This window comes from Erythranthe guttata, chromosome 7, assembly GCF_056151865.1.
Source record: "Erythranthe guttata isolate IM_541 chromosome 7, IM_541, whole genome shotgun sequence".
NCBI lineage: Eukaryota > Viridiplantae > Streptophyta > Magnoliopsida > Lamiales > Phrymaceae > Erythranthe > Erythranthe guttata.
The window spans coordinates 11,569,995-11,689,515 of record NC_142539.1 but is presented as its reverse complement, the minus strand read 5'-3'; the positions used below and the strand labels follow the sequence as shown (position 1 = coordinate 11,689,515).

Below are 119,521 nucleotides of genomic sequence, written 5' to 3'. Positions count from 1 at the left end.
TGATTGCTAAGTTTTGGCGGGGCTGGAATTTGTTAGTTGCTATGGTTTGACGGCGGCTGAAAGATGTTGGATGTTAGGGTTTCGCAGCGGTTGGCAGTTGTTGGGTAATAGGGTTCGGAATAGTACACCATAGTATCCCTTAGTATGTCATAGTAAACCATAGTATACCATAATACACAATTATACAATATGCTGTATTATTTAACAAAACGCAAAAATATATTTTTTTCGTAATTTTCAATATAATGTTAAAAATAAGTTGTTTATAATAATAAAAAAATGTTGTAATGAAAAAAAAAAACTAAGTCTGTAAAAATAAAATAAAATAAAATATGTTAGATGAAAAATGAAGATGCATGATAAAAAATGATAAATGCAATTTGAATTTTACTTAATGCAAATTTCGAATTTGTGGGTGGAGGGGTATTTTTTGAATGAATTTAATAAAGAATGTGAAGCAAATGTTTAGTTGGGTTTGTCATTTAGTTCTAATAAATCTTGTCACGGACCAAGACCCCTTTTTAGATTACATGTTGTATTCAATTTGTTAAATTTTGTTATTATATGTAAATTGTCTATAGAGTCTTTTATTTAACAAAATTAAATTATTATTTTAAGGATAAAGTAGTAGTTTTGCATTAATTTGGATTTTGAGTGGACTAATTAATAAAATTTTTGGCTTTTATTGCATTAATTTGGATTTTGAGTGGGCTAATTAATAAAAGGGGTTATTTTACATACCCCCCCTAGCCACCAAATAAACTAGGGATAAACCCTAGTCCAAATCATCCTTTGACATACCCACTGGAGAAGGGAAAGTACTATACTACCCTTATATGCAATTTTCGGCCAAACTGCATTCAGCACTTCTGGTACTGTATTTATCATTTTCGCTGATTTATTTATTATTATTATTATTTTTTTTATAAATAATAATAAACCTGTTTGTTAAATTTATATATATCTATTTTTTTTTAATATTTTAAATTAACTTTTTTTTTAATTTTTTTAATTTTCAAAATAATATGTTTGTTGTACTGAAAATAACTACATGTAACTATAGTACCTATAGTAATTTGTAGTTATGTTCGTTTTTTTCCCCATATTTTTAGTCGATCAATTGTATACACACACGAATATTGGCTTATACAAAAGAAATTCATAAACCCCAATAAAAATTTACAAATATCAATATTTTTATTATAAATCACCTCAAAACCAAAAAAATTAAAAAAATGAAAGTACACAAATATATGCATATATAACTACATGTTACTATATATGTATAGTAATGTATATAGTTTGTCAAACACTGCTTCACATGTGACTTCAACCAAAATTTTTGACACCTTCAAGGAGAGGATCAATGGCTTTCATAAGGTGCAATTGCAAAGTCAAAACAAAAATAATTACTTAGTTGCAACTCAACAAAATTTGAAGAAACATCAAAACACTCAAAAATCAACAAACAATAAGAGATCGAGAGATAGAGAGAGAGAGGTTATTGCTGGGAAATGCTACAAATTTTAAATCAAACATACAGTGAATCCTCACCCTCCCTCGCCTCCTACCAAAACCCTAGGCGCCGCTACTAACCACCCACAGTTTCGCGCACCCACAAATGCAAAAAATTATAGAAATAAATCTGTAAACATAAAAATAAACAAAATTACCATCAAAATATTGATCTCGACGAGAGGAATCCAACGGTGGGTAGCCTGTCAAATTTCGACTGGTGGAACACAAAGAACACCTCCGGCAAGACCATCGTCGTCGAATGAAAAAAAATTACAGAAACAAATCTGCGCTCCAAACTGAATGAAATCACCACCAAAAGAAAGAGCCCGACGAGAGGAATCCGACGGCAGTTAAACCATCGAATTCCGACCACCAGAGAGAGAGTTATGGCTCTGGGAAGCAATTTCACCGGTGGGAAGTTTGTGGAGGCGGGATTTTGATTCTGGGAGAAGAAGAGAGACCGAAATGTGAGTGTCTAGGGTTTAGAACTAATTTTAAAAGGGTATTATAGGTATTTCAGAGGAGCCCAGGGGGTATGTCAAAATATTTTCGAAATTAGGGGGGTTTCCCTTAGAGTTAATCCACTTGGTAGTTAGTTCTGTATAATTTGGGAATAAGGGGGGTCTACAAAATAATCCCATAATAAAAATTGGGGCTTCCTTTTTTTTTTTTTTTTTTTTTTTTTTTGCATTAATTAATTGAATTTTTGGGAAAACTAATTAATAAAAAAATGGTAAATTGCAACCAACTCCCTGAGGTATGGTCAAATTACGAAAACCCCCTCCTGTTTGGGTAATTACAACCACCCCTCAACTATAAATCTTCTTACACGTCCACCCTTGCGGGTTCAAATTTAGTGGAATCTGTTAGGTTATATGGAATATTCTCAATTTTGTACCCGTTTTACCCCATTCGAGCTCCACATTTTGAAGCTAGACGATCATAAGATGTATTTTTTGGCTTGTATATATCGGATTGTGGTGCATCAGACACTGTAATTTTGCACAAAACGAGTACAAATTAGAGAACATTACACGAAATCTAGATGATTATGTTGAATTTGACATCATAAGGGTGGAAATGTTAGAAGATTCATAGTCGAGGGGACTAAATGTAATTAGCCAAATAGAAGAGTTTTTTCTTTTGTAATTTGACCATATCTCACGGGGTGGTTGTAATTTACCCATAAAAATGGATAGGTTAAAATATAGGTATAGGGAGAAAATTATCATTTGAGTGAGGGCTTGAGTCCACCATTACCCAAGAGTAGACTCTTCCCTAATTCTAATGGATATGGCATATGTAAATGGAGTATATAATATATAATAGTCAATAATTTTAAATAATATGAAATGATATTGAGGAGTCACCATCCGTATGTTGGACCAAATTTTATGATAGTTTGGCCAAAAAAGTGGTCATTCCATCTGGAAAATTTGCTGAAAAGAAAAATTCAAAGTGGCCACGTGCATGTAAGGATTATCTAGTAACACGTAGAAAGTTGTCAAAATGTTTTCGAGATATCTACAAATTCTCTGAAAACCTCTCTGCACTTACCTTCTAAAAGGTACCTAGTGCTCTACAATTCCATTACCAACGGTAAGATTCAGTCTTTTACACAATTCATTCCGAGGTGGAGAAGTATAAATAAGAGTATTATTTTAGTTGTAAACCATCCAAACAAATATACTTGTAAATATTTAGAGTATAATAGTAAAATGTACATCAAATCGTAAAACAACTAAGTCAATGACAAATATTATTTCTAAATTATGCTTAGGCCCCATCATCTCAATACTAACTATGTGTATTATGTAAATATGTAGGGGTCATTGGCAATTGGTCCAGCAATAGGTTCATCAAACCACTACAAAATAGCACTAAGTCCACCCTTAAAATTCATCGGTTGTGAGAGCTCTAGCATTTTTTGTACTGAAAATACCCTACCTTACATAAATTAGACAATTATCATTTAAACTGAATTTAGCATTTTCGTATATTTCTTTTATTTATTTTTTTATTTTTTTTAGCAATTATTTGTTTTTTCTGAATTTTTTTTCCCGATAAATTTACTACGGCGAATATGACTACAGTCGAATATACATATGTCTATGGTCAAATTATCATATTCTTTCTTTCTATTACCCTTTTTCACATTTTCAACGTAAAATAATATATTCTCGATTATACTGTGTGGTATAGTCATGTATACCTAATTATATATATAACAAAATATCACCTATTATGTAAAAGAAGACCTCAATCACCATCCACATAAAAAAGAGAGAAATTTGAGTCTTATATAACTACATTAGAAAAAAAAAAAATTACAAAGTTTATATGACTATATACATATATGACACCCACCTCATTCGGAGTTTGCTCATCCAATATGCAATATTTCTCATTCGAAGTTTGCTTGTCCGATATACAAAATGGGCAATAAGAAAACAATTCAAAAATAAAAAACGTTAGCCATCATTTGATCATAAGGGATGGGCACAATATAAATGTTTCTACATACAAACACAATTCCCAAAAAAGGCAAATGTTTCTACATACAAACACAATTCCCATAAAAGGCAAATTAACAATAATTGGAATATCAAATTCATGTTAGTTTTACGTTTTTTAACGTTTTATTTTTTGGTTCACTAATCTTTTATCTTAATTAATTAAATTGTGGGTAATTCAATTATGGTATTAAAGTGATTTTATGGTAATTGATTTGTAACGTTGAAGGCAATAAAAGACCATGATGGGTGGGATTTGTCTTCTGCCGTTACAAATCAATTGTGGTCTTCTCTCGTCTATAAAAGAAATCCACAGCTCTTCTCCTCAACCATCAGATGCAATTTGAGAATTCCCTCAATTACAGAAATACTTAATGAGTTGTGATATTTATAAAAAAAAAAAAAAAAAAAAAAAAAGCAACAATGGGTTTAATATGTTACGGCATATTGCATGAATTGTGTGCAATTATATGTAATTGAATTATTCTATATGGATACTTTTTAAAGTATATGAATATATTGCAAAAAATCGCGTCTCTGCCATTATTTTATAATTTTTATATGAAATTGTATATGCTGTTGTATAATTGACACGTGATACGTGTGTGTGGTAATTACATATCTGTGTGTCCCTTATCACTCAATTAAAATAAAGAGAATATTATTAGTTTTATATTTATGAAATTTACTAATCTTGTAGTTGCTAAAGTGACCTAGATTAGTAAAATGTAATAAATATAAGAACTATATGATAGTTTAATCATTTACATGATATTAAAGATTATAATATTCTCAAATTGCAGTCATAATTAAGAAATTGAGACTAGCTCAAAGGATAGTCGATTTTAATTAATTATGAACTGGGTAGGTTATCATAATTTTTATCACTCAGCAATTAGAATTGATTACCTAAAGGTAAAATGACTAATTGACAGTGAGATAAATATGTTAGACCATTCTTAGGTGTTATAAAAGATTATTTACACCAACATAGAGTGAACAATAGGTATGCTGTATTTCACCCAAAGGCGAACTTGTAGTGATATCGATAGTTCATCTTATTTGACTCAAGGTCTTATGTGAGCATCCTTTTATCTTTACCTTATTATATTTTCTATATTTATTTTAGTTGCTATTCCTACTTCGCTGTACTCGCATGCTTCTGGCATTAAGACACTCAATGGGTCTAAATTCTCTGAATGGTATGAACAAATTCAATTAACCTTGGGTGTTATGGATTTGGACCTAGCATTGCTTACTGAGAAACCTGGGGAAATAACAGATGCTAACAATGAGGAAGAAGTTAGCCTAATTGAAGCTTGGACCAAGTCCAATAGGCTTAGTCTTATGCTTATTAGAATGACCGTTGCTAATAACATTAAGACTTCCCTTCCCGAGGTTGACAATGCTATGGAACTGTTAACGACTATTAAAGAACGCTTTGAATCAGCGGACAAGTCGTTAGCATGGACACTCATGGCTGAATTGACTACCATGAAATATGGTGGTGATAAAGGAATTCAGGAACACATCATGAATATGACTGATAAGGCCGCCAAACTTGGAGCTCTTGGCATGAAAGTGGAAGAGTCATTCCTTGTGCAATCTATCCTTAACTCACTTCCATCAAAGTTCAGCCCATTCAAAATCCACTATAATACTCAAAAAGATAAGTGGAATTTGAATGAGCTGACTAGTATGTGTATTCAAGAGGAAGTGAGATTAAAGCAGGAGGGAAATCACTTTGCATTGGCTGTAACTCATGGAAGTATGAAGAAGAAAGGGAAATTTGTGAAGAGTGGAAAGAAATTCGCACCAAACAAAACATATGAACCTGGTGAAAGTAGTCAGGGTCATGGAAAGGCTTTTGTTGTCGCCTGTTACTTTTGTAACAAAAATGGACACATAAAGAAGGACTGTGAGAAACGTAAGGCTTGGTTCGAAAAGAAAGGTATTCATCTTTCTTTTGTATGTTATGAATCAAATCTTATTGAAGTTCCTTCTTACACTTGGTGGCTTGATTCTGGTGCTACAACTCATATCACAAATTCATTACAGGGATTCCTTACAACTCGGAAACCGGAGCAAAGTGAAAAGTACATCTATATGGGGAACCGTCTCAAATCTAAGGTGGCGTTTGTTGGCACTTATCGCCTCATATTAGAGACGGGTCACAAGATGGATCTTGGAAACACTTTTTATGTACCTTCGTTTTCTAGGAATTTGGTTTCTTTGTCAAAACTAGATGTTTGTGGTTATTCAGCTTTAATTGATTGTGGAAAACTCACTTTTATGTTTAATTCAATAATAATTGGTTCCGGTATTTTATGTGATAGTTTATATAAAATATCTTTGAATTATGAGTTTGAACAATCATTATTAACCACTGATTCGGAAGTTGGCGTAAAGCGAAGCCTAAATAACGAAAATTCTTCTATCTTGTGGCATAAACGATTGGGGCATATCTCCAAGAAAAGAATCGAAAGATTGGTAAAAACTGGAATTTTGGAAAATCTAGATTTTACTGATTCTCAAATGTGTGTGGATTACATCAAGGGAAAGCAAACCAAACACAATAAAAGGGGTGCAACAAAAAGTAAAAAGCTTATTGAGTTAATCCATACAGATTTCTGCTCACTACCTATTCCATGTTTTAGTGGAGAAAATTATTTTATCAGCTTCATTGATGATCTATCTCATTATGGTTATCTCTATCTTATTCATGAAAAATCTCAAGTTGACATGCTTGAGGTGTTTGTTACGGAAGTCGAAAGACAATTAGATAGAAAAATTAAAGTTATACGATCAGATCGGGGTGGGGAATACTATGGTAGATATGATGAGTCGAGACAAAATCCTGGCCCATTTGCTAAATTCTTAGAAAAGCGTGGTATTTGTGCTCAATACACAATGCCTGGAACACCACAGCAGAATGGAGTTGCTGAATGTCGTAATCGTACTCTTATGGATATGGTTAGGAGTATGTTAAGTAATTCAACTGTACCCATTTCACTTTGGAATGAAGCCTTGAAAACCGCTATGTATATCTTAAACCGGGTTCCCAGTAAGGCAGTCCCAACAACTCCCTACGAATTGTGGACTGGTAGGAAACCTAGTTTAAGACATTTACATGTTTGGGGTTGTCCTGCAGAGGCTAGAATATACAATCCAAATGAAAAGAAATTGGACCCTAGAACAATTTCTGGATATTTTATTGGTTATCCACTAAAGTCAAAAGCGTACATATTTTATTGTCCTAACCATACTACGAGGATAGTTGAAACTGGAAACGCCAAATTCTTAGAGAATGGTGAAGTTAGTGGGAGTGTTGAATCAAGAAAGGTAGAACTTGAAGAAATTAGGGTGGATATTTTACCATCTTATTTCCCTCAAGATAAAGTTAATCTTCAACCTATACAGCAGGTTGAAACAAATGATTCACCACTCCATCAAGATGTCATCATTGGCAATACTGTAGAACCACCACAACCGGTAGCTTTGAGGAAATCTCAAAGGGAAAGAAAATCTGCCATATCCGATGATTATGTGGTGTATCTACAAGAATATGATTTTAATATTGGTATTCAAAATGATCCAGTTTCATATTCACCAGCCATGAAAAGTAAAGATTCTAGTAAATGGATTGATGCTATGAATGAAGAGTTGAAATCAATGGACTATAACGGTGTTTGGGATCTTGTCGAATTGCCTAAGAACAGTAAGAAAGTCGGTTGTAGATGGGTCTTCAAGACCAAACGTGACTCTAAGGGCAATATCTTAAGATTTACAGCTAGACTAGTGGCCAAAGGTTTCACTCAAAAAGAAGGCATTGATTATAGAGAAACTTTCTCTCCAATATCTGAGAAAGACTCTCTTAGAATCGTTATGGCCCTTGTAGCTAATTATGATTTGGAGTTGCACCAAATGGACGTGAAAATCGCTTTTCTGAATGAGGATTTAGATGAAGATAACTATATGGACCAGCCTGAAGGATTTGCAAAACAAGGAAAGGAACACTTGGCTTGTAAATTAAAGAAATCCATATATGGACTTAAACAAGCTTCTAGACAATGGTATATAAAATTCAATGATACCATTACTTCCTTTCGATTTAAGGAAAACACTGTTGATCAGTGTATATATCTAAAGGTCAGTGGGAGCAAGTTTATCTTTTTAGTCTTGTATGTGGATGATATTTTACTAGCAAGTAGTGATCTTGGTTTGCTTCACGAAACCAAGAATTATATTTCCAAGAATTTTAAGATGGTTGATATGGGTGAGGCAAATTATGTTATTGGGATAGAGATCTTTAGAGATCGATCTCGAGGATTGTTAGGCTTGTCTCAGAAAGGATATATCAATCGAGTTCTTGAAAGATTTAATATGCAGTTTTGTTCAGCCATTAATGCTCCTATCACTAAAGGTGATAAATTAAATGAAAAGCAATGTCAAAAGAATGATTTGGAAAAGGAGAAAATGAAATTGATTCCATATGCATCAGCAGTTGGAAGTCTGAGGTATGCACAGACTTGTACTAGACCAGATATTAGTTATGTAGTGGGAGTACTTGGTAGATATCAAAGTAATCAGGGAATAGATCATTGGAAAGCAGCAAAGAAGGTTATGAGGTATCTTCAAGGAGCAAAGGATTACATGCTTACTTATAGGAGATCGGACCAATTAGAGGTTATTGGTTATTCAAACTCCGATTTTGCTGGTTGTGTAGATAGTAGAAAGTCCACATCGGGCTTTGTATTTCTACTAGCTGGTGGAGCAATCTCTTGGAAGAGTGTAAAGCAAAGTTTATTGCTTCTTCTACAATGGAGGCTGAGTTTGTAGCATGTTTTGAGGCCTCGAGTCATGCACTATGGTTGCAAAATTTTATCCTAGGGCTTAAGGCTGTTGACTCAATTGCTAAGCCTTTGAAGATATATTGTGATAACCGTTTTCTTCTCTAAGAATGGAAAGTATTCAAGTGGATCCAAGCACATGGATCTTAAGTACTTGGTTGTTAAAGAAAGAGTCCAGAAACAACAAATGTCAATAGAAAATTTAAGTACAACTCTTATGGTTGCTGATCCATTAACCAAGGGATTGCCTATAAAGACATATGAGGAACATGTTATTAGAATGGGTCTTTTGAGCAATCCATGATTTGATGAGTTATGATTATGTAATTGACACTTAATTTATTTAATCAAATGTTTCTGTTTTCCTATTTCCAATTATGTGTGCACATATTATACTTGGATTTAACGGGATTTGTCCTAACAAGAAAAAATTAAATGGGCTATTATGGATTAGAATAGTAAGAGTTATTAGTGGCGTGATACATAGAAGGCAATATGATGAATGAATCATATGCCCGCTATGATTCACATTAATAACTTAAACTAGTTCTAGTATTAAAGTACCCTGTTTACCTATTATGGTAATCACCTTAATTTTCTTTTTAAAATCGTGATCACGTGTCAAATTTTTTGTATGAAGAACCCACCGAGTCAAATAAATTTTAAACTTATTTTTCTTAATCGATTCAATGGACCAAGTGGGAGAATGTTAGTTTTACGTTTTTTAACGTTTTATTTTTTGGTCCACTAATCTTTTATTTTAATTAATTAAATTGTGGGTAATTCAATTATGGTATTAAGGTGATTTTATGGTAAATGATTTGTAATGTTGAAGGCAATAAAAGACCATGATGGGTGGGATTTGTCTTCTGCCGTTACAAATCAATCATGGCCCTCTTCTCTCGTCTATAAAAGAAATCCACAGCTCCTCTCCTCAACCATCAGATGCAATTTGAGAATTCCATCAATTACAAAAATACTTAGTGAGTTGTGACATTAGAGAGATAGAGAGAAGAAGGTGTGCTACGAATAAAGTTCTCAGGAGATTCGAAGGAGGCCTGGCTAGGCTCGGCTTGTAGATTGCTCATCGTCTCTATCTAAATCCATGGCGAACGGTATGTCGATAATCCCAATTATATGATTATGTTCTTAAGATGAATTTGATTTCAAGATTCTGTGATTAAAGTTTTCCGCATAAAGTTAAGTAAAAGTCTTTCAATTCAAACACATAATGACACGAGAAATATTACGCGGAAAACCACATTGTGAAGAGTAAACAAAAACATGGAAAAATCTCACCATATTGTGATTGCTTACACAATTAATATCCATGGTTAGGCTCCATAGAAATTATAGAAATATATTCCCAAAATATTCTTCCCAAATATTAGCCACATCCAATGGTTTAATTGCCCAAAATACGCGTCCAATCAAGATGCTTGGAATCTTCAGTAACAGAAAACAGAAGCCGTTGTTTTAGGATCTAATTAGTAGTTAGAGAATTCCGATTTTGATCTCCACCGGTAAAAAAAATAGATTGGTGTGTTTTGAACACTATTCAGCCCGATCCGATGGTTAGATCGTCCAGAATATCCTCTACAAAAAAATTGCCACATCTCAAAAAAACTAATTATTCTCATCATTGTTTTCGTCTGCTCTGCCCGAAGAGGAGCAGAAGTCAGCGGCGGCGCTGCTGCCTGTGGCTGAGCGGTCGCCGTCGGCGGCTGGTGGTTTGATGGCGGTGGAGAGAAGTTTAAAAGTAAGGAATAAAGAATGGTGGTGGAGAAGAAATAAAAATGGTAAAGTTGAAATGAAAAATGACAAATGGAAGAATTGGGTAGGGCCTAGGGTATTTTTGACCAAGTCGTGATTTGCTGACGAAAACTCTAAAAGCAACACTAACCTTTGTTGTTCTTCAGATTTCTTGATTTTTTGTCGCCAAATATCTTCAGACGTCTTGAGACATCAAATCTTTCAGATGATTCAAACCATGGAAGAATTTCAGCGTAGTAATCAAATTTTTGAAAACTATCAATCTTATATTCTTAGAGTGAAGGAGAATATGTTTTTTTGTCTGAGTAAGAGGAAATGAGAAGTCTGTCTACAATACAGACCATGTTACAGTCACAGGGGTAAGTAATTATACTCTTAAATTAACAGTGTTAATTTTCTAACGTTTAACCAGAAAATGAGAGGCCACTTTGTTACATTTTGTAGTTAATGAGATGTTTGTGACAGACCCCATAGTTCAGGGGTACAAACTGTAGTTTGCCCTAATAATAATTACCATCGAGTAATAGACACATATACCCTTGAATATCTTATCATCTTTCAACTAATGTGATCATTTATGCATCAAATTTTTTTTTATCACCTAAAGTTTTGTTATAAAACTCTAAAAGTTTTGCACTAGTATTTGACGTGTTTTAAATATATTTTTTTTATCTTGGCCTAAAAGATTTTTATTACATTCAAATGATAGAGTACATATCACCTCGTTAAAAACTTTGTGGGTCTCTATAGCGAAAAGAATACCCCTAGAATTTATGAATAAAAATCAAGGTAAGGGAAAATGCCTACCTATCCTACCCTTTATGGATGGCAATGGGGCGGGTTTTGCAATCCCCGTCCCCGCCCCGTCAAATCCTCATGGGTTCCCGTCATGTCATATCCCTGAATTATTTTGGAATAAAAATGAAATCTATTTATAATTGAAGGACTTGGTTCAATAAACATACCAACAAAGTGCAAATTTAACTTCAAATCACAAAATTCAATAAATTATTTAAGATTAGAAATATTTATATATTTTATTATATATATATATATATATATATATATATATATATATATATATATATATATATATATATATATATATATATATATATATATATATATATATATATATATATATATATATATATATATATATATATATATATATATATATATATATATATATATATATATATATATATATATATATTATTGACCAGAAAACACAACATTATATTACTACTTCAAAATAACAGTTTTGGTACATGGAATAGTACATCTACGAGAATAGTTACTATAAATATTGCATTCCAAATATTGATTAAATTACTAGAGGGATTATAACAAAACCTAGCTTTATTCTTGCTTCAAAAGAGATCCCATTTTTGCTAGAGCATCAACGACTTTATTAATTTTCCAGTAGTCAAACTAGACTTGGTCAACATCAAAGTTAAGCAACATCCTCCATTCTTTCTCGAGGAAGGTGAGGAGTTCACGGCGCATCGTTTATTTCCTGGAAAGATATGAAAGCAACACGAGAGAGTCAGCTGCAATAATCAAACATTTTAGATCAAGTTCATACGCAAGTTTGAACCCATCATAAAATGCCCACATTTTCGCTTTATTATTAGCCGCAATGCCAATGTTTCTAGTAAAGGTCGCGACAAATTGGCCCTTATGATCGCGGATAATTCACCTATGCCTGCTTGCCCAGGATTAGAATACCCCATCTATATTTAATTTGTACCAGGATTCCGGGGAGGGTCCCGGCTGATCCAGATTGTTTTGCCCCCAGACTTAAATAGGGATAAGCCTAATGCGATTGAAGCCCAAGTCACCAGAAGGAAGGCCCACAAGCCTGAAGCACGAGTAAGGTCCCAATTACAATTATTTACAGGGAAAATGAAGGATAATCCCCTCATTAGGTAAAATAATATAGTCTGGCCCAATTTATAATTGATCCTTTGTAAACAAACCCATTTAATATTTTCTAAATTGTGTGACCCCCCTCAGCTTATGTTAATGCCCATTATGCCATTTTTTGTCCATATTTTTTCTCCTACTTTCTCTCTTTTCGCTTTATTTATCTCTTATCCGTCATTTTATATACTCTATTTATTTCTCTCTCTTCCTTTTTTTCCTCACTTTTGACTTGTTGTTCTTTTATTCTTCTTCTTCTCTCTCCTCTCTCATCTCTTCTCTCTCTCTTCCCCAACTTCCTCTCTCCTCATATCTCTTCCTCTCTCTCCTCTCTCTTCTCTCATATGTCCTCTGTCCTCTCTCTTCCCCAACTTCCTCTCTTCTCGTATCTTGTTCTCCCTCTTTCCTCTCTCCTTTCTCTCTCTCCTATCTCTCTTCTCTCTCTTCCCTCATTTCCTCTCTTCTCGTCTATTTCTGTTTCATTTTTTTCTTTATTTTTCTCTATTTCTTCTCACTACTTTACCTTTTCTTCTACATCTCATTTTTTGGTCATTGAAATCAATCTATTTTCTACTCTATGAAATTCATGTTTTCACCGAAGATGAGATTTTTATCATGAGTATTCAATATTACAACACCAGTATCTTAAATTGAAAAATAATATAGTGAATTCATGGAAAAGTTATAGTTGACTACCATTTTCTTATAGTTGACATCGGAACAATTATAGTTGACTATCTAATTTTTGTAGTTGACTCTGGCAATAATATAATTAACTACCATTTTTTTATAGTTGACATCGTAAAAATTATAGTTGACTATCTAATTTTTATAGTTGACTTTGGGAACACTATAATGAACTATCCGATTTTATAGTTGACTACGAGTGTACATGACTACAATATTTTATGTTTTTCGACAACAATGATCTCTTCTTTGTTGTGGACTCTGATTAAAACAAATTTAATAGGAAACAAGATTTTATGAGTCAACAAATAATGTGACCATAGATCTGTAGATCTAAAAAACAAGCGTGGCCAAAAAAATACCCAGTTACCTATATATATATATATATATATATATATATATATATATATATATATATATATATATATATATGGCCTTTTCTAGGTTAGAGGGAGGTTGCCATTTTTCTCTTATAAAACACAATGTACATTTGACTTCCTTACTCTTCAAGAAAGAAAAATATTATCTATCAAGTGGTGCTTCATCATATACCATATATTTTTGTATCATATATTAACGCATATATACAAATTCAAACGCCAATTCTCGTGGACAAGGTATGGTAATTCTAGCCCATTAAAGTTCTCGAAATAACCCATACACTCCATATACCTATATAAAAGCCCAAAGTAATCTTGTGTGGCCAATTTGGACACATCACCGTCGAAAAGCGATGATCTTCTGGTCTAGTTAATGTAATTGTTTCGAATTCCCTTGCCTTTCTTTAGCTAAGTTCCATATATGGTTAAGCCATATTGGTTTATTTTAGAACAACGCCTCACTTCTAGCTTTCTATATAAGCCAGTAAAGAGTTGCTATTTGATAATTGTCATGAGCTTATTCAGGTTAAACAAAAAAATGCAGAAGTTAATATCAATCTTACCGTTAAGAAAAGGTATTCTACGGAAGAGGGGTAGGAAGGAAAGACATTGAGTGAAAAGACGAGTACAAGTTTCTGGCTCAGATTATAAAAAAAAATTGGCAGGTATTGGAACGTAAACATTGTCTTTTGTATAAGAAATCTTTGGTAGGAAGACTGTTATTGATAAGCTTCCGAAGTAAAAAAATTAATCTGAGGACTTACCTTAAGGTGCCAAATAATCATCCATGGGAGGTTGGGATTGATACACCCAAGATGTAACACATTTAGCCATCGATATGTACTTTTAACCGAAAACATACCTTTCTTGTGCCATGCACATGTAATGCGATATATGCATGGGAATACTGCCATACTGGGATAGGCATGTCCTGGATTTTAGCGTTGCATTTTGTTGGAATGAAAGGTTTAAGAATATTCAAATTCCAACTTCGATCCCTTTTATTTATAAGTTTATCGACTGTAAGATTTATGAGATGATCAGGGATAAAGGAAACATAATATCCTTAACTGGCACAATTTCCACCAATAGATCACTCCAAGCATTAACATTATTTACACTGCCAATGATCCAAAAACAGCTTTGTTTAATTAAGGGGCTAATTTACCAGAGACACTTCCAAAAACCACTTGTTAAAGATTTAATTTTTTAGTCTCAGGGAAAATTCTCATTGGGAAAATATTACCTTTACCCAGAGTGAATTGGGATTCTGCAGAATACGCCACCCAAGTTTAATAAGAAAAGATTTATTTAACAGTGTCCGGATTTCAAAGCTTATTCTCACACGGCCGTCCGGGTTCACGAAAGGGCGCAGAAAAGGGATTTTAATTGCACAAGGAAACTGCCTTCTTCCCAAAGTTCTTCACCCTATATAAGACCAACCCAAGCACACAATTAGGGATCATCTTTGAACGAAATTTGACACCACAAAACGCGAAGAACGAAGATCAACGAAGACTCAAGCATAGTTTTTCTTATTTCTTTTATTAATTCTATTTTATTTATCATAAGAATTACGAGTTGCTAAGCTTTTATTCTAGGATTTTGTTGGAACCCTATGTGGTAATTCGAACCTCTTTTTCTACTTTTATGCAAGTTTAATTCTTCGATTATTTCTTCTATTTTGATCTTATTTAGCGCATGAACGTAGCTAATTTATGTTGCTATTAGTTATTGTTAGAATTGATTGACAGATCGTTTTAATAATTAGAACAGGGATAGAAGAGCCTTCGAGTAGTTTTTCACCGAATGCGTGTGTTAATTGCATGTATTATCGTAGACATACAGATAATACCTTAGGTAGCCGTTTACGAGACTTGTTATTTAATGTTTTATTTATACTAGGTTTGCATAGACATATAGTGAATCTTTTATGAATAATAGGCATATAACACAGCGACAGCTGGTTATGAGTAATTTCGTGTCTTGGGTTATTAATCGGGAATCGTAACTTGCATGATAGGAGATTAATTGGGTGAAGAATTACCGCATAGGGGGAAGATAAAATCCTAAATCCGTTTTATATTGATATTTTCTCGTGTTTAATTGCTTTCTTAATTAGTTTAATTTATTTAGTTAATTAAATTGACAACCCTGCGTAGGCTGGATAAAAATCATAATTGTTAGAATTTGGTACTTAGGATTAGGTAATTTGCGTATTCCCTGTGGGATCGACATCCGACTCTCACGAGTCCACTTTACTACTTGTTTGTGATACGTGCACTTGCGTGTTGGTATTTAGCACCCAACACCAACCCTCCAATCCAAGGTGTTTTGGCAAACAAACAGTTTTCCAATTAATCAAACTTTTACGATGCCTTCCTGGTTTAGCATTCCCCACAAAATTTTTAGCAATCGAATTAATCTTTTATACAGATGAAGTGAAAATGCATTCCACATCGGTAGAAGAGGGATGTCAATAAGGGTTATTTACCTATTTAATGGGCCGAAGGTACAATGCCGTAGTCACTTACCTGGACGGGGTCTATGGCTGAACAAGAAGAGCCATGGCCTAGGCACGTGACCTCCATTGCACAATAGGAGGGTCGTGTGACTAAGGTCGATCCAAGTGGTTGTTCCTCCGTCATTATTTGTTCCTGTGGGGGATTGCGTTCGCGCGGCGGCCCCTACCCATTTCTAGTCTTAACTTTGGTCGATCTAAATTCTAAACTTAATTAACCTTTCTGTTTAACTAATATAATGCGGGGCGGGTACCTACAAACCCGACCCCATCCTCGTACAGGTCAATTTTTTTTCAATCCTCATCCCCGCCTCATATTTTTTCTGGGGTACCTACAAACCCGACCCCATCCTCGTACAGGTTAATTTTTTTTCAATCCTCATCCCCGCCTCATATTTTTTCTGGGCGGGGCGGGGATATAATAATTGTTTGCACGCGACATAAGATTATTTCTATTGTTGTAGTGGACCAAACTTCCATTTAGAAAAAAACAATGAGAGTCATGCAAAGCTTCCACTAATTCATGCAAAACCCGATGCCGAGAAACCATGGTTTTGGTTTAGTCTTACAGCTCATTTAAAAAGAAATGTCCATAATCCTAGTTTATCACTTTTGATGACATTCTAAATATAATTTGCCAGATGTTCGTTACAAAAAAATCAATTTGTTGATGATAATTAACCCTTTTAGGTAACGTTATTCTAATAGGTACGATATTGTAAAAGGAATATGTAATACTTAAATCTGAAATGATGTTGAGGACTCACATTCCAGGTATTTTGGACTAAATTTTACGATGGTTTGGCAAAAAAAGTTTTCACTAGACCAAGAAACTAAGTGAAAAGATAAAACCAAAAATGACTAGTTGGAGATATGAATTATCTAGAAATGTGTAAGAAGTTGTCATAAAGTTTTTTAAGTTTGTATGAATTTCTAAGAATCTCTTTGTTGTACTTACCTTCTAAAAGGTACCTAGAACGGTTAATGTAGTGTTCTACTGATCCACTCCCAACAGTAGATTCAATCATTTTCCAACGTCCATTAATGGAGGGTAGAGAAGTATAAATAGGATTATGATTTTATGTGTAAGCTAATGCAATACTTGAACCAATTAGAGTAATAGTAAAACCTATACATATGAAATTTACAAAAACAAGTCATTGACAAAGGAATTTCTAAGTTATGCTTAGGACCCCCAAAATCTCAAAACCGGCCATATGTAGATGTACGTACGTGTGTGTAAACTGTGAGTTGTGATAAGCGTTCGTTTTGCACGAACATCAAAATTTTGAGTTTTGGTCTACATTCGTCCGAGTTTTCGGTTTTATTTGTATATATTATGCGTTTCTTGTTATATTTCTTTTTAACCTAAAGGAAAGCTATTTGCTGATTCGAAACGATGTTCGAAGAGAAACATACAATCAAGCTAAACAAGTGCAAAGTAGCATTATAGAGACAGTGGCAGTGTTCGATATTTCAAGGATAACTCTCTCATATGACATCTGTTTTAGCTGATTCAAAAGCGGTTAGAAAGAAAAATGCGAGAGCTACAAGTTGTGAGAAATGAACATTTCTCAAATCCGGGCTGCAAAAAGGTCAAAATAGTGTTTCAAGTTGACGCAAATGCCAGATCGCGATCTAGTCAGTGCGTATCGTGATCTGGGGTCACTTACAGAAGATGTTTTATCAAGACCTAGACCGCGATCCACGATTCTCTGATGGCGATCTAACATAGTGCACAATCTTGGAGGCAAGATATTTTTATTTTGCAAACCAACTATAAATGTAGGAGGCATTTTTCTTCATTTTTTTCCTCAATCCTTCTTCAACTTTTCTTCGGTTTTTGCATGTTCTTTGTGGGAAGATTCGACGAGGGTTTCGACTCGGGTTTTTCATAAGATTTTTCTTTACGTTTAGTTTATAATAACTCATGTTCTTCTGTTTGATGCTATGTTTGTAATGAACTGGGCATTTTCTTTTAGGGAAATGAAACCTTATATATATTGATTTTGATTTCGAGATCTGTGATCCATTCATCGTTCTTTGATTCTGTTTATGTTTTCCTGTATTTAATGCGTTCGACTGTTTAGCCAACAATTGAATTGATTGTACATGGGACTGGATTTTAGGAAAACATAGCTCGGGTTGTGGAAACGGAAACATGATGCACATTGGGTAGCGCTTAAGGACTTGACCTAAATGCTTTCTTAATATCAGGTTCTGAACGGAGACGTCGGACCTGTGGGTAGACTGTAACTACACTGGAGATGGGGGTTAGAGTATTTTAGTGTCTGGGTTAGCGAATATACGCGGATATAGAATTGACATTAGATCCTGATTTGTATATTTTTATCGATAGTACATTGGTGAATTTTACCCTATAAGCCATCACACGTCAAAATTCCTTGTTTGTCCTGGCAGATCTTTGTTTTTATGATTGATTGTCTAGATAAAGTTTAGAATAGTATAATTATGGTACTTGGTAAATTTAAGAACTTAATTCCGTGTGGATCGATATTCGGGATTCACTATTCTACAAAATGCGATAATTTACACTTGCGGTTATTCATAGTAGGTTTTACGTGTATCAAGTTTTTGGCGCCGTTGCCCGTGAATGAGTTAATCTTGAATTTACTAATATTGTTATCAACTATCCTTGGTTTGCTTTAGACATTTTTCTTTTATTTTTTTTCGTTTTGATTTTTCGTTTAATTGTTTTAGCAGATTTGTATACATCGATGACCTCGATTTATGACCTTTCTCTTTGCGAGCTTCAATTCAGAGCTGATTAGATTCAACAAGAGGTGGAGGATATTGAAAGACATTGAAGATTGAACCCAGAAAATGGAATTGCACAAAAAAATGAGCATTTGTGCTATCTACAAGAAAAATTCAACTATCTGGCAAATCTTTTCGATTTTTTTTTGAGAAGTCACAGTCCCAAACCACATCCAACCATCCGATATAAAGACAGCGAGATATTTACATATTTTCGTATGAACGATGAGGCTGAGCACCTTGAGGGAATTATTCTTTCCATTTTCGTAAAGACTTTTGCGTGTGATGAGAGTGGGATGAAGATGATGGTAGAGGAACTTTACCAAGAAAACCCTATCCATATTGAAACTCCTAATTTGATTGTGAGTCGAGTAGATGAGTATCAAATTTGAGTGAAGCTTACTCCAAAGCTCGAATATCTTGTGTACGAGTTTGAGAGATAGATAGGCAAGCAACCCATCCTAGTCTCTTATCGACTGGTTTCCAATGCAACCGAGAAGTTCCATGGGTTGGGATGGGCACAACGTGATTGCAATCTTTTCCATGATATGATTGTAAAGTATGTATCAAGAGTGATGGATTGATGCGCAATCTACAAGGTTTTGGATTGGACCTAACCCGTCGAACTTGTATCGAGCTGTTGACACAGTAAAATAGGCGTTGAATGGTAGGCAACCCATTATTTATTTCTCGTCATTTTGTTATTCTTTGTTTTTGTAATTTTTGCATTTCTTGATTCAAAGCTATATTTCAGCCATTTTTTTGTACTTTTGTCAAAGAGTAAGAAGTGTCTAAACAACTCCGATAATTCGCCCTCGGTGCCAAAATCCACCGCACCCCGTGCAACCAAAGATCACTTTCGCCACCGCATAATACTGATCAATCTGCGACACGACTGTTCAGGGCGTATTTCTTTGTCATCAATTTTATTTTTCGCATTGAGGGCAATGCATGATTTAAGTTTGAGGGTGAGTTTAGCTTATTTTCATTTTGGTCTTTTGAATGCATATCATATAATTTAGTTTTATTTATGTATTTCGATTTCCATATTGGTGTTATTGTAGACGGCAAAAAAATAATTATTTAGTTAATTAAATTAACAATTTAAATTATGCCTAAATTAATTATGAATTATCTTCCAAGACAAGTCATGGAGATAAATATTAAATAATTATTGGCCAATAGGATTGTTTCTTCTCTTTCAAGTTAAAAGAGATAAATATCAATTTAATAAAGATCAATCAAATCGTGCCACGTCATCAAAGAAGGTTATCAAGGACTCTTACTATACCACTATAAATAGGGACCCTTCTACACAACTCAAGACACAACTCAATAAGGAGAAAAATCATAGGCGAAAATTCACTCTACAACATCTCAGCGTTCTTCATTAAATCGAGGGCGTTCTTCAACAAATCAAGATCGAAGGAAGATTGAAGGGCCAAATACACCAAGAACTCCAAGATCTTCAAGTCAAAGCACGTCAAAGTTCAGCGTTCGATCTGAGATTCAAGTCCCAAGACCCTCGAAAACATTATTCAAGTTCAAAATCAAATTCGAAGAAGATCAAGTCAACGACCCGACTCCAAAATTCAATGTCAAATATATATCGTTCTTGAGAGAAGAATCACATGATTAAATTAGAGTTTGTAACCCGCACTATTTATTTTTAATTCAATAAATTATGTTTGGGCAAGTTTTTCTCGTTTGTCTAAATTGCAGATAAGAATTTATTTCTACAATTATGTTTGTCACATGAAATTCATATAGGATCGAGTGTAAGTAGCATTTTCGGATTCTATTGAAGCATAGCAGGTAATGAATTTTTAGACTTGTTAGTTGATTTTAAAACTGAAGTTGTGCATGATCGGTAATTACTAGATGAACCTTCCGACTGCGTTTCTGCAACTTGTTTTGATAGCTTTTTGAATCTTTTCCAATTAAGCATGAGCACGTGATTCTGAAAGGTATAACAGTCTGAGGTTTGGGGGTTGAGTTAGAATTGAACTATGACGATTCAAATTCTTAGCTAAAATTCGATAGTGTTCTATATGCTTTTACTTTTTGTTGTTATTTTGTGTTTTGTTGGTCGTGCTCTGGTATCTCATCTATGTGGCTCGAATATTAACCCCTTGGTTGTTCGATCACAGGGTCTCTCAGGCTAACTAGCTTGGGATTTCTTTGACCAAATTTCGTTACATGAGTCATGTAGTTAACTCAGTGGTGCCAATCATATGGAAAAAGAATATAGTGATATCATATAAATAAAGGATGTTATACATCTAGTGTAAAAAAATGTGAAAAAGAGAAAAATGTAATGAAAATCACAAAAAAAAAAAAACAAGAAGAATATGTTATTTTGTTGTTGAATAAATTGACCTACTTGTGCCCAGTTAGAGTTTATGAATTTTATAATCAAAAATCTTTTATGTTCTAATTTCTACTAAAGACCCTCAACGATTTTGCTTCGTGTTTGATTAAGATTTTATAGGCTATCTAAGATTTTGGTGTAGAAATAACTAATTGCGTCGGTTGGGTATTCAAATATGTTAAGTTGCATGCTATTCTTAGATTTATGATTATCTAACTTGTTTTATCTTTGGAATTAAATACAATACTTTGACCAATCTGGCAACTTTGTGGGTGTGTTGTCTGAAAACCCTCATAAGACACAACTTGTCCTTTAGGGGTACCTAGGGGTTTAAAGGCTTGTTGCATACTCTAAATGCAATCGTGATTCCCTACGTTAGTGACCTGGGTTAAATTTTATGGTTTATGCCGTTTTTGTTTCTTTTTGGGTTGTAGTTTTGTTTTATTTACTCAGGGACGAGTAAAGACCTAAGTTTGAGAGTGTGATAAGTGTTCGTTTTGCTATCTTAATGACTAAGTAGGGAGAGGGGTCTTTTTGAAATTAGGAGAAACTTGAAATAATCTAGAGGGACTTCTTAGCAATTTCATTTAAGTTATCTTAAAAAAATGCTAAATGAAAAGCCAAGTGGAAATGCACATGGAATAAGTGTATGCATGCAACACATATGATCATAGCCAATTTAAAGAGAGGAAATTACTATCAATTAAGCATATAAACTTTTTAGCGTGAGAAAATAAATTCTTAAGTTACAAAAAACTAAATTCACATAGATCACATAATTTCACGTGTTCAATTATATTAAAATAAAAATATTCACGTAGACATATAATGCACGTTAGTTCACATAATTTCACATAAATAGCAAATAAAGAAAATTGAAAAGCAACTAATTAAATTCGCACGTACAACACATGTTCATGCAAAAGAGACGAGAGGGAAAATACGGAAACCGTGTACCGAAAACGCGGGGTGTTACAATTCCCCCCCCTTAAAAGAATTTTGTCCTCAAAATTGTTACATGCCCCGAATAAATTCGGGAATCGACTCGCGATTTCCTTTGGGGTTCCCAATCTAAGGTTTGGCCTTTTGATCGAGTATTTGGATGGGTTGTTTGGTAGAAGAAAGACTAGGGATATGCCAATGGGTTTGGTTTCAAGGATGTGGTTGGGGTTGGGAACGTACTACGGTTGCATCTAAACGTAGAAGACATCATGACATTGAGGTGAGCGGGTGAGTTGGCACTTAATTGGCTGGAGCATAAGTACGATTACTGTACGTGAGTAGAGTACCTGCTACCATGGAAGGTTCTAGGAGTTCTTCTTGGTCATTGTGAACACTCTACCAGGCACTCGGTTGGGAGGTTTAGTGCAATCCTTGGCCATATGCCTTGGTTTTCCACACCGGAAACAGTTATAAGTTCCTTGGACGCAAACTCCAAAGTGAGGTTTCCCGCATTTCTGGCATATTGGTTTGGTTGGTTGAGCCGGGAGATTCTTCAAAATCGGTTACTTTTCTTTGTCGTTAGATTGGTTGGGTCCATCGTTGGGTCCGGTGTTCGACTTTTTCCACGGGCGGTGAACGGAGGATTCTGTCTGTCGGAATTGTCGTATCTCTTGTTCGTCTAGAGCTGCTACGAGGGCTATGTCTACCATTTCGCTGTAAGTAGAAGCAGAGGCCATACGAACATTTCTTCTAATCACGGGATTGAGGCCTTGCAAAAAGTGGTTCTTCTTTTCTTTGGCATCTTTGGCTATGAAGGAGGCATAGATGCAACCTTGCTCGAATTTACGGACATAATCGGCCACAGACTGATTTCCTTGTTTCAAGTCTAGAAACTCTCTTATTTTCTGGGTCGCGAACATCTTTGGTGAAATACTTCTCGAAGAATCGGATTTTGAATGTCCCCCAATTGATATTTCCTAATTCGATTCCTTCTTTGGCACCTTCGCACCAATGACGAGCTTTATTCTTAAGCAAAAACAAGGCACAATGGACTTGGTCACGATCCGTCATTTCCATGTAATCAAAAATCACTTCGAGTGACTTGATCCATTCATCGGCGATTGTTGGGTCTGAACCACCGTGAAATTCTGCCGGATTCACTCGCAAGAACCGTTCATACATAGCTAGTGGTGCCGTATTTTGAGGAGGAGATGGGGGAGGGTTAGGTTGTCGACCACGGGTTTGGAGGTTGACAAGACGGCTAATTTGGTCATTTTGCTCTCGAATAAGAGCAGTAAGGTCTCGAATGGTAGGTATTTGTTCACGAGGGTTTTCGGTAGGGTAGTGATTGCGGTTGGTGTTTCGAGTCCGTCTTCCCGACATAGTGATACTAAAAAAAATAATAATATTCTACATTATCACATAAAGCATATAACACACATAATTAAACACTAACATACCGCTCCAATTTGCATCATCGATCCTTGTTCTGCAGATTCCGAGATCGATCGATTCGTATGGATTTTCCCAAAACTGGTGCTCTGATACCACCTCATGTAGCACCCCGTTTACTTTACACTCTATACCGGAAAATGGTATAAAGGTTTTTCTATTAAGTTCCAGCGGCACACCTTTTAAAAATACGGTTTTGTTTTTCGCAACAAACTTCTAGAGAAAGGTGTTAAAGTTTTCTCTAGTTTTGAAAATACTTGAAGTGTTTGCTTCAATTTTACTTCGATAAAAATCTTTCTTGAAAAAACCCTTGAAGTCGAACACTTCATAGATTTAGTCAAAAACATTCTCTCTTTATTCGGTGCCACATTTTCCTTTAAAAGTTTCTTGTTCCGAATAATGAATTTAGGTTGTGGTGAAGCTCTTAAGAAATCATTATTAGAAATTAACAAGAATAGTTGGAAAACTTTATATTATACATAAGGGTTAAAATCATTTCTCGATAACATATTCAAGTACTACGGATTACAATCCACTAAAAAGATTTAAGTACCAAAACGGAAGTTTATTAAAATCCATATAAATTCCATTCGGCTCAATCCCTCGGCTTTCCCCGAACTTGGTTCAACTTTGCTCCTCGGATTCGAATCATGAGTTACCTACACCATGATAACATCTATATGAGCCTTTAAAATGACTCAGTAAGAATCGGGAAGTAATACCAAGGTTTTGAAAAAGTCTTTACACATAATTTATACACACACACACACACACACACACACACACACACATATATATATATATATATATATATATATATATATATATATATATATATATATATATATATATATATATATATATATATATATATATATATATATATATATATATATATATATATATATATAGGCATACACGGACACATAATAAACTTACGATCATACAAACTTACAAAACTTACACTTACTATACCTTACCTTTACCTTTCCTTTAAACCTTTCAAGGATACTTAACATGCTTTCATATTCTTTCAAAAGTCGGGTACTTAACACCCTTCTTTTCTTTACTGTAATATGCAAAATTCGGGTACTTAACACCCTTCTTTTCTTTACTTTAATATGCAATATTCATGAAAATGGAACTTTAGACTTTTAAAACTTTTCATGAGAAAATATTGGGCCCGTTTGGAAAAACAATCGTGGAGTTCGGCAATAAGCCGTGTATTTTGGAGCTTGTGATCTATAACTTTACTATAGTCACGACTATAACTTTACTATAGCCAAGTTAGTGGTATATAATCCCGATTCCTATGTGAATCAATCCCTATGTGGACAGGTCCCTATATAGACCCCAACTATCAACCGCTAACCGAAATATAGTCACGGCTATAACTTTACTCTAGCCGAGTTAGTGGTTTATAATACCGATTCCTATGTGAATCAGTCCCTATGTGGACAGGTCCCTATATGGACCCCAACTATCAACCACTAACCAGAATACCAGCCCCCCGTATCCCATACTTATTCACCTAGATCCACAACCAATATCCAAACATTTTTAACTTTGAAAAAATCGTGATTTAGGCATCTTATACTTACTAATGAATCACATGAAGCTTACATGGTCTATCTATGTTTACTTTCACATAATCAAGCATAAAAGTAACAAGTACCACATCAATTATACTTTACATCTTTAATCAAATATTTGAACACATAATCATACTGAACATAGTAGTTTTACTTTCACATTTAATTTCATAAGTACACATAAACATTTAATATCACATAGTAGCACCAAAAAGGGCATTCTTCAACTTTAACCATGTCATTCATAGCATATCAATATCACTTATATCATGAATTATGAAAATTATCACGTACGGCATTACTTTACTCTAATCACTTAATACATACACCTTTATTTCAAAAGTTCCAAAAACTTGTTGGTTGGAATACTTACACGCAAATGCACGTATCGTACAAGTAATAAAGTGGAATTTTAAGTCCAAGTATCGATCCCACAGAGAGTATTTAATTATCTAATCCTCGACGCTAAATTCTACCAATTGCTATCAAGCTCACCCTACATAGTCGAAAGATGATTAATAAACTAAATTAAACTAAAGCAATTCAAAAAAAAACAAGAAACACATAAAAACGAAGATTGATCAGATAAAGCAATCATAGGATTTTATTCTTCTCCCTATGTGATTATTAATCCCCCAATTCCTTCAATTATGCAAGTAATTAATTCGGATTATTAATCTGAGATGCTAAATTAATCATAACCCGCTTCCGCGTGTATTACGATTCTAATACTCTAGATTCAATCACTGTATTCCTACGCAATTAATTCTAGAACACAACATTAAGCACAAATCTCAATAATGGCTACCTAAGAGATTAACTATATTCCTATGTTTATACCACAAAGGCTCTTCTACCACAGTTCTATTATTAACCCAATCTTCCGATTCATGCGATTAACAATAACATAAAAGCACATAAGGTGATCAAGTTCATGCACTTAATAAAACAAGTAGAAGAAGTAATCCGGAAATAAAACTTGCATAAAATCATAAAAAAGGTTCATAATTCCCACATAGGGTTACAAATAAAATTCTAGAAATAAGAAAATTAGCTGCTCATGATCAAAGTAAAAACGCAAATAAAGTTAATCATAAGCGATAAGTCTATGCTTGGAGTCTTCGAATTCTTCGTCTTCATTATTGCTTTGTTGCTCTTGAAATTGCGTAACAGATGGAGCCCCAGTTGTGTGCTTGGCTTGGACTTATATAGGGTGGAAAACTTGGGGAAGAATGCAGTTTCCTTGTGCAATTAAAATCCCTTTACTGCGCCTCCTCGTGATCTCGGACGGCCGTCCCACAGTTTGAACTAAAACTCGGACGGCCGTCCGGGCTTTAAATCTTCAGAATTTTGACTTTTTCACTTTTGGCCCACATTTTCTCCAAAATTGCAGTTTTTACACCATACTTTTCCAATTCTTCAATTTGTACCTAAAATACAATAAATCAACTTTTAAGCACCAATTATCGTTAAAACACACCAAAAGCTCCAATTAAAAGGTACGATAAAGTGTAAAAATATACACTTAACACCACACATCATAACAAATAATATACGAAAACAATCAAGTATTCTAACTCATCATAGAAATCAATTAATCATATTTCTAAATATTGGACATGCTTCTTAACACCATTCTAGGCTAGTAGATTGCAATTCCTTCTTAGGTCATGCAACATACCTACACTTAGATCATTAGGCCATAACTTAGAGGTTTCACCTTCATCACTAACTTATCTTTCCTACCTCGGATATTAGAACTATGATCACAAATCATACTTTGATAAAAATAGTCATCTTAAGAAAATCAAACAATTTTGGTATCCTAACTTTGAAAAATCATTTCTCTTGCACCACAAATCAAAAGCCTTTGACATTTTTACAAGATACTCATTTATAGGTATTTAAAACCACTGAGAAACAGTTTATAAAAATCATTATCCGAAAAAAAAGATATAAATAAATTTCTAAGGGGGTCCAGTTTTGATATCTGAACAGAGGGAGTGACTTTAAAAATTCATTTTGCTATACAGCTTCATCCAACCCTTTTGAAATTTTAACTTCATATACTATTAGGAGTCTCATATACCCCTGAATAACAGTTTTAGAAAAACCTTAGGAAATTAGGATAAACAAGTAAAATGGTACAGTAGTGCAGTTTAAAACTCAGAACAGGGGAGGGGACTTCCAACATTTCTTATAAATCATCTACTGTGTCAAACACTTCCAAATATTATCTCAAATGAGTTCTCTAAGTTGGTGTTCTGTTCCAAGTGGAATTACTAAATTTTAAAGAGGAAAACATTAGATTTCATTACTAATTGTAAACTGACTCTGGTTTTGTACAGTTTCGGTAAATAAATCATAACTTATTTATTTATACTTCAAACATTACAACCCACATATCAATATGGCCATAACAGAAAGATCTATCTACATATAAAATTTCGTAGTTTTCATAAATAAACGCGTGGGTGAAACATGGGTTAAAATCCGTACCTATGAATCAGTAAATTTTACATATAACCATCTATTTCAAGATTCTAGACTCAATAAACTTACATACCTCAAATCCAAAACTTAAACATATTATGATAATTAGTACAACTTAACATGCAATCATTATAAACATCAAGATAATTAATTTCATAGCTCGTTCGTACGGATCGGATCGGATTTGGATTTGGGCTTGGACCCAAATCACTATATTATTTTTTGGGCCAAAAACATTAGGACATGGGCCGTCAACCCATTGGACACTCCTTACCCAAAGCCCATCTCGAATGGTCTGACTGGTTTGAATTGGTGCGGCCGAACCAATGCAAACCAATCGGCTCAACTCGAAGTGGTGCAACCGTTCGGCCCAAAAGACTCCTTAGTCGAAACAACACATATCTTGGGCTCAACCAGTATGTTTATGTACCTTTTTGCTCCAAAGGACTCTACTTTTCAAACCTTATAAATAGACCCCGTTTTTCCCATAATTCCTCACTTCAATCCAAAACAGCCTACTGCATATTTAGCCTACCTATTACATATTCTCTCGAAAAGTTCTACACAAAGTACAGTTCGTCGTGCTTGGGATTTGGAGTGCTCCTATTCCAAGTCTTTGCGGTTGTATCTTGGGATACGATTTCCGTTAAAACCGTTAGCACCGTTGCAGGAAAATTTCGTCTTAAGGACATAGTCAACTCGCCTCGGCAAACATTCATTTGTAGCATTTTTTTCCAACACATTTCTGTCCCGAATGCTCAACAATCACCGAATGAGCAAAGTGAAAGGGGGAGCTCAGTCATTAATGGAGGAGATGCCCAACAAGAAGGAAACCGCAAGAGTCGGCTTATAATCAAAGGCCACGGAGAAATATCCTTAAACCAGCCCGCTATCGAGATTAATGTTTTGTGAGCACATATTCATGTTTTTTTTGCAAGACCACTTGACGACGAAGAGCCTTCATGTTTCGATTAAGCCAAAGATATCAAAGAATGGAAGCTTGCAATGGATGAGGAGATGAACGCATTAAAGAAAAACCAGACATGGAGTCTCGTTCCAAAGCCGGAGGGAGTACACCCCATTTCTTGTACATGGGTGTACAAAATTAAAAGAAAAGTGTATATGTTTACACTTAATTATATCTTTTAATTGGAAATTTTGGTGTATTTTATTGATAATTTGTGCTTAATGTTTTGATTTATTGTGTTTTAGGCACAAATTGAAGAATTGAATAAGTTATGGGTCAAAACTACAATTCAAAAGAAAAGGTGGACTAAATTGGAGAAGTCAAACATCTGAGAACGAAAGACTGCGCAGTAAAGAAACTTCCAAAAGTTACAAGGAAACTGCATTTTCCCCAAATTTTCCCACCTTATAAAAAGCCATCTCAAGCACACAATTGGAGAATTTGTTTGCGCAATTTCAAGAGAAAAGAAGCAATAACGAAGACGATTCGAAGACTCCAAGCATAGATTAATCTTCTATGAATTATTTTAATTTTGTTTTTATGAGTAGCTAAATCTTTTATTTCTAGGATTTTATTCCGAACCCTATGTGGGATTTATGAACCCTTTTCCATGATTTTATGCAAGTTGTAATTCCATATTATTTCTTGTACTTGTTTTACTAAGTCCATGAACTTGATCACTTTATGTGCTTTTATGTTATTGTTAATCGCATGAATCGGAAGATCGGGTTAATAATTATAACTGTGGTAGAAGTGCCTTTGTGGTATTAACATAGGAATATAGTTAATCTCTTAGGGAGCCATTATTGAGATTTATGCTTAATGTTGTGTTCTAGAATTAATTGTGTAGGAATACAGTAATTGAATCTAGAGTATTAGAATCGTAATACACGCGGAAGCGGGTTATGATTAATTTAACATCTCAGGTTAGTAATCCGATTTAATAACTTGCATAATTGAAGGATTGGGGGATTAATTATCGGGTTGATCACAAAAAGGCCCATGACAAGGGCACTTAATTAAAAGAGGGACATCCAACTTTTTTGTCTTTCAAATTAATCCAGCTCATTCAAACTTATTTGCAAATAAGGAAAATCCTTTTATATATACCAAAATTACCCCCAATTCATTGAAACCCAATTCAACTACAATTTAATGATTTACACCCCAATCTAGCCCAATTTCATCAATTAACCAATTTTAACCCTAATTTCAATTTTGATCGCAATTTTGACCCGCCACCACCGGAGACCGTCGCTCGCCGCTGGAGACCGCTGGTCTCTGGCGTTGACTTTTTTTTTTTTTTTTTTTTTTTTTTCGGCCGATCAAATGCCGTTGACTTTTTTTTTCTTAAAAAAAATATTTTAATTAATATCACTGTCTTTGCTGCTAAATTACTGTCTCCAGCAGTTATTTAACTGTCAAAGACAATAATTTAACTGTTAATTGACTTTTTTTTTCTTCAAAAATATTTTAATTAATATTACTGTCTTTGCTGGTAAATTACTGTCTCTAGCAGTTATTTAACTGTCGGAGACAGTAATTTAACTGTTAATTGACTTTTTTTTAATTAATATTACTGTATTCGTTGCTAAATTACTGTCTCCAGCAGTTATTTAACAGTCGGAGACAGTAATTTAACTGTTAATTGACTTTTTTATTCTTAAAAAAAATATTTTTAATTAATATTACTGTATTCGTTGCTAAATTACTATCTCCAGCAGTTATTTAACTGTCAGAGACGGTAATTTAACTGTGAATTGACTTTTTTTTTTCTTTTTTTGAAATTTTTTGCTTAACAAAAATTATTTTATTTGATATTACTGCCTTGGCTGCTAAATTACTGTCTCCAACAGTAATTTAACTGTCTTAGACAATAATATTAATAATATTACTGTTCGGGAAAATAATATTCATAATATTACTGTCCAAAATAGTAATATTACTGTCTGAGACAGTAATTTAGTAGCCAAGGCAGTAATATTAATTAAAATATTTTTTTCTAAGAAAAAAAATTCAAAGAAAAAAAAAAGTCAACGTCGGAGACCGGCAGTCAACGGTGGTTGACAGGCCGGAAAAAAATTTCAGGAAAAAAAAAAGTTAAAAAAATAAAAGTCAACGCGGGAATCTGGGCGGAAAAAGAAATTTTCAGAAAAAAATTTATTTTCTGAAAAAAAAAATTTGGGGGGTTAATGTGATATATTTGTTTAAATCTGGGGTCAATGTGTAATATTAAGGAAGTTAGAGCATCATGGATGGAATTGATAAGAACTATATTATGGAGGAGATTTTAGACTAGAGACATGGGGATGTGTTTAATTGAGAGACTGTGTTTTTTGGGACCAATGTGCATTTAAGTCCCATGTGATGGGTCTTTTTGCCATTCGCCCTTAATAATCACATAGGGTAAGAATAAAATTCTAGGCTTTTTTATTCTGATTAATCTTTGTGTTTAATTATTTTCTTACATGTTCGATTTACCTCCGTAGCTTTCTAGAAGTATACGTGTGTGCAAGTGTATAAGAAGAACGAAGATACTTAATAAATAATAGTTCCTCTTTCCATTATTTAAAGGTTGTCTAATTCCTTCTAATTGTTGGTTGGAGATCTGGCTAGTGAACTTATTTCACTATTGTAATTTTACATGGGGAACGTAGATTCTATCTAGTTCAAATTCTTGATTAAAAGTCCCAATCATTATGGAGAATTTAGAGCAAAACAACGTCCATCGAAGATTGTTGAATATGCCCGTAAGATTGGATTTCAGAATTATTATGTGAGTTAATACCACCCATGTGAAATCTCTAATTGCCAAATACTTCATGTCAAAAAAAACTCACTCATACCCCCCTGTATAATACTTTTCGAATCTCACCGCACCCATTATCATTTTTTTTAAATAATTCAGTGTGATTTTTATTTTTTCGCACTTCGTTTGCTTAGATTGGAGGTTGAAGGAAATAACAATTATTTTTTTTTTATTTTGCACCCCGAAAAAAAAAAAACACCAATGGAAAATGAAATTGCATTTACTATTCAATTCATGGTGCATTGTGAATGATTTATTGTGTTATGAGGGTGGAAAGTGCTATCATTATTTTTCGAGGGTACAAAGTGTCAAAATGGTATATTTCAATGGTGCGAAGTGGGATTAAGCCATTGTCATTTTAATGGTTGACCGAAGATAAAAGGACAAGTATACCCCTAAGTTGAATAACATAAAACTATAATAATGTAAAAGGCCAAATTGGAATTTTGTTAAACTTCTAAAACTTAAATTAGGGGACTAAATTGTAATTTTAAAAAATCCATCTCCCAACTTTCAGCAATTTTGAGCAGCCGCAGCCCAATTTCCAACTCTTCCTCTCAATTTTCCTAATCATACTCATCATTCACCCCCGCCCACCACGCACCACCACATCCATCAATTGTTTGGGCTTCTTCAAGCTCCGACTTTTTTGGTGGCGGCGTAGAAGCTCCGGCTTGATCGATTTTGTCAATTTATGAGAACGGGTTTGTAGATGGCTGTGGATTGCATTTTTCACAGGTCGAAAAATGTTTGGGATTCTCCCAATTGAGGGACAAAAATTATGACGACTGGGGCGGACAAAATGAAGGCCCGGAAAGGAGTTGTGGTGAACGACGATTTCTATGGGAGCATTTGATTCATATCGAAAGAATGTAATATTCCATAGATAATTGGGGGACATCTTAATGAGATTCTTACCGAAACCCCGAAACCCAAAACCGAAACCCAAGACTCGAAACCGAACCGAAAACAAAACCGAAACAGGTTAATCTTACTGATGGTGGTATGCATGAGTTTCATTAAGCTATTTAGGCGGGTTGTCAGATGCAAAATTCATAGGAGCTAATTTTACATGGGGTAATAAGTAATAACTAATAACCAAACCGGGCTAGACAGAGTTTTGTTAAACAGTGATCAGGTACATTCTAATTATCCAACTATTCGGATCGAAACAAAATCGGAACTTTTCGGATCGAAACCGGCGGAAATTGGAATTTTCATTCCAACTGCACCCCTAGTTGTACCACCTAAGAACCGTAAAAACCCTAGATTGAGGGTGAATCGATTTGAATTTTATGTCTTTATAGTTGTATGTCATTTAAATTGACGTATTTCATTGCATAAATCTCATTAAAATTATGTTGTTTTTCATCATAATTCCTTCTATTTTTTTCATCATAATTCCTTCTATGTTTTTCCCTCTTCGGTTCGTAAATATGCATAAAAGAGAAACAAATTCAATAGCTTTTATTATTAACATTTGACCTCACAGAGCACAAAAGAATCATGAAAGAATTGTAATGAATACAAATTCAAGCAAACAATGCCATCATTTATACAGTAGTGTTAGAAAAAACATTGGCCCCTACATGCAATTAATTTTCACTGACCATCTTCTTTGTGCAAAGAAATACTCTATGTTTGAATCACTTCCACTTGAAGATATAGCAATGAGAATCTGGAAGCTAACAACAATAGAAGTAGAAAATTGGTCCAACACGCAAACTCTGATGTTTTCTAATGCTTGTAGAACCTTATTGAATAAAGTAGTTGCTCTATGAAGTTGGTTGTGGAAGCCTTCTTTTATTTGGAATTCTAGACTAACTGCTGCAAAATGAACAATGAAAATCAGACTATGGACTAATAAAATGTATGTTGATGGTTAGTAATAAAACAATTTATTTAGATAATAACTTACAGTTTTCCAACTTCTTGGAGCTTAATAATGGGTTGGAGGTGGTGGGGAGGCGTAGATGTATACCGGTGGTGGAGGTGATTTTACAGGTGGGGGAGGTGATGAGTAGACGTATGGTGGTGGCGGTGATGGTGAAGGGGGAGGTGGAGAGTTGTAAACGTAAGGGGGTGGAGGTGAGGGTGAAGGTGGTGGCGGGGAGGTGTAGTGGTAGGGTGGTGGTGGTGATGGTGATGGTGGGGGTGGAGAGCTGTAATGGTAGGGCGGTGGAGGAGAAGGTGACGGTGGTGGGGGCGAGTTGTAGTAGTAGGGTGGTGGAGGTGAAGTTGATGGCGGTGGTGGAGAGTTGTAGATGTATGGAAGAGGTGGAGATGGGGAAGGTGGTGGTGGGGAGTTGTAGTAGTATGGTGGAGGAGGAGATGGTGATGGTGGTGGTGGAGACTTGTACAAATAGGGTGGTGGAGGCGACGGTGATGGCGGTGGTGGGGACTTGTAAACATAAGGTGGTGGTGGTGGAGACTGATAGACATAGGTGGGTGGTGGAGGGGGTGGAGACTTGTAAACATAGGGAGGTGGTGGTGGTGATTTATAAACGTAGGTTGGTGGTGGCGGTGGGGACTTGTAAACATAAGGAGGTGGCGGTGGTGATTTGTAAATGTAGGTTGGTGGTGGCGGTGGTGATTTGTAAACGTAAGATGGTGGTGGCGGTGGGGACTTGTAGACGTAAGGAGGAGGAGGTGGAGATTTATATATGTAAGTTGGGGTTGGTGGAGGTGGTGGTTGAGACTTGTACACGTAAGGTGGAGGTGGTGGTGATTTGTAGATGTAGGTCGGTGGTGGTGGTGGTGGAGATTTGTAAACGTAAGGAGGAGGAGGTGGAGATTTATAGATGTAATTTGGTGTAGGGGGTGGAGGCGACTTGTAACCGTAAGTCGGGGTCAGAGGTGGAGGCGACTTGTAAACATATGTCGGTGTTGGTGGTGGGGGTGACTTGTACACGTAAGTTGGTATTGGGGGAGGTGGAGATTTATAGACATAAGTCGGGGTAGGGGGTGGAGGTGACTTGTAAACGTAAGTAGGTGTTGGGGGCGGGGGTGACTTGTAGACATATGTCGGTGTTGGGGGTGGGGGTGATTTGTAGACGTAAGTTGGTGCAGAAGGTGGGGGTGACTTGTAGACATAAGTCGGAGTGGGAGGTGGTGGAGATTTGTAGTAGTAAGGAGTAGGGCTTGGCTTGGGCTTGCTACACTCTCCATAAGGAGTTTTGGGTGCATAAGCAAATGGTTTGGCATAAAGCACAACTCCATATTTAGTTTTTGACTTCACTTTGAGATCGGCTCCTTTCTTTCCCCAATGAAGATTTGTTGGGATATTGCATTTTGACCCCTTTGGTGGTGCATGAAGTTTGGCTTTGCATGCCTTTGCTCTATATTTACCATACTCTAATCCTTTTACTGGAATGCTGTATTTCCCATTGCTCTTTGTTTTGCCATATGCCACTATTTCTTTGTCTCCTACTTTGCATGTGACCTCCACGACGGCACCTGATCCACGCGGTTTAAAATTTATTATTACAACCATGTTAATCGGTAGAATATTTCAAATGACCAAAATATATTGAAAGAGTTGGGAAAAGATTATAGGAATTTTGGTGTATACCTTTGAGATGTTTCTTGTTATGAGACTTCGATGGGTATGTCCAATCATAGCACCTATAACAGTACACTTTTCCGGTCACCTTAACGACCAATTGGTGGTGAGGTGGGTAGTGATGATGAACCGGTGGTGGAGGTGATGTGTAGTAGTACGGTGCAGGTTGCGACTTCACCGGCGGTGGTGGAGATGTGTAGTGGTACGGTGGTGGTGGTGGTGGTGACTTCACCTGTGGTGGCGGAGATGTGTAGTAATATGGAGGAGGTGGAGACTTCACCGGTGGTGGTGGTGATGTGTAGTAGTATGGGGGTGGTGGAGACTTCACCGGTGGTGGTGGAGAAGTGTAGTAATAAGGAGGTGGTGGAGACTTCACCGGTGGTGGTGGTGATGTGTAGTAGTATGGTGGTGGTGGAGATTTCACCGGTGGTGGTGGAGAAGTGTAGTAATAAGGAGGCGGTGGAGACTTCACCGGTGGTGGTGGAGAAGTGTAGTAATAAGGAGGCGTTGGAGACTTCACCGGTGGTGGTGGAAAAGTGTAGTAATAAGGAGGCGGTGGAGACTTCACCGGCGGTGGTGGTGATGTGTAATGGTATGGTGGTGGCGGAGATTTCACCGGTGGTGGTGGAGACTTATAGACATACGGTGGTGGCGGTGAAGGCAAAGGTGGTGGTGGAGACTTGTAAACATACGGTGGTGGTGGAGAAGGGGAAGGTGGCGGTGGTGATTTATACACGTACAGTGGTGGTGGAGAAGGTGAAGGTGGTGGTGGAGAAGGTGAAGGTGGTGGTGGAGATTTATATACGTACGGTGGTGGTGGAGAAGGAGATGGTGGTGGTGGTGATTTATAGACATAAGGAGGAGGTGGAGAAGGTGAATGTGGTGGTGGAGACTTATAAATATATGGTGGTGGAGGTGACGGAGATGGTGGTGGTGGCGACGTATACACGTATGGTGGTGGTGGAGAAGGAGATGGTGGTGGTGGTGGTGATTTATACACGTACGGTGGTGGTGGAGAAGGTGAAGGTGGTGGTGGAGATTTATATACGTACGGTGGTGGTGGAGAAGGAGATGGTGGTGGTGGTGATTTATAGACATAAGGAGGAGGTGGAGAAGGTGAATGTGGTGGTGGAGACTTATAAATATATGGTGGTGGAGGTGACGGAGATGGTGGTGGCGGCGATGTATAAACATATGGTGGGGGTGGAGATGGTGAAGGCGGTGGTGGAGAATTGTACACATAAGGTGGTGGTGGTGAAGGGGATGGTAATGGTGGTGATTTATAAACATACGGTGGTGGTGGAGAAGAATAAACATAAGGGTCGGCAGTGACCATAGTAGAAATAGCTAAAATGGCTAATGCCACCAGCAATTGTGGCAGCATATGGCCGATAGAGGCAAGGCCTCGGCCGTCGGTTATCATTCCGCCGCCGGAAAACGCTACCAATGTGTGTGGAGTTTGGATTATTCTCCTTGGATTAGGATGAATTGCACTTAGTAAAGTAAAAGGTGCTCTATTAGAAGGAAAGAAGGGATGATTTGAAATGTGATAAATAACTTGCTATATATAGTGGAGAAGTGATTGGAAACAGTCATTTGAATAGAGCTGTCAATTAGTAACTAATTCAATATTTAAATTGGCTTTATCTAATTGTTAAAGAAAACAAAAATTAATTAGTTGAATGAGGTTATCACAGATCATCAAAGACTTGTTTAATCCCATAACCCGTCCACTTTTATTGTTTCTGTTATTAATTTTGGTTAATGATTATTTTATTTTTTATTTAAGTATTAATATTTCCATTCACCATACAAATATATATATTAAAGATGACCTTCTTATGAAATGGCGGGAAAGTAACTTTTTGTTTTCTTTTTTTAGTATCTTTGGCTTGTCATCAACTCTAAACCATTTAAAATTTTGAAATTTGGTGCCTTATATGTGTACTAATATATTTAGTTTTTTAAAATTTTCTATAGAAAATTAAAACTATTTCGTTATTTGTTTAGGTGATTTTATAACATGATTTGTTTTTTTACGGATTTTGGAGGTGGTTCGGGCAACTATCAAATTCGGAAAGGAGATCAAGTGATCAACACTATTTGAATCAAAACTAGAAACATCACCTTAAAATTTGACACCTTAAAAGTTAGTTTCGTATTGTTTTTTGGTAATAAATACAAAATTAGTATATTTTGTGCGGAACTCGAATTTCAATTCTTTCAAAAATTGAATCGTTCTTAGAATTTTTATGTTGGAATTAGTATTAAATGCATTTTTGCCAACGATGTTATTTTTGTATTCTTCTAAAATGATATTATTTTCAGGTTTAATGTGATTTACTTTTGTTTATCAACAATTATATTTGTGTTCGTCAGTGATTTAATGTTTTAAGTTAGTAAAATTATTTATAATCTAATTTTCGAGTAATGTTAATTTTTTTATTACAAAATAATTAATTCGTTGAAATTATTTCTTTCGACGTTCCCTACTCCGCCAAAAAAAAAAAAACATTATTGTTGCCACCATTCTTCCACAAAGTCAAGACTTTTGTAGTTTGCATTTTTATAAATGATTTTTGGAAGAATATTCTATCCCAAAGCATGTGATCTTCTCAATTATGAGAATTTCCATGTGGAAACCAATCCACCATTTTTGCAGCATTTCCGTTAATGAGTTATGGTCAACACTTATAACATATTATTAAAAAGTAAAAAAGAAAAAGAAAAAAAAAAGTAATATAATTTACTTTTTTTATAGAGACAATTGACACTCCCTAACCTTCTCCACTCCCAAATTAACCCCTACTGGATCTTACAATGTGCCACTCCTCAATGGATCCCTCCACCATTCGGTTCGATAAGAACCTTTTTTCCAGAAAAAAAAAAAACCAAAAAACAAATAATATATTTTTTTAAGAATATTCTACGCATCAAATACCAATTTTTTTTAAATTATTTTTTTTGTTGGTATTGAATGACAAAACCTAGCAAATTTCAGCGGAACGGTTTGTTGGGTGGGTTAATGGGCCCCAACCGCGTTGCAAACGGCTTGACAACCGGGTCGTTAACGCAGAGATGAAACGACGCCGTGTACCCGTTCTTCTCCGCGTTCACGCACTCCTCGCAATGAGCCATTTTTATTTCCTCCTCGCAATGAGCCATTTTTATTTCCTCCTCGCAATGAGCCATTTTTATTTCCTTGTTCGTCGCCGTTGACGGAACGTTAACGTCGTACCAACCAACAACCATCGGAATTGAATCCACACACATACCCGTACCCGGATTCGGATCCGAATAGAAATTTACCCTCGCCATAGCCATCTGATAATTCTCTCTCTGAAAAACTTTGGATTGATAAGCAGAAATTGTGATCTATGGGTTATCTTATGTCGTGCGTGTATATATATATATATATAGAGTTTAATAATGTGATAAGCAGACTATCTCTCTAATTCCCTTATTTTTTGTAATACTTATCATATAATGTTACCATGTAGGATTGGAACATCTAATCCTATTCGGACTTCAATCCTCATTTTTTTCAAATATTTTGGAGTTGACTTTTTGCTATTTGTTTTAATACGAGGACTTTCTTGGCCATTCGAAACTACATGGGGGTTATGTGCAATTGTCTCGTTTATTTTGATAAATTTTATTTAAAAGAAAAAAGAAACTATTTCAGCAAGGTGCGTACAAGTACAACACTCTTTGAAGTAGGATTCTTGAGAGCCATGGATGTAGTCATGTAGAGTAGATGATATTGGACTTAAAAAATTCTCAAATTTCTCAAGTCCATATTCATGTTGGATTAATTAACTTGGATTTAATCAAATTAAATATATTTAACTTTCTGTATGGTGTTCAATTTCTCATATTAGACTTTTAATATTAATTATAGGAAAAATAGAAGAAGGAGAAAGAGAGAAATAATAATATTACGTAATAGAAACCCCCATTGTGTTATGGGTTGATTACATGGAATATATATAGAGAAATATTGCAAGGTAATAGAGTTTGACTAGGTAATTAAATCATAACTAATCTAGCTAACTCAATCATACTAGAATCTTAATATTAGGAGAATTTTATAATATAATATTCTCTAACACGCCCCCGCAGTCGAAACGTGACGAACGTGAAGAATGGACATTCACTTGCTAGCACGCTCCCGCAGTGGGAACGAATAAACTTCAAACGTGAAGACTGGAAACTTCAAACGTGAAGACTGGACAGAAACCGCGAAACACATCGCTAGAGAATTCCTCTGTTGAAATATCTGCCAAATTTAAAAAAAAAATAATAATAATAACGGGTGAGAGAAAAATAAGAATTTTTTTTTTTTTTTTTGTGTGTATGAATCGAGAGAGAGAGAGAGGGAGAAGATATGAGAGGGGTCGCCGGCCATGGAGAAGAAGAGAGGCAGCGGCTAGGTTTTAGGCCATGGAGAAGAGGAAGAAGAAAAAGATAGAGAAGATACACCAACCACCGAGAGAGGGAGAAAATTCGGTTTGGTGGTCGCCGGCCATGTAGAAGAAGAGAAGCGGCGGCTAGGTTTTAGGCCATGGAGAAGAAGAAGAAAAAAGAGATAGAGAAGATGCACCACCGGGGGAGGGAGAAAATTGGGTGGTGTTCATAAAAAAAGATAGAAAAAGAAAAAAATAAAGAAAAATATTAGAGTACCACCACCGGGGGAGGGAGAATATTGGGTGGTCACCGCCATGGAGAAGAAAGGCAGCTAGGTTTTCACCGCCATTAGAGAAGGAAGGCGGCTAGGTACCCCCATTGTGTTATGGGTTGATTACATGGAATATATATAGAGAAATATTGCAAGGTAATAGAGTTTGACTAGGTAATTAAATCATAACTAATCTAACTAACTCAATCATACTAGAATCTTAATATTAGGAGAATTTTATAATATAATATTCTCGAACATTAATTATTTTAAAAAAAAAATTGAAACTAAACGTGATTTCTCCATAATATATCATTAGTTAACAATCCTTATTCTTTAGTTTTTTAAGGGATAAAATAATCATATTTTCTATGCGCTCCTTGAGGAAACCCCTCATTACTTCTTTTAATGACAAGAAGTCCAAAATATTTCTCTTCATTTGAGAAAAGCCCACATCCATTTCCAACCATATATTATCTTTTCCAGTGTTGTCCCTGTCCGCCACATAATTACCACGTCACGCGCTGGTCATCAGCGAATTTTTTTTTTTTCTGTTTTTTTTTTTCCGTTTTTTTTTCCGTATCAGTTTAATTAATCGACTATGAAGCATAGTCGATTAAGGAAATTCTTTAATTTTTTTTTTTTTAACTTTTTTTGTTTTTAACATTTTTTTTATATATCAGTATAATCGACTATGATGAAGCATAGTCGATTAAGAGTTTGGTACTAAAAATAACAAATCAAAACGGCAAAAAAAATGCAAAATCAACTATATTTTACAAAAACAAAAAATATAAGAACATTATAATTGATTTATACAATTGGAATCAATACACAAAAAATCAAAAAAAAAAATATTAAAAAATTGGCGTCGATCAACTTTAATCCACCACCAGAGCATAGTAGATAAAAATCTGCTAATAAAAATAACAAATCGCAACTGAAATTAAAAAAAAAAAAAAGCAAAATCAACTGCATTTTACAAAAACAAAAAATATACCAACATTATAATTGATATATACAATTGGAATCAATAAACAATAAATCCAAAAAAAAAAAAAAAAAAAGCTGTGTGAAAGTTTCAACAGCTTCACTACATCTGATTTCAGTTCTTCACGTTTCAGTCTCGATTCTTCCTTTCAAGATGTCGTTGGTATTTTCACTAATCTGTTTTTTCTAGTATTTAATTAATATCTCAAGTTGATCTTGCTGCAATTCTGTGTTTTTTCTCTACTTAAATTGGCTTATATTAGCTCTATTTAATAAATTCATGACTTCATATTTATAATGTTTATGAACAAATTATGTGTTGGTATGTATATTTTGGGAATTGTTCAATTTGAAATCATGGGGTTTCTATATAATTGGGTTTTGTGTAACAATTGAACCCTAAACAAAGAAAATTCACATGCCCACTTGCAGATTTATGCATAAGAATATATGAATTATTAATTGAAGATATGAAGAAATGAACTTTGCCTTCTAAGATTTCTCGAGCAAAATTCACTTCTGCGAAAGTTGAGTTTCGTATACACTAGTAGCTTGAATTATGGGGAAAAAAAAACATATCATGTACGTATTTTTTTCGGTACTAGGAAGGTGGACGTGCGTTGCACGTCTTATCTCAATGTATTCTGTTTAGTTTGGTTTGCTTTGGCATATTATTCAATCGAAATAATAATATATATTAAAATATCAAAGTTATTTGGAGTATATTATTTAGATTCATGATTTCTAATATATTTGTATTCTAGATTCCATTTAATTATTCTTTATTTTCTTGCATCTTGATTTTTTTTCTTCACATTGATCATCATTGGAAAATGTTATTTACCCGTTCCTTCTTATATGTATTAGTTTTTGTTTGCAACTTCTTCTTGGAACACTATCATATTTTCTTGGATAGATAGATTATTATTGTCATTATTTTTCTTTTTAAAAATAGAATTCTGAACGTTACAAGCTAAGGTATTTATAGTCTAACTTTGTCTAATATTACAATATAACATGTTTCGATTCATATAATTTCTACTTATATTTGCTAAATGATTCCATTAACAATTTTATTTTATTTTCAAATCTTGAAGTGAAATCCAAAAATGAATCACAATAATGTTGCAACAATACCTAAAAAACCTTTAAAATAGCAAAATGGTGAAACTATGAAGAAAATTTCAATTCAGGGTGAAAGTGTAAGTTATAAATATATCTCCTTATTTTAATAATAACCGTATAGTTTGGGGAATAAGTTGAATTTTTTTAAAACGTATGAAACAAAGTTGGTTGTTCAACTGCTCCACTGAAACAATGTGGACTTGGAATAGAAATACTAAAACAATGTGGACTTCGAATAGAAATATAGTCAAAGTGGTTTTCCTAATTTATAGGTGAAGAAGACTTCTCATTGACATCGTAAGCAAGAAAACTTCCCCAAAGTTTGCAAGAACAGGGATTTCATTGATCCAATTCCCTGACCCTTCTTTTCTTTTTCATTTTTTTTTTGTTACTAAATTTCGATCAAGTAAATTCGAGTGAGTGAAAAATAGCATTTTTTTTTTGTTAAACATCACTATAGTAATGCTTTCACTGGCATGCATGATTAATTTTTATACAAACTTTCTTCATTTTTTTGTAATATTATTTAACAAAAGTAAACAAATATTACCACCCACTTGTGATCATATTCATAACCCAAAAGGACAAAAATAAAATTGTAAATCATTAAAATGAGTAAATCTACAATATTTGCAGAGATGTAAATGTTAATCCTTATAAATCATAACTATGTCAACCAAAATTATTGAAATTTTAAGAAGATTTTATAACTCCATTTTATTTTTTCTCAACACTCTCAAAATGTAGCATTTGGCACTTGGTACCCCCAGAAAAAATAATAGCACTTTGCACTCTCAAAAGCTAACTAATCAATCACATTGCACCCCAATTGATATTTTACCAAAATTCTCTGAGTAAATTATTTGTTTGGTAGATCTTTGGCTACAAAAGAGTATAATTTGCGTAAAATAGTAAGAAAATAGTTGAATGGTGGGAAGAACTAAAGAATTAACGTGACACTAACGATGAATATACTGTAAAATCTCGATAAATTAATACCCGGTAAATTAATAACCTCGCTTAAATAATATTATTTTCCCGTTCCCGACTCGGGGACAACGTTCTAAATTAATAATTCGCTAAATTTATAAGATGATATACATTCAAAAATTTTAAGAAGTCCCACATAATATATAAATTAATATTGCATACAAATAATTTTTAAATTTAATAGTACAATACATATTTTATTGATCTACGAAGGCTTAATAAAATATGATTTAATTATCGCTTGTTTCTTGTTGAAATTCACATCACCACCAATTTGGTTCCTCATTTTTTAAAAAATGGTTAGACTTTCTCGTATAGTTTCTCATAATTCAACATAAAATTATTCAATATCATTGTTGCCTTAAAATCTTTCGTTCGAGAAACGGACTCTATAGTACATTAAATTAATGAATAATATACACGTAAAAAAGAATTAAAAATGTATATGTTGAAAATAATAATAATAATAATAATTTCATAAATAAATAATGTATTAATTTATGTATAAATTAGTAATTATTAATTTATCGATATGTTAATATTTTGCTAAATTAATAGGATTATAATGGTCACAACTGTATTAATTTATTGAGGTTTAACTGCCATCCATGAAACACCCATACAAAAATATTTATTTTCTTCGTTCAAAATATTAACATCTTAACTTTTCCATCATTCAATTATTTTTTCACAAAATTACATAAAAAATATCGTTTCATACCAAAAAAAAAATATCAATTTCTCTACCAGTTCCAATAAAAGATGTACATATTCAATAATTTTTGTATTTTATTTATCAGAATTCTATTATATGAATTAAATTTATCATATAAAAGGAAATTTTCATTTATAAATGCTACTTAAAGATGAAATTATCTTCATTCACCTTAAAACATATGTTGGGGTGAACGTGATATTAATTTTTTTTGGTGATGCAAAGTGCGAAAATGATACATCTCGAGGGTGCAAACTGGAATTAAACCTTCCAAAATTAATAAAATAAAATCCTCAATAATTGAAGAAACAATATAACGGAAGCTCATCAATTTTTACGATTAAAATTGTAAGTACTGAAAGTTCGAGAACTTGCCTCCAAATTTGTAATTTGAGTCCAGCGGGAAACAATTGGGCTAATTTGTAGTTTAATGTGAAGTGGTTTGTATACCTTGCTTTCTGTATAAAATGCTAAATACGTATCAATATGATTTACTTAGGTTATTATTCAATGAAATGTAACTTATCATTTTAATTAATATTAGACTATAATAACTTATATAATGTATTAACAATTTATAAATTAGTAAAAGATGTTAATCAATTTACCTATTTGACCTTTCATTTCTTGCCTATTAATGGGGCAGTTTTGGAATTACAAAAAATGGAAGAAACATCATACCTATTCACCCTTTTATAAGTAGTATAGATATAGAATAGTCCTATGGAGTTTTGAGCTTATGCGGTCTCGATTCTGTTACTTGGAGTACGTCTATTACTATTTGATTGTGTTTTGAGACTAGGGTAAACAAAGTATGGTAGAACCTCGATAAATTAATACTCGATTATTTAATACTCTCACTTAAATAATATCTTTGTCCGGTCCCGACTCGAAGACAACATACTAAAAAATCGTTTCGGTAAATTAATATTTCACTAAAATAATAGAATTTGGCTGGTCCCGACTGTACAATTAATTTAATCGATCCAAACATTATCAATGAATTTGATTCTCAGCCATACTTGTTCGACGATGAATTCCTTAAATTTTACTGATTAGTATAGACTTATTATTTATTTGTACGGTACGAATGTATTAAATACGTATCACCTACTTCTGAAATTTGTATTGCAGTTTCCGACATGGAGTTCGATTCCGAGAATTTTCTGAAGGAGTTTTACATCCCTAGTTATATGCTTAATCCTCAGGCTAAGGTTGAGTGTTTGCCTGATATACCCGAATGCCCTGTTTTGGTGTTTATCAATTCGAGAAGTGGTGGTCAACTAGGTGGCGATCTTCTTATCACATATCGGACCGTACTAAACAAAGACCAGGTGAAATTAGTTAGGCCTCGTTTGGTTGGTGAGATTAGCCATGATTAACTAAATAATTGGACTTTGTTTGATGTTTGGTATCCTCAATAACTTGTTGGGTCGACCCGTAAATATTACATTATATATCATGCCCTGTCTTGACTTCTAGCCATGTTTTTGATTTAGGAGAAGAAGCTCCTGACAGTGTCCTGAGAAGGGTTTTTCTCAATCTTGAAATGCTCAAGAACAACGGTGACGAATTTGTTCCTAAACTTGAGGAGAAGTTGAAAATAGTTGTAAGTTATGCATGTGAAATCTCACATTCTAGTAAAATATATATATATATATATATATATATATATATATATATATATATATATATATATATATATATATATATATATATATATATATATATATATACTACTACAGATGAACCTCTATAAATTAATACAGTCGGGAATAGAGAAATTCTATTAATTTTAGCGAATTATTAAATTATCGAGTTAATAATTGAACATATATGCAGAGTCTGGACTAAGATAAAATATTATTTAAACGAAATTATTAATTTATCGGGGTTTTACTGAATAATGTATAGGTTGCTGGTGGAGACGGTACAGCTGGCTGGCTTCTTGGTGTGCTTTCCGATCTGAAACTGTCTCGGCCTCCACCCGTTGCTACTGTACCTTTGGGAACTGAAAATAATGTGCCTTTTGCATTTGGTTGGGTAAGAAAAAGGCGACATTCGGCATTTTATTAAAGTTATCCCCATAAGAATTAACGGAAATTCCACTTCCCCCTTGTACTTTGGCTGGATATCACTTTATCCCTTCTACTCTCGATTGCATTGATTTGCCCCTTGCACTTGAAAATTTGTCTCAATGTGACCCTCGCTGTTACTTGTCAGACATTTGACCTTAACACCGTTTGGTCTAAGCTCTGAAATTACTGAAACGCCACCCCTCTCAGTTTAAATTATTATTAAAAAAACAAAAAATAATAAAAAACAAAAAATAAATAAAGAAAATTCAAGACAACCAGAAAGCATAGTCCATGACGGCGGCCACAATTTATTATTTAATTTTTTAATTTTTTTTAATAATTATTTAAATTTGGGAGGGGTGACTTTTTTGTATTTTCAGACTTAGATCAAACGGTGTTAAGGTCAAATGTCTAAAAACTAACGGCGATGGCCACATTGAGATAATTTTTCAAGTACAGGGGCAAATCGATGCAATCGAGAGTAGAAGGGGGTAAAATGATATCGAGCCAAAGTACAAGGGTGTAAAGTGGAATTTACCGTGAGAATTAATATACTTCATGTCTGAGAATTTACTTTATGTCTGTCATATTTGAAACGCCTGCTGTTTTGTTTAGTTTGTTAAACATCTCGAATTAAATTTACATCACTTTCAAATATGAATTATCTAAAGGGTAAATTCCACTTTACCCCCTCGTACTCTGCCCGAGAGTCACTTAACCCCCTCGTACTCTCAATTTTCTCGATATACCCCATGTACTTGTACAATTTCCTAATACAACCCTCTCCGTCAATTTTTTTCAATTTCGACTGACGCCGTTTGGTCAACTCTGTAATTTACAAAATTGCCACTGCCTAAACATCGTTTCTTCTCCCGTCAACATTATCGTTTCTTCTTCTTCCACCACTCCCCCTTTCAAGATATCCCCAAATTGAAGCCCTAACTCATCAAAAATCAAGACCAAAAAATTGATCGATTCCACCACCACTACTGAAAATCCATCGAGAGAACACAAAATACCTGATTTCTTTGTACCGGGTGGAATCGATCAATTTTTGAGTGTTGATTTTTGATGAGTTAGGGCTTCAATTTGGGGATATCTTGTAAGGGGGAGTGGTGTGTTGACGGGAGAAGAAACTATGTTTAGGCAGTGGCAATTTTGTAAATTACAGAGTTGACCAAACGGCGTCAGTCAAAATTGAAAAAAGTTGACGGAGAGGGCTTTATTGGGAAATTGTATGAGTACAGGGGGGTACATCGAGAAAATTGAGAGTACGAGAGGGTTAAGTGACTCTCGGGGAAAGTACGAGGGGGTAAAGTGGAATTTACCCTTATCTAAAATATGTGAACTGAGATATCTTCATTGGACTTCCACATTACATCCTAGTTTTATCACGTGTACACGGAGCTAATTAATTCGTTGGAATTTCAGGGTAAGAGAAATCCTGGTACTGATCGTAAATCGGTGATGTCGTTCTTGGAACGAGTGCGGAAAGCGAAACCAATGAGTCTAGACAGGTAACCAGAATCGCGATCCTGTTGTTAAAGAAAACATATGGTTATCTTTTCTAAACATCAATTCCAAACTACAAAAAAGTATATCTTAACTAACCATGGACTATCTTTCAACGTGGTTACTCCTAACTTAATTTGCAAAGAAAAGATTGTTTCTTGACGTATTTTTTTTTCCAGTTGGCACATTCTCATGCGGATGAGAGCACCTAAAGGAGGGAGTAATTGTGATCCAATTGCTCCACTAGAGTTGCCACATTCATTGCATGCATTCGATCGGGTTTCCTCAACAGATGATCTCAACATGGTAAGTGAGAAGCCTTTTCTTCAGCCCTTTGTCCATTCAGTTGTTTTTTTTATCGCCATTCAGTTGGTTAAAGAAAACATATGCATATATATGGGTTCCTTCGTTACCAAAAAAAAAAAAAAAATCAGAGTTGAATAGCAAAAGATAAATATAGGTACATTGGGTAAACGTACACTCTCGTATAATAGCTTGCAAACCATACGAGAGAGGTAAACCATACTAGGCTAACCATGTGTGACAAGCTCCACCTAGCGACCGTTGGCAAGGGGATTTGAACCTGAGTCAATTGACAAAGGCTCACTTGCTCCAACCGTTAGGCCATCCCTTGCGGGACTCAACTATAACTTTTTAATGTGTGAGTAAATTGTTTCAGGAAGGTTACCACACATTCCGTGGAGGATTTTGGAACTACTTCAGCATGGGTGAGTTAGATTTTTTTCCATGTGGGCGAGTTCTCGAATGAAACACAAAGACATTTAGTTCAAAGTAAAACAATATTTATTGATTTTGATTTTCGAATATCATATTCGAATACGTATATTATGTTTTTCTGGTCTTCAGGAATGGACGCACAAGTGTCTTATGCATTCCACTCCGAGCGCAAACTTCATCTCGAAAAAATCAATAAAAAGCTCATTAATCAGGTAATAGTTGTATGCCACAGAGTCGGAAGTTTGTTTTCCCTATGAATTGTGTCGTAAAGTTTCTCATTTGCCTCGTAGAGCACATATGCGGAACTTGGAGGCACACAAGGATGGTTTTCTCCTTCTCTCGCTCACCCCTCCTTAAGGTGGGCTTATTATCATATATACATAATCCGCAAAAAGAGATGAAGTGAAAAGTATTGGGAAAAATACATTTTTCATCCCTCAAGTTTGCAACGATTTCACATTTGGTCCCCATGTTCGCAAAAAAACACGTTTGATCTTTCATGTTTCAAAAATTCAACACTTTTAGTCATTTCCGTCAATTTATTCGTTAAAACTAACGGAATCTAAAGTGAGCCCATCACTACCGTAACTGACGGGCTAACGGTAAATTGACGGAAATTACCAAAAGTGTCAAATTATTGAAACATGAGGGACCAAATGTGTTTTTTGGTGAACATGGCGGACCAAGTGTGTAATCGTTACAAACTTCAGGGATGAAAATTGTAAATTTCCTGAAAAGTATTATTTGCATGTCTAGTTCATTGCAGTTTTTTTTCTCTATTTTTTTTTCTAATAATTTCTTTGGCTGGAAATAAATAATCTTAGCGCATGAATTTCAGCCAGCTTTGCAAGGTTAAGACGATGAAAATCCACGGCGACTGGCATTATCTCGATATTCCTCCCAAGTACAACACTTATAATTTTGTTTAAAATTTTGTTTATGGAGGGAAAATGATAAAGTTGGTCTAAATTATTAATATTTCCTTTTTAATCCACACAGCATCAGGTCTATCGTATGCCTTAATTTGCCAAGCTTCTCCGGTGGACTAAATCCTTGGGGAACTCCAAATAATAACAGTCGCCGGAGTTATGTAAGTAGTCCTTTTTTTCTTTTCTTTTGTTTCTTTTCCTAATCTTTGTTACATGAGAGAAAATCGAATAGTTGAATGAGTTATATGTTTGTTATCTTGATTCAATAACTTGCTGCACAACAGGACTTGACTCCAACTTTTGTAGACGATGGATTGATTGAAGTAATTGGTTTTAAAGATGCTTGGCATGGACTAGTTTTACTTGCCCGAAAAGGACATGGGACCCGTCTTGCTCAGGTTTGTTTCGATTTATACAAAAACCCGGTCTCAAAAAAATCAAATGGAAATTCATCCCAATAAATTGAATATAGGGCAAATTACGGCCACTCCCTGAGGTATGACCAAATTACGAAAAAAAAAAACCCCTCTTGTTTGGGTAATTACAGCCACCCCCTCCTTTTAAATATTTTTACATAAGAATTATGTAATTCGGTTATTTACCGAACCAAATCGTATATTCAGTTCGGTAAACGGTATGAAATGTTGGTGCACCGAAATTTAGTATCGGTTTTACCGATTTAAGTTTAACATCCCTAAATTTATGTGTGGAGGGGTTTTTCCGTAAGATAATATAGAGGGTAGCTGTAATTACCCAAACAGGAGGGGGTTTTCGTAATTTGACCATAACTCAGAGGTGGCCATAATTTGTCCTTTAATATATAACTAAACATTGCGCAATGCCTTGTTCAGTGATTATCTTTTTCGTATCTGCTTTGAGCTCAACACTATTGTAAAAAAATATTTGAACAAAAATACGAATAAGAACATTGCTTTATTTCTCAAATTCTTCGCCCAAAATACTTTAGACATAATTAAACTGCTACACACTTATTGTTCCCTCCCCGAAAACAACAAACAAACAAACACCCATTGACCCATTCTACAAAAAAATACCTCTCTCTAGAAATCTACCCTATAAAATGTAAGCAAAACGTTCCTATAGTATCTATATGAATATCTTTTTGGATGATTGAGCGCGACATGTATATTGTCTTTTCTCTCAAAATTTGAAGGCACGCCGCATCGGGTTTGAGTTTTCTAAGGGTGCAGCTGACCATACGTACATGGCGATCGACGGAGAACCATGGAGACAACCTCTCCCATCGGATAACGAGACTGTCGTAGTAGAAATATCTCATTTTGGGCGGGTGAAGATGCTTGCGACGTATGATTGCGTATCCAAAAGTATGTTTGACCCTTTTCTTAAAGAACAAATGAATAGTGATAACGAGGAAGATGAGTCTGTTGGGGAAGAGTCTGTTGGGGAAGAGTGGAGAAAATTCGGAGCTGCAGATTCATTCAAGATTCCAGATATTTCTCAGCTCAGTTAATTATTCCTCTTGTCATTTTTTTGGCTAGTGTCTGGAAATCCTTCTTTTCTTTATATATTGATGAATTTCTATCTTACATTTTTTTTTTGTATTCTATTTAGTATATGTTATTCTTAGATTGTACTTGATTTTTTTTAATTTTTTTTTTTGTTTTGGACCTAGGGAATTCACATCCATATAACAAAATATAATTGATCTATATCTACTTTTTTGAGGAACATGGAAGATGCAAGTGGGTTGCACGTGTTTAGTTAAATATTTTATTAAAGTATATTTTCTATATTACATTAGGTACATTTTGTTGGATATATTTTGCTGAAATATGTGAACAAGATTAATAAGAAAATACTAGATGAGTACGTATCTCCTAAATCATATTTTACTCTTGTCAATACATGTTGAATTACAAGTGCAAACTCAAGACTTATTTATACTAATCTAGGCATAAGTATAGGACATGCATCATAATAAATTATATTCATCATGAATCCTAGATTAACATGTATCTAAGAATTCATGTACTTGCCTATTCATGTATCATATCATACATTATACATGCAAGTAGATATACTTCTAAAAAGTGCATTACTTTCAAAACCCCTCTTTAATGTGCTTTCTTCTTCAGCTTCAAGATTCTTCAAATTTGCACTCTTCTTCTTCTGGAAATTGACTAGCAAAAACAAATATTCTTTTTTTTCTTGAGAGTAATTTGCATGTTTTTTTTGTTTTTATCGACAATACTTCTCAAAACGTCTAAACCTTTTTTTTAATAGTTTGTGCATCGGGGTTTAGCTTTAGAGTTGCAACCCTTCTCCAAGTGTTTTGACTTGCAAATACTACATGGGGGACACATTTTCACTTCACGACTCCTCAAGGAAGTTTCTTCGCTCTTTCTCCTCGATCTTCGCTCAAAGTTTTCATCGGCAAAGATGGGAAAAGGTTTTGGGATTCTGGAACTTACCATTGAATTCTCCTTCTTGATTCACGAATAAAAACCTTTGAATGGTATGCGTTCTTAGAATTCATATTTTTTTTTTTTATGTAAATAGTTGTTTTATGTATTCAATGTAGTTGCAGATAGGGTGTTCTTGGATTTGTTTATAATATACTATAGTGATTTCTTTCTTTGTTTATAGTATATTTATGTATTGTGTGGACCACATTGGTTTTCTTGTCTCCCATATGTTAATGCTAGCTTACAATACATGTTTGGACCACATTTTAGTCTTCCACTTTGATTTTAGCACGTTTTAATTTTTTGTCCTTATTACCACATCATACAGTTTTTTATTAGATTTACATGTTCTGAAAATGTGTTTTATATATTTTCTGGCAGGCTGCAATGGTGATTATTTCACAAAGTAATGCACCATTCTGGAAAAATTATGAATTTATGTAAGATCTGTTATGTGGGTGGGAAAGTTAGTTATTTTGACTACTGTTGTTTTGAAAGGATTTTAAATAAGTCCAAATAAAGTTGGTTTCAGAATCCACCAAAATTGATCGAAAAATATTTTTTAAGAAACGTACCATCGTATCTCCCTGAGAGCACATATAGAAATCGTAATTTGTAGGATGAACAATGTTTGTGTCCACATTTTAGTTTTCCACTTTAAGAGGGAAGTTGCATACTTTTTTATTTTTTATATTTTGTTTTATTAATATTTGAACGTTATCGATTAAAAGAAACGGACCGCGTGGTATATTTTCAGCATCTGAATCTTGGAATAGTTTCGTGTGGTGATTCTTCCCAGCCACTATAACCGTAAATTTTGGAATTTCATGAGATCTACTGAGATTCTTATAAGCCTGCAGTGTAGCAAACAAGTTCATGAAATACGGTGCTTCACGTTTTTTTTGAAATGCGTGTGTCATATAAAAGTTATTGCAATAATAGATATACAAACTAGAAAAGCTTGTCAATAGATATATACATATATACACTACCATAAATATCGCACTCTTTTTCCGGAAAAACACACAGCAAAAAATCAGGGCGGTTAGGTAGCTCATCTATAATTTGTTTAAACATCATTTCCACGCGTTTTACAGGGGTAGTAGCTCTTCGACATTTGGGATCTTCCTCAAATATTGTATGTAACATGTGATGTAAGAAAAAAAATAACATGTGATGTAAGAAAAAAAACAACGTATGGTGACAATATAACTACCTTAGGTGTGTCGAGAATTCGTCCATTTATTTGAGTAAGATTCTTTTCAATTGAAATTCCACAATCAAAGAGGATATGATCTTCAACGTAGTTACACTTCATAGCCTGAAAAATAATTCAACAAACGAAACAATTACGTAATAAAGTAAAGACGGAATATAAAAATAATTTTTCAACTAGGGATGCTCTTTGGTTTCTCGACTATGCTTTCGTGTATCGCTGAACAGAGACTAGACAGAGCTGAAATTCAAAAGAATCCGGAATTAAATTCCTTGAATGAGAGATCAAAAAAAAAAAAGAGAAATAAAAAAAACCATTCACCTCTATAGGCAGGCAATTCGGTCTCGTTGGTTTTCCAACATCAAGGCATGGCATGCTCGATGAATAAACAAGTTGTATATTATGCGTTTAACAAAATAGTCATAAACCGTAATCTCGAGACTCTCTTCATCGTCTCCCAGACTAAAACTGAATAAATAAATCAACATCAGAGATCTTTTAGCAAAGAGTAAAAAGAAAAAAAAGAAGTAAGATAGAAAAAACTGTGTTACGTACAGCTGCTGATTACAAGGTTTCTCACTTAAACCGATAACTTCGAATTCAGCACGACTATGACTCGCCATAATCCTCATTATATTCTTGAGCATCTTTTTGGCCTGTCCTTCAGACTCAGTGTCGTTAACAAGCAAATCTCGAAAAAGGTTAAAAAGAAAAGGCTACAAATATGCAGTTGAAAAGCCATATATATATATATATATATATATATATATATATATATATATATATATATATACCTTTCCCCAGTCAATATCACGAGTTTCGTTGACTTTCTGGTTAGCAAGAAGAAAGTCAACAATCGGTCCCGGTTCAAATATGACGTTTGCCGATACATCTCAATATGAACATCTTGAGAAGAAAAATGAAAAAAGAAAGAAGAGCATAATACCCATGTTCAGACACAAGTCACCTAGAGTTGGACAAAAGTTGGAATCAAAAGCTCTCACTCCCATCAAACCCTCTCCATATATATATATATATATATATATATATATATATATATATATATATATATATATATATATATAGACAAAAAGGTTGCATTGGTATACCGTTTATCTGCTTCTTGTCGTAGAACGATGTCTAAAACCCTCAGAGCATCTTGATATTTTTCTGGTTCGGATTCGGATATGGAATTCAATGCTACTTTGGCAACATAACTAATTCATCTCCACCTTAAATGTTTTTGACACTAGAGAGCTCTTAGACCTTTTGTAAGGCTCGTTTTCGATTCCATCTTCACAAGGATTTCGACTAAAACAATGTCGACGATTCAATCAGATTTCGGCAATAATAAATAAATGCAATAAAATGGACAACAAAGAATTTGACATTAGTTTTCAATCATAAAAAGTTGTGTCTGGATTTTTGATAGAAACTTTGAAATAATTTGCGAGCAACGAGATGCGCTGGCCCGAATTTCCGAATCTGGGGCGTGTAATTATAGATCTCTTTGGCACTTGGAGAAAAATGCTCTGTGCTGCCATTTTCTTCCATCTCTGTTTTTGAATCTGATCAAAGAGTTATGCATTTCAATAAACAGAAATAGGCACAACAAAAAAATTAAAAATTAATAAATCCAGAGAATTAATGAACAATTTCCAGCAAATAAGCTACACAGAAGTTTCGAAATCTACAAAACCCTAAAAATACAGAGGGAAAAAAATCACTACTTCACCGCAAAAATGCAATGTATACACACAATATATACATACAATACACATTCCACATAAAAATGCAATGTATACACACAATATATACATACAATATACATTCCACATAAAACGCATGCGTGTATGCACATATACACACAATATATACATACACACGCAAAGGGGGTGTACATTAAGTGTGTGTATCGACTGGTTTCTCTCTCTATGCTATTTGCAGTATAGCTACATCATTCTAGAGAGATGAAATGGAGGGAAAAAAAGGATAGAGATGCTTTTTGAAGAATTTTGATCTGCTGCGGCTGTGTGTACTGGAATAATGGTGTGTCGCATCTCTGACCGTCCGTTGCTTACATCTAATTCCTTTTTCAAAGTTGAGATTATTGGTCTACAATTGAATATAGGGTAAATTACAACCACCCCGAGGTATGGTCAAATTACGAAACCCCCCCTCTTGTTTGAGTAATTACATCCACCCCTCAACTATAAATATTCTTACACGTCCACCCTTGCGGTTTCAAATTTAGTGGAATTTTCGAGATTATATAGAATATTATCACTTTTGTACCCGTTTTATCCCATTCGAACTCTACACTTTGAAGCAAGATGATCATAATATGTGTTGTTTGACTTGTATATATCAGATTGTGGTGCATCACAAACTATATTTTTATACAAAACGAGTACAAACTAGAGCGCATTCAAAGAAATCTAGATTATTATGTTGAATTTGCACCATAAGGGTGGAGGTGTAAGAAAAAATAATAATTGAGGGGGTAGATGTAATTATACAAACAAGAGGGGTATGTTTGTAAATTGACCATCAGGGGTGGTTGTAATTTACCCTTGAATATATTACATTTTTTTCTATGTGAAATTAGAATAAAATAGTTAATTATTTATTTTATTACACATGGTAATTATTTATTTTATTATATATAGTTTAAATATCCAAACAATATTGAAAATATAATATCGGTACCGTACCGAATATTAATGATAAATACCATAACTATTATTTTGTTATTTTTCGATAAATTTTCGATTGATATATCATGATACTCGTTATTCACCCTTAAGAATTTATAAACTTTTCTGTCACATGGGTACAATATATTTACACTCTTGCCCGAGTCATTTACGAGCCCAGGGAATCCATGTTGTGCAAGTATTCGAATGTTTAATGTTGTGTAGATGTAATTAAAAGTAAATAATATGTGTTTTATAATATAATTTATATATAAAACTAATAAATACATGTACAAATATGAAGCAACTACGGAAATTGGACGAGTTATTTATTATGTGTTCACAAATCGATGAGTAGTGAAGTTATGCAACTTTGTCGCACTCAACATCTGATTTTTCCGAATTTTGTTTTGTGTTGGAATTGTAATGTATATAGAATTTCCAAATTTCGCTGCTCCAAACCGACTATTTTCAATTTTCAAAAAAAAAAAAAAAAATCATCCGAGTTTAAAATTTTCGATTGCTGATTTTTTTTTATGAGGAAATTAGAGTACATATTAGATTCCAATTTTAATTTCAGAAAATTCCATTTTTTTTAAATTAAACTTATAATATTTAGATTATTGATATGTATTTACATTATAGGTGACTCAACGTTTTGAACAAGTTTTCTTGTTCCAATTCCCGAAAATTTGATTTATTCGACTTCTTTTGGTACAAAACTAGATTTTTTTTTTCCGAAAGTCCTATTTCTTATTCGATTCATCAAATTAGGCTTTATTATGGATGTACATTTCATTATTGCCCAAACCTTTAACCCGTTTGGGCTCCCCAATTTCTTCAGCTAGGGGAAAATTTATGGCCCAATTCCAATTGGGCTCGGATCTGGGTTTAGGCAATCGCGAAATGGACATCCAGAATAAAGACAAAACGGACCAATGGAACTAGAGGTGTAAACCTGATGAATCGAATCAGAAATAGGACTTTCGGAAGAAAAAGAAAAATCTTATTTTGTACCCAAAAAAAAATAGTATAAATCAAAATTTTGGAAATTGAGATGAGAAAACATGTTCCAAAATCTGGAATTTTTGGTTTGAAATAGGCATAATTCGGGATTTTCAAATTTTGAGTCACCTATAATATAAGGGGCTATTTGACAAACACCCCTCTATTATTTTTTAATTGATATTTGATATAAATGTAATTGTTTGGAATTATCCAAAATGCCCCTATTTAATATTACTAAACATTAACATATTATATTATTTTAAAAATCCATTATTTTTGGTAGATATGCAAATCCCCCAATTTTCTTCCCACACAATCCCCCAGTTATCTCCCCTACGCTAGACACGGCCACGGGCCGGTTTTGGGCCCGGAACCGGCCCAACCCGTTGACCGGTGATCCGGCCCGTCGTCCCCGGGACGGGCCCGGTTCTATGAATTGGTGAACCGTGAACCGCCGGGCCGGCCCAGCGGTTCACCCAAATTTAAAAAAAAAAATCAAAAAAAACAAAAAAATTCAAAAAAAAAAAGCAAAAAACGGCCGGTGAACCGACCAGGTGAACCTGCCGTTATTTGCTATTTTTTGAATTTCCCCCCTCCCCCCATTTTTTCTTATAAATACCCTTACACCCCATTATTTCCTATAAAATTAAGTTAAAGTCATTTTATTTATTTCCTTTTGTTTCTTTCCTATTTAAAAGTAATTATTTTAATTTATTTATCCATAAAGTATTTTTTTTAAATATATATATATATATATATATATATATATATATATATATATATATATATATATATATATATATATAAATCAAATTTTCCGGGCCGACACGTAAACCGGCCCGGATAGACCCGGAACCGGATTGAATCGGCGGGCCGACCCGGCCCGCCGAACCGTGCATATTACAGGCCGGTTCCGGTTCTGGATGTCTACCCTACGCCATTTATGTTGAAGTTTTATTTTTATTTTTTAAATATTTTAAATAGTTTTTTTTATATCAATTTAAAACAAAAAATAGTTTTTTCTTATTTCACTTTTTTAAATGGTTTATATTTAAAAAAAATTGAAATCCACTACATACACATCGAAAACCACTAAATTTTTCGTAAACCACTATGAAATTAAAGTAAAAATTACTTTAAAATAAGCATAATCCATATTAATATTAACATAATCCATTATGTAATTAATGTAAATCACTCTGTAATTAACGAAAATTATTATGTAATTAACAAATTCCATTACAAAAATTCACTAAAAACTTATTAATTAACAAAAACTACTTAATAATTAATGAAAACCACTCAATAATTAACGAAAAACACTGTATAATTAATGAATTCCATTATTAAAATCCACCATGTAATTAATTAATGAAAACCACTTTGTAATTACTATTTTGACTTCTTGATAAATGGGGGCTCATCATCAATAGCTTCTCAGGGGTTGTACAAAAGCACGAGTTTGTTTGCCCTATCGATACATGTCGAATTCCATTCTTTTGTGAGAAGATTGGTTTATGTACCAATTGCATTTCCCTGAATAGTCATGCATGCTCCTGTCCCTCGGGTTTTAATCTCTATTTTTACGCCACAACAATGGAGAAACTTGTGTATTTGAATTGTGTATTTGAATCTCTCTTTATTTTATTAATTGTGTATTTGAATCTCTGTTTTTTCGACCCACAACAATGGAGAAACTTGTGCATATACGTGAATATAATGGCCACTTGTGTGTGTGTGTGTGTGTGTGTGTGTGTGTGTGTGTGTGTGTGTGTGTGTGTGTGTGTGTTGTGTGTTGTGTGTTGTGTGTGTTGTGTGTGTTTGCAAGAGAGAGAGACTGTGTGTGCGTGCGTGTGTTGTGTGTGTGCAAGAGAGAGACGTATATAATGTATAGAAAATATATTATATATCTTTTAATTATAAATTAAATATACATTTTTTTCTTAATTAGGGGTACAATGGTGATAATTAAGTATTATTAATTAATAAAAGTTGTTTTAGATTTATCTAAAAAATGTAAAATAAAATTGGGCTCATTGTAATGAGACTTGTGTGATTGGGGGTTTTATCAAATTATCCTATAATATAAATACATATCAATAGTATTAATATTATAATTTATTTTTTTGGGAAAAAAAAGGAATTTTCTGAAGAAAAAAAAATGGGCAATTAAAATCAGAATCTAATATGTATTCTAATGTCGTTTTGAGAAAAAAATGAAAATTGAATTTTTGGAATGAATAATATGGTTACATAATTTAAAATATTCGGAGCGTAACAACGGAATACGGAAATTCTGTGAACATTACAGTTCCAAAAAAAAAATATATCGGAAAAATCAGAGTTTTCGAATGAAAAAAGTTAAATTAATTCGGATCAGAATCATCGAAATTCTTAAATTCCTTTCACTTACACCCTTAACAAAGTTTATAAAATTTTTGTTCCCATATAGTTTTATTTATTTATTCGATCGTTTTTAGAATTTTTGATGTAAAGATGACAATTTTAATCCGCTAGATAGAGTCAATTGAGCGCCCTTCCTGGCATGCCTTAAATTTAATACAAGAAAAAAATATAATTTATTTAAATATGTTTTCATTAATTTGAATTTTGAAATTATAATTTCTTTTAGCCGAAACAACAATTACAAGTGTAGTAAAATAAAAAAAAAACAATAGAGAAACTCTTGAGTTTATATTGTATGAATATTTTCGAGATAAATTTTTTTTTAACCATCTCTACTAATTTTCTAATGACATAAATTTCAAAATTCAAACCAAAATATATTTACAAATTTCGACATCTCTAATCATATTTACAAGTTTCTTTCTTTTTATTTTTTTCCTCTAAATTTTTGCGTTATTAATTGTTTCATTTCTTTAACAATCAATTTCATTTTTTGAAAATTAAGTGTATACATTTTTTTTGCGGAGTGAGTTTGTATTATCATGTTTGTATGAATTCTGTAATTTAAATATCACTAGTAAATTTTATTACAATAACGTAATATATTTTCTTAGTAATTATAATTTTTATTGTTTTGTATTTAGATAACCCTAGACAACATCGACATTTTTGCCGCCGATCACTATTTATTGCGAACATCTCTATAGCAAATTATTACAAAATATATTTTTATGGTAGCACTTTATAACTTTATTTGTTAACCCTAGACAACATACACCTTCGATCCGCCGCCAATCACTATTTAATTATTCATAAACGACCATAGCCAATTATTACAAATATAATTTGTCGGATATTTGCTAACCATAGACGGCATTTCCTAGAGAACATATCCGCCGCCAATCGTTATTTCTTCGTAAAAATTATAGCCAACTATATTGCATACTAATTTCTTTGGTAGTACTCGGTATATAGTTGTATTTGTTAACCCTAGACGATACCTTCGATCCGCCGCCAATCACTATTTCTTTGTCAACAATATAGCCTATTATTACAAAATATATTTTTTTGGGTAATATTTTATAACCTTATTTAATTAGCTAACGTAACCCTAGACGACATCTTCGCTCAGAGAAAAAAACCCTAGACAACATCTCTCTCCGCCGCCAACCAATATTATTTATCAATACCAATAATAGTTATAAATACTCTTCTTTGGCATACTATTTTTCAATGAATTAAACTATTTCCTCCTCTCTTCATACTCTTGTCTTTTTTTTTTTTCACATTAACAAAAAAAAAATTGTTAGTCTTAAAACTCACCGCAACACAACCAGTCCGCCACCACCGCTAGGTAATTTTACCACATAAATCTTCCAACCTCAATCCCATTTCCGATCAACTCGCTCACTTCGTTTAATTAGTTTTCATTTTGTTTGTGTGCATAATTTTTTCGTTATTTTTCAAGATCTATGCTATTCAGTTAATGGTGAGGTGTGATGCTCAAGCGTAATTTCTATCCAACGGCGGCCTCTGACGAACGCAAGCAAATAGTTGTAAGTGAATTTTCTTTTCCTCAGCTTTGATTTTTTTTATTCACGATTGCATCTTCTATTGACAAAACACTAAATAATAAGGTCATTTACATTTTTATTTATTTTTATACAAAATTTAGTAACTAAGATTTCCGAAAATATATTACCGCAAGATAATATGCACAATATATTTGAATTTTATTTCATTTATGTTTTTAAGGTGAAAAAATTATACGACGATGAGAAATCATAAATTATAAATAGATGCAACAGCACATTGGCGCTAAATATATACACAAGATTCTAGAGAACATACAATTCAACGAGTACCCGATCTTCGTCTTTTCATTTTCAACCATATGACCCGTTTTTCTTTTCTGCGAATTCATACACTTAAAAGAAACGATAGTCGAACAAAATCAAAATCTAGAAATAGTTCATGTTTTTGTTGGTGAGCAATAACTCATAACGAACATCGGCACTAAGTATGTGTTTTGTGTCGATGCTCGTTCCAATTGTTCTTGCTCATCGGCAAAAACAAGAACCGATTCAAGATTTTGATTTGGTTCACATGTCATTTCTTTTGAGTGTATGAATTTGAAGAAAAGAAAGAAAGTTTATGTAATTATAAATGAAAGGATAATAAAGAGAGGGTATTTGTTGAATTGTATATATATAAAGTGCCATTATTTATATATATATATATATATATATATATATATATATATATATATATATATATATATATATGAAATATAGTTGATATAACTCAAACTTTTTATATGGGGCGATTAGTTTGTTGTATGGCAAGGAGCACCGGAATCGGAGAAGGCAAGAACAACCTAACTTTCTTATATTGAGAGAAAAGAAAATTGGATAATTTGTCGTTTGCCTCGCTCAAAAAATATATATAGAATTAAAGAAATACAAAAATACCCTCACATTTCAGAGTTTATAATACCAATAGAAATTCAAATTACATATTTTCCTAAACCATATAAAAAACGATACAAAAACACCCTAAACAATGGGCTCAAAATCATAAAGCCTATAAACTAGATGGTTGACTTGGTTGACTTGACTTGGTGTTTCGTCCTCTTTCTTTCTCTTCCCTATAAAACAACCCGATTTTTTTTCTAAATTAGTCGAAAAAAGTCATATTTAAAGCATTTATAAGAGAAATGAATTAAAAATCATATATATATATATATATATATATATATATACATACATACATATCATTTATTTTCTTACCGTTGCCAACCGGAGTACTAGTATCACCTTCCACACAAGAGATTTTGTTTCGAAATATCTGGTGTGTACTAAGATTGTAGTAACCGACTAGTACGCGCTTCAACAATTTGTCTCCTCTTACTTTGCGTGATGGAGGAGTCGTAGTCTGCGGTAACAATAATAATATACAGGTAATTAATTAATATTTATCACAAAGTACATAAACTATAAAAGATTTAGGTGAATTAATTAATTAAGTAGTTACCGTAGTGTTGTTGCGTTCATCGTCTCTCTTTGTTTTGGGTTTACGATGCTCGGGTAAAATCCCATGAACAATGAAGGTATGTGCAACTATTAGGGATCGGAATTGTATGTCCGTCTTCAGATGGACGTAATACTGTAATCATAACAAAAAATAATAAAAATACTTCCTATGTGATTTTTATCAGCATAAAACCCCTTTTAACTATTTTTTAAAAACAACAGTGGGGATAAAATCAATAGAATGAAAAAATAGTCACGATTTGTTTTTTTGCGATATAATTAAATCGGTTATCATATAGTCAAATTAATTAAAATAATATTGTTATTACCGTATCCCATCGATTGGGTTTCGAGCGAGGCAAGCGACGAATAATCCAATTGTCCTTTCTCTGAATAAAAGGAAGTTGGGTTCTTCTTGGCCTCTCCGTTTCCGGTACTTCTTCCCAAATAACAATCTAATCATCCATATAAAAAGTTTGAGTTATATCAATTACATTTCATATTTATAATATATATATATATATATATATATATATATATATATATATATATATATATATATATATATATATATATATATATATATATATATATATATATATATATATATATATAAATTATTTTATTTACGTCATTGGGTGTGCTCCAAGATAAGGGCACTGCATGTATGGGTGTTCCCTCGTAACCATCTTGTTTCACACTATCTGTTACAATAGGCATTCTTGGAATCTAGGACCAAGAAAGAAATAAAAAAAATTATTGATATATATTTTTAAGATTTTTTTGTGTAAATATATTTAAATGCTATATATAAAATACTTGTAAATCATTTAATTGTGATGTATTAGCTAATCATGCATACAAATAAAATAAAATGTATTACTTACGAGCATTTTTCCAGTCGTGTTGGGATCCATCGTACCAAGTGACCCGAGTATTGGGCTCGGTCGTTGAACAAATTTATTCAACATTATATATTCCTGTTGGAAATTAAACAAACCCAAAGACAAGAATAATAATTAAGTTTAGTTTGAAAATAAATAAATAATATAAAAATATTAATTGTTGATGGATCTATGAAATAATACATTTCGATGAATTTTATCAAAAAAACCAAAAAGCAAATTGAACTAATTAACTTCGTATCCATAAAAAAAAAATTCATAAATATATCTCACCTGGTCGATTTTCTTCATATACGAAGCACTGAAAATGTGCTTCTTATCGAAGGTCACGACAAATTCTTGATCGTCACCGAAAACCGGAACCATTTCAAGATTATGACTTTGTTGAGCTGCCATTTTTATAAATGTTTAAATTAATAAATTTGCAGAGAATAAAAGAAAATATATTTGTTGAAATGTATGTTCTATACACGGTATGTATTTATTTATAATGTAGTTTTTGTATAGAGTAATGCAGATTTTTTAATTAATAACGTTAGATTATTAATTTACTACATATCTGTAATGATATCTTTTGAAGATGGTGAGTAAATCTATGTGCTTTCAATTTAATTTCAAATTATTGTTACATAATAAATAATGTTCTTATCTAGTACAATACATTTTTAGTATCATAATAAAATTTTGAGGATGCTGATTTTCGTGAAGTCAAAACATTTTAATTATTTTTTTCCTTGAAAAAAAATAATATGGAATCAAATTTATGTCTATTGTGCATATTATGTTTACGGTAATATATATTAAATAGCAAATTGCACAAATTTCGTGGCTAATTTCGAGCGATGCCACGAAATTTGTGCAATTTGCCATTTAATATATATTACTGTAAACATAATATGGACAATAGACATAAATTTGATTCCATATTATGTTGTTTTAAGGAAAAAAATAATTAAAATGTTTTGACTTCACGAAAATCAACATCCTCAAAATTTTATTATGATACTAAAAATGTATTGTAGTAGATAAGAACCTTATTTATTGTGTAACAATAATTTGAAATTTAATTGAAAGCACATAAATTTACTTACCATCTTAAAAAACTACCATTACAGATATGTAGTAAATTAATAATCAGACGTCATTAATTAAAAAACCTGCATTAGTCTATACAAAAACTACATATAAATAGATACATACCGCGTATATAACATACAATTCAACAAATACATTTTCTTTTATTTTCTGCAAATATATTAATTTAAACATTTATAAAAATGGCAGCTCAACAAAGTCAGAATCTTGAAATGGTTCCGGTTTTCGGCGACGATCAAGAATTTGTCGTGACCATCGATAAGAAGCACATTTTCAGTGCTTCGTATATGAAGAAAATCGACCAGGTGAGATATATTAATGAATTCTTTTTTATGGATGACGAAGTTAATTAGTCCAATTTGTTTTTTGGTTTTTTTTGATAAAATTCATCGAAATGTATTATTTCATCGATCCATCAACAATTAATATTTTTATATTCTTTATTTATTTTCAAACTAAACTTAATTATTATTCTTGGCTTCGGGTTTGTTTAATTTCCAACAGGAATATATAATGTTGAATAAATTTGTTCAACGACCGAGCCCAATACTCGGGTCACTCGATACGATGGATCCCAACACGACTGGGAAAATGCTCGTAAGTAATACATTTCTTTTTTATTTGTATGCATGATTAGCAAATACATCACAATTAAATGATTTATAAGTATTATATAGAAATATATATATATATATATATATATATATATATATATATATATATATATATATATATATATATATATATATATATATATATATATATATATATAAATAAATTTTTTATTTCTTTTTTGGTCCTAGATTCCAAGAATGAGCACATCCAATGAGGTAAGTAAAATAATTTATATATATATATATATATATATATATATATATATATATATATATATATATATATATATATATATATATATATATATATATATATATATATATATATATATTATAAATATGAAATATAATTAATATAACTGAAACTTTTTATATGGGCGATTAGATTGTTATTTGGGAAGAAGTATCAGAAATGGAGAGGCCAAGAAGAACCCAACTTCTTTTTATTGAGAGAAAGGAAAATTGAATTATTCGTCGCTTGCCACGCTCGAAACCCAATCGATGGGATACGGTAATAACAAATTTTATCTTTTAATTAATTTGACTATATGATAACCGATTTAATTATATCGAAAAAAAATCGTGACTTTTTTTTCATCCTATTGATTTTTTCACACGCCCTCCCCAATTTGTTTTGGAAAAAATAGTTAAAAGGGGTTTTATGCTAATAAAAATCACATAGGAAATATTTTTAATATTTTTTGTTATGATTTCAATATTACGTCCATCTGAAGACGGACATACAATTTCGATCCCTAATAGATTCACATACCTTCATTATTCATGGGATTATACCAGAGCGTCATAAAGCCAAAACAAAGGGAGACGACGAACGCAACAACACTACGGTAACTACTTAATTAATTAACTCACCTAAATCTTTTAGAGTTTATGTACTCTGTGATAAATAATATTAATAGCATGTATATATTATTATTACCGGAGACTACGACTCCTCCGTCTCGCAAAGTAAGAGGAGATAGATTGTTGAAGCGCGTACTAGTCGGTTACTACAATCTTAGTACACACCAGATATTTCGAAACGAAATCTCTTGTGTGGAAGGTGATACTAGTACTCTGATTGGCAACGGTAAGAAAAAAAGTGAAATTTATACATAATCATTTAATTTTTAATTCATTCATCTTATAAATGCTTTAAATACGATTTTTTCGACTAATTTAGAAAAACAATTTGGGTTGTTTTATAGGGAAGAGAAAGAGAGAGGAGGAAGGACCAAGTCAAGTCAACCAAGTCAACCATCTAGTTTATAGTCTTTATGATTTTGAGCCCATTGTTTAGGATGTTTTTGTATCATTTTTTATTTAGTTTAGGAAAATATGTACTTTGATTTTCTATTGTTATTATAAACTCTGAAATGTGAGGGTGTTTTTGTATTTCTATAATTCTATATATATTTTTTGAGCGAGGCAAACGACGAAATATCCAATTTTCTTTTCTCTCAATATAAGAAAGTTGGGTTGTTCTTGCCTTCTCCGATTCCGGTGCTCCTTGCCATAATACAATCTAATCGCCCCATATAAAAAGTTTGAGTTATATTTCATATTTAAAGTATATATATATATATATATATATATATATATATATATATATATATATATATATATATATATATATTATAAATAGATCCGATGGCACTTGATATATATACAATTCAACAAATACCATCTCTTTATTTATCCCTCCATTTACAACTATATAAATTTTCTTTCTTTTCTGCAAATTCATACACTTAAAAGAAATGGCATGTGAACAAAATTGAGATCTTGAATCGGTTCATGTTTATGCCGATGAGCAAGAACAATTGGAACGAGCATCGACGCAAAACCCATATTTAGTGCAGATGTTCGTTATGAGTTATTGCTCATGATATCAATAAAAACATGAATTATTTCAAGATTTTGATTTTGTTCGACTTCCGTTTCTTTTAAGTGTATGAATTCGCAGAAAATAAAAACGGGTTATGTGGTTGAAAATATTAGCGTATATATTTTATATATTACGTATACTATTATTATTCTTATTTATTATAGTTACCTTGTATAATAGGTTACCTTGTGTAGTAGTTTAGGGTTTCCTACAATCTTGGATCTACTGTACCATCTCCGACGATCTATCGAGCATGGTTCTCTCATAAACCTCCACCGCCAGTGATCTATGGACCGCCATCTCTTCTCTCTTCACCGATAACGAAGATTATCGAGCCATTCAACTTGAAGAGAAATTCAAGTCCCTCAAGAAAGGCACTCTCTCCATTCACGATTATTGCCAAATAATCAAAACCACGGCGGACAACTTGGCCGATGTCGGAAATCCAATCTCCGACAAACAACTCGCCCCACAAACCCTACATGGCCTTCCAAAAAATTACGGGACCGTCGCCAACCTCATCTCCTTTCAGAATCCCCTTCCCACCTTTCTACAGACTCGATCGCTTCTACAGATGGAAGAAACAAGAATTGCTGAACCGGAGCAGACCGCTGCTGTTTTCTACGCCTCCAACGCGAACTATCCATCCAACAGTTGCAACGGTTCCTGCAACAGTTCCCGAGGCGGTAGTTCTTCGCGCTATCAGCGCGGGGGTGGCCGATCCAACGGTCGCGGAGGTCGCTGCACTAACCGTCAGCCCATGCAGCACTACGGCTACCATAATGCTCATGGCGCATCTCAACTCTGGCGCGCACCTTACCGACAACCGTCAATTCTGGGATCCGCTCCAAATACACCGGGCCACCCATCCACTCCAGCGGCTCAAGCCTACTTTACTGGACCACCTGAACCCTACACCGGCCACTCGACTCCTACTCAGGTTCATCCGCAGCAGCAACCATGCCACAACTCTAACAGTTCCATCAACAGTTGCAACAGTGACAACGTGGTGGATCTCGCAAACCGTTTGAATACGGTGACACTTCAACAGCCTACCGAGTCACAGTGGTTCATGGACAGCGGGTCGACCTCTCATATGGCACCACACTCAGGTAATTTCAATTTTGTTTTTAATCCTGGCTGTAATTTCCCCAAACATGTCGTCGTCGGTAATGGTTCCACCCTCCCCATAACCCACATAGGCCACACAATTCTTCCCACCTCTCCCTTCCGCCTCACAAATGTCTATGTCACCCCCAATATCGTCAAACACCTTATCTCTGTTCAAAAGTTCACCCGCGATAACTCATGTTCAGTTGAATTTGACTCGTTTGGTTTTTCTGTGAAGGATCTTCAGAGTCGAGTCGAGATTTTCAGGTGCAATAGCTCCGGTGACCTATATCCATTTGGCGTCCCTCCCCCCACCTCACCTCCCGCTGCTTTCCTCACTGTCGCAACACCTTCGGCTCGCACTCTTTGGCATCGGCGTCTAGGCCATCCCGGCAAACACGTCATGTCCTGCTTATTTTCTAGCACTTTTGTTTCCCATAATAAAGACCCTAGGGAGTCTCTTTGTAATGCCTGTCAATTAGGCAAACATTTTCGTCTACCATTTTTTTCTCAAAAATCTACTATTGTTGCTCCATTTTAAATTATTCATGCTGATTTATGGACTTCTCCTGTTTCTAGTCTTACGAGTTTCAAATATTATCTTGTGTTAGTTGATGATTTTACCCATTATATATGGACTTTTCCTCTTCGAAATAAATCTGACGTTTTTACAACCTTTGTCAATTTTCATACACTTCTCAAAACTCAATTCCAACATCCCCTGAAAGCCTTACAAAGTGATAATGGTCGTGAATTAAAAAATGCGGATTTTCAAAACTACTTCACTATACACGACATCCTAAATCGTTTTTCGTGTCCCCAGACCTGCCCTCAAAACAGACACGCAGAATGAATGATCCGCACTATAACTAACATGATTCGATCCCTCATCTTTCAAGCTCATCTTCCTCCTACTTATTGGGTCGAAGCCCTTCATATGGCCACACACCTACTCAATATCTTACCTACCAAAACCACACAAAACCGGACTCCTCACGAAGCTCTTTACCTCATCAAACCTACATACTCTCATCCTCGAGTATTCGGCTGTCTCTGTTATCCCAACCTCACCGCCACCACACCACATAAACTCGCCTCCCCGTTCTACTCCTTGTGTCTATCTCGGTCACCCTTCCTCTCACAAAACCTATCGTTGCCATGATAGATCCACTAGCCGAATCATAATTTCTCGTCATGTTACATTCGACGAAACTCACTTTCCTTTTGGCGAGTCCACTCCCCCCAAAAAGACACTTCCTACCTCTGCCTTGGACGAAAACACACCCTCCCTATTCCTCCTCCCTCAGACTTCGTCTAACTGTTGCAACAGTTCCTCCAACTGTTCCAACAGTGAACCACCCTGTTCCAACAGTTCGTCCGACAGTCCTATAACACAGCCAACAACTGTTTCTCATGCAGCACCACCTCTCGACCACGGCCAACTCACAACCCCTTCTCATACTTCCACATCTCCTTCTCCTACTCCCACACCTCCCCCACCTCCCCCTGCTCACCGTATGGTGACTCGTAGTAAAGTGGGCATCCACAAACCCAAAGTCCCTTTCTCTCTCGTTGCGTCCTCTACCTCTTCCATTCCCACCAACTATCGCCAAGCTCTTCTTGACCAAAATTGGCGAAACGCCATGATTGAGGAATAAACTGCTTTAATTAAAAACAATACTTGGAATGTTGTGCCCCGCCCCCCGTTCACTAATGTTATTTCTGGTAAGTGGATATACAAACAGAAACTTAAGTCCGATGGCTCATTTGAGCGATACAAAGCACGGTGGGTTGTTCGTGGGTTTCACCAGCAGGCTGGCATCGATTTTGACGAGACTTTTAGCCCTGTTGTCAAACCAGCCACTGTTCGAACAGTTCTCAGTATTGCTCTCTCGCGATCATGGCCAATCCACCAGCTTGATGTGAAAAATGCCTTCTTACATGGAAATCTCTCTGAAACTGTCTACTGCGAACAACCTCCCGGATTCGTCGATCCATCTCGCTCCACTCACGTGTGTCGTCTCAACAAAGCACTCTACGGTCTCAAGCAGGCACCAAGTGCTTGGTTCAAGCATTTTGCATCTCACATTACTACCTTGGGGTTCAGAGAATGCAAGTCCAACACTTCACTCTTTGTGTACTGTCGCAACAGTTCACGCGACTGTAGCAACAGTTCATGCAACTACCTTCTGCTGTATGTCGATGACATTGTACTTACGGCCTCCACACCTGAATTGCTCCGCTCTATCATCGCTTCCCTTAATCAAGAGTTCGCAATGAAGGATCTTGGCGATCTTCACTACTTTCTCGGCATCTCAGTTACTCGCTCGTCGAATGGGCTATTTCTCTCTCAACGCAAGTACGCCGACGAGATACTAGAGCGTGCATACATGGCTTCCTGCAACCCTTGTCTTACGTCGGCTGACACAAAGAGCAAGTTGTCTTCGACCACTGGACCCCCCGTTGCTGACCCTACTCTTTATCGCAGCCTTGCCGGTGCACTGCAATACCTCACGTTTATTCGTCCCGACATCCGCTATGCTGTGCAACAAATATGTCTATTCATGCATGATCCGAGGGAACCTCATATGGCTTCCCTCAAGCGTATCCTTCGCCACATTTGTGGCACTCTCGATCACGGCCTTCAGCTCTCCCCCAATCCGGACCTCTCCCTTATCGCTTACTTCGACGCCGATTGGGGTGGCTGCCCTGACACTCGTCGTTCGACATCGGGCTATTGTATTTTCCTCGGCAACAACCTCATCTCTTGGTCCTCCAAACGACAGGTCACTACTTCACGATCGAGTGCGGAGGCCGAATATCGAGCTATCGCAAATGCCGTCGCCGAAACGACTTGGTTACGCAACCTACTTTCTGAGTTGCTCTGCCCACTTTCGAAAGCCACTATTGTCTACTGTGACAACGTCAGTGCCGTCTACCTATCCAGCAATCCTATTCAACACTCTCGTACGAAACATGTGGAGATCGATATCCACTTTGTCCGAGACAAAGTTGCTTTAGGACACGTTCGAGTTCTTCACGTCCCATCCGCCTACCAGTTTGCCGATATCTTCACGAAAGGACTCCCTACTCAACTGTTCCAACAGTTTGTCTCCAGTCTCCCGTCCTCTCCTTTCCCGTTTCGACTGCGGGGTGTATTAGCGTATATATTATATATATTACGTATACTATTATTATTCTTATTTATTATAGTTACCTTGCATAATAGGTTACCTTGTGTAGTAGGTTATGGTTTTCTACATGTAACTATATATATGATTAATATACGTAAGAGATATCATTCGTTCTTTTCTCCAAATCTATTTCTCCTATAGAAAATGAAAAGACGAAGAGAGGGTACTCGTTGAATTGTATGTTCTCTAGACTCTTGTATATATTAAGCGCCAATGTGCCGCTGTATCTATTTATAATTTATGATTTCTCATCGTTGTGTAATTTTTGTTTCACCTCATAAAATTAATATGAAATACACTTCAAATATATATTTTGCATATTATTTTATAGTAATATATAATAAATGCAGTTGGATTTATGAGTATTGTGCATCTTATCTTACGTTAATATATTTTCGAAAATCTTAGTTACTAAATTTTGTAAAAAAATTCAAAAAAAATGCGAATTAGTTTATTAATTAATGATTTTAAAGAGAGCATGTAATCATAAATAAAAAAGTTCAAAGCTAAGAAAATAAAATTCACTTACAAGTGTTTGCTTGCGTCCGTCAAAGGCCATTGCATAGAAATTACGCGCTTGAGCGTCACACCTTGCCATTAATTGAATAGCATAGATCTTGAAAAATAATGAAAAAATTATGCACACAAACGAAATGAAAACTAATTAAATGAAGCGAGCGAGTTGATCGGAAATGGGATTAAGATTGGAAGATTTATGTGGTAAAATTATCTAGCGGTGCGGTGGCGGCGGGCTGGTAGCGTTGCATTGAGTTTTACGACTCACAACATTTTTTTTGGTAATGTGAAAAACAAGACAAGAGTATGAAGAGAGGAGGCAAGAGTTTAATTCATTAAAAAATAGTATGCCAAAGAAGAGTATTTATGACGATTATTGGTATTGATAAATAATATTTGTTGGCGGCGGAGAGAGATGTCGTCTATGGTTTTTTTGTCTGAACGAAGATGTCATCTAGGGTTAGCTAATTTATTTTGTATGAAGAGAGAGGAGGAAATATTTTAATTTATTGAAAAATATTATGCCAAAGAAGAGTATTTATAGCTATCATTGGTATTGATAAATAATATTGTTTAGCGGCGGAGATGTTTGTTTAGCGGCGGAGATGTCGTCCAGGGTTTTTTTCTCCGAGCGAAGATGTCGTCTAGGATTAGCTAATTAAATAAATAATGCTTTATGATAAATCATGTCAATAACCGATTTGGAGTCCGACTCCACAGTAACTTGCTCAAATCCCATCTCCTGACATATTCTTAGCCCATCTAGAATTGCATGTGCTTCTGGGATAATGTGAAAAGCCTTGAATAAACGACCCATTGTGGTCCTTAATTAATAGTCCCACCACCCGAACATGTTGCCCCTTTCCTTGAGCCATCGATGTTTACCTTAGCTTGAAGTGGTGTCGGGGGATTCCACTTAATCCAACGGCCCCTATTTAACGTAGGCTCCTTCACCTCCAAATTTAGATGTTGAATAATAATTCGACCCATTGTCTTCATCCGGAACTGACCCACGAAAGCTTCGTTCAAAGCTCGAAGATACGGAAATATATTGCGAATAATAGTGGCCGGTGTTCATCGGATCGGAATATCCTCAGATGGACTTACACCGACTCTTCCAAATCTCCCAGCAACCGAACATGAGGACTCCAAGCTCCATATTACCATCCTGGGTGTTAATAGTAGCCTCGGTCATCCAAACTTGCATAAGATGATGCACAGACCCATAGATGGTTTCTGCCATATCCTTGCTTAATTACTCCAAACGCCACGAGCTATATCAGATTGGGCGAACAAGAGTGAGAGAGTTTCTTGTTTAGGGGTTGCACAACACCGGCATTTGGAAGGGGCCATGCAATCCCACCTATAGGAAGAATAGAAAAGGAGAAGGAGAGAAATAATAATACGTAATAGAATAGAAACCCCCATTGTGTTATGGGTTGATTACATGGAATATATATAGAGAAATATTGTAAGGTAATAGAGTTTGACTAGGCAACTAAATCCTAACTAATCTAGGTAACCGAATCATACTAGAATCCTAATATCCTACAGTATCTAATATAATAATATACTCTAATACGCCCCCGCAGTCGAAACGTGACGAACGTGAAGACTGGACAATCACTTGCTAGCACGCTCCCGCAGTCGGAACGAATAAACTTCAAACGTGAAGACTGGACAAAAAAACCCGCAAAATCCAGCAGTAGTGAAATCCTAGGCGAAAGTATCTGCCAAATTAAATAGAAAAAAAAAAATAATAATAATAACAATGGAGATATATTTTTTTTTATATATATATATATATATTTTTTTTTATGTATGAATCGAGAGAGAGAGGGAGAAGATATGAGAGGGGTCGCCGGCCATGGAGAAGAAGAGAGCAGCGGCTAGGTTTTAGGCCATGGAGAAGAAGAAGAAGAAGAAAAAGATAGAGAAGATACACCACCGAGAGAGGGAGAAAATTCGATTTGGTGGTCGCCGGCCATGGAGAAGAAGAGAGGCGACGGCTAGGTTTTAGGCCATGGAGAAGAAGAAGAAGAAGAAAAAGAAGAAGAAGAAAAGGATAGAGAACCACCGGGGGAGGGAGAAAATTTGGGTGGTGTTCATAGAAAAGATAGAAAAGATAGAAAAAGAAAGATATTAAGAGTACCACCACCGGGGGAGGGAGAAAATCGGGTGGTCACCGCCATGGAGAAGAAAGGCGGCTAGGTTAAAAAACCTGGTGCTCTGATACCATATAGGAAGAATAGAAAAGAAGAAGGAGAGAAATAATAATACGTAATAGAATAGAAACCCCCATTGTGTTATGGGTTGATTACATGGAATATATATAGAGAAATATTGTAAGGTAATAGAGTTTGACTAGGCAACTAAATCCTAACTAATCTAGGTAACCGAATCATACTAGAATCCTAATATCCTACAATATCTAATATAATAATATACTCTAATACCACCATCTAGCGGAATCGCGCCATAAGAATGTTTCCTGAAAAAGGCACTGATGTTGTGGGGGATTTTAGGGTGCCAATTTCTTTTCGCCAGAGGATTCATAGGAGTTTTAGGTCCCAATAATTGGCAACCTTAAAATTTCCGGAGATCGAGTGCTTAAATATTAGTCTATCCTCTGTCCGATCGTCCAGCTCTATGAGATCAAAACGCCTTTGCTGCTCCGGCTGGAGGTGAGATTTATAAAGTATTGGGGTTGATTCTTAGCTTCGCGAAAGAGGGTGGAACGAGTTTCATCTAGGCAGTCTTCGTCAAGCCACTGATCTCTCCAAAAATCTGTGTTCCCTGCTCTCACGATCCAACGACTATGGTTATCCAAGAACTGAAGTTGCTGGAACAATTATCAGCAAAGTAAAGAAGCATGTGTTGGAATTGGATCTCGGAACTTAATTGTAGCACCCCCTTCTAATCGGACGATAAATCGAACCGGTTTATCGGAATGTTCATTTATATAGTGGAAGCAAAAGGGTCTCTTTGTAATTTACAAAACTTTGGAATGGGACTAAAATGCAATTATTAAAAATCTCTTCTTTAGAATATTTGAAACCTTTGTGATTTTCGAAAAACTTTCTTAGGAGTACTTTAGTCGACTAAATGTTCGTTTGAAAACAATTTCGAGAGGAGGAGTTTCTTTCGAGTGCTACACTATCAAAAACTTTTTTATTATCGGTTCGAACTAGAAATCAGAGTTTTAGAAATATTTTTGGTGAGAATTAAAGACATAAATAAAACTAACTATTTTATAAATATAAAAGGATCTAGAATAAGGTTCAAAATAAGATCCGTACCGAAAGAGTTCATTCCTCTAGTGAGGAATACGGTAACCAACTTAAACGAGAAGGAAATTGTCTTTATAGTTATACATCACCAAAATACATATAATTATGCATCGTTTATAGAGCCCCCATACGAACTTCCAAAGAAACCCGGGCAAGACCTCGACACGCTACTCGATCCATTCCTACGGAGGATTGCTACTACTATTACCTGCAATCAAAAGGTATCTATATGAGCTTAGCTCAATAAGAAATTCTAGTAATTATCGAACTTTAGAAATAAGTGTATATATATATATATATTATACGTCACTTTAATCACCTTCATTCATCATCCAAACACAACTGAATATTCAAATAAGCACACAAGTCACAAAGCACATTATTTTCACGTTAAACACATCGTTATGCTAAAATGACTAAAATGCCCTTGTATGCAAATTGTGTAAAAATCTTTTTCGTTTTATCTGATCCGTGAAAAATTAATTTCCATACTCGGACAATAAACCGTTACGAGCCCGTTCTTGGTGGATTCAAACCACCCTTCTTTAACCTAATTGGATACCGGCCCACCGTATCCATTGTTTATTCAGCCAAGTATTTCGTTAATTTTTCAAACTCTCAAAAGCTCGTGAAGTGCATAAATGCTAGACTTCCTAAATGGACACAGTGAAATTAATATTTAAATATCACATAACTACATAAACATCTATAATTCACTTATCAGACTAATTAAATAACCATTAATGTATCTCAATCACACACACACTGCATACACGCGGTGCACATACCTACACACACATACCATGCAACCATCATCAACAACACATATATTAATTAGCCAAATCATGCTTGTAAAGCAAAGGCACTCCTTTTCCAAAATTTAATGAGTTTTTCTTGTCACTTTTAGACATTTAACTCACCCTAAAAAATTCCAACAACATATGAAACATGTTCCTACTGTAAATTAAAAATTATAATCCCATGATTCATCATTATAGCACACCATGGCAAAGAAGTAACAATTAAATCACAAGAACATCATAAATAACACCTAAATCATTAAATTTCGAAATAATAGTAAATGAGTTCCAAAAATTCTCAAATTATATTATAAGACTCTTAACTGACTAAGTTTCAAGATTATGAAATTAGTTTATAGTTTTAAAAAGTTTCGAATTTGTTTATAAATAAAAATTTAGAAGATGCTTTTCTTGACCAAACATTGATTTCTTTCATAGATTTAAATAAATCATGAATCTTTCCCACATAAAATTATTTACCACTTACTACTTCCTGTAAAACAAAGTCTAAACTTAACTTGGGGCTGAACTTTTGAAAAATTACAGATTTGATCCAAAAGTTTCTAGATTTACACATGCAACCCACTAGAAGTTCAAAAATCCCTTTTTCTTAGAAACCCTTTTGAAAATCCAAAATATTTACTTAGTAATTACTGGAAAAAAAAGTTGAAAACTTAATAAGAGCTGATCTTTCGAAAATTGCAGATTTGGCCCCAAGTTTCTAGATTTACACATGCAATCCACTAGAAGTTCAAAAATTCATTTTTCTTAGAAACCCTTTTGAAAATCCGAAATGTTTGAGACCTTAACCAAATAAAACTTTTATCTGCTTATTATAAACATAAAAAAGACATGCAAGAACAAGAAATTAAAGATCAACACAACTTTTCCATTTTTAAAACTTTCTTAGAAACCCTTTTGAAAATCCGAAATCTTTGAGACCTTAACCAAATAAAACTTTTATCTGCTTATTATAAACATAAAAAAGACATGCAAGAACAAGAAATTAAAGATCAACACAACTTTTCCATTTTCCCCCCAAAAGCCCTAATTTTCGAAAATCTTTTGAGTCTTTTAGATAACTGTTGGGTGCTAAATACCAACACGCAAGTGTACGTATCGCAAACAAGTAATAAAGTGGACTCGTGAGAGTCGGATGTCGATCCCACAGGGAATACGTAAATTATTTAATCCTAAGTACCAAATTTTAACAATTACGATTTTTATCCAGCCTACGCAGGGTTGTCAATTTAATTAACTAAATAAATTAAAATAATTAAGAAAGCAAGTAATCACGAGAAAATATCAATAATAAACGGATCTAGGATTTTATCTTCCCCCTATGCGATAATTCTTCACCCGATTAATCTCCTATCATGCAAGTTACGATTCCCGATTATTAACCCAAGACACGAAATTATTCATAACCAGCTGTCGCTGCGCTATAAACCTATTATTCATAAAAGATTCACTATATGTCTATGCAAACCTAGTATAAATAAAGCATTAAATATCAAGTCTCGCAAAACGGCTACCTAAGGTATTATCTGTATGTCTACGATAATACATGCAATTAACACACGCATTCGGTGAATAACTACTCGAAGGCTCTTCTATCCCTGTTCTAATTATTAAAACGATCTGTCAATCAATTCTAACAATAACAAATAGCAACATAAGTTAGCTACGCTCATGCACTAAATAAGATCAAGATAGAAGAAATAATCGAAGAATTAAACTTGCATAAAAGTAGAAAAAGAGGTTCGAATCACCACATAGGGTTCCAATAAAATCCTAGAATAAAAACTTAGCTACTCATGTTCGTAACGAAAAACATAATAAAAATACGAAAAATCATAAAAGCGATAAATAACAATAAAGGAGGGGAACTATGATGAAGATTCGTCAAGTCTTCGTCTTCGTTCTTGTGCTCCTTGATTGCGTGTAGAAAGATGAAAAACTAAAAACCTAAAATAAAGATAAAAAGTAAAAGACAAAAGATAGGTCTAATTGTGTGCTTGTGGCCTTTAAATAGGGTGCAAAACTATAATAGGGCGGGTTTCCTTGTGTAATTAAAATTCCTTCACTGCGCCATCACGCCCATCCGGACGGCCGTGTGAGATTTTGAACTAAAATCCGCACGGCCGTGCGGTCTTTGATTCTCCAGATTTCTGATTTTTTCACTTTTGGCCCACTTTTTCTCTGAATTTGCAGTTTTCACCCCAAAAGTTGCCAATTCTTCAATTTGCACCTAAAATACAAATAATAGCCATATTAAGCACCAATTATCGTAAAAACACATCAAAAGCTCCAATTAAAAGGTACAATTAAGTGTATAAATATACACTTAACAATAACCTTGAAAACTCTATTTAATAATATTGATACCTTCTAATTGCAGCAAGAAATCAAAATTTCTTTCCTTTATGGAATAGAAAATAAAAAGACTCAAGATGGCTTCAAGAAATTCCACTATGATGAGATGTGGGTTTTTATGGAGTTCTTGGGGGAACTCTAGAGATACGGCTATGGAGAGGATTTGAAGAAGAAAATGGAACTTGAAATAATTGTAGTGGAAATATGAAAATATGGATAATATTTCATGGTGGATTATGGTGGTGTTTGTTTTGGCCGAGAGAATAAGAGGAGAGAGAGAGAGGAGCATTCTTCATATGCTTGGGTATGAATGATGGTGGGGATGTTACGGTGGTGGTAATAAAAGGAGAGAGAAGAGATTAGTCATTACTAATAGGGGATGAGTAGTGGAAAAGTGTAGTGGCTATGCCACACAAAAAGAGGAGGTGTGACAAGTGGAAGAGGCATGCAAATATAATTCCCTTATTTATTTATTTTAATTACACCACTTGCATCATACACACAGTTTATATATATATATATATATATATATATATATATATATATATATATATATATATATATATATATATATATATATATATATATATATATATATATATATATATATATATATATATATATATATTATGCATATGAAGTATATATGTATGTATAGTACGTATGCATGCATATGCCTATATATATATATATCCTAGACTGGGTTAGCGTATTAACTAGATATAATCACATAAACAATTAGATTCTAGAAATTAAAATCCATGTAAATGAATTCATGTAGTCACCTAATTATGAAAATATTAAAATAAATCTATCAAGCACATATTTACCCACGTATGTCACATAATTAATTTCACGTAACAATATCACATAAGGATTTTCGAGTTAGGAGGATTAAATTCGAGTTTTAGGCTTTTGAAAATGTGGGGTGTTACATTAATCCCATATTTAGCTCAGGCGAAACGAGCCAAAAGGGTCTTACCCTCCAATACCGACCACGTCAGCTTCCCCACCAGAGTCGTCTTAATATCAAGCAGTGATCGAAGACCAAGGCCACCCTCCTCCTTCGGTTGGCAAATCGTCTTCCAGCTGATCCAATTAATCCCAGAGCCTGCATATTTACCTCATAAAAATTTACGGAATAAACTTTTCATACGAATTAGGGTTTGCTTAGGAACAACCGCGGACGATAGAGTATGTATAGGCAAGTTGAAAAGAACCGCCCTTAACAGGGTAATTCGTCCGCCAAATGATAAAAGCTTCGATTGCCATCTTGCTAGCCGTCTTTGAACTTGTTGAATCAGGTAATCGAAATGCTTCACAAGGCAACGACCTTTGTAGATTGGGACCCCGTGATATTTCAAGGGCAACATATTAATTTAATTGTTAGGTATATACATATATATGTGTGTGTACATACAAATGTATTTACTGATTATGGTCAGATGATTAAAATAAACAGCTTGTATTAGTAATCATGCAAGAGACGTACATCGTGATGCATCTTCAAAATATAAGTGTTGAGAACGCCATGGAATTAGAGGAGCTTAAGTCTTTTCAACATTGGATGTCGTTACTCGTTAGACCATACGTTCTTTCCTCTCTATCGAATGCTTTATGTTGGATGCTTAAGCTTGCTCCTAAAGTAATACATTTTATGTTAAATACAAAATTATTTCCTGAACATTACATAAAAAAAAAAGTAGCTAGGAAAATAAATAATTATATACAACAATATCTAAATTATTTCTATAGCTCGAGAACTGGATTCAAGTTTTCCAAATAAATCAAAAACCATGGAAGTTTAACACCAAAGAAAAGAAAGGTAAATTACATATGAATTTTAGAAAATAGAAACATTAAATATCAAAGGCTCCTCTTCATATTTATCATTAATGGTAGTCACTATTATTATTATAGTTATTATTCATATAAATTATGTAACTTAATATAGAGATGAGAATAAATTTGATCTTAAATTTTTGCTAAAGGAGATGGTGCCCCCTTATTTTCTCAATTATTAAAAAGTTTATTGAGTTTATTATATATGTTCGATTAAAATTGTTCTGTAGAAAAAGAGAAAATTTAATTAAAATTCTGCATATATAACTGTAAAGTCAGGTGGCGACTAAATCAACCAAGCGGAAGAATTTCCAAGTTCTAACTTTATAATAAATATATTATTTAATTTTCTATAGTAACAAATATATAAGTTGTAGACCGTACTATCATGTCTATTTTCACGTAAGCTATTTGAATTCATGCTTAATTATTGCATTTCGCGCCATAAAATTAATGAATGACTATGTATATCTTTGACCAACTCATGAAGAAGGCATTATTAAATGTTAATTAATCACAATTATTTCCATCAAAACAATCTCATAATTCTTGATAATATTCACACAAAATTACATGAATAAATAAAAAAGATAGAAATAAATAAAATAGGAAGAATGATAAAGGAAAAAATAATAACTTTAGAGAAAAAACACAAGGCTAATTAATATATTGATTGGATCATAACAATTTTATCAGTTGTTTATATCAAATATTTCTCATTTTCGCACGACGTCGACTATTTGACATAATATTTCATTACAACTTTGCACGCATAAAATGTAGGGGCCTTAAGATATAGGTCCCTAGTGACAAAACTTATTAGAACTATATAACAAGTTCAACTAAACATTTGCTTCACATCCTTTGTAAAATTCATTCGAAAAATGTCCCTCCACTCACAAATTTAAAATATGCATTAAGTAAATTCCAAACTGCATTTATAATTTTATTTATTATTCATTTAATATTCATATCTTCATTAAATTTTTTTTTTTAATTTTCTTTTTACAGAATATCCGTTTATCTTCATTTTTTTTTCATTCTTCATTTTAGCATTTTATACACTATTATAAAAACTTCTTTTTTCTACATAATATTGAAACAAAAAAGAATGTTTTTTTTTTTGAATTTACATATTTTCAATATGTCTCTAGTAGACTATGGTATACTACGATGTACTATAGCATACTACGGTGTACTTATACTACGGTATACTATAGTGTACTACGATGCACTTGCGTTACTACCAACCCCTAGCCACCAACAACTCCCATACGTCGTCAATCCTAACAGCCGTCGACCCTAGCAGCCAACGCTCACTGCGGCCGCGAACGTTCTCACCTATCAATTTTGGGAAAACCTAGATCGGTCTTTGAACCCATACCAAGCAAAATCTCTTAAAAGATAAAAAAATTAGATGCAATTAATTATTCAAAATATGCTTTCAGTAACATCCCATCCATAACCACAACTCCATGTCATCGCCACCATAGTCATCGCCACCTTCATAGCCTCCATACTATTCCACTATAATTGAATTTAATCATTTGTTATATACAGATCTGTTAAAAGAGAAATAAAAGAAGAAAAAAAAGGAGGAAGGGATGATTGGGGACGACATAAGAGAGAGAGAGAGAGAGAGAGAGAGAGAGAGAGAGAGAGAGAGAGAGAGAGAGAGAGAGAGAGGTGTTGGGCGGCGTGAGAGAGAGGGGACGAGAGAGAGAGATGATAGAAACAAGAGAAACGTGACTTTTATTTTGTATTATAAGGGTATTTTTTGGGTTAAATAAAATCCAAAGGATGTATATCGATTTTTTTTTTGAAATAGGGATGTAGTTAAAATGTTCTATTTGAGTTTCTCACTCATATCTAATTAAGTTTGGTTTGAAGGGTGTGAAGCATATTACCCCTAAAATTTATGAATAAAAATGTGATATTTCAACATGTGAAGTTAATGGCTAATCACACTTCTTGAATTTTCAAATAAACATTCTCGTCAATTTGAACAATTCAAACAATCAAATCTCCAAAAAGTATGTTAGAATCCGAGAGGATTCTAATTTCGGGTTTTCAACACGTGTGTGAAAACCGTGTATAAAAACTAGGGAAGTTTCCTTAGTTCTTTAAACTCTTATTTTGTCATTAATTTATTTAATTACCTAAGTGTTTTATTAACAAGGAATTTATTTGATTAAGACTTTCCTTGTTTACATAACTCCTTGTTCCTTACGTGAAGATGATATCTAACCTAATGGGCTTTAATTTTGTAGGGCTCTACCAATACAACTAAGGAGGTATAAGAAGGCAGCATCAACGTCGTTATCGACTGTCCCTTTATTTTGAGAGAAAACGAATTTCTGCTCTTACGTTGCTGCTCCAGAATTCCCAGTCTTAAATCGAGAAGAAAATACAGAGAAAAGTTTTGCTTCTTTCACCGAAAAGAAGATCGATTCTTCGGGAGAAGAATTCAGAAGATCTCGGGAGGAGGTCGATCCGCCGACTGAGGGACTCAGCGTTGAAGGAATTTCAACCGTGCGGAAAGGGACGTGCTGCAAAGTGAAGATTCACAATTCAGCGTAGGATACAAGAACGGCGTCGACAAAGAGGGAGTCTTTGCATTTTCGATTAAGTCCTATTACTGTATTCGTAAAACTAAAAATTAGTGAATTTCATTTGCAGGTCCCCGTGGATGTAGGGTACAATTGTATCCGAACCACTTTAAAATTTGTGTCTTTTTATTACTGTTCCATTAACTGTTGCAACTCTTCGTAAAACAGTAGAACAGTAGCTAAAACTGAATCTGGGATTTATCGGACACAAATTTATAATTAATTTGCACGAAATAATTCTAACAATTGGCATCAAGAGCCTGTCACTAAATATATCTAGTCAGATTTTGGGAACTGATTACTCTTATTTTGTGCAGATATGAATACTCAACGAGAAGGATCTTCAACTACTCGCCCACCTCTTCTAATCGGCTCCAACTACTCATACTGGAAGTCAAAAATGAAGATGTTTATCAAATCCATAGATGAGAGAGCATGGCGCGCCATCATAACTGGTTGGACACCTCCCATGATCAAAGGAGAAGACAAAGAGGAAGTATTCAAACCAGAAGCAGATTGGAGTGATGGAGAAATACTACTCGCAAATTACAACTCGAGGGCCCTAAACGCAATATTTAGTGGTGTTGATGATAATCAATTTAAGCTAATAGCGCCATGTGAATCTGCAAAGAGAGCTTGGGAAATTCTTCAAGTCACATACGAAGGAACGTCAACTGTAAGGACATCCAAGCTACAGATGTTGGCCACCAAATTCGAAAATTTGAAGATGGAGGAGAATGAGACGATCACTGACTTCCATGCTAAATTATGTGATATCTCCAATGAATCATACGCACTCGGTGAACCATACTCAGAAAGCAAATTAGTAAGAAAAGCTATGAGCTCATTACCTGAAAGATTCGCTTACCGAATTGCTGCCATTGAAGAAGGTCAGAGACGTTGACACGCTCAAACTAGACGAACTCATGGGGAAACTTCTAGCACAAGAACTCAATCATGGTGAAAATCATCGTGAAAAATCTAGAGAAAAGAAGATAGCCTTTCAAGCAGAAACATCATATGCAACGCCCCAAAATTCGTCAACTCAAGAAGATGAGCAAACAGTTGAAGAATCCTTGGCACTACTATCGAAAAATTTTGGGAAATTTCTCAAAAAGATCGGAAAAAGGGGAAATCTTCCAAGCACAGGGAAACCCGTGAATTTTCAAAACTCTAGGAGAAATTCAAATCAAGATAACTCAGAGGAGTCAAAACCAAGAAGAATACAATGCCGAGAATGCGAAGGCTTTGGTCACATTCAATCAGAATGCGCAAACACCCTGAAGAAAAAGAAGAAAATGTCACTTACTACTGTTTGGAGCGATGAAGAAGAATCTGATGATGACCAAGGAAACAACGATCAAGTCACTAACTTTGTAGCATTCAGCAGCAAAGTCCCTCTGGACAGTTCAGAATCAACTGTTGCTTCAACTGTTGCAACAGTCTGTGAAACAGAATCCAGGTATGAAAATATGTGTTCTGACTATGACAAAAATCTAAACGAAAATTCTTCTTTTGCAGAGGATCCGAACAGCAGCAGTGATGAGGAAGAACCAACCTTGGATGAAGTAAAGGAGGTATATGAAAAAATGTACCAAAAATGGCTCGACGTCGTTAAGGTAAATAACTTCCTGGAAAAGGAGAAGTTTGTGCTTGTAGAGGAAAACAAGACACTAAAGGTAAGAATCTCTACTCTTGAGGAAAGGGTCATATCTAGTGATCAAGAGAAAAATAGTTTGCAGGCTAAACTTACTCAAACTCAAGAAGCAATTGCAAAATTGAACTTGGGTAGAGGTAATCTAGATGAAATCTTAAGCAACAACAAGCCAAACTATAATCGTCTAGGCATAGGAGGGAGTCAGCTACCCAAAGTTGATCTAAAGCGAAAGGAAGATCAAAACAGAAAAATCAACTTTGTTAAACAAGCTTCTGTCTCACAAACAGTTGCAACTGTTGAAGCAACGAAACACAATTCAAAGAAAAGGTTTATTCCCACTTGTTTTTTCTGTCAAAATCCAGGTCACATACGTCCTAGATGCTTCAAATATTTAAAACTTGTGAAAAAGCTTGTGGCTCGTTCTCTTTACTCTACTAGGGCTGATTATTTTCCTTCACCCCCTCAAAAACCCAAAAATAAAATTGATATTTCCAATAGACCTCAGCAAAAAATTTGGGTTGAAAAGTCCACGTTTAAATGCTTATCTGCGATTACTTCTTTAAAAGCAAGTACTACTAATGATTGGTATTTTGACAGTGGGTGTTCACGACATATGACCGGTGTTAAAGAGTTTCTGAAAAACTATCAACAAATCACCGGTGGAGCTGTTACCTTTGGAAACGGAAAAAAGGGTGAAGTGCTAGGGAAAGGATCACTAAATCATGAGAATCTGCCAAAGCTGAAGAATGTACTGCTTGTAGAAGGGCTCACGTCAAATCTGATAAGCATCAGCCAGCTATGTGATCAAGATCTTGAAGTCAGATTCAACAAATTCGCATGTCGAGTATTAGACAAAGACGAGAATTGTGTTATTCAGGGAACTCGATCATCTGACAATTGCTATATTCTTGTCTCTGCAGGTACGAACTGTTTCAACAGTCTGTCAGACTCTACAGTGCTTTGGCACAAAAGGTTAGGACACCTGAACTTTGATAATCTCGTAAAAATCTCCAGCTGTGAATATGTTAGAGGGCTGCCCAAACTCACTAAAGAAATAGGAAAAATCTGTGGTGATTGCAAAATGGGTAAACAAATCAAAAGTTCACACAGGGCTTTAGCTAATGTGAGAACCAGTGGAAACCTAGAACTTCTACACATGGACCTTATGGGACCAATGCAAGTAGAGAGTATAGGTGGAAAACGGTACATATTTGTGTGTGTAGATGATTTTTCTAGATTTACTTGGGTAGAATTTATTAGGGAAAAATCCGATTCTTTTGATGTGTTTAAAAAATTATGCAAAAAGGTGAGTGTTGAGAAACAGCAGAACATCGTGAGGATTAGGAGCGATCATGGGAGAGAATTTGAAAATTCCTTATTTACTAACTTTTGTGAAAAATATGGAATATCTCATGAATTCTCCGCACCTAAAACACCTCAACAAAATGGAGTGGTTGAACGCAAAAATCGCACTCTGCAAGAGATGGCCAGGGTCATGATGAACGCAAAGGAGATCGCTCCTCGCTTTTGGGCAGAAGCAGTTAACACTGCATGTCATATTATTAATCGAGTCTATCTTCGACCAGGTACCACTAAAACTCCGTACGAAATTTGGAAAGGTAAAAAACCCCAACTCAACTATCTTCGTACTTTTGGTTGTACTTGTTTTATTTTGAATGACAGAGAACAGCTTGGGAAATTCGATGCTAGAAGTGATCAAGGAATATTCTTAGGCTATTCTCGAAATAGCCATGCGTATAGAATATTTAATCTTAGAACAAAATCTGTGATGGAATCTTCATATGTTCAATTTGATGATTTTAACAATGATGCAGGACCACTGGAAGAGGAACCAACAAAGGAATCGGAAAACAGTTCCAGTGTCGCACCAACAGTTCCAACAGTTGATGCAGCCTCCACCATTTCAGAAGACAGTGACGTCAATTCTGAAACAGGAGACGAAGCTGAGGTCAGGCCTCTCGAACTGGATGACCAAACTCACAAGGAACCCTCAAGAAGAGTCAAGAAGAATCATCCAGTGGATCAAGTCATTGGTTCGGTAGAAGAAGGAATTCAAACCCGAGGTAAACCCAAGGTGAATTACAAGGAAATGGCAAGGTATGTTTGTTTCACTTCAACTCTAGAACCCAAAAACGTCAAAGAAGCCTTATTAGATGAATATTGGATTCAAGCCATGCATGAGGAACTGGAACAATTCGTTAGGAATGACGTTTGGGTCTTGGTCCCTAGGCCTGACAATGTCAATATAATAGGTACAAAATGGGTTTTTAAAAATAAGTCTGATGAACACGGATATATCATTCGTAACAAAGCTAGATTAGTTGCTCAAGGCTATAGTCAAATCGAAGGCATTGACTTCGATGAAACTTTTGCACCTGTTGCTAGACTAGAATCTGTTCGATTGCTCCTAGCCATTGCTTGTTTTCTAAAAATCAAACTTTTTCAAATGGATGTCAAAAGCGCTTTCTTAAATGGTATTTTAAAAGAAGAAGTTTATGTTGAACAACCCAAAGGATTTCAAGATCCACATTATCCCAAGCATGTTTTCAAATTAAACAAAGCCCTGTATGGTCTCAAACAAGCGCCTCGAGCTTGGTATGAGCGTCTTACAGAATTTTTATCGCACAAGGGATACACTAGGGGTAGCGTCGATCGAACTCTTTTCTTTAAAAAATCAAAGGGAGACATCCTGATTGCTCAAATTTACGTAGACGATATCGTTTTTGGATCTACCTCGCAAACAAAAATCGAAGAATTTGTTAAACAAATGTCTAGTGAATTTGAAATGAGCATGGTTGGGGAACTCACGTATTTTTTAGGTCTTCAAGTTAAACAAATGAGTGATGGAATTTTCATAACTCAATCCAAGTATGCAAAAAACCTTGTCAAACGTTTTGGTTTGGAATCTGCAAAAACTGTTAGAACTCCTATGGGAACGAACGACAAACTGTCGCGACAGTTGGATGCAACAGCTGTAGATCCCACACTTTATCGAAGCATGATAGGTAGTCTTTTGTATCTTACTTCTAGCCGACCAGATATATGCTATAGTGTTGGAGTTTGTGCCAGGTATCAATCCAATCCCAAGGAATGCCACCTTAGTGCTGTAAAACGAATCATTCGCTACGTAAGTGGAACAATTGATTTCGGTATTTGGTATTCCATGGATACTAACACAACACTTGCAGGCTTTAGCGATGCTGATTGGGCAGGTGATGCAGATGATCGAAAAAGCACAACTGGAGGATGCTTCTATCTTGGTAACAATCTCGTGTCCTGGTACAGCAAAAAACAGAATAGTATCTCGCTTTCCACTGCCGAATCGGAATATATCGCCGCAGGTAGCTGTTGTGCCCAACTCTTATGGATGAAACAAATGGTATGTGATTATGGTATTAGTCAAGATTTATTGCATATTTATTGTGACAATATGAGTGCAATTAATATTTCCAAAAATCCAGTACAGCACTCTCGAACTAAGCATATTGAAATCCGGTACCATTTCATTAGAAATCTGGTAGAGGAAGGAACTGTCTCATTAGAGTATGTCACAACAGAAAAACAACTTGCCGACATCTTTACTAAACCCCTTGATGCACATAGGTTCAATTCCTTGCGAAATTCGCTTGGAATCTGTATTGTTTGATCTGTGCAGTTGCATAAACTGTTGCAACTGTCTGTGTCCAGACTTGCAACTTTTAACTTTTTTTGGACACATCACACATACTGCATTTTGTTCATCTTAGTTATGCATTAGTCATGCTGCATGTGATGAAAACTCTTGTGTATTGGATACTATCTGTACTTTCGAACTTTGTGAGGTAAAACTTCATCAATCCCCGAATGATAGCTATTGAGACTTTAGTTTATTTAATTCTCTTCACAATCTCGTCATGGTTTAACACTTTCATAAGGAAAAGCTGCCTCTCCAAATGAGTGAAAGCTACTCTTGAATTTGTTTTAAAAACTATATATAATAAATTGGTCTGTGAATAGTTCGAAGCCTTTATGAGTTGAGTCAGTAAATCACGTGGCCGAAAGCTCCTACAAGGCTCAAATAGAAAGCCCAGGGGACTACACATTGCACGACCATTGTAAACTTTTATATGGTCAGTGAATAGTTCGAAGCCTTTTTGAGTTGAGCCGGTAAACCTCATGATCGAACACTCACCACACGACTCAATTAGAAAGCCCAGGGGACTACACATTGCACGACTACAACTATCACGCTAATTAAATTGCTCTGCTCTTCATGAAAAAGCTACCATTAGTAGGGTGTGTATGCTACCTAATAAGAGCGTTTTTGTGCTTGATTTGAGGGTATTAAATTTATTGTTAGTCTCGTTAGTTTGTATTTTGGAGCTTGCTTTTTGTTAAAATTGAAGATAAACCCCATGGGTTTGATAGTCCTAATAGTATCCTATTCACTCGTGTTTACTCACTCATATTCTCTTTCGTTCTCTCACGTTTATTTTTTTGTCCTAGTAATTTAATTCTGCATATTAGGCATATAAAATAAAATTAAAAAAAAAAAAAAAAAAAAAAAAAAAAAAAAAAAAACGGGGTGGGTTCGTATAAGTTTTGGCGGCAATCATTTTTTTTGAAGTCACCCACTTTTCTGAGCATTGTTTTCTTCTCGATGCTTTCTTGAACTATGTTGGGCTTCATATGTAAAGTTTGAGAGTTGCTGTACCTGAATTTAATTTTCATAAAATTGCTCTCATTGTTGGCAGAATAATATTTGCAATTTCTTCACTATAATCTTCCTAAATTGCTAAAATACCCATGAGAAGACCAACAGTTACCCATGTTTCTGCCCATTTTTCGTTTTTTTTCTTCAATTTGGTTTTCTTCTCTACTGCTCTCTTTTCCTTCTTCTTCATTTTGCAGCAAATCACAAATCTGCACTCAAATCAAAGGAATCCAAGAGCACAGTTATGGGGAAACGAAAAAGCACCGGTGGATCGTCTTCTTCGTCCAAACGACGACCATCTCGACCGCTGTCGCCGCCAGTCTCACCGCCGTCACCGTTCATCTATTCTCCACCATCTCCTCCACTGCCACACTCGCCGGCTGCCCAATCGTCACCACCACCGTGTGCACCGCCATCGCAACTACCCAAACCGGCCTCACCTGCACCCCGCCGCTCTCGTCGACGCGTTACTCACTCTGCCTCGCCTTCCGCTACTCACACCACCGCAGGTCACTCTGCACCGGATCCCGTGGTGCCTATCTCTGCTGTCGATGCTTTTAATTCTCGGTTCTTTCTCCGAGCGCATCAAACCCGGTGGCGTCTGTCAAGTGGTTCATGATTTTTATGCCAACCTACCTAGTGGGGTCTCTGATTGTCGAAGTCGTTCTTTACGAAGAAGAAACTCGACTATTTTACTGCCCTTGCTCAGAAAGGGGGAGATTATTCTTGAGGGGGAGTTGACAACGAAGCATCAACCCAGGAGGAACCGCATACAGGGGGAGCTGATGCTCTGCTGGAACTACTACTGATCCAACTGTTGTTGCTCCAACTGTTCCAACAGTTGATGGTACAACAGCTGAAGTTGATACGAATGATGACGAAGAGTTGTTCGTTGATGCTGAATATATTCTGGATTAGTTATTTTTATAGTTTTTTTTGTGGTTGTCGAATTCATTTTCTGAACAACGGCCTCTAATAGTCTGCTAGGCTTAACTTTCTCCTGTTTTATTAACTGTTGTTTTGTTTGAACTGTTCTAACAGTTACTCTACTATGCAGTTTAATGTTTTGTCAGGTATTTGATCAAGGGGGAGGACTTGATTATAATAAATAGATGACAAAGGGGGAGATTGTTAGAATCCGAGAGGATTCTAATTTCGGGTTTTCAACACGTGTGTGAAAACCGTGTATAAAAACTAGGGAAGTTTCCTTAGTTCTTTAAACTCTTATTTTGTCATTAATTTATTTAATTACCTAAGTGTTTTATTAACAAGGAATTTATTTGATTAAGACTTTCCTTGTTTACATAACTCCTTGTTCCTTACGTGAAGATGATATCTAACCTAATGGGCTTTAATTTTGTAGGGCTCTACCAATACAACTAAGGAGGTATAAGAAGGCAGCATCAACGTCGTTATCGACTGTCCCTTTATTTTGAGAGAAAACGAATTTCTGCTCTTACGTTGCTGCTCCAGAATTCCCAGTCTTAAATCGAGAAGAAAATACAGAGAAAAGTTTTGCTTCTTTCACCGAAAAGAAGATCGATTCTTCGGGAGAAGAATTCAGAAGATCTCGGGAGGAGGTCGATCCGCCGACTGAGGGACTCAGCGTTGAAGGAATTTCAACCGTGCGGAAAGGGACGTGCTGCAAAGTGAAGATTCACAATTCAGCGTAGGATACAAGAACGGCGTCGACAAAGAGGGAGTCTTTGCATTTTCGATTAAGTCCTATTACTGTATTCGTAAAACTAAAAATTAGTGAATTTCATTTGCATGTCCCCGTGGATGTAGGGTACAATTGTATCCGAACCACTTTAAAATTTGTGTCTTTTTATTACTGTTCCATTAACTGTTGCAACTCTTCGTAAAACAGTAGAACAGTAGCTAAAACTGAATCTGGGATTTATCGGACACAAATTTATAATTAATTTGCACGAAATAATTCTAACAAAGTATATTTAACAATAAAAAATAAATAAATAAATGAATCAATTTTAGAAAATTCTAAAAGTGAAATAGAAAAACTTAGATTTGATAAACAAACTCAATAGAACTCAATAAGATTAGATACCTCTGGCTCCACGAATGCCATTGGAGACAAATAAGAAACGGGCCAGGAGAGATCACCACGTTAAAATCATATTAAGGCACACTTGATGAGATCTGCAACAAAGAATTAATCATATATTTTTTCAAGTATTAGGAAAATAGAGCTCAAAAAGAAGAAAAAATGATTGATAGTTCACACATCTTCCATTTACAACATTCTTGTGTCGATACAAAACTGAAGTTGAACAAATTCTTTCTTTTGTTTGTGAAAATTTGCAAACGAAAGTTTATGTGAATATATTATATATACGTAAATATATGTGTGCGCATAATATATATATATATATATATATATATATATATATATATATATATATATATATATATATATATATATATATATATATATATATATATATATATTACTTACTTCATTGAGGTTGCTCTTAAGGACATAAATGTATTTGTGATATACATATATATATATATATATATATATATATATATATATATATATATATATATATATATATATATATATATATATATATATATATATATATATGGGTAAATTACAAACACCCCCTGAGGTATGGTCAAATTACAAAAACACCTCTCTTGTTTGGATAATTACAACCACCCCCTCAGCTCTTCAAATTTAGTGGAATCTTCGAGATTATATGAAATATTATCACTTTTGTACCCGTTTTATACCATTCAAACTCTACATTATGAAGTAAGATGATCATAATATGTGATTTTTAGCTTGTGTATATCAGTTTGTAGTGCATCGGAAACTGTATTTTTACACAAAACGAATACAAACTAGAGCATATTACACGGAATCTAGATGATTATATTGAATTTGGCACAATAAGGGTGGAGGTGTAAGAAAAAAAACATAGTTGATGGGGGTATATGCAATTATCCAAACAAGAGGGGGGTTTTTGTAATTTACCCATATATATATATATATATATATATATATATTTATATATATATATATATATATAGAGAGAGAGAGAGAGAGAGAGAGAGAGAGAGAGAGAGAGAGAGAGAGAGAGAGACGTGTGTGTAAGGGCTATTAGTATTTCATATATTTGTATTAGTATACGAGGAAGATAAAGGCCAAGCAGTTGAGCAATTATGTCTTCTTTCATTATTTTCTTATTATTATTTATTTTAATTTTATTTCTCCTGAAATATGTAATCTCATAATGAATAAGAAATCATATATATTGAAATATCAGAGTCATTTTGTTATTGTAATCATCTTTAATCAATATTATAGTAAAAAAGATTTCAAGAAACTCTTATAAATGAGATTCACTTTACCAACTGTTAACCACAAATTTTCGAGTCTGCAAAATATATTAAAAATACAAGATAAGGAAATAAGAAAAAAATAAATTATTATCAAACGAAAGCGGATTACAATCTCCGTAATTCCCTTGATTCTTCTCTCCTATTCTAATATATGATTTCCTATCACAATACCTCGAATTTAAATATGTTATGAATTCGAGGAATCGAACATATGATTTCCTATCACGAACACCTCGAATTTAAATATGTTATGAATCCGAGGAATCCAACATATGATTTCCTATCAGGAACACCTCGAATTCAAATATGTTATGAATTCAAGGTGGAGGCTCGAGACTTGAGCTTGAGAGCTCGATACGTGTCTATGTGAGTATGTCTTTTACATGCATATAATGCCTTCTTTTATAGGCACAAGCTAGGGTTTCTTGATTTGCAGTATGGACCGGACATTTTAAAGCTCAAATATATTATAGACTTTAATTTGAGACCTAATTAATAACCAATTTATTTTTGTTATCAATTAGTAATTTATCTCAAAATTTCGATGTCTACACCAACTATTGAGGTTACAACCTTACATTTTTCATTTATGTTAATTTTGACATTTATATGTAATAGTAAGCTATTAATGCAAGAATATACCAACAATAAATATGATAAAATGTAATAGCCATATATTTGTATTTGTACATGGTGAATAGAAAGGCAAAGCAATTGAGCAGTTATGTCTTCTTTCATTATTTTCTTTTTGTTATTTATCTTAATTTTATTTCTCCTTAAATTTGTAACGTGGTAGTTAATAAGAAATCGTGTATATTGAAATATTGGGGTCATTTTGTTATTTTAATCATCTTTGCTTAATATTATTGCATAAGAGACTATTGTGCTTTAAAATCATTTAAAGCAAATCTAATTACTGGAATTCACTTTGCCAACTCTTGAGGTTACAATCTTATTTGTTTCATTTTATTTAATTTTGACTTTTATCTGCAATAGCAAGCTACTGGTCATAAGTAGTGCCACACAGGGCTTCAACAGGACCACACAAGGTCAAATAATACCACAAATAGCTTCTGCAAGACCACACAGGGCTTCAACAATAACAATAACATAAAGTAGTAAATTCCAAAGTGAAACTCACACAATCAACCCCCTCCCATATTCCTAAGACATTGAACGGTCTGGACAAGGAAGTTTAAGGTAGGGAGAGAAGGGAGTAGAGGCTTTGGTTGAACTATGTGTTACACAGTTCAAGCATCGGATGAGAAGTTGAGTCCTATTGACTTCTACACAGAGCTCACAAGAGTTTACCAGAAAAAATAAAACAGCGAGGGTTTTGATATACCTTGGCAAAGATCCGGTTGGATCTTGTACACCTTACTTCAAACAGACACCCTTACCACGAAGGAGCTCTGATACCACCGTTCGGTACCTGTTTGAAGTTAAATGAAATAAAAACACATTTCTACCAACTAAAGCTACCGTGGACTGAAACTCTAAAATGGAGTAGTCAAGATTTTAGGTTTAAGGCTCAGCTTCCAGTCTCACAGTTCTTGATCAAACACCACCGGAGGTGAAAGCACCACTTGTTGGTATAATTATATATAACAATCTGCATAAACGAAAAATACTTACTTGTTTGTCGAAAAGAAGAATTGTGAAAAACACAAAGAACGATCGAGGCTTGCCAAAGCAATTCCCTTAAGACAATATTTCCAGGCTGTCAACGATGCACAGTCTCTTCCCGGTAGTCTCCCAAGGTACAACGATCGGTTATCGAATACTTGCACGAATATTCGACCCACGGCAAACTTGAACAACGAATGGAACTTTGAGGAAGAAAAAGAAAAATATGAAGAACTATCTCTTAATTGCCGATTAAATTCAGTACAGAATTGACCAGATTCTGCCTTTATTTATAGGCGGTAGAGATCCATTCATGAAGGGATGCAATGGTTGGAAGAAGAAGCAGAAGAGCCAATTAATCAAATATTTGGTTTGGGCCAAATATTTTATTATTTAGATTTTGGGTCAACTAATTTGACTAATTACTAAATGTCCCCAAAAGTAATATTAGTGGACACCTAAACCCAAACTAGTCATATCACTCAATCACATCAAGCACACATCTTTTGAACTTTAACCATTTAATCATGACAATTTTCATTCATTTTACTTCATGATTATGATCAAGTAAATAAATGAAATTAATCTTTACATAGTTTAATTAATATGACTCAATATTAATTATTGGAAATCATGAAAGTTCCAACAATCCCCCATATGAATAAAATTATTTTTCCAATCTTATCGCATAAGATCTATTTGTCAAAATTCCTTAGTAAATAGTTTAGCATCGGGATAGGTGAAATATTTCATCTTGAACCTTCCCTAGTTAAAACTTATCGGATTCACTTAGTCAATCGGTGAATTATTTCATCTTGAACCGTCAGCTATTTGTGTAAACCAAGACAATAAACTTAACCCCATACTAAACGAACTTGTTCAAGTTATCGGTTCTGTTCGTTTTGGCCCTGAACATCCTAATATACCCCACTTGTAATATTACAAGATATAAACGTCATTAAAAGCAATAGCTTAACCTTTTTGAACGTCTTAGGCTGCACTTATTGCATCATATGAATAAGATGGAGTTAAACTCCTAAGTGCTCCATTTATTTAAGTTACACAGAACTGGTTGTCCTATTGAACTTGGTCCGTGGGATCTCTAAGTTATACATAAGTTAGGTTTTCGTATAATGTAACTTAGATATTTAGGCTTTAAACTTATTCCCCTCGATGCGCATTTAACTCTCTCACTAGATAAACCTTATTAAATGGATCCGCTAGGTTATCTTTGGACTTCTCAAAATCAATGGAAATTTATTCCATTAGAGAGTAAATGTATCGCGTTATATGTCTACAACGAATATGTCGAGACTTACTATCGTAAAGTATGAGAGCAATTGTTAATTGATTGTTTTTAAATTGAATCTCTAATTATATTGCCTCGCTATATCCCTCAAGGACATATAAGAACATATTTAATTTGTAGTCAAATGCCCCCACATTTTGAGATATTTTTAGTTCAATTTTATATATTTTCAAAAGAGAATGTTATTCTCTTCTTGTGTGAAACTCTATTTAATATACCATTAGATATATAAGGAGCTTCCCCACAAGTTGTTTGATAAACCCAAATTTAATCGTGTATTTAAAATTCATTTTAACTTTTGGCTAACCCATTTGACATATAAGTGTGTATTGATTTGAAGAATTATACTTGCACACACTTGCGCATTGTATTTCACAAATACATTTACGGCTTCGTATTTTATTAAACTCAAAATTTGAAAGTCTTATTTTGTGACAAATGATGGCACAAAATCATTACACAATTCTTTTGACAAAGAATTCACAGATTTTATGAAAACAAATAATTCAAACAACATTAACAATATTTAAAGTATAAAGAAGAATTGATTATGCCTAAATTCGACCAACTCATTGGTTTGAACAATATTGTTTCAAAAGAAATAAAATATTTATATGATTTAATAATTTTAAATTTCATACAGACTTGTAAAACATAGGGCAATTTTGAAAAAATATACTTGTCAAAAACTTGTATAATAAAAACTTGTTTTACACACGACATTTTCCAACATAATAAGTTCTTACAACTCATATCACAAAATGCAAATAAACCATATAAACTAAAAATTATTAATATAAATTTAGTAGCTTAGTTCTTGCCGATAACGGCTACATTCGCCTTAAAGAGACCGTCACATAGGTACCCCTTTCCCACGTAGAACCCTCCTTTAGTTAACACAAATTTGTCCGACTCAAAAGCCAACTTGAAAACTTTCTTGGTTAGGATAGAACCACTGATTATGTTCTTCCTAATATCCGGAACGTGTAGCACATCGTTCAAGGTAACTTCCTTCCCGGAAGTGAATTTTACGACCACTTGTCCTTGTCCTTCAACCACCGAATAAGCATCATTTCCCATGAAGCTTTTGTTCTTGTTCCAACTTCTTGTAGGAGGAGAACATGCTCTTGTCATATCAAATGTGACGAGTAGCCCCGGTGTCAACCCACCATCCTCGAGTATCGCTCAATAGGTAGACCTTTGTTACAACTGCCGAAAGGTGCATATTGTCGTTCTCGGAAGTAGCTAAGTCCACGGTGACATTTGCTTCATTCTTATTGTTTTCTTTGCGGTGGCGGCAATCCTTCGCAAGGTGTCCATTCTTTCCACAAATAAAGCACGCTCCGATGAACCTTTTGTTCTTCTTATTGTTTGGTTCTTTGTTAAATGTAGTACCCTTTTGTTTGTTGCACTGCTTCGATCTCTCAACTACGTGTGCCTTAGCCACGTATTGACCACCCTCAGAGGTGATATCATTGATTGAAGCCATCTACACATAATTTATTCAAACAACATTCAGAATTATTAATCTTTATTTTTAAATTAGGATTCCTTGCCTAGAAAAGTCTTGTTCTGTATATACTGTAAAATTTCCTCTGAATTAAGTCGAGAAATTCTGAATATACATAATACTCAAGATGATGTATGGAGAAGACTTTCAAATTTGTTTTCATTATACTACAGTATTTGCAAATATGAAAAACCCACTTTTATTAACCCAATAAAACCCTGAATATGTATAAAAATCAATACACGATGGAAAATAATACTAACTTGCGGCACATTAACTCTTATTCAATATGATATTCTAAGATAGATAGTTTTTGGCATAAAATATTTTTCGTTTACGCAGATTTTTATTTATAATTATATCAACAACCTTAAGACAATATAAATTTCCGTGTTTTATAACTTCTGCGTAAATTTCTTATGTTGTGAGGATTTTGCTTCTGGTTTACAAAAGTTTGCGTAAAACTTCTTTATGCACAAAACTTGGGACTTAATTATTACTTTGTAAACAAAGTCAAACTTGTTTTATATTATGTATTATATTAGAATTTTCTATTTCAATTTATCTGCGTAGATGAAAGAAATCTGTGACATTGAAATTTTGTGTCAATTTTTTTTTTTGTGTCTCGAAATTATCATCCGTGTGGTAAATACTTACTTGTTTGTCGAAAAGAGGAATTGTGAAAAACACAAAGAACGATCGACGCTTGCCAAAGCAATTCCCTTAAGACAAAATTTCCGGGCTGTGAACGATGCACAGTCTCTTCCCGGTAGTCACCCAAGTTACAACGATCGGTTGTCAAATATTTGCACGAATATTCGACCCATGGCGAACTTGAACAACGAACGGAACTTTGACGAAGAAAAAGAAAAATATGAAGAACTATCCCTTAATTGCCGATTAAATTCAGTACAGAATTGGCCAGATTCTGCCTTTATTTATAGGCGGTAGAGATTCATTCATGGAGGGATGCAATGGTTGGAAGAAGAAGCAGAAGGTTGTGTCTGTTCTTTTCACCGGGTTCAAAACGTAGGAAAATTAATTGGTCATGGGCCAATTAATTAAATATTTGGTTTGGGCCAAATATTTTATTATTTAGATTTTGGGTCAACTAATTTGACTAATTACTAAATATCTCGAAAAGTAATATTAATGGACAGCTAAACCCAAACTAGTCATATCACTCGATCACATCAAGCGCTTCTTTTGAAATTAACCATTTATTCAAGACAATTTTCATACACTTTAGTTCATAATTATGATCAAGTAAATAAATAAAATTAATCTTTACATAGTTTAATTAATATTACTCAATATTAATTATTGAAAATCATGAAAGTCCCAACACCACTAAGACCCAGAAACCCTATATCATGCAGAAATCACTCAGATTATGTCAAACCCTCACCTAGAACCCCAAAATTCACCGGAGATGAACTCTCTGACTCGTGTTTCCTTCACTCAAGGCGTTTTCTCACAGATTCACAAAGAACAGTTAAAATATACAAAATAAAACTGTTGGAAAAGATTTAAATTTGAGTTGGTTCCATACGCTCTCTCTCACAGAAGGGTTTGCTATATAGATGGAAAAGCAATCTGGTCTCCAAAGCTAAGAACTAAAAAAGAACGGCCATTGTTATAGTCAAACGGGTGTGTCACCGGAAAATGCAAGAGCATTCAATGCGGTGGTACGACCCTAGAAAGTGAATTAGGGTTTCTAAATGACAGAAGGGGTGTAAACCCTAGAATGGAGAGACAAGATCAAAAGAATTCGGGCTCAAGTGAGACTTGGGCTTTGTGCTTGTTGGGCCGCCTCATATAGAGTAGGTTAACTGAGCTGAATGAAATAATTTATTTGGACCACAAAACTAACAATTTATGAGTTAGATGTCAAATGTACTGCTTCAGAATGAGGTTTAGAGTTACGAACGAAAAACATTTTTTTTTTATAATAAATTTAGTTGGGTCATTTTCAATTTATGATGCATTATAAATGTCATTCGTGAATGTATACAAAAAAATTAATATTGTTGTGGTGATATGCCAAAAAAAGTTATATCCATTTATTTGATTAAGTGTGTGTCATTGGCTTATATTCAATTTCTCCAAGATTAAACAATTTTATAAAAGTTCAATTATATTACTGGACCATGGAAGGTCCAATAAATAATCCCCTAGAAAACATATATGAGGGAAAGTGCAAAAAATAGAATTTATAGGCGATGAAATACAAACTACGCTTAAAATAACATTAATTTTTCAATTTAAAAGAATTGAAAAAAGGAAAACGAAAACCCCATACCTTGTGTGGGTATATAGATAATTATATATACCTTTTTTTGCTGATTCGTAGAGCAATTGCTGCTACATATTCTTCATCATTTTTGCTGATCCCTTTTCTTTATTTTGTTCAAAGTTTCATAGTGTGGGTCATAAATTTGAGTTGTATACATGAATTAGATGATGCTATGTTCTTGTTCCGTCAAATGGTAAGAATGCAGACACAGCCTTCCTTTTTGAATTCAACAAACTATTGCAGGTTATTTTCAAGATGGAACAATACTCCGTTGCCCTTAAACTGTTCGACGAAATGCGTCAATGGGCTGGCCCTATGAATGAGTGCACAATTATCATCTTGATTAATTGCTGTTGCCTTTTGAAACGTGTAGAGATTGGTTTTGTTATCTTTGGCAGATTCCTTAAACAGGGTTACGTGGCAAATGTCGTGACCAGGGCCGCTCCTGTGATTTTGGGCCCTGTGCGAGATTTGAAGACGGTTGAAAAATAGCGCCCTTCTAAAATCTACATTAAAACACATCATGTTTATAAAAAAAAAAAAAAAACTCTATGTTAACTCGTTTTTGTAAGGTATATAGCCAGACGCAAGGCTATAAATTTGTGATATAGTGATGTTATAGTTTTCGAGGGTTCGGAGGTAGCGGCCCTGATTTCTTTTAGGATATTTTCGTTAAGTAGTAATAAAACAAGTGAATATATATAAAAATAAATAACTAATGCATTATAAATTTAATAATTGGGGGCCCCCACGATTCGAGGAATTATACAAAGAAGTAAAAATCCTTGATTAATATCTATTTATGAATTGGAGTTCTCAATAATTATATATATAATATATATTGTTTTAATAAATGCTAATATATAAATGGTATAAAAAAATTTGGGGGCCGACAAATTTTTACAAAATTTCTAGGGCCCTAGGCGACCGTCTATTCCGCCTCCCCCAGAACCTGGTCGTGAAGTTCACCACTCTCCTAAAAGGGCTCTTTGCAAATGGTAAGGTTGTCGATGCAGAGAAATTATTCAAGAAGGCTTTGATTTTAAAACTTTGTGAACCTAATGAAGTTATGATTATGACTGTGATAAACGGGCTCTGCAAAAATGGACACGTTCATGTTGCTCGTGATTTGCTTTGGTTATTGGAAAAGACTATCTATAAACCCAATGTTAAGGCTAATACCGCTGTAATTGATCGCTTATGCAAGGGCGAAAGAAGTATTTGATTCTATAACCGGCAAGGGCCTTAACCCGTGTATTATCAACTATAATTATGTAATCAATGGATATTGCAAGACGGGAAAAGTGGATGAAGCTTGTCGTCTTTTTCTCGAAGCTTCTTCTAACGGGTTGGAACACACAAAAGTTAGTTATAACACCATGATACATGGATTATTATTAAGTGAAGGCAGAATTGCTGATGGATGGAATTTGTTTAAAGATATTGAAGCTCGTACGAGGCAAATGATTTGCTTGTGAAAATGGAGAGTTGTAGTGAGTGTGCACCGGATAGCATGGCGTACAACAACATTATCCACGGTTTGCTAAAGAGGAAAGAGGTTTATGAGGCAAGGCCATTCTTAGAGGAAATGTACAAAAGCAGATTCTCGGCCAATGCAGCTACTTCGTCCATGTTAATATCAACTACAAGTATAAAACAAAGATGTTGTTCTTCTTTAAATTATTTATTTAAAAAAAAGAATTTCATAACTTTTTCTAGCACATATAATCAAGCCCTTCTTTTTAAAAGGATTATGTATTTATAAAAAAAGCATCATATACGTATATAACTAGCGATAATTACAGTTTTGATCCTTAAACTTTTTCTAGCACAAAATTGGTGCTCAATTAACCAATTTTTTTACAATGTTTCGTCCACCGTTTGAAATTGCCGTTAGTTTGGATGGAAAAGTCACGTGCGAGGCAGGTGATAATGCACATCAAGCCCTTCTTTTTACGTATATTGTTTGTTTAGCCCCAATATCACCTTAATCTTAAAATTTCGCCTAAATAAAATTAAATTCGATAAATGTTCTAAAATGTGAAATGACAAAAGTAGAGATAAGTACAGTTTTCGTCCCTATATTATACACGAAAATCGATTTAGTCCCTATATTTTTTTCCACGATTTTGGTCCTCAAACTAACTACATTTTTACCATTTTGGTAAGACGTTTGATTTGGGTGTTAGTTTCGAGTTTTCGGGTTATAATGGTCCATGGATAAAAACCCAGCAATAATTAGGTGTGGTAGAGAAGCTAGAAGAAATCTGTTTTTTTTTTCTTTTTGTTTTTTTTTAATATATTTGGGACTTAATTGAAAGTTTTAAAAACTTCATTTTGGGCCTTACAACAACTTTGGGGTGAATCTGTTATTTTTGAAAGTACTGGTTTGAAGGTTATTTAGGTATTTTCAGGTTAGAAAAAGTAAAATTAGTAGTACAATACGCGAAACACTTGTTAATGCAACTGAAAGAAGAGAAACTCCCATAGAGGTGCTTGTTCTGAGGTCTTTTAAGACATTTTATCTCGTTTATTTTTTTCTCGCAATGCCTCAGTTTTTGTAGGCATGTCGTGTAATTTAATGATTGTTTACGAACCTACACGTCTTGAATGATATCCAAGTTCTAATCATACTCTTTTGCTAAAAATGCGATTTGTTTAAGAGAAACTATTTTAAAAGATGTCTTGTAATAATCTAGCGATTGTAAATATGATCAAATGTAATAGATTCACATTGATGTATGATTATTGTGGTAATAAATTGCAGAAAGTTAGAAAATATTAATTAATAAGCTTCAAAAAGTGCTAATCAATAAATATAGTGTTTCACTTTAAACCTTTGTATTTTGATTTAGTATATATATCGAATAATTTACAAAAACTAAATTAGTGATCAAGAGCTTGATTTCTCAAATATGTAGTTGAAGCTTTTACTAACTCAATTCTTTGATTTCTCAACTATTATTTTAAGGGCAAATGACAAATAGGCCCATGACAAGGGCACTTAATTAAAAGAGGGACATTAAACTTTTTTGTTTTTCAAATAAATCCAGCACATTCAAACTTATTTGCAAATAAGGAAAATCCCTTTATAAATACCAAAATTACCCCCTATTCATTGAAACCCAATCCAACTCCAATTTCATGATTTACACCCTAATTTAGCCCAATTTCATCAATTAACCAATTTTAACCATAATTTCAATTTTGACCCCAATTTTGACCCGCCACCACCAGAGACCGCCGGCCGCCGCCGATCTCCGGCGTTGACCTTTTTTTTTTTTCCCCAGAATTTCTTTTCTGGCCGGTCAACTGCCGTTGACCGCCGGAGCGTAGACTTTTTTTTTGTTATAATTATGTTTTTTCTTAATTTTTTTTAATTAATATTACTGTCTTGGCTGCTAAATTACTGTCTCCGACAGTTATTTAATTGACTTTTTTTTTTGTTTTTTTTTTCTTCAAAATTATTTTAATTAATATTACTGTATTCGTTGCTAAATTACTGTCTCCAGCAGTTATTTAACTGTCGGAGACAGTAATTTAACTGTTAATGGACTTTTTTATTCTTAAAAAGAAAAATTAATTAATATTACTGTATTCGTTGCTAAATTACTGTCTCCAGCAGTTATTTAAGTGTCAGAGACAGTAATTTAACTGTTAATTGACTTTTTTGTTCTTAAAAAAAATATTTTTAATTAATATTACTGTATTCATTGCTAAATTACTGTCTCCAGCAATTATTTAACTGTCTGAGACAGTAATTTAACTGTTAATTGACTTTTTTTTTTTAAATATTTTTTTCTTAAAAAAAAAATATTTTAATTAATATTACTGCCTTTGCTGCTAAATTACAGTCTCCAACAATAATTTAACTGTCTTAGACAATAATATTAACAATATTACTGTTCGGGAAAATAATATTCATAATATTACTATCCCAAACAGTAATATTACTGTCTGAGACAGTAATCTAGTAGCCAAGACAGTAATATTAATTAAAATATTTTTTTTCTAAGAAAAAAAAAAAAAGTTAACGCTGGAGACCGGCGGTCTCCGGCGGTCAGCGCCGGAATCTTACCGGAAAAAAAAAACCATTTCAGAAAAAATTATTTTCTAAAAAACAAATTTTGGGGGTTAATGTGATATATTTGTTTAAAATTCGGGGTTAATGTGTAATATTAAAGAAGTTAGAGCATAATGGGTGGAATTGATAAGAATTATATTATGGAGGGTATTTTAGACTAAAGACACGGGGATGGGTTTAATTGAGAGACTGTGTTTTTTTTTGTGGACTAAAATGCATTTAAGTCCCATGTGATGGGCCTTTTTGTCATTCGCCCTATTTACAAATCATTTCAATAGATATGTATAGCTAGGTAAAATAAAAAAATGTAAAGAAAATAAATTACTAGAATTTATTATGTTTCAACCTTTGGAACTTTCTTTAAAATCCTCTCTGTAACAGTTGTACAATATGAATATTACAACATCTTGCAGAGATCTGAACTTCCTGGACAATTTGTCATGGACATAAAACTGAAATACAAAATAATTGTTTTGAGGTTATTCCATATGATATAACTCAGTGCAGATATTGTGGTCTGGGTTAACAAAATGACAATAATTACAAAAGATAAAAATGAAAAATGCAAACTACAATACCTTATCTCTTCTTTCTGAGTTATTATGGTTTCTTTGTTCGATGGTCCATTTCCCCAACCGCTCTCGTACATATAGTTTGCATCTAGGTCGCACCTGAATAGGGTTAACAATTTACACTCTAGCAGCAACATTAATGTTCTTTTTCACGAGAAAGAAGCTTAACATGCACATCATTTTCACGCATGATCAATTGATATGCAGAAAAATTTGCGCTCTCAACACGTGCAATAATTTATTAGGAAAATGTGTGTCAAGGCTAAAACTTAATCTTATGAACTATATGCCATGTACGAACTACTATTACGCACTAATTATTATGGCATCATGACAGATTCTAGTGCATTACACAATCTCATTCTCATTTATCCTACAAAATAAAAATTGTGTATAAATGATGTCAGATTTCTACTACATGAGAGTTGTTTAACAATTATTGTCAATGTTTTTCAATAGATGTTTTAAGGTAAAAAAACAGGAGAGGGAAAAAAAATGTATCACTAGAATTTACTATGTTTCAACATTTAGAGTGTTCTTTTAAGTCATCTATGTACCAGTTGTATAGTATGAATGTTGCAACCTCTTGCATAGTTCTTAACTTCTGACAAACTTTGTCCAAAAAGATATAATTAAGTGAGAAAGTAGTGCGCTATGAAATAACAAAAACACTGTCTAGTAAAATATAACTAGCAATAAAAAAAACAAAGTACAATATCTTATCTCTTCTCTCTGAATTATTATGCTTTCTTTGTTCCACAGTCCATCATCATAATCGCTCACGTAGAGATAGTTGACTTCATGGTTGGACGTGAAGACGGTTCACAATGTGCACCTGGGCGGAAATAGTGATGTACTTTGCACTAGAAAGAATCTTCATGTACACCTCATTTTTCATGCTCGTTCTTTGCACTAGAAAGAACCTTTTCATGCACAACCAGTTGATATGCAATACCATTAGGACTCTCAGCCTGCGATAAAATTTATTAAAAAAATATTGTAAGGGATAACTTAATTTAAGTTTCAGATTTTGTATTATTAGTCTTGCAAGAGACGTACCTCGTCATGCATCTCCAAAATATAAGTGTCGAGAACACCATGGCATTGGAGGAGCTTAAATGACGCCTTCCAAGTCTTTTCAACATTGGATGTCGTTAGACTACGTTCTTTCCTTTCTCTTGAATGCTTTATGTTGGATAATTCATCTTGCTCCTCAGAAAATAAATTACTAGGATTTATTATGTTTCTACAATTGGAACTTTCTTTAAATCCTCTATGTAGCAGTTGTACAATATGAATATTGCAACGTCTTGCAAATATCTGAACTTCCTGGATACTTTGTCATGAACATATAACTGAAATACGGATTTTTTTTAATGTTATTCAAAATGATATAGCTCAGTGCGGATATTGTAGTCTGAAGTAACAAAATTACAATAATTAAAAAATATAATAATGCAAAATACAAACTACAATACCTTATCTCTTCTTTCTGAGTTATTATTTTTCTTGGTTCAATGGTCAATTTCCCCAACCGCTCTCGTACATATGGTTTGCATCATGGTATACATAAATAGGGCTCACAATGTACACTCTAGGGGCAACATTAATGTTATTGTCACCATAAAGAACCTTAACATGCACATCATTTTCACGCACGACCAATTGATATGTAGAAAAAATTGCACACTAAACCTGTGAAATAATTTATTAGAAAAATGTATATCAAGGCTATAATTAATCATTTGAATTATAAATGTGAAAAACACTATTTTACACTACATGCACGTGAAACATACGATCAAAACGTTTTGGAAGTAGGACAAAAATAAATTCCACTTGTGAAATTTTAAAATTAGAATAAATATCTAAAAATTGTATATATTTAATATTTTATGTGCCTCGCTATAAGTGAACATAAGAAAATTTATCAATGCGCATGAGCAATGTGTTCATTTTCTGTGTGAATGGAGTGAAACTCATGTGCAGTCGTGTGTGCATGCGTAAAATGTAAGTATAAATGCACTACATATAATTCTATATATATGAAAACCTAAATTGGTCTTTTTTGAAACTTTTGTCTTTACAAATCTTGATAGAAATCAATATTTTTCTTAGGATACATTTTTTTATCACTATGCATGACAAGATTATTACTATAAATAACTTGAGTTCTTGAGTATCTCTTCTCGTACAATATAATTCCTTTAAAACAATAAAAATCTATAAATATTGTAAGCGATAAATGTACCTTGTGATGCATCTCTAAAATATAAGTTCCATGAACACAATAGCATTGAAAGAGCACATATGACGCCCCCAAGTCTTTTCAACACTCAATGTCAATAAGCTACGTTCTCTTCTTTCTGTTGAATGCTCCATATTGGATGATTCAGCTTCTTCCTAAAGTAATATTATTAAATATTAAAATAAATAATTATACATAATACTTCAACAAAAACAAGAAAATAAATGGGATATTTTTTTGAATATATACATGCGTAAATGTCGTTGTAGATGGCAAAAAAATAATTATTTGGTTAATTAAATCAACCAATTAAATTATGTCTAAATTAATTATGACTTATCTTCCAAGACAAGTCACTGAGATAAATATCAATTAAATATTGGCCAATAGGATTGTTTCTTCTCTTAAAACTTATAAGAGATAAATATCAAATTAATAGAGGCCAATCAAATCATGCCACGTCATCAAAGATGGTTATCAAGGACTCTTGTTCTACCACTATAAATAAGTATCCTCCCTCCACAATTCAATACACAACTCAAGAAGGAGAAAAATCGTAGGAGAAAATTCTCTCTACAACATCTCAAGCGTTTTTCATCAAATCGAGGGCGTTCTTTAACAAATCAAGATCGAATGAAGATGAAAGGGACAAACCCATGAAGAACTCCAAGATCTTCAAGTCAAAGCTCGAAGAACTCCACGATCTTCAAGTCAAAGCTCATCAAAGTTCAGCGTTCGATCCGAGATTCAAGTTGCAAGACCCTCGGAAAACGTTATTCAAGTTCAAGATAAAATCCGGAAAAGATCAAGTCAAACAACCCGACTCCGAATTTCAATGTCAACCATATATTGTTGTTGAGAAAAGAATCAGGGGATTAATTAAGTTTATAACCCACATATTTATTTTAATTCAATAAATTATCTTGTGGAAGTACTTTCTTGTTTGCTAAATTCACAAATAAAAATTTGTCGCTACAATCGTTTTGTAAAATATTATTCGTACATAGTTGGAAAATGTATGAGATTTTCCAAATAAATCAAAGAAAATTACAAACTGATTAATCGATGGGAAGACCGGTAGTAAGAGAAGCACTTGAATTTCATAAAATAGGCGACATCAAGTGTAAAATTATCATGTATACTTACTACCGAACAATATCATTGATCACTATTTTTATAACATATCATTTATTATGTGACCGAAACATAAAAATAAATAAATGTGATCCTCTATCTTAGCCAAAGGAGACGATCTCTTATTTTTTAAATGTATTCGCACTTGTATAGATTTATTTTAGGAGACATTATTCTAAAGTCCTAATTTTAAAGGGTTATATCCATGAATCCCTAGCAAACTGTTTGATCCAAAAAGTCCGTAAGTCACGATAATCAATTTTTCATAATAAAGTTTCAATTAGTCAAAAACAATTTGTTGGATTAAGTAACATTTTATTAAGAGTAAATAACATTAAACCACCTAAACATTGCCGTTTTTGCGGATCACGACCTCAACAAAAAAAGTTGCATGATCACACCCAAACTCATTATTTGTGCCACGTTGCGTATTTCAAGCCATTTTGGTTGGGATTCACACCATATGCATTGCACATGGCTATTTTAAGGTTTTAATTGTCTTTTTAAATGAAAATCCCCAGACCCCTTAATTGACCGTTGAAGTTTCATGTGTTGACTTGTTTTTTCTTCTTTCCCTACATTTCTTCTCTTATTCTTCATCATTTTTCCTCCATTTCATATGTTCTTCATCTTCCTTTTACCTCCATTTATTCTCTTTTTCTTCTTCAATTCTCCTCTATTTCTTCTCTTCTTCTTTATTCTCCCATAAGTAGTTTGTGAAAGAAATTCGAGCAAGAACAAAAATAATTTGAATTCTTATGTGCAAGTTACACATTTAAATTGAGGAACCCTAGACCAGATATGATTTCACGAGTCTAGGTGGGGGTGGGCATTCAGGTCGGGTTATTCGGGTATGACACAACTCGGTCGGGTTTTACCCGACCGGATCGGGTAATTTTCAAGTCAACCAGGTTTTGCTGGGTTCGGGTACCCAGTGTTCTTAAATCGGGTCAGGTCCGATCGGGTACCCGATCGGGTACCCAGCTAAAAGAAGAAAAAAAATACTAAACTATTGGGTATGACTGGTGAATTATTTCTACTATTTGGAAACCGCTGAAGTTTCTTGTCTAGTGAGGGAATTGGAAAAACCTGCACTTGGTACTGTTAAATGTAACCGCCAAAATAGTTATTGTATTGTATAGGAAACATTTGCATATTTGCAATGAATTAAAAAAAAATACTGGTTAACTTATCGTCAGTTTTTTTGAGTTGTCCTCTTATATTGAATATATTCTCTCCTCATCAATTGTGAAATTTTTGCATCAAATACATCGTGAGCTAAATTAAAAAAACATACTGTAACCATTTAACAAATTAAATAGGCTATATTATAAATGATACCATAATATTGTATAAATCATATAAGTCTTGTAATAAGTATATTTGTAGGCAACATATATTCTTTTTTTTCTTTCTTTGAGGCAACGTATATTCTTTATTATTGCTACTATCATTTATTTATAACTAACCATTAAATATATTTGTTGGAACACATCTCATTGGGGTTGGAGGAATATTCAAGTGCGTAAACCACCATTGTAATGGTTCACGCTTGGGGAATGTCCATCATTGTTATGATTCTACGTAAATAAATTTAACAAAAAAAGTATAATAAATAAATAAATAACATAATGCAAACGTGGTTAATGTACAGACCTCATTCAATTCATAATATTCCCTCATTCAATTCATAATATTCCATAAAGTAAGCAATGATGGAATCATTAACACAAACTTTTTAAAGCGGTATCTTGAATGAGCAGGGTTGTCTACATTTTTATCAAATTACACAACCATGCATATGTTTTTATTGAAAAAACAAAAATCAAATTATGGAAAATGAGTTCAAAAATATGTACATATGAACATAAAAAAAAAAAATCATGACTTTTACCCTCTCCGACATACGCTGAACTAATGCCTCAACAAAAAGATCCAACTACATTCACCTTCTCGACCGAATACTATCAACGATGCAACATTGGTGTCATCCATGACAATAAGCTCAAGTTTATACCTGTAAGCAATAATACAAAATATTAGCATAGTTATAATAAGATATGAAGATTTCGGAATACATGAAAATAGCTATTACAACACCGGATAATAAAAAAACACACAATTAATGTATTTAAATGAGAATATTAATAAATAAAAAATTGCATTTTGTTATGCAATAAAGAATACCTCCGGTGAGTACAATGGAGTAATCGTTGATTGCAATAAATGAATTGCAAAAATTTTTTTGCAATAACTACAATATCTTCGAATCTTGTTCAACATATCTCTTACACTTGGTACTCAGACAACTATAATGCCACCACTTTGATTTTTTCACCAATCTTATAATGGTTGACAATACAGTGCATGTGCCAACCTACATGATATATAGTTTTTTATATAATATAATGAAATCAATGGATGTATATGGTATAGATCGATATGGTCTATAATATTAATTGTATATTACTAAGATTGATTAATTATCATTGCACAACACATCCCATTTATTGAATATGTAGATGTCTACTCAAGTCGATCTCATAAAAAACATATTGGCTAAGGAAAATAAATTCTGGAATCTAAAGGTCCGTGTTATGCATATGTGGAAACATCCAAGTTTTTACATATCAGCAAATCAAAGCCTAGAAATGATATTAATGGACGAGCAGGTTTGTGAATATTTTGTGTTTTGTTTCTTCTGCTATGCATTACACGTTTGTATTAGTGACATGGATTTGGTTAGCTTGACTTCGAGTGCTGTCATGGGAACAAAGGGCACAGACGGTGTCGCAACAGACACGGTTTGTAGAGCGATTTTTTTTCCTTGTCCATTCTACTGATGTTCAGCTTGTTTTCAAAATTCTGCAGATTTCCGATCAGATCTTCAAGTTTCAATGAGTTCACATCACTTGCTTGCTCTATATAGCAGTGACTCGTATGCAAACCGGTCTGGCATAGATCTTAGCACTTTACGAACAAGTTTTACTTCAGTGTAGGTTTCACCAAGGCCATGGGCTTTATTTGAGATGTCATATTTTGAAGTTGAAATCTCTCACGGATTCGCTTTGTTCTATCCGAAGATCCTCGAAACGAATATCAAGCATTTGAAGTTTTGATAATCTGACAGAGGTAGTCTCCTCATAGGCTATTTGAAATTTTTCCCATGCTTCTTAGGTACACTCACATGCTGATATTACCTTGAATTGATTGAAGTGAATTTCGTTGAATATAGCATTGAAAGCTTTGGAATTCATGTTTGCAACAATCTGCTCAGCTTTGTTCTAGTGTCTTTCATGCTTCTGAGTTTCAATTCATTGTAGAATTGTATGAGTATAAAAATCTTGTAATTCTAAGTTGTACAAGGTTTACTTGTTGAGACAAAATTATGTTGGAACTATTATTCTTGTGTTGTAACAATATTTAACTACTTAGATGATAGATAAAAGAACACAAAAAATTAATGTGGTTCAGACAAAAATGTGCCCTACATCCACGAGGACCTGCAAACACAATTTCACTAGTTCAGATTTATAGTGTGCATTAATGGGACTTAATAAAAGATACTAAACACTCCCTCTTTAAACTTTTGGTCGTTCTCAAACACAACTTGAACTTTTGTATTTCTTTACAGCAGCTCCTCTTCACGTGCGTTGAGTTCCTTTCAAGCCCGAACCCCCTTCAGAAATGCGGATGACTTCCTTAGAGATCTATACAACAACTATGTATATGTTGGCACACAACAATGAGGGAACAGTCTTGCTCCGCAGACTTGCTCAGCAGTTTTTCAATGCTTTGAAGTATGATTCTTCCAAATAACGGCGCAGGGTTATTCACGGATTTGTAAGGCTTATGTAGCCACGAAGTACCCTTCAAACCCTAACTCCAACTAGAGATATCGTCTAACTAGGTAACCGAACCCTGGACGATTTCTACTTCTATCCTAAATAAGAATCAAAGAACCCTAGATAAAATAAAGTACATGGAAATAAATCGAAAAGTGCTAATAAGAATTATACAACAATAGGACTCTGTATAAATTCCAAGGATAAACATGGAATAAAATGTTTTGTCAATCTTTATTACAAGTGTGGCGGATTTCTTTGTTCCTTGACCTCGAAATCTGGCCCCAACAAAGTCCCTTGTCATGGGCTTATATCCAATACGCCTATCTATTATTTTCGATCATTTTTTGTATTAGAGATATATTTGTTCAAATGAAAAGCCGAAAATGTGTAGTGGACATTAGTTGTACGATTTAATAAATGAATTTGTTTTCTTTTACTTTCTCCTAAGTGAAATTTTAGAAGAAACAATTGTGATTTGTGACCATCTAATCGTTTTGAAAAAAAGGGGTAAATTACACCCACACCCCTGAGGTATGCTTAAATAATTTTAAGGTCCCTATGGTATCGATAATTACACTCACCGCCCTGAAATGTAGTTAGAAACTCTAATGAGATAATGCATTGGATACCTTATTCCGATAGGGTTCTAATGGACTATTACTTTTAGCTAGTGGTGGAGATAACATAGAGTTATGGGGTGACATGGCTCCCCCAATATTTCTTAAATCACCCACAACTCGTTGTTGTCTCCACCACTTCCTGAAACCAATAGTCCGTTAGAACTCTATCGTAGTAACGTATCTAATGCACTATCACATTAAAGTTTATAACTACGTTTCAAGGGGGTAAGTGTAATTATCGATACAACACGGACCTTAAAGTTATTGAAGCATATCTCAGGAGTGTGGGTGTAATTTACCCAAAAAAAATGTTTCAAAAATGTCTTTGAATTGTTGGCATTGTTCATTGATAACTTGATATATAGACATTGTAAAATGTGTGTTAAATTCATAAAATGACATCATAAATGGTCATATTGTTATAATAAATTGCCAGTGGTGTTTCTGCAGTATTTACTTTTGTTCGAAATTAGGGGTAACGTTAAAAACCAGTTAATGTTTTTTGGGGTATGCAAATAAACTCACCCCTTCAACATATATTATTAAATTAAATCATAATCCTATTTTTATGACAAAAATTATCGCCACCTTTTCAAGACACCCGATTCATGATTCCACGGTAATTTACTATTTTTACAGGGGCCAAAAAGTAATTTGGAAAAAAAATTAAAAAGAAAAGTTAATGCAGCCGGTCAGCGGCGCCGGTGGAAAAAAAGGTTAAAAAAAACGTGAACGTCGTGGATGGCGGTTGACCGGCAGTGAACACGGTTGACTAGCAGTCAACGGCGGCGCGACGGCCAAAATTGGAGTCAAAATTTGGTTAGAAGTCATAGTTGAATAATTTGTGAAATTGGGATTAAATGGATGAAAATATATTAATAAATAAAAGGGTATTTTAATCCTTAATTTTTTACACACCTCTGAACATTATCTAGATTTACGAAGTGGATTTAGATTGAAATAAGTTGCCCATCACATACTGATGATGCTAAAAATAGATCATCTCAAGTAGTTGAGCTGGGAGAGCAAAGTGGATCACTGCTCACGTGCTAGATGACCCTGAGATACCTGCGAAAAGATAACACGTGAACTAGGCCGGGGGTTGATCCAACGGAAACCCCTCCGAAGCTCAAGTTAGACGTGGGGATAGTAGAAATAATTGAGAGAATATGACTCTTAGTATTATTTAGATAATAGGTCATACCTTTAGCAAATGAATTATATCGTTACTTATACCTTAGATGAGATCGTTGGGCCCAAACCTTATTTGAAGGTGATTGGGCCTCGGTGATATTAGTCTTCAATATTTGGCTCGTGGCCCAGTAGGTAAATAAATTGTAAGTCCATTGGGTTGGCCCAATTAGGCGTATCATTAAGCCCCCCACTCTCGAGTCGATGTGGGGGCCATGTCGAAATGGGTGACAGATCGTGTCGAGAGTAAAAATTGTAGTAGTTGCTCGTTGGCGTAAGGCCTGATGGTGTGCGAAAACGCGTTGGAGCGTATGTCGGAGGGGAGTGAAGGCGCGTTGGCACGTAGCGCGACCAAAATGTCGCGATGTAAATTACTTGAGTCGTTGGCGTTGTTATCTCCTCGTGGGAGTTGTTTATTTATTGACGTTGTCAATGGTTTGACGCGTTGCTTATATGTGTTTACATATAGCCTTGTGCCTGATGTACTTGATGAGTGGATCAGGCTCTCAAGATTTTTTTTATATGGGGATCGTGTCCCTTGTTAGACCTCGTGGGTCGTACGTATGTTTGGACCGTGGCCACGTTTTAATAAACGACCCGTCGAAAACAAGTAGAGAAATTTGAGTAATCAAGCTGGCCAGGCTATATAGATTCTCATAATATCTCTAAGTGTTTCTAAGGTTGGATTTGTAGTGCCGAGCGAGTTGGCTTCTCGTGGGAGTTGTCTCGCTGCGGGTTGTAGTGCCGAGGGAGTTGGCTCCTCGTGGGAGTTGCCTCGCAACGTGTTGTAGGACCGAGCTAGTTGGCTCCTCGTGGGAGTTGTCTCGCAAGCCCCCCATTCTCGATTCGATGTGGGAGATAAGTCGAGAAGGGTACCGAATCGTGTCGAGTGTAGATCGATGTTGTAGTGTTCCGTTAATCGTTGGCGTGGCGTGGAAAAATAATAATTTATTTATCCGTTTAGTAGCGCGTGCAATTTGGTGAGGCACATTGAATAGCTCGAACAATTTGGTGAAGCGCATTGAAATTTCCGCGCGATTTGGTGAAGCGAGGTGAAATCGGTGCGTGATTTTGTATAACACGGTGGAATTCGCGCGGATGGAGGGAGGTAGGGGTGTACCGCGCGTTTGATTGATGGAGGGGAGGAGGCTAGCCAAGTGGGGGTAGGGTGGTGAGAGAAAAGAGAGAGAGAGAGAGAAGAGAGAGAAAGAGAGGTAGGGGGAGGGTAGGGTAGGCAAGCCCACATGGGAGGTGGGTAGGTGAGAGAAAGAGAGAGAGAGAGAGAAGAGAGAGAGAAAGAGAGGTAGGGGGAGGGTAGGGTAGGCAGGCCCACATGGGGTGGTGAGAGGAGAGAGAGAGAGAGAGTGAAAGAGGAGGCGGGTGGGTGGGGGTGGGGGGTACCCCGCGAGATGCGCGGGTGGGTGGGGTGGGGGGTGGTTAGGGTGGGGCTGATTCGCGCGCCGGAGCGCGTTATTGGCCATTTTTCGCCCGTTTTCGCGGAGCGTCAACTTGTTTCTTCTCCGGATCATAATTTGGCATCGAATAATGGAATTACCAATATTATTGATGATGTTGGTACTAGTAGGAGACGTCTTAGATCCCAATTTGTAGATTTTAGGAGTGATAGTGAGGAATCAGAGGGATCCGAGAGTGATGTAAATCCGGATGGAGTTGTGGGATGTGAACCCGCTAGGGGTTGAAAAGTAAGGGTGATGTTCAACCATTGGGATGAGATGCCCAATCTGTGGTAGGATAATCCCCAACTTAGGATGAGAAGATCACGTACCCTTGGGATGAGATGCCCAACCTTGGGGTGGGATAACCCCCAACTTAGGATGAGGCGATCACGTACCCTTGGGATGAGATGTCCAACCTTGGATTGGGATAACCCCAACTTAGGATGAGGCGATCACGAACCCTTGGGATGAGATGCCCAACCTTTGGGTGGGATAACCCCCAACTTAGGATGAGACGATCACGTACCCTTGGGGTGAGATGCCCAACCTTGGGGTGGGATAATCTCCAACTTAGGATGAGGCGATCACGTACCCTTTGGATGAGATGCCCAACCTTGGATTGGGTTAACCCCAACTTAGGATGAGGCGATCACGAACCATTGGGACGAGATGCCCAACTTTTGGGTGGGATAACCCCCAACTTAGGATGAGGCGATCACGTACCCTTGGGGTAAGATGCCCAACCTTAGGGTGGGATAACCCCCAACTTAGGATGAGGCGATCACGTACCCTTGGGATGACCCCCATTGAGTCGATAACCCTTGGCGAACGAAATATTTTGGGGGCACTATAAACCCCAGGGAGTCGATAACCTTTGGCGAGCGAAATGTTTTGGGGGCACTGTAAACCCCCAGGGAGTCGATAACCCTTGGCGAACGAAATATTTTGGGGGCAGATGTAAGCCCCCAGGGAGTCGATAACCCTTGGTAGCGTTGAAGGGCCTCCTCGGTTGTCTGAACCGATCGAGGGGCGGGAAGAAGTGGATCCGAGGATCTAGTGGGGCATCACGAGGAGGGTCTCATGGTGGATCCCGAGCATGGGGAGAAGGAAGTGGCAAGCCAGAGCCTCCACAAGGTGGGAGGTTGTTAGCAGTGTCACACTCCCCTAAGCAGATGTCTCAAGGCCATCTTGCGCGCTACGTGATCTTGTTTGCCTTCCCACAGACGGCGCCAAAATGATGATGCTAAAAATAGATCGTCTCAAGTAGTTGAGCTGGGAGAGCAAAGTGGATCACTGCTCACGTGCTAGATGACCCTGAGATACCTGCGAAAAGAGAAAACGTGAACTAGGCCAGGGGTTGATCCGGCGGAAACCCCTCCGACGCTCAAGTTAGTCGTGGGGATAGTAGAAATAATTGAGAGAATATGACTCTTAGTATTATTTAGATAATAGGGCATACCTTTAGCAAATGAATTATATCGTTACTTATACCTTAGATGAGATCGTTGGGCCCAAACCTTATTTGAAGGTGATTGGGCCTCGGTGATATTAGTCTTCAATATTTGGCTCGTGACCCAGTAGGTAAATAAATTGTAAGTCCATTGGGTTGGCCCAATTAGGCATATCACATACTTATTTGTAATTTTACCCCTTAAATTTTAACTAACATTGTTTGGCAAAACACCTATGGAAATAACAAAAATTGAAATGAGAAAAACAAACACGATATTATATTCCTATGGGAATGATACATCATTGTCAATTTTGGCATTTTGTTTTCTACCCAGAGAATGGTCCAACTTCTCAATTTTGGCATTTTGTTTTGGCGACTTAGTAAAATTCCAAATATGCTTAACTTTCATGTGTAGACTTGGTGAACTTAGCTTGACGCACCAATACCCAGGCACACAAATATATATATATATATATATATATATATATATATATATATATATATATATATATATATATATATATATATATATATATATATATATATATATATATATATATATATATAGACACACACACAAACACGAAATCGCGTAAGCGTATCAACGCAAACCGCAGTATGGCAAATTCAATCATAATAACCCTTTATTTGTTGGCATTCTCTTGTTTTGCCTTGTACACTCCAGCATCCTCCAACAGTAACCAAACAGATTTGCTTTCGTTGCTTGCCTTGAAAGAAGCCTTAAATGTCGATCCAAACGGAGCTCTAATCTCATGGAATCGAACTACAAACTTTTGCACGTAAAACGGAGTCACATGCGGTCGGAGGCACCCGAATAGAGTTATTGCCATAAACTTGGATTCTCAAGGCTTGATGGGATCACTTTCACCTCATATAGGTAATCTTTCATTCCTTAGAAAAATCAATCTCGGAAATAATATCTTCAATAGCCGAATTCCCCAAGAAATCGGTCTTTTAAGAAGACTTGAGTATATAGAATTTAGCAACAATTTGTTCACGGGAAGAATAGTGCCTGCAAATATTTCCTTATGGAGAAATCTAGTTTTTCTAGAGCTATACCTCCGGAAATCCATTTTTTGGAGAAACTAAGAGTTCTAGGCTTGGGTAAGAACAAAATTTTGGAGAAACCTAACATCTCTAAGAACCCTTTATTTAAGGTCTCGCGGCTTTGAAGGAGAAATTCCGCAGTCACTTTCCCAACTTGAAGGACTAAGTTATATTAATTTGGGTGACAACAATCTCATAGGCACTATTCCTTTAGGTATGTTCAATATATCAACTATCGAGCAATTTAAAGTTGATTTTAATGATATTCATGGAACCATACCCTCTACTATAGGCCTAACTCTCCCTAATCTGAAGCTTCTAGTCTTGGGAAAAAATCAATTTAGTGGGCGTGTTCCGATCTCTCTGTCGAATGTTTCCTCCCTTGAATTATTGGTTTTGTCAGTTAATAATTTTAATGGGATAATGCCAAGGTTTGGGGGACTTTCAAAGCTTGATTCTTTATATGCTGCAGAAACCTTGATTGAAGATGATATTAGTTTCATTTCATCGTTAACGAACTGCACAAGCCTACGAGTTCTTGATTTAGGAGATAACCCTTTAATTACTGGTTCAATTCCGGAAACAATTGCGAATATGTCAACCCTTTTTGATAGACTAAGAATTTATGGTACTCAAATAGTTGGAAGGATTCCTGCAGGCATCGGAAACCTTATTCGTCTCACGCGCTTACAACTTTCTTACAACAATATTGAGGGTCCTATTCCTTTGAGCATCGGTAGACTATTTAATTTGCGCGTTCTTAACTTGGAAGATAACAGAATTACAAGTGATGCACCGTCCGCATTTGGAAACCTAACTTTTTTGTACTCTCTATCCTTGCAAATAAACAACTTCTCTGGAATTATTCCCACGAGTCTTGTTAACTGCACCACCATGCGAGAATTAGATCTTTCTCGAAACAACTTCATTGGCCCAATACCCCGAGAGATTCTTATTCCCACCAGTTATGTTTTCTGGAATTTGTCTTACAATGAACTCACGGGTTCGATTCCAGTTGAAGTTGGTTCACTGACAAAGGTGGAAGTCTTAGATTTTTCTAATAATAGACTGTCTGGACTTGTTCCAAACTCTTTAGGGATGTGCAATAGTTTGGAATGGCTACATTTGGAGGGTAATTTATTCGAAGGACAAATACCTCAGGGACTGGGTTCTTTAAGAGGCTTGACAAATCTAGATCTTTCACGGAATAATTTGTCTAGAACAATCCCAATTTTCTTGAGTGAGTTACATCTCCAAAAATTGAACCTATCTTTCAATATATTGCAAGGAAAAGTGCCGATAACTGGAGTCTTTAAAAATAAGACTGCGATTTCGTTGGAAGGAAATAAAAATTTGTGTGGAGTAATTTTTGAGTTAAATTTTCCTCCATGTTCTTCATCGTCAATTTCCTCAAAGAATAACTTATCCACTCCTATAAAAGTAGTGATTCCAATAGTTGGAGTTGCAGCAATCTTGTGCCTCATCATTATTCTTTACAAGAGAAGAACTATCAACACAAGTTTGTCTTCTCTACCATAATCTGTCGGAATACCTTTTTTAAGGCTTTCATATGCAGATCTCTTACACGCAACAAATGGATTTTCGGAGTATAATATTTTGGGTCGTGGGAGATTCGGATCTGTTTACAAAGGCATTATCGATAATGGCCACACATTTTTAGCCGTGAAAATTCTTAATCTTTTTGTAAAAGGAGCTACTAAGAGTTTCATGGCGGAATGCAACGCATTGAGTGGCATAAGACACAAAAATGTCGTGAAAATGTTGAGTGTTTGCGAAAGCGTTGACTTCCAAGGAAACGATTTCAAGGCATTGATTTACGAATTTAAGGCTAATGGGAGTTTGGATAAATGGTTGTGCTACAATAGGGAACAAGAGAAAGGTCAATCTGAAACCCAACTTAGATATCTTGACATTAAACAGAGGCTCAACATTGCTATTGATATTGCTCGAGCAGTTGAATATCTCCATTGTGGTACTAATTCAACAATTGTTCACGGCGATTTAAAGCCAAGTAACATTCTTTTGGATCAAGATATGACGGCTTGCGTTGGTGATTTTGGATTAGCAAAGATTATTTCAAGCATACTTTCACCGCAAGAAAGTAGTGGCACAATTGGCATAAGGGGTACCATTGGCTATGTCCCTCCAGGTACAATTTTCATTGCATTATACAATCCCACCAAATTTTATCTATTTAATTGATATCGTGTACGTATTTGTAGAATATGGCACGAGTAACACGATCACAAGAAAAGGCGATGTGTATAGTTATGGCATTCTTGTATTGGAGATGTTCACAAACAGAAGACAGAAGACCAACAGATGATTCATTTATGGATCATGTCAATCTTCATAATTTTGTTGTCGCAGCGTTACCGGATCGTGTAATGGAAATTGTGGATCCTCTCATTCGAATAGGCCCTCATCAAATAGTAGTAAGATCGAGGATTTTATGGCTTCTATTATCAGCATTGGAGTCTCGTGTTCAAAGGAAGTGCCGAGAGAAAGAATGTCGATGAAAGATGTTATTAATGAATTGCAAAAGATTCAAAAAGAATTATGTGGCTCATTTAATAACAAAGTTCATAAAGCCATCTTTTCTTTGTATTTCCTTTTGTTATTTGTTATTTTCTCATTTTCTTTGTACTTATATATATCAAATTTGTATAAAGTTGCTACAATTCTTTCTTCTTTTGTTTCTCTCTTTTTTTTTTCCTTTTGCTCTAACTAGTATGGACTTGTGGAATTCTTATATAGATAATTCACTAAGCATAACTTTTGTGGGGACATGATTTATCATAACCAAGAAAAGGTGCAACACTCCACGCATAGATCAATTACCATAAAAAATAACATTTTAAATGATTTTTGCATACACATCGAAAATTCGTAAGATTCATATATATGTCGTTTATATGTGAAATGGGCACCCACTCTCATTGACTTAGGGGTTAAATGAGAGTGTGTATTTTACTATAACTCCGATAAATATAATTAAGTACATATTTAGAGTAACTCCAATTCAAAAGTATTAAAATGAGTTTGCAAATATTTATTATATATAATATTTTATTTTGATCTTAATTATCTTAAGGTATTTGCTCCAACCGTAGATATCAAATGGTTGTTAATTAAAAATATTTAAATTAATTTATATATAATTGCCACATGTTATTTTCTAAATGGACATGGGGTGATGAAATTCATCACTCATTTTTTATATTTTATTCTGCAGTATGTATTTTGACATAGCGAAAGATGAAATATCAAAATACAAATCTAATTAAAACATAAATAATTGTTTGTTAGATATTTTAACATTGTATATATTTCACTGTCTTTTGGTATTGTAATACACGAGTTCTTTTGTCTAACTTAAAAGTTAGGGTAAATAGCTCTTAACCCCCT

General features: G+C 34.6%; 4 protein-coding genes, 1 non-coding gene and 1 pseudogene across 7 annotated transcripts; 4 read left to right on the top strand and 2 right to left on the bottom strand.

Annotated features, from left to right (window-relative positions):
- Nucleotides 1-16,173: 16,173 nt before the first annotated feature.
- Nucleotides 16,174-16,337, top strand: LOC148769699 (U1 spliceosomal RNA). Its single transcript, XR_016032330.1, has one exon. It is a non-coding gene; the product is annotated as a U1 spliceosomal RNA (small nuclear RNA).
- Nucleotides 16,338-33,009: 16,672 nt separating this feature from the next.
- On the bottom strand, nt 33,010-36,664 carry LOC148769698 (uncharacterized). 2 transcript variants are annotated; one of them, XM_088820954.1, is made up of 3 exons: nt 35,144-36,664; nt 33,491-35,028; nt 33,010-33,399 (listed from the first exon to the last, which is right to left on the bottom strand). In XM_088820954.1, the coding sequence occupies exons 1-2, from the start codon at nt 36,555-36,557 to the stop codon at nt 33,512-33,514; spliced, it is 2,931 nt and encodes a 976-aa protein (XP_088677080.1). In that variant the 5' UTR covers nt 36,558-36,664; the 3' UTR covers nt 33,010-33,399; nt 33,491-33,511. The 2 variants fall into 2 exon arrangements, with proteins under 2 accessions (XP_088677080.1, XP_088677081.1); XM_088820955.1 differs by having other exon boundaries at nt 33,010-33,396.
- Nucleotides 36,665-40,885: 4,221 nt separating this feature from the next.
- LOC105958029 (diacylglycerol kinase 5-like) lies at nt 40,886-50,579 on the top strand. 2 transcript variants are annotated; one of them, XM_088820952.1, is made up of 13 exons: nt 40,886-40,965; nt 44,767-44,968; nt 45,121-45,241; nt 45,547-45,675; nt 47,142-47,227; nt 47,402-47,528; nt 47,902-47,950; nt 48,090-48,172; nt 48,251-48,318; nt 48,799-48,864; nt 48,960-49,050; nt 49,174-49,287; nt 50,064-50,579. In XM_088820952.1, exons 2-13 carry the CDS (start codon nt 44,775-44,777, stop codon nt 50,379-50,381), a joined length of 1,446 nt encoding a protein of 481 aa, XP_088677078.1. In that variant the 5' UTR covers nt 40,886-40,965; nt 44,767-44,774; the 3' UTR covers nt 50,382-50,579. The 2 variants fall into 2 exon arrangements, with proteins under 2 accessions (XP_088677078.1, XP_088677079.1); XM_088820953.1 differs by having other exon boundaries at nt 47,402-47,532; nt 47,906-47,950.
- Nucleotides 50,580-52,259: 1,680 nt separating this feature from the next.
- Nucleotides 52,260-62,995, bottom strand: LOC148769697 (protein argonaute 4B-like; annotated as a pseudogene).
- Nucleotides 62,996-82,252: 19,257 nt separating this feature from the next.
- On the top strand, nt 82,253-82,837 carry LOC148769696 (uncharacterized). Its single transcript, XM_088820299.1, has one exon. The coding sequence runs from the start codon at nt 82,253-82,255 to the stop codon at nt 82,835-82,837; it is 585 nt and encodes a 194-aa protein (XP_088676425.1).
- A 34,919-nt stretch (nt 82,838-117,756) lies between these two features.
- Nucleotides 117,757-118,574, top strand: LOC105965859 (putative LRR receptor-like serine/threonine-protein kinase At3g47570). The gene is made up of 2 exons (XM_012990406.2): nt 117,757-118,262; nt 118,336-118,574. Exons 1-2 carry the CDS (start codon nt 117,821-117,823, stop codon nt 118,437-118,439), a joined length of 546 nt encoding a protein of 181 aa, XP_012845860.2. The 5' UTR covers nt 117,757-117,820; the 3' UTR covers nt 118,440-118,574.
- The last annotated feature ends 947 nt before the right edge of the window (nt 118,575-119,521 follow it).

Bases quoted from the DNA above. Each gene is read 5' to 3' on its own strand.
- LOC105958029 (XM_088820952.1), top strand. From the start codon at position 44,775: ATGGAGTTCGATTCCGAGAATTTTCTGAAGGAGTTTTACATCCCTAGT. The intron at 44,969-45,120 runs GAAATTAGTTAG...TTCTAGCCATGT, and splicing joins GTACTAAACAAAGACCAGGT to TTTTGATTTAGGAGAAGAAG. The intron at 47,951-48,089 runs GTGAGTTAGATT...TCTGGTCTTCAG, and splicing joins TTGGAACTACTTCAGCATGG to GAATGGACGCACAAGTGTCT.
- LOC105965859 (XM_012990406.2), top strand. From the start codon at position 117,821: ATGGCGGAATGCAACGCATTGAGTGGCATAAGACACAAAAATGTCGTG. The intron at 118,263-118,335 runs GTACAATTTTCA...ACGTATTTGTAG, and splicing joins CATTGGCTATGTCCCTCCAG to AATATGGCACGAGTAACACG.
- LOC148769698 (XM_088820954.1), bottom strand. From the start codon at position 36,557: ATGATAACCGACGGCCGAGGCCTTGCCTCTATCGGCCATATGCTGCCA. The intron at 35,029-35,143 runs GTATACACCAAA...CGCGTGGATCAG, and splicing joins TAACAAGAAACATCTCAAAG to GTGCCGTCGTGGAGGTCACA.
- LOC148769696 (XM_088820299.1), top strand. From the start codon at position 82,253: ATGAATACTCAACGAGAAGGATCTTCAACTACTCGCCCACCTCTTCTA.